The sequence below is a fragment of the Onychomys torridus genome, chromosome 2 (assembly GCF_903995425.1).
Source record: "Onychomys torridus chromosome 2, mOncTor1.1, whole genome shotgun sequence".
NCBI lineage: Eukaryota > Metazoa > Chordata > Mammalia > Rodentia > Cricetidae > Onychomys > Onychomys torridus.
Genome location: NC_050444.1, coordinates 44,845,575 through 44,989,753, shown reverse-complemented (window position 1 = coordinate 44,989,753; position 144,179 = coordinate 44,845,575). Strand labels below are relative to the sequence as shown.

General features: G+C 39.7%; 1 protein-coding gene across 7 annotated transcripts; it reads right to left on the bottom strand.

Moving 5' to 3' along the window:
* Window positions 1-33,567: 33,567 nt before the first annotated feature.
* Fbxl4 (F-box and leucine rich repeat protein 4) lies at window positions 33,568-113,139 on the bottom strand. 7 transcript variants are annotated; one of them, XM_036177553.1, is made up of 10 exons: window positions 113,005-113,138; window positions 104,508-104,603; window positions 96,805-97,019; window positions 95,497-96,078; window positions 83,429-83,774; window positions 76,649-76,893; window positions 65,773-65,986; window positions 45,393-45,464; window positions 39,298-39,610; window positions 33,613-34,106 (listed from the first exon to the last, which is right to left on the bottom strand). In XM_036177553.1, the coding sequence occupies exons 4-10, from the start codon at window positions 96,006-96,008 to the stop codon at window positions 33,943-33,945; spliced, it is 1,866 nt and encodes a 621-aa protein (XP_036033446.1). In that variant the 5' UTR covers window positions 96,009-96,078; window positions 96,805-97,019; window positions 104,508-104,603; window positions 113,005-113,138; the 3' UTR covers window positions 33,613-33,942. The 7 variants fall into 7 exon arrangements, with proteins under 7 accessions (XP_036033450.1, XP_036033446.1, XP_036033447.1 ...); XM_036177554.1 differs by having other exon boundaries at window positions 104,525-104,603; XM_036177557.1 differs by lacking the exon at window positions 104,508-104,603 and having other exon boundaries at window positions 33,568-34,106; window positions 96,910-97,019; window positions 113,005-113,139.
* Between the last annotated feature and the right edge of the window lie 31,040 nt (window positions 113,140-144,179).

Below are 144,179 nucleotides of genomic sequence, written 5' to 3'. Positions count from 1 at the left end.
CTACTTGATGCATAAGCATGAGGACCTTACTTTGGATCTCAACATCCACATAAAAAGCTTGGCATGGCCATGTGAACACCTATAACCCCAGTCCTATGAGACACAAAACACAGGAGGATTGTTTGGATACCAGCCTAGCTCCAGATACAGTGAGAGACTGTGTCTCAAAGAAATAGTGGAGACTGAAGGGTAAGATACACAGTCTCCTCTGACCTCTGTGAACATGTATAGGCATCCCCCTACATGTCTCTACAACACACACACACACACATACACACACACACACACACACACACACACACACACACACACACACACACACACACGCTTATGGTTACACATGCTTTTAATTTCAATACTGGAAAGGGAGAAATAGGTGGATGTTTGGGGGTCATTGACCAGCCAAACTAGCTTAATCATTGAGTTCCAAGTTATATCAGAGATTGTCTCAAAATATTATGTACAATGAATAAACAATAATATAAATATGTGAAAATGAATTATTGTAAATAACTTTAAGATTAGAGCCCTGAAACAGAATGGCTATCATCAAGAAAACTAAGAAGTAAAAACAACAAATGCTTGCCTGCACGTGGATGGAAAAAATAATTCTTACTCATTAATGATATAATGCACTCAGACCAGCCATTTAACTGTTTCTTAGGTTCCCTATAGAATTAAGTAGCATATGATCCAGGTATGCCATCCCTGGATATGGATCAGAAAGTCTGTTCATTAGCATGTAAAGGATTTACCCAATCTATATTTATTCCTGTTCACACTAGCCAAATCTAGAGAATCAGTCTAGGTGCCCATTAATGGATGAATGTACTAAGAAAATGCAGAACATATATACAATAGTGTATTTAGTCATGAAGAGGAATAAGACCAGATTATTTGGAGAAATGGGTGAAACTATAGAAGTATCATGCTAAACTAAAGATGGATTCAGAAAGGCAAATCTTGCCTACTTTGTCTCACATACAGAATCCTGATAGAAGGAAGACATGAAAACCAAAGGCAGCTCTGAGGGAAGAGGAAGACACTAGAGGTTCCAGAGAGTAGGACCAAAAAAAAATGTCTTGATTGTGAAAGTGAAGGAACTGTATTGTGTGCCTGTATTACAGTGTCACAATGAAACACTATTTTGAACAGTTAATATATGCTAGGAAGGAAATTACCATCCCCCAGATCAGCTGGAGCCATGTGGTCTCTATCTGCCACCAGATTCTCAAAGTGTTTGTGGACTAGAAATTTACCTTTTAGATACTCTTTCAGGTTTTTTTTCCCCATAAATAATGATGTAAACAAACCTCCCAGTAACAACAGTATTTTAGTAATTTGCATATTTTAGAGCTAGTTAGGTTGAATTGAATATTAAAATCGAAAACAAGAGGAATATCACATTCTACTACTTAATCTCCCATCCATTTTAATAAGGTGGCATATGAATAAAGAAACATTAAAATTCCACGGATCTGCCACAATTCTAAAAAAAATAATGAGTCAAAACTCAATAAAAAAAGGGAGTACAATGTGCGTTGTTAAGAAGACATCAATAAATCAGCCTTAGAATGAGGACTTTACAGTGACGGTGGCTTTGGTAAGCTTGGGGGCAACTTCCTTATGCAACAGATGAAGAGACTGTGACTCCAAATTAAATGAAGGCCAAAAATCAATACAGCACTGTCTGTACCACCATCTACCCCGCTGCTTCACTGCTACATCTAATGACCCAGCAACATTTTTAGTGGTTTATCTGATTTATTATGTCCCTCAGAATTCAGTGACAATCATATTTGGGAAAAAGTTTTTTACATTTTTTTACAGCATGCAAGTAACAGAGGTCCTTCTAAAAATTTTGATCTTAAACCAATGTAATTAGTGGTATATTTCTTGGAAGAGCACACCAATTTGTTATTCAATACCAAGTGGTCAGCCCTAAAACCATGCATACAAATAACATTATACAGACTGAGCAGGTTGCAGTTGTGTGTTCAGGAATACACACACACACACACACACACACACACACACACACACACACACACGTAACAACAATTAAAAAAAAAAAAAACAGGGCCATGAATTTGAAAGAGAGAAAAGCAAAGAGGAATATATGGAAAGATTTTAAAGGATGAAAAGAACAGGGAAAATGATGTAATTATATTATAATCTCAAATAGTTTAAGACATTTTTAAAAATCAAAATATTATTTCCTTTCCTGTTGACATGTTTTGAATACTTGGAGTGAGATGGAGTATTCACAATTCACTGTGCTGTGGAAATTCCTTTATACTGTGAATTTGTGTCACTGTGATTGGTTAATAAAGAAGCTGACTGGCCAACAGCTGGACAGGGAGAGGTTAGGCAGGACTTGCAGAGAGTGTGAGGGAGAAGAACAGGAGTCTGGGAGAATTGCAAAGAGAGGTGAGGAGAAGGTGATAATTTGCCATACTGAGAAAAGGTATCGAGCCACATGGCAGAGCATAGTTAAGAAATATGGGTTAATTTAAAATCCAAGTGCTAGCTAGTAACAAGCCTGGGATATTGGCCAAGCATTTATAATTAATAACAAATCTCTGAATGGTTATTTGAGAGTGGCTGCCAAGGTGCAAAGAAACTCTGCCTATATTGTGCTACCTGCTTGTTCTTGTTCAGAAGTACAGGCTCCCAAAGGTTTTGAATGTCATTTATACTGATTCCCTACAGAAAAAGGAGCTTACTATCTAGTGACTGGTTTGACCACATTATCTTGGGCCAATAGAATGCAAACAGACTTGATAACCAGTGTATCCATTAGAGACTTTTCTGATTCATTTCTGTTGTCCCCAGTTTTCTGCCACCACAGGGCCAAATTTTCAGTAGAATCTTTGATTCAAACTAGGTCCCAGGTGATATGAACTTGGACTCCTGCCTACACGGTAGCTACAGCAACACAGGACAGGCATGGCACATCCATGAAAAAGACATACTGTTTAAGACCACTGGAATTTTAGATTTGCTATGCACTGTGTTTAATGAAACCTATGTGTAAATGGGCCTAAGTCTAATTCTGAACCAAAGACCTAGTGTCATTGTGGAAAGCTATCAAAGTAAAAATGATAAAATCCAAGACCAGGAATCTTTCTTATGAAAATGTGTAAATATCAATGTGCCTACAAATGCATTAGTGATAAAAAATTTTTTTTATGTATCGTAGAACCTTATACATGACATATATTTAAATTATGGACATTTGTATTTAGAAATAGGAGTAATGAATCTATATGACAATTCCATAATGTAAAATTATACGAACATGTAGAAAGGAAATGTCACAATTTATCTAGGGATATAATTTTCAAAGTCAATGAAAATTTTCAAACAATGGGAATATAGGGGTTTTTACAAAAAGTTACAAGCCCACAAACATACACTACTTTGTCAATTTACATGATTTATGTTAGATTTACATCAGCAAAAATAATTTGCCTCTCCTTACAGTTTTCAAAGCATCTCTTTGAGAGTCTGCGTTTGCTTCAGATAATTACTGAACATGTTTGAGAAAGTTTTCTTTTTCTTTTTTCTTCAATGTATCCAATGGTAAAGGATTCCATAGGCTTTGAAGAGCCACTTGACTAACAATCATTCTACCACTTGAGCAAAGCTGCCTGTCTTATTATGACTTTTCCCAGAAATTATGAGATGAATGTTTAAGAACTTCATCAGCTGTGGTGACCTGGAGCCAGTTAACATCAGCTTAGGAGAGCAAAGGCTGTGATCTCATCATGCCTCAGCATTAAGTGACTTCATCAAAGACGGCTTCCGATCAGCCATGAAAGGGTTTGCATAACAAAAATTGGCAAGCCTACATGTCCAGGCTTCTTTTCTACTGTGAAATGTTGGTTAACGTTCATTGGTGAGCATCCTGCCTTGAGAAATTCGCTGTCTGTATTAGCTACTTTTCCTGTTGCTGTGATGAAATACACTGACAAAAGCAGTCAAAGAAAAGAATTTCTTTTGGCTCAGATTTGGAAGGTACAGTTCATCATAGTGGGGATGTCGTAGTGACAGGAATGGGAGGAAGATGGTCACAATACTTCTAGTCAAGAAGCAGAGGGTGATAGATGCTTGCAATCCACTTTCACTTTATCCTTCTCTTTGTTTGTCTGTTTGTTTGTGTGTTTGTTTAAGATAATGTCACACTATGTGGTCCGGGCTTGCCTCAAACTCACAAAGACCCATGTGCCTCGCTTTCTAGATGCTGGAATTAAAGAACTGCACCACCATAACCACTTTGCTTCCCCATTTTTATGGAGTTAGGTCCCCTGGATGTGGTACCACTCCCATTCAAAATAAGTTTTCTCACTTCAATTAACCTCGTGACAAGCATGCCCAGAAGTATCCTGGGTGAGTTTAGAGTCTACAAACTAATTCTATTAACCACCACAACTCTAGCCTACTTCTTCAATGAGCTCTGCTCACTTCTGAAACCTTATGAGCTGAGTCTCCACAGTCCATCTTTCTCTCAGCACTCCTGTCCTCCAAGCTTCCACCAGGATGGTCCCTTAAGCTCTGCCTGCAAGTCTCTAGTGCTTTTGTAGTTCACAGTTGTGCTGTCCTACAAGCCAAAGGCCTAAAACCCACATAGTAAGACTTATTATGGTACTGGTCCCATGCCCAGAACCACGATCTGTATTATCATGGTTTTCTAGAAGAACAGAACCAATAGAATTGCTGCAAAGAGAATATTAAACAGAGGATTTGTTAGGTTAGTTACATGATGTACATCTGCATGCTTGAGAGTCGGAGATCCTGGTATCTGCTCAGCTCACAAGGCTGGATGCCTCAGCAGTTCCAATATAACGATGAAGGTTCTCCGTGCAAGCATCAGCTTGCAGCAAAATGATCAGTGAAGAGGCAAGAAGGAAAACTCAGTTCAGCCCAACTTAGTCAGCTAGGCTGGATCAAATGACTGGAGTCTCATGCCAGGAGGCTTATTGTAAGCATAAGCAAGTACAATTTGAAGAATAGTTTCCTGGTGTAATATAATCAATCCCCTGTGAGCAAGAAGGCATAATTACATTGAAATTCAACTCAAAGTGCATGTCATTTCTTCCAAGAAGATGGGTTTTAGAGATAGACTACACATATAAGTTTAAACACCTAGAGAAGGATCTGGCATGGTCTTGGTCACATAGATAGCATGGAGCTCATTTGGGCCATTAGCCACCTCTAGTTCTGGTTGTGGGAGCTTGGGGCAGCCCTTGGCTATACAAATAATGTAAGAGTCATCTAGATAATTGAGTATCTCTGGTTATGGTTGAGGGAGCTTGAGATAGCCTGGCCCTTTAGGTAATGTAGATGACCAGGCTCTTAATTACCTCCCATTCTTAGCTTTCTGGGTGAAAATACAGGTTATACATCTTGTCTATGAAAAGATAACCCCACAGATGCTTAATATTCCTGGTTTCCCCAGTGATCTGTGGGATCAAGGACATTTGTGCTCCCAATAGAAGGCCTTGAGGATTCCTAGAGAGCTGCTGGAGACTGGTTCTGGTATCAGTGAAGAGGTAGCTGCAGTACTGCTTTTCTGAGCCCTTGTATCTAGTTCCAGCAGGAAGGTACTGCCCATGTTGGGGCAGAGTCTTCTCCTTCACAGAAAATACCCTCACAGACCCGGTCAGAGCTGTGTCTCTCCATTGACCCTAGATCCAAGCCTAACCACCACAGCTTCTTTAACATTTGATATTTAAATGTGTAAAACAGTCATTAAAGCAGCAGAATTTGGTTTATGAATGGAGTTTCTGGCTGGGAATGGACAATGAGCGCTAGTGGCTGCTAAAAATACAGAGCTCAAGCCACCAAACAATGTGGTCCAATGAGGTTCCCAAAGCGTTTTCTCACAGTCCAGACCCTGGGAAAACCGATGCACCCAGAGGAGAAAACGAAGCCTCTGATGTTCGCAAACAGTGCAGGTAGAAAACAGAAGGTGTTCAACAGAAAGACAGCCCCCCTCCAGCCTCCTAAACATGTTCTCTTTGCTGTGTAATTACAGGTGGCCACACAAATACTACTGACAGTGAGAATACATGCTAGGTATACATGCTGTGAAGCTTTCCAATTTTTGTCAGTTGTAAGTACTTAGGGATATTTATTTGGGGCTTGACTGGGCAGAATTATTTTTTTTAGAACTTTTCATGTTACCAGAATTTCAAGACACGTGAACTTTACTTATAGTATTTGTCAGCTAAAATGTCTCAAGTAAGAAGAATATTATACCAGTTCTTGGTTCTCTGTTGTAATTGGATCTGGGACTTGTAAGAATTCTAGAGAAAGTACCGCAGAAACAACCTCCCATGCAAAAAGATCACAAAATAAACACTCATTTACTAGAGAGACTTGAAATAGTTGCATATGCATAAACATTTGTGACTACACATAAATATGTCTGTTTGGGAAGAAACTATTGACAGATAATGCAGAAGTCCCTTTAGACATTCCCAACTATCATTTGGTCTAAAATATCAAAACTAAAATCTAACACATAGATAAAAATTAAATTTAGTTACTGAGTCAAAGTGGAAAACATCATACTGACTGGTTTGTTTTGTATGTTTTTGCTGTAGACCCAGGAACCCACAACCTAGAGATACTTTACAAGAATAATGTCACTAAAGTTTTAATCTACTTTTAGGTCTTAAGTGATATGTAAAATATTTTTATTGGTAATAACAAAGCATAGTCTTTGGCAGATTTGTTTAAAAGTTACTGTAGTGAATACCTGTTACTATTTAGTACTACTAAGTGACATTTTCCAAACTATGTTCTGAAACACTAGTCTCCACATATTAACAGATAGTCTACAGGATCCTGGGAAACAGAAACTCTATAGCAGCTCACCACCAGAGTCTCAAGGCCCTGAAGCTCAGCTATCAAGACACCAACTTAACTTCAACCAATACTTACTTCACCAGAGTTTTGCCTTGGCACACACTGATTCTGAAAAATTCTCAGTGGACAGATATCTATACCATGTTCTGCTACTTCAAGCTGTGCCTGGAATAAAACAACCAATATGCAGACCAAACAGATGTACAACTGGTTTAGTTCATGACATTCATTTCATCCCAGCTCAGCATAGTTTACACATGAATAAGAATTTTGAAATAACAGCATAACTTATAATGAGATTTGTTTCTACAAAAACCAAATTCACGATACTTTAAAAATGTAAATGTTATTTTTTATTTTATGTGCATAAGTGTTCACTTACATATATGTATGTTTACCACTGCCTGGTGCCCATGGAGGCCAAAAGAAGGCATCACATTCTCTGGAACTGGAGTTACAAATGTTTTTGAGCTGCTGTGTGACAGCTGGGAAGTGAACTCAACTCCTCTGTAGAAGCAGCAAGTACTCTTTTTTTTTTTTTTTTTTTTTACATTTTTCTTTATTAAGAAATTTTCTACTCACTCCACATGCTATCCACAGCTCCCCCCCCCCTGGCCTCCCTCCTCCTACCCCCCAGCCCTCTTTCCCAAGCTACCCCGCATCCCCACATGCCCCAAATTGAAGTCTCCCATGGGGAGTCAGCAGAGCCCAGCACACTGAGCCTAGGCAGGTCCAAGCCCCTTCCCACTGCACCAAGACTGTGCAAGGTGTCACTCCACGGGCACTGGATTCCCAGAAGCCTGCTCATAGACCAGGGACAGATCTCAATCCCCCTGCCTGGGTGTCCCCCAAATGGTTTGAACCAAACAACCGTCTTCCGTGTCCAGAGGGCCTAGTCCAGTCCCATGGGGGCTCCACAGCCACCAGTCCACAGTTGATGGGCTTCCACTAGTGTGGCTGGTCATCTCTGCACATCCTCCCATCATAATTTCAATGTCCCTTGCCTGCAGTATCTCTCCTCTCTCTCATCAATTGGTTTCCTGGAGCTTAGCCTGGTGCCTAGCCATGGATCTCTGCATCTGCCTCCACCAGTCACTGGACAAAGGCTCTATGGTGACAGCTAGTTTATTTGCAGCAAGTACTCTTAACAGCCGTGCCATCTCTCCAAGCCCCACCATGATACATTTTTTTAAGTGAAAAGAGGACAATATTGTATCAAACTTTAGTTAAGGTTAACAAACCACACAAAATTTTAGTCACAAAGAAGTGCCCTGAAGACTAGTTTACGGTTTACTTAATGGCAAACACAGATAATGAGAGTTTAAAATGCATGCATTCTAATGACACCACATCATGGTCTGAGGTTATCCTTTTCTAGATCAGCATTTCTAAAAAAATTTCCACCAGTGACTCCTTTGCACCTCATAAATGTCTACATCAGGCGCTCCCAACCTGTGGGACACAACCCCCTTGCCAAACATTTATCTCCAAAATATTTACATTACGATTCATAACAATAGCAAAATCACAGTTACAAAGTTGCAACAAAAATAATTTTATGGTTGGGGTCACCACAGCATGAGGAACTGTATTAAGGATTACAGCATTAGGAAGGTTGAGAACCACTGTGCTACATGAATCTGAGTATATACTGGTATATAAAGTAGATATACCAGTCAAGTGCTTATTGATAACAAGTCATAAATAAACTTACTTTAAAATTATTATGCTAACATACAATTTTATTTTAAGATGGAAACAAATGCTGAGTATCAATAAGATGGGTATGACTTATTTTTATACAAAGAATTAAAACTTATCTGAATATTTGATTCTGCAGCATCTGCGACATTTCTAAGAGATGATCGATATTTTGTTTTATAATTGTCAATATTGAGAACACTGCTTCATGTAAATGTGTAGTAAAAAATAGCAGGGGTATGTTTCAGGTCATTTCAGACATAGTTGGAAATTCTTTTCTACTCCCAAACTAAAATTTGTTTAATGATTTTTGAATGAAATTGGTCAGCAACTCAAACAACAAATGTTAAAAATCAAACATTCTGACACAATACAATTCAAAGATGACTAGTTTGGTACTTATATACTAAGGAATGACAGGACAATATTGAAAATTCTTATTCTCCATAATTACATCATTGTTTCTTTAAAGAAAGAGAATACCTATGCACAGTAAAAACACTGTAATTCACAATATACAAGAGTCTGGAATCTGGACCAAGGTGTTCCAGGCAGTTGTTGTTCACTATGGTTAATCTGATGGCACCCACAGTGCAAAGTGCACATGTGTGTTCAGGACTAAATCTGCAGAGAGCACACAATGCAGAATGGTTAAGCATTGCTAGAAACACTGCATATTCTAAGTACATTTGATTTTGAATTAATATTTGCCGTTGGTACATTTGGAAATGTTTGACGGTAGCCTAATTGTGCTACCTCCCATTCATTCGGTTTCAACTCATGAATCCTGGTTGAAGAAGCTGAGGTCTTGATTATAAGGGCTGTGACACAAATCTCTTAGCCCAAACCTTCCATTATATTCTGCAGTGTCCTGAATTGATTAGCTTCAAAAGTGAGCCAGGGAGACATTGATACAAGTTATCCCAAAACACACAGCACAGTGGGAGCCATGAGTGAACATCTTATGCAAACAAAATCCAGAACGTCTTTTAGTTACCTGCACAGAGCCTTCCCTGCATCACAAGAAATGGGCTTTTGTATATTCTACAGTCTATCACAGAATAAGATGATAATGCTGTAATAGTTCTCATTGTTTTCATAGTGATACCGTCAGTCTTTATATCACTTTACAAAACACATTGAAAAACTCCCCTTGAAAGTGTCATTTCTGACAGAAACACCCTTTTTCTTTAAAAAACTGTCAAATACAAAAACCTTATATCCAAAATTCACATTTATAAGCAAGTATCTTGGATATACTCTCTGCTGTGCTAAGGGAAAAACCTGGCCCTACCAATTTTATAAGATATATAACTATTATGATTTGTGATTAAAATAATGACCTTTGCCAGAAGGCTAGCTCTCCAAACTGTGTCATAGTTGAGGCCTAGGAATACAGCAATATATAGTCAGTATGCAAATAAGGCAGTGATTGGCATTTAAGAATCACTGACAAGATTTTCAGAGCAGTTACCAAGTTATGACATATCGCATCAAATGTGCCAAAAGAAAAGAAACTAAATATAATACTGATAAGTGCCTTAACAGTTTTTAAAAAGTCTGCTAGCAGTAACACTCTCTATAATTTCAAGCAAATTAAAAGACAACCATTCATTACTAATAGATTCAGCAACCACATATAATTTTTACTGACTCTACTTACTTTGTTTCATTTACTCACAAATACAAGACTTTTAAAAATGTCTTGTTTGTTTTCCATACATCCTGACTTCAATTTCTGCTCCCTTCCACCCCTCCTCCTCTATCACCCAGATCCAATCTTCCTCTATTCCCTTCAGAAAAGAGCAGACCTCCAAAGTATCCACCAAATACATGTAACAATTACAACAAGACTAGGCACAAACCCTCATATCAAGGCTGGGCAAGGCAACCCAGTAGGAAGAAAAGAGTCTCAAGCACAGGCAAAAGAGACACTCCCACTCCTCCAACTGTTAAGGTTCCCACAAACACACCAAGCTAACAAACTGAACAAATTCTGAGGGCCAAGCACAGACTCATGCAGGATCATTTCAGTCTCTATGAGGCCTGCTTAGTTGAAATCTATGGACTGTGTTTTCCTGGTGTCCTCAACCTGTCTGGCTCCTACATTTCTTCCTTCTCTCTTCCAGGATGTTCTCCAAGATCCAAGGGAAGGGACCTGATGGAGAGGTCCAATTGGGCTCTCTCTTTGCCTAATATTTGTCTGCGAGTTTCTGCATCTGTTTCCATCAACTGCTGGCAGTAGCCTCTTTGATGACAGTTGATTAGGTTCTGAGCTATGAGTATATAAGTGTATCATTAGGAATAATTTTATTGATTTCTATTTTCTATTATATATCTCTGAGGTATTCAGCCTCCAATTCCTGGTCATCTAGGCAGTGTAGGGCATGAGATCCCTCTCATGGTGTGGGTGTAGCTGAAGTTTTCTCTGGTCCTGCCAAGTTCCACAGACCCCACAACTGCTTATAAAATAATCACTCAGAAGCTTATATTAATTAAAACTGCTTGGCCATTAGCTCAGGCCTACCAGTGACTAGCTCTTACACTTAAACTCAGCCCATTTCTGTTAATCTATATGTTGCCACGTGTTCTGTGGCTTTACCTGTTGTCATTACATGTTGCTTCCTGGATGGCGGGCTGGCATCTCCTGATTCAGCCTTCCTCTTCCCAGAATTCTCCTTGTTTGCTTATCCTGCCTAGTACTTCCTAACTTGCTACTTGTGGGCCTTAATTATACTGGTCATTGGTTGTCTGCTCTCATAAGTTATGCTTCTTCATTTTCTCAGTACACCTTGCAAGTGGGATAGATTATAGGTTGAAGGTTTTTTGACTGGGTTGGTGTTCCAGTCCTACCTCTGGAAGTCTTGCTTGGTTACAGAGAATGGCCACTTCTCCATTACTAGGAGTCCTTGCTAGAGTCATCTTCATAGAATCCTGAAAGTTTCTAGTGAACCAGATCATCTCCAACCTGCCCAAATACCCTCCAATTCCAGTTGTCTCTCAGTACTCTCTCTTTCTACCCCCAGCCCACCTGAGCCCACCTGCTCCCATCCCCAACCACCCCGAGTCCACCTCCAAAATCTGTTCTATTTTCACTTCCCAGGGAGAGCCATGTGTCCACCTTAGAGCCCTCCTTGTTACTTAGACTTTCTGGGTCTGTGGATTACAGCATAATTATCAATCTAACAACTAATGTCCACTTATAAGTGAGTACATATCATGTTTGTTTTTCTGGGTCTGGGTTACATCACTCAGGATGATTTTTTTCCAGTTCCATACATTTGTATGCAAATTTCATGATGTCATTTTTTTTTAAAAAAACATCTGAGTAACACTCCATTAGATATCCATTCTTCAGTTGAGGGACATCTAGGTAGTTTCCAGTTTCTGGCTATTATGAATAAAGCTTCTATGAGCATAGTTGAGCGAGTATTTTTGTGGTCATATGAAGTGTCCTTTCAGGCCCCAGTTATCTGAGGAACCACAATATTGATTTCCTTAGTGGTTGTACTAGTTTGCACTCCCATTAGCAATAAAGGTGTATTCCCTTTGTTCTACATCCTTCCAAGCATGAACTGTCACTTGTATTATTGATCTTAGCCATTCTGACAGGTAAAGATGGAATCTCAAAAAGTTTTGATTAGTATTTCCCTGGTGCCTAAGGATGTTGAATATTTAAGTGTTTCTCAAACATTTTGTTTTCCTCTATTGAGAACTCTCTTTTATGATCTGTACCTCAATTTTAAAATTGGATTACTTGTTTTTTTAATATCTAGTTTCCTGAGCTCTTTATATATTTTGGATATTAGCCCTCTATCAGATATGAAGCTGTGAAGATCTTTTCCCATTCTGTAGTCTCTCCTTTTGTCCTATTGATGGTGCCCTTTGTTTTTTCATAAGCTTTTCAGTTTCATGAGGTCCCTTTTATTAGTTGTTAATCTTAGTCTCTGTACCATTGGTGTTCCATTTAGGAAGTGTCTCCTGTGCCAATGCATTCAAGGCTATTCCCCACACTCTCTTCTATTGGGTTCAGTGTATCTGGTTTTATGTTGAAGTCTTTGATCCACTTGGACTTGAGTGATGTACAGGGTGGATCTATTTTCTTCTATATGCTGATATCCAATTAGACCAGCACCATTTTTTGAATACACTTTTTTCCCCTCTATTTTGTATTTCTGGCTCCTTTATCAAAAATCAGGTGTCCACAAGTATGTGGATTCATTTTTGGGTGTTCAACTTGATTCCATTGATCAATGTGCATGAGATATCTTTCCATTCTCTGATATCTTATTCAATTTCTTTCTTCAAAGAACTTGAAGTTTTTATAATAATAGTCTTTCACTTGCTTGGTTACAGCCACCCCAAGACAGTTTATGTTATTTGTGGATATTGTAAAGGGTGATATTTCCCTGATTTCTTTTTCAGTCTGTTTGTAATTTGTATATAGGTGTGATACTGATTTTTTTAGTTAATCTTGTATAAAAGCCACTTCACTGGTATATATAAGCTGTAGGGATTCCCTATTAGAATTTTTGGAGTCACTTATGTATACTGTCAAATCATTTGCAAATAGCAATACTTTGACATTCTTTTCCAATTTTAACCTCTTGATGTCCTTCAGTTGTCTTTTTGTTCTAGCTAGAAGTTCAAGTACTATATTGAACAGAAATGGGGAGAGTTGGCAGCCTTGTCTTGTTCCTGATTTTAGATGACTTGCTTTGAGTTTCTCTCCATTTAATTTGATGTTGTCCTTAGAGTTGCTGCAAATTGCCTTAATTATGTTTAAAGTATGCCCTTTGTGTCCCTGACCTCCTCAAGACTTGTATTTATTTTTAATTTTTAACTTTCTTTTTATTTATTCTTTGTATCTTTTCCATCATGCATCTCAATCTCATTCATCTCCCCATCCCTTCATATCTGCCCTCTGCCTTTGCATGCTCCCCAACAAAATATAATGAAATAAAATTTAAGAGAAGAAAAAAGAGAAAAGAAAAAAAAAAGAAAATTCTCATTGTGGAAGCTGTAGTGTGATGCTGTGGATACATTCTGTATGCTGTGAATGTGTTGCTCTGATTGGTTGATAAATAAAATGCTGATTGGCCAGTAGTCAGGCAGGAAGTATAGGTAGGACAAGCAGAGAAGAGAATTGGGTGAACAGAAAGGCTGAGTCAGGAGTAGCCAGCCAGACACAGAGGAAGTGGGATGTAAAGTACCAGTAAGCTACAAGCCATGTGGCAACATATAGATTAATAGAAATGGGTTAATTTAAGATGTAAGAACAGATAGCAAGAAGCCTGCCATGGCCATACAGTTTATAAGTAATATAAGCATCTGTGTGTTTATTTGAGTCTGAGTAGCTGCCGGCCCGGGCAGGACTGGAGATGGCTCCAGCTACAAATGGCGCCAGAACATGGGCCAAGAATTTCCACTTGAAACCTGAGAAAGAAGACTCTTAAACAGAGCTAAAAACAGCTTCTTCATTGTCTCTCTGAAGTTAGCCACAGCCTGCGGGCTTGAGCTGCTATATGGCCGGTTCCTGCACTTGACCTGCAGTATGGCATGAATGAGGCCTCTGCAAGTGGCAAATTATGCTGTGTGGTGGATTTAGCTTTTGCTAGTTTAAAAACCTAAAAAGGTTTCTGGGCTACATGCTGCTTTGATAGCAGCATCCACTGCTTCTGAGAGTCAGTGGATACCATGGTTCCCTCCCAGTGCTGGCGGTAAATTATCTCCATCATGTTGAAAAGCAAAATTGGGTGGAGCTAACAGCCAAGAATTCTGCTTCAGCACTAGCTGCTGCAGTTTAAAACAATAGGTTCACAATAAGACAGATTCAGATGGAATAGTTTACAGTGTGTGTAAAAATGTACATAGGCTTGAAAGAGAAAAAATGATGTGCAGTTATATACAGTTATATAAAGAAATAGAAAGTTTAAAAAAATAAAGTCTTTAAAAAGACAGTAAAGGCAGTATAAAACATAAGCCACGTAAAGATGGAAATTACACAGAGAATCTGGATTGTGTTGTCTTTGGGATTTTTAACTGCAGAGAGACATTTGATTGTAAAGGCTACTGAGTTAAACCAATATGTATATTTTAAAGGTATGTTGACTTTAAAATTTGGATCTACAGATATGTTGCTTTGGAAAGGAGGCTCTGTTTTTGTTTCCATAGAAAGCCAGAAGCTACGGATTTGTTCCAGATTAAGATACATCAGGTTTGACCAGCCAAGACCCCCTGAAAGGTCTCCGATGACACCATGGCCCAGATGATGCAACATCCAGAATGGTTTCAAGGCAACTGGTTCAGACAATATAACCTCACAGACTACTCCATAATCCTAAAATTTACTCTGTGTCCCCAAAAGATACAGCATCCTCACCCAACAGGAACTAGTATGAGAAGCTATGCTGAAATTCCCAAACACATCAAGCTGGCTTTGGAGATGGAATTGGCTCACTCCTTCTCTAAACCCAGGCATATTGTAAAAAGAAAAGGTTAAGAGATTCTTGTGTCCCAAATCAGAAAAGCCCTCTGGTGTGGGACAGAAAAAAAACAATATTTATATTTAAAGCAAGTTGATTATAAATGCAATCTCTTTCTTTTTTTTTTTTAGCTGAGGATTGAACCCAGGGCTTTGTGCTTGCCAGGCAAGTGCTCTACCACTGATCAAGAAAAGGGGATGTGATATAGATATGATAAGATGAAAGGGTAGATTATAAATCTACTTTTAAAGAGCAATTTGTTTAAAATGCTTTACATTGATATAGATTTTAATTTATTGATACAAATTTAAAGTTAATTTTGTTATACTGTATATATATTTCTACTTTCATTGGAGGTATTGTGTTTATGTAACTCATTTAGATTGAAATTAGTCTTCTATGATAGTCAAACTTGTAGCCATGTTAAGTTTTCTAGGTATACATAGATATATTACAGGTAAATAGGTAATCTTCAAACACTTCAAAGACCTACAGTACATGGCATTTAAAATGTTTTAAAAATTTAGACTTTCTGGACAGTGAGACATGTCTGCTCCTGGCATCATCAATTTACTTCAGAGAGGAGGATAGGCATCGAAGACACTCTGTATGGCGTTTATTTTCTTCTTGGCAATATAGACATTTGAATAAAAAACTGTTCTTGCATGGACTGCTTGAAAAAAATGTATCAACTGTACATGCAGGACCCATAGGAAGGTGACCACTGAACTTTGCTTGGCAAAATGGTTCTTCAGATTCTTGCTTCACAGAGGAAACTGCCAGACATTCTACAGAACACAGAGAGAAGTGACTTAGAGACTCTAGATCTTTAGGCTGAAGACAAATGCCCCAACTTTACAGAGGAACTTTGGATAACTGTCCAGGCTGCCAGCCCTCTCTGTCTACTCTCGCAAAACTCACGAAAGTTGCTTGCATCCTTCTCCCATTTCTTAGGTAATATTATATCCTTCTGAGGTTTGATATAGTTAAAGACTAGATAGTTATAATTTCCTTAGTTATGATAAAAGATAAGTTAGCTATAAAGCCTTAGACTCACAAATATAGGATAGATAGGATATCTTCTTTAATTTTGCCAAATACAAATAGATTAGATATTATAAATAGACTAGATATTTTAACTGTAATTCTTGCTTGATAATTGTTTTGTTATATGTAATTTTACTATGTTAAAGTTAAAACTTTCCTTTTTGAAAAAAAAAAAGAAAAGGGGAAATGCTGTAGATACATTCTGTATGCTGTGAATATGTTGCTCTGATTGGTTGATAAATAAAATGCTGATTGGCCAGTAGCCAGGCAGGAAGTATAGGCAGGACAAGCAGAGAAGAGAATTTGGGGAACAGGAAGGCTGAGTCAGGAGTAGCCAGCCAGACACAGAGGAAGTGGGATGTAAAGTACCAGTAAGCTACAAGCCATGTGGCAACATATAAATTAATAGAAATGGGTTAATTTAAGATGTAAGAACAGATAGCAAGAAGCCTGCCATGGCCATATAGTTTTTAAGTAATATAAGCATCTGTGTGTTTATTTGAGTCTGAGTAGCTGCCAGCCCAGGTGGGACTGGAGATGATTCCAGCTACAGTGTGACACAGTGAGTCACAGAGCATATCCTTTTGTCCATACAATTTCACTTGCAAATGTTCATTGCAAAGCGTCATTGGTCTAGTTCCAGGCCTCTGCTTTCTGCTACACCATTGATACTAGGCCCTCACTGGGACTCCTCTCGGATATTCTGTTGTTGCTCTGTGTCACAGAGAACCTGCAGCTCTGAATCTCATAAACCTGGTTCTGGTCCTGGGTAGTTGCAGGGTTGGTCAGTCAGCTCACCAGCTCTTCTCTATCCTCAACACCAGGCTGACCTCTCTGACATTGCCTGCTTGTTCACCCGTTGCAGTGATGAGCAGGGGACAGGATTGGTTCTCCTGATTTCCTGTCCTCAGGGTTAGAGGGGCAGGGACAATTTCCCTGCTCTTATGACCTCAGGGCCAGCACTCTTAATTATCATAGGCAAGGGACAGGGGACTCCCTCACCCACACCACCATCTGGCAGATGAGGGATGAGTCTAGATCTTCCAAGCTCATGTTCTCAAGACCAGTTCACCCACATCTCACTTAACAGGGCCAGCTCTTCTGTGTTGCTTGTGCAAGGTGCTGGATCCTCTTTCTTGATTGCAGCAGCTGGTAGGGGGAAGGGTCAGTTCTCCCACCTGTCACAAGCAGCAATGGGGGTGGGTGAGGGGGAGGAGGGAATCTTTCCCTCACCCATTTGCTGTGGATATTGCTCTGTGTAATAAAGTTCTGATTGGCCAGTGGCCAGGCAGGAAGTATAGGCGGGACAAGAGAGAAGAGAATTCTGGGAAGTAGAAGGTTGGAGGGAGACACCGCCAGCCGCCGCCATGAGAAGCAACATGTAAAGACACTGGTAAGCCACAAGCCATGTGGCAAAGTATAGACTAACAGAAATGGGTTAATTTAAGATAGAAGAAGTAGATAACGAGAAGCCTGCCACTGCCATACAGTTTCTAAACAATGTAAGTTTCTGTGTGCTTTCTTGGTTGGGTCTGAGCGACTGTGGGACTGGCGGGTAAGAGAGATTTGTCCTGACTGTGGGCCAGGCAGGAATACTCCAACTACAAATGGCGCCCAACGTGGGGCAAGAATTTCCACCTAAAACCTGAGAAAAAAGATTCTAAAACGGAGCTAAAAACAGCTTCATAGTTGTCTCTCTCAAGTTAGCAGCAGCCTGCCGGTTTGAGCTACTATGGTGGGTTCCTGGCGGGTTCCTGGTGTGTGTGTCTGACCTGCAATGTGGCAGGAATGAAGAATCTACAAGCGGCACTTTACTCTGCTGTGTGGTAGATTTAGCCTTTGCTAGTTAAAAACAACAACAAAAGGTTTCTGGGCTATGAACTGCTTTGATAGAACTGCTTCTGATAGTTGATGGTACACATGGCCCCAGACCCAGAGCTGGCGGTAAACTGTACCACAGCCATGTTGGGAAGCTGAGGTGGGTGGAACCAGCAGCCACAGGGGCGTTTCAGTCTTACAAAGATGGATATTACACAGAGAATCTGGTTTGTCTTGTCTTTGGGATTTTTAACTGCAAAAAAAGATTTGACCGTAAAAGCTATTAAGTTAAACAAATATGTAAATTTTAAAGGTACCTTGACTTCAAATTTTGGATATAAGGATATGTTGCTTTGGAAAGGAGTCTCTGTTTTTGTTTTCACAGAAAGCCAGAGGCTGTGGATTTGTTCCAGATTAAGATACATCAGGTTTGATCAGCCAAGACCACCTGAAAGGTCTCCGATGACACCATGGCCCAGATGATCCAACATCCAGAATGGTTTCAAGGCAACTGGCTCAGAGGTTTACCCTCACAGACTACTCCATAATCCTAAAATTTTCTTTATGTCCCCATAAGATACATCGCCCCCTTCCAGCAGGAAGTAGTAAGAAAAACTACGCCCACATTCCCAAAATTATCAAGCTGGCTTTGGAGATGGAATTGGCTCACTCCTTCTGTAAACCCAAGCACATTGTTATAAGAAAAGGTTAAGAGATTCTTGTGTCCAAATCAGAAGAGCCCTCTGGTGTGGGACAGAGAAAAACCAATATTTTTCTTTAAAGCAGGTTGATTATAAATGAGATCTCTTTCTAAAGAAGAAAAGGGGGTATGATACAGATATAATAGGATGAAAGGGTAGATTAAGGAACTTACTTCTAAAGAGCAACAACTTGTTTAAGATGTTTTACATTGGTATAGATTTTAGTTTATTGATACAAACTTAAAGTTAATTTTGTTATACTGTGTGTATATTTCTACTCCTGTTTAAGGTATTATGTTTGTATAGCTCATTTTAAATTGAAATGGATAATTAAAAATAGATTAATAATTAGTCATCTATGATAATCATACTCATAGCCATGTTAGTTAAGTCTTCTAGATATACATAGAGATATTTCAGATAGATAGGTAATCTTCAAATACTTCAAAGACCTACAGAATATGGCATTTAAAATACTTTTAAAATTTAGACTTTCTGGACAGTGAGACATGTCTGCTCCTGGCAGCATCAATTTACTTCAGAGAGGAAGATGGGCATTGAAGACACTTCATATGGGATTTATCTTCACCTTGGCAAAAATAGCCATTTGGGCAAGAAACTGTTCTTGCCTGGACTGCTTGATGGACTGTACGTGCAGGACCCTTAGAAAGGTGATCACTAAACTTTGCTTGACAAAATGGTCCTTCAGTTTCCTGCTTTGCAGAGGAAACTGCCAGATGTTCTACAGGACACTGAGAGAAGTGACTGAGAGACTCTAGCCCTGTGGGCTAAAGACAAATGCCCCAACTTTACAAAGGAACATTAGGTGACTGTCCAGGCTGCCAGCTGTCTCTGTCTACCCTGCAAGACTCCCGAAAAATGCTTGCATCCTTCTCCTGGTTCTCAGGTAATATTATATCCTTCTGAGGTCTTTGATGTGGTTGAAGACTAGATAGTTTGTTAAAAAATATAGATATAAAACCTTAGACTCACAAATATAAGATAGATAGGATATCTTCTTTAATATTGTAATTGTAATTCTTGCTTGATAATTATTTTGTTATATGTAATTGTAGTATGTAAAAGTTAAAACCTTCCTTAAAAAAAAAAAAAAAGAAAAGGGGAAGTGCTGTGGATATTGCTCTGTGTAAATAAAGTTCTGATTGGCCAGTGGCCAGGCAGGAAGTATAGGCGGGACAAGAGAGAAGAGATTTCTGGGAAGTAGAAGGTTGGAGGGAGACACCGCCAGCCGCCGCCATGAGAAGCAACATGTAAAGACACTGGTAAGCCACAAGCCATGTGGCAAAGTATAGACTAACAGAAATGGGTTAATTTAAGATAGAAGAAGTAGATAACGAGAAGCCTGCCACTGCCATACAGTTTCTAAACAATGTAAGTTTCTGTGTGCTTTCTTGGTTGGGTCTGAGCGACTGTGGGACTGGCAGGTAAGAGAGATTTGTCCTGACTGTGGGCCAGGGAGGAATACTCCAACTACACCCATTCCACTTCATGGCAGTGAAGGGGGACAGGACCCACTCCCATTCTCATACCCTCAGGGCCAGCTCACCCATCCCTCCACAAATAGGATCAGCTCTAGTGTGCTGCTGGGTGAGGTGCAGGACCCGTTTTCCAGAGTGCTGCAGTTGGTGAGAGGCAGGAACAGTTCTCCCCAGTTTTGCAGCCAGTGAGGGGCAGGGACAACTCTGTACAGCACTTTCCTCTTGCCTTTGGCAGTATCAGGAGCAACAGACATTAACACAGATCATGGCTGCAACAGGGCCATGAACCTAGACATGGTCCCTGGGAGCAGCCCAGGCACAGACATCACCATGGCCCTGGGTGGCAATCAATGCACCCAACTTGGCCTACTCCTCACTGCTTCCACCTCTTCACATGTGCCTCTGTCCACTGAACATGAACCATCATATCTCTCTCTCTCTCTCTCTCTCTCCTTTTCTCTATCCATCCCTCCTTCCCCCTTCCATTCCACATCATATATTTGTGCATCATAATAGTATCTGACTGCCTAGAGTTTCCTCCTTGGTGCCTGGGTGGAGTGTTCCAGGTCTGCATGTGGATCTCCTCGTTCCATGCAGTCTATAATGGCACTGAGCAGTGCCATACTTCCTCCTCAGGGAAGGTCTGCCTGTGGGTCTGCTTGAGACACTCCCAGGCTTGAAAATCTCCAAGGCTTTTATCATGAAGGGGTGTGTTGGATTTTGTCAAAGGCTTTTTCAGTATCTGATGAGATGACCATGTTTTTTTTTTTCTTTCAGTTTGTTTATATGATGGATTACCTTGGTTGATTTCCTGTTGGACCATCCTTGCATCTCTGGGATGAAGCCTATTTGGTCATGGTAGATAATATTTTTGATGTATTCTTGGACTTGGTTTCCAAGTGTTCAGTATTTTTGCATTTATGTTCATAAGGGAAATTGGTCTGTAATTTTTTTCTTTGCTGAATCTCTGTGTGGTTTGGTTGTCAACATGACTATGGCTTGATAAAATGAATTTGGCAATGTTCCTATTGTTTCTATTTTGTGGAATTACTTGAGAAATATTGGAAGTAGTTCTTCTTTGAAATTGGTAGAATTCTGCACTACAGCCACCTGACCTTGGCCTTTTATTTGGTTGGGAGACTCTTTTATTTATTTATTTTTCTTTGTAAGCATATATTTTATACTAACATAGGTAAAATATTATGTTACAAAGTAGATGTCTGTATAATGCTTATTTTTCATATTATGCAAAATTTTGAAGTAGTATTTTAAAGGAATTATTGTTTACATTTTGCTATAAACACTAAAAAACTTTTTATGGATTATTTGTGGATTTCATATTATGCATTCTGATCCCACCCATTGCCCCATCTCCTCACATCCTTCATCTGCCCTTGCAACCTCCTCCACAAAACAAAACAAAATTTAAAAGAACAACCAAATCCCACCAACCTATTGGTGAAATTATTAAGGCCACTCCACATAGTTAAAAGGGAGGTTTATTTTGTGGGGTAGCTTACAAATGAAGGGATAAGTTGCAGGGTCTGGGAAAGGTATGGCACAGTCCGGCGGTGTTCTCTAGAGAACTCTGCTCGGTCTAGCTCCAGCGTCCATGGTCCTGGAACCAAGAGAGACCTCTCATGATCTCACGGCCAGCTTTCCTACCTACCACAGATATCAAGGGGCATGTAAGGGAGGGAGGTCTTCTCTCCCTTGCCCAGGCCACTATGTGGCCGATGAGGGGTGTGACCAAATCTCTCACCCAGGTTCACAAGGCCAGTCATACCCTCCCCCCCCACACACACAAATCAACAGAGTCAGCTCTAATATGTTGCCCAGGCACGTGCAGGGCCTGCTCTGGTTGAGAGACTTCTATTCAGTGCTTCTATTTTCTTAGGGGTTATAGGTCTATTAAAATTGTTTACCTAATTTTGATTTAACTTTGGTAAATTGTATCTACAGAGAAAATTATCCATTTCTTTCAGATTTTCCAATTTTATGGAGTTCAGATTTTTTTAAAGTATGACCTAATAATTCTTTAAATTTCCTTGGTGTCTATTGTTTTGTCTTTTTCGTTTCTGAATTTGTTAATTTGGATATTTTTTTCCTATGTATTGTAGTTAGTTTGGATAAAGGTTTGTCTATCTTGTTGATTGTCTCAAAGGGCAAACTCTGTTTCGTTTGACTCTTTGTAGTGTTCTATTTGTTTCTATTTTATTGACTTCAGCCCTCAGTTTTATTATTTCCTGCCATCTACTCCTCTTGGGTGTGTTTGCCTCATTTTAGGCTTTCAGATGTGCTAAGTTGCTAGTACAAGATTTCTCCATTTTCTTTATGTAGGCACTTAGTGATATGAACATTCCTCTTAGATTGCTTTCGTTGTGTCCCATGAATTTGGGTATGATGTGCATTCATTTTCATTGAATTCTAGGAAGTCTTTAATTTCTTTTTTTATTTCTGCCTTGACCCAATAATCATTCAGTCAATAGTTGTTCAGTTTTCATGAGTTTAGGCTTTCTGTTGTTTCTGTTGTTGTTGAAATCCAGCTTTAATCTGTGGTGGTCTGATAGGATGTAGGGGTTTATTTCAATTTTCTTGTATCTGTTGAGACTTGCTTTGTGACCAAGTATATGGTCAATTTTGGAGAAAGTTTTGCGAGGTACTAAGAAGAAGATATATTCTATTGTGTTTGGTGAAATGTTCTGTAGATATTTGATAGGTCACTTTGTTTTATAATGTCTGTGAGCTCTAGTATTTCTCTGTTTAGTTTTTGCCTGGATGACCTGTTGTTGAGAATGTAATATTGAAGTTTCCCATTATCAATGTGTGATTTAAACTTTTGCAATATTTCTTTTACAATTGTGGGCACCCTTGCATTTGGGGCATTGTAGTTAGAGTTTTCCTGCCTGGCCCAGTCAGGACAAATCTCTCTTACCCGCCAGTCCCACAGTCGCTCAGACCCAACCAAGAAAGCACACAAAAACTTACATTGTTTACAAACTGTATGGCCATGGCAGGCTGCTTGTTATCTGCTTCTTCTATCTTAAATTAATCCATTTCTGTTAGTCTATACTTTGCCACATGGCTTGTGGCTTACCAGTGTCTTTACATGTTGCTTTTCATGGCGGCGGCTGGTGGTGTCTCTCTCCAACCTTCTACTTCCCAGAATTCTCTTCTCTCTTGTCCTGCCTATACTTCCTGCCTGGCCACTGGCCAATCAGAACTTTATTTACACAGAGCGATAACCACAGCAGGGCATAGATGTTAAGAATTGAAATATCGTCTTGGTGGATTTTTCCTTTGATGAGTATGTAGTATCTTTACCTCTTATTTGGTTAGTTTTGGACTGAAGTCTATTTTGTTAAATATTAAAATGGCTATACCCGCTTGCTTCTTAGTTCCATTTACTTGAAACACTTTTTCCCAGCCCTTTATTCTGAGGTAATGTCTATCTTTGATATTGAGATGTCATTTTTGTAAGCAGCAGTTTTCACATCCATTCTGTTAGTCTCTGTCTTTTTACTGGGGAATTGAGTTCATTGATGTTGAGAAGTATCAATGACCAATGTTTGTTGCTAAGTATTATTTTGTCATTGTTGTTAGTGGTGGTGGTAATGGTGCTATGTGTCTCTCTGTGTGTGAATATGTGTTTGTGTGTCCTTCCTTTCTTTTGGCTTTACTGGTGTGAGATTATTTATTTCTTGTAATTTTTTTGGGTGAAGTTAATCTCCTTGGGTTGGAGTTTTCCTTCTAGGACCTTAGGTAGCACTGAGTTTTTGAGTAGATATTATTTAAATTTGACTTTATCATAGAATATTTTGTTTTTTCTTCTATGGTGATTGAAAGTTTTGATGGGTATAGTAGTCTGTGCTGGCATCTGGGGGTCTCTTGGAGTCTGCAAGACATTAATTCAGGCCCTTTTGGCTTTTAGATTCTCCATCAAGATGTCAGTGTAATCTAATGAGTCTGCCTTTATATGTTACTTGCTCTTTTTCCCTTGCAGCTTTCAATATGCTGTCTTTATTCTGTATTTTTAGTGTTTTGACTATTATGTGGTGAGGGGAATTTCTTTTATGGTCTAATCTATTTGGTGTTCTGTAAGCTTCTTGTACCTTTATAGGCACCTCCTTCTTTAGGTTAGGAAAATTTTCTTCTATGATTTTGTTGAAATATTTTCAGGGTCTTTGAACTGGGCATGTTCTTCTTCTATTCTTATTATTCTTAGGTTTGGCCTTTTTGTAGTGTTCCAGATTTCCTGGATATTTTGTGTTAGAATTGTTTTAGATTTAATGTCTACTTTGACCAATGTATCTATTCCTCCTATTATATCTTCAATGCCTGAGATTATCTCTTCCATTTCTTGTATTCTGCTGGTGGTGTTTGCATCTTTAGCTCCTGTTTGCTTACCTAGATTTTTTTCATTTCCAGAATTCCCTCTGTTTGTGTTTTTTTTATCATTTCAATTTTCAATTTTCAGATCTTGAACAGTTTTATTCATTTCCTCCAACTGTTTGTGTTTTACTGGATTTCTTCAAGAGATTTATTCATTTCCTCTTTAAGGACTTCAACCATCTTCATAACTTGGTTTTAAGATCATTTTCTTGTGCTTCAGCTATGTTGGAATTTTCAGGGCTTGCTGGTTCTGGTGGGGACATATATTGCCCTGGCTATTGTTGATTGTGCTCTTATGCTGGCATCTAGGCTTCTGGGCTTGGGGTGATTATAGGTCTAGATGCTAATTTCTATGTTTGTCTTTGTTAGGTGAGTGTTTTATTTCTTTGTTTCTGTTTCCTCTCTGGTCTTCTTGGTCAGTGTGTCCTGTGGTTGAGCAGGTGGACTGCACATGAGTTGGGAGTATAGTTTGTAAACAATATAAGTCTCTGTGTGTTTTCTTGGTTGGGTCTGAGTGACTGTGGGAGTGGCGGGTAAGAGAGATTTGTCCTGACTGTGGGCCATGCAGGAAAAAAAATCTAACTACAGGGACTAGGTTCCATAACTCTACATTTTGATCAGTTGTGGTTTCCTGTTATGAACTCTTTCTGTTCCAAAGACAAGTTTCTTTTATGAGGGGTGAGGACTACACTGACGTGTAGATATAAGAACAAATGTTTTGATTGTTGTTAGGGATTATGCTTAGTAAACTAGTGGTTGTAGATTCTCTTCCAGTAACCATGACTTCATTAGCACTGAATAGTTAACTAGGTTTCCAGGTCCAGGCATGGTTTCCCTCTTGTTGAATGGGTCTTAAGTTCAATTAGAGAGCTGTTGATTAAAAGTATTTGTGCCGCTGCTGTACCCTTAGGGTTATCATATGTGACCAAGAGCCAAAGACTATTTAATAAAAACCCCAGTACCAAACATGAAGAAGCCCTCTTTTCAGTTGTTGGTCAATGTTGTCCTATTGCTATTGCCCTGGGTTGCCCTGCCCCCCCAGAGATGGGAAGTAAGTCCCTATGGCTGAAGACACCATGCGCTTTAGACACGGGGCCCAGAGACACCTGAGCTGGCACTGACCTGAATGTATTTTTCCTATGGACTAGCTTTCATGATAGCAGGAGACACCATGAAAGATTCCAAAGGAGAGAGGCAGGTGACACAGTCCTACCCAGCTCTGACATCTATGAAGTATATCGAGGACCAGCAAATAAAAGTTTTAAGGCTTCAGGTTATTTGTGGCAAACACTAAAGAAATAAAAATACCTTCACAATCAATTTTTCTTTTCTGGCTCAAACACTGATAATAACACAAAAGTTTATCAGTTACATAAAAGCTGACTAGTCAATTGTCTTCAAATTTTAATGACCAGAAACTACAATAATTATTTATTATGGTAAATACATTAGTTTTTCTCTAATACAGTAAGTTGTGATTTTTACATTTTAAATTGTAAATGATAAAATAAGAAAGATAAGGACTGAGAACAAGTTTGAATTTAGTTTATAAAATGAGAGCTAGACAAAGAGTATCCTAGCAAAAGGCAAGGCATGGTGGCTAGCATCTTTAATCTCAGCTAAGGCACAAGTATTACTTTGAATATGAAGCCAGCCAGCCTAGAGTACATAATGAGACCCCTGTCTCAAATAAAACAAAACATAAAAACAAAAGACAAGAATATCCTAGAGAGAGGGTTATAAAACTGGCTCTTAAGTTAAATAATTACAATATCTGCAAAATAAAAGAACTGTTAATTTGTAACACGTGAAACATGAGAAATTTCAAGTTCTTCTGGCTACTGTTAAATCTCAAAACAGTGAGGAGAAAAGGCCAAGTCCATAATTATACAATTAAAGCAAGCTGTATTTTGGGGTGCACTCAGGACTGGTCAGCTGTCTGTCTCTAAGTTGAGGTTTTAGAGAGCATCCCTTGCTGGCTGGCCTCTTGATGTCCCTTTTATAGGAGAGATAAGGTGTTCACAGTGGCCAGTGAGTTGACTGTTACACATTTTTTGAAAGATACAGTGAAAAGGAAGGAACAAGGGTAATGATGTACATCATGTGAATGAGGTCACAAATCTAATGTAGGCTGAAAAATATTTTGCAGTTTACATCAGATCTAAGAAACAGGAAGTTATTCTTTTTCTTTTATAAATATTAATAAAACATACAATTTTTATATTCTTTCTTTCTTTATTCTTCTCACATATATTACATCTAGACCATAGCCTCCCTTCTCTAGTCTCTCCCCTTCCCCACTCCCCCAGAAAGAGCAAGCCTCCCAGGGACATCAACCAAATACTGCATAGCAAGCCACAATAAGATCAGACATATACCATCACATCAAGGTTGGACAAGACAACCCAGTGGGAGGAAAATGGACCCACAAGTAGGCAAAAGGGTAAAAGACAGTCCCTGTTCCCACTGTTAGGAATCCCACAAGCCACTCAACCATAAAATATGTGTAGAGGACCTAGGTAAGAGCCCTACAGGCTCCCTGATCTCTGCAAGTCCCCACAAGTCCTGGTTAGTTGATTCTGTGAGCCGTGCAGGAACTTATTCTTAATTACAAATAGAAACCTTAACTTGCAAGGACTTAATACAAGATAAACAGGAACTTATTCTTTAACTACAAACAGAAACCTTAACCTAACAAGACAAATAGGGACTTACTCTTTTTTCTTATTATTAAATTTATTTTATATCCAACCACAGTTTCCCTTCCTTCCTCTCCTCCTGTTCTCTTGCCCCCACCTCCCTTCTACACCCCCCCCCCATCCAATCCTCAGAAAGGGTAAGGCCTCCTATGGGAGTCACCAAAACATGGCATATTAAGTTTGGGCAGGACCAAGCTCCTCTCCCCTGCATCAAGGCTGAGCGAGGCATCCCACCTTAGGGAAAAGGTTCAAAAAAGCCAGCTCAGATGTAGGGGAGGGCCTTGGACCTGCCTTGACTGAGTGTATCAGGCTCTGCTGACTCCCCCATGGGAGGCCTTGCCTTGGAGGAGGTGGGAATGGGATGTGCATTGGGGGAGGGCTAGGGATAGGAGGAGGGAGGAGAGAGGAATCTGTGGTTATTATATAAAATAAATAGAACATTACTTAATAATTAAAAAATAAAAATGAATTGCTATAATTTAAGTTATTTTTAAAAAAAGCCAGCTCATGCCCCAAGGACAGGTCTTGGGCCCACTGCTAGGGGCTCCACAAACAGACCAAGCTACACAATGGTCATCCACATGCAGAGGGCCTAGGTTGGTCCCATGCAGGCTCCCTGGCTGTCGGTCTAGAGTCCATGAGCTCCCATGAGCTTGGGTCAGCCATTTCTGGGGGTATCCCTATCATGATCTTGACCCTCTTGCTTATATAATCATTCCTCCATCTCTTCAACTGGACTCCCAGAGCTCAGCCCAGGGCTTGGCTATGGATCTCTACATCTGCTTCCATCAGTTACTGGATGAAAGCCCTATGATGACAATTAGGATAGTCACCAATCTGATTATAGGAGAAGGCCAATTCAGGCATCCTTTGCACTATTGCTAGGAGTCTTAGCTGGGGTCCTCCTTGTGGATTCCTGGGATTTTCCTGGCACCAGGTTTCTCCTTAACCCCATAATGGCCCCCTCTATCAAGGTATCTCTTTTGTTGCTCTCCCTCTCCGGCCCTCCTTCAACCAGACCACCCAATCCCTCATGTTCCTATCCCCCATCCACTCCTCTCTAGTCCTCCCCCTCCTCCCACCCCCCATGCCTCCAGTTTAACCAGGAGATCTCATATTTCCCCTTCCCAGAGTGATCCATGCATCCCTCCTGGGGCTCTCCTTGTCACCTAGTTTCCTTAGGAATATGGATTGTAGCCTGGTTATCTTTTGCTTTACATCTAATATCCACTTATGAGTTAATATGTAGTTAAGGTTTTTTTTAATTCTTTTTCTCTTTTGGCTCTTTGCTCTTTGGGGGCCCACCACCCAGCTCCCAAACAAATCACACATAGAGGCTTGTTCTTAATTATAAATGCCTGGCCGTAGCTTGGCTTGTTTCTTGCCAGTTTTTCTTAACTTTAAATTATCCCATCAACTTTTTTCCTTTTTCCTTTTTCCCTTTGTTATTTCTATATATCTTACTTTCACTCTTACTCCATGGCTGGCTGTGTGGCTGGGTGACTGGCCACTAGTGTCCTCCTCCCCTTGTTCCTGCTATTTCTTTTTTCTGCTAGGTTGTCCTCTCTGCCTCTCAGCCCTTGCCTATTCTTTCTCCTTCCTTGCCACTGGCCATTCAGCTCTTTATTAGACTCTCAGGTTTTTAGACAGGTGAAGTAACATAGCTTCACAGAATTAAACAAATGCAACGTAAAAGAATGCAATACATCTTTGCATCATTAAATAAATGTTCCACAGCATAAACAAAGGTAACACATCTTAGAATAATATTCTAAATACTATGTTCGTTTTTCTGGGTCTCAGTTACCTTAATCAGGATGATTTTTCTCTAGTTCCACTCATTTGCCTGAAAATTTCATGTTATTGTTTTTTACCACTGACTCCATGTGTACATGTATCACATTTTCTTTATCCATTCTTTGGTTGAGGGCCATCTAGGTTATTTCCAGGTTCTGGCTATTATGAATAATGCTGCTATGAATATAGTTGAACAAGTGTCCTTGTGGTATGATTGAGCATCCTTTGAGTATATGCCCAAGAGTGGTATCATTGGGTCTTGAGGTAGATAAATTCCAAGTTTTCTGAGAAACTACCATTCTGATTTCTAAAATGGCTGTATGAGTTTGTACTCCCACCAGCAATGGAGGAGTGTTGCCCTTACTCCACATCCTCTCCAACATGCCATCATCAGTGTTTTTGATCTTAGCCATTCTGACATGTGTATCTCAGAGTTGTTTTGATTTGCATTTCACTGATCACTAAGGATGTTGAGGAATTCCTTAAATGTCTTTTTAATTAAGAGATTTTCTATTCATTTTTCATACCAACTATAGATTCCCCTGTCCTCCCTCCTCCCATCCCCTAGCCTTCTCCCCAACCCATCCCCCATCCCCACCTCCTCCAAGGCAAGGTCTCCCATGGGGAGTAAGCAGAGCCTGGTACATTTAGTTGAGGCAGGTCTAAGCCCCTCCTCCCTGCACCAAGGCTGCTCAAAGTGTCTCACCATAGGCATTAGGCTCCAAAATCCTAGGTCCTGATCCTACTGCCCTATACAGTTCAAGCTAAGCAACTGTCTCATCTATCCAAAGGGCCTAGTCCAGTACCATGGGGGCTCCTCAGCTATTGGTCTACAGTCCATGCATTTCCACTAGTTTGGCTAGTTGTCTATGTACTTTTTTCAGTTATGGTCTTGATATCCCTTGCTCATAGAATCCCTCCTTTCTCTCATCGATTGGACTCCTAGTGCTCCACCTGGGACCCAGCCATGATTCTCTTCATCTGCTTCCATCAGTCACTGGATGAGGGTTCTATAGTGACAGTTGGGGTATTCAGACATCTGATCACCATAGTAAGCCAGCTCAGGCACCCTCTCAACTATTGCCAGTAGTCTATGGTAGAGTCATCTTTGTGGATTCCTGTGATCCTCTCTAGCACTCTGCTTCTCCCTGTTCCCATGGTGTTTTCATCCATCATGGTTTTTCTTCTCTTGCTCTCCCATTCTGTTCCTGTTCCAGCTTGAACCTCCCACTCCCCTAAGCTCTCATCCCCTGTCCCTTGCCCTCCATTACTCCTCCTCACCACCAGTTTGCTCATGTAGATCTCATCCATTTCTCCATCACTGGGCAATCCATGCACCCCTCCTAGGGTCCTCCTTACTAGCTAGCTTCCCTGGAGGTGTGGGTTGCAGTCTGGTTATCCTTTGCTTTATATCTAGTATCCACTTATGAGTGAGTACATACCGTGTTTGTCCTTCTGAGTCTGGTTACCTCACTCAAGATGATATTTTCTAGTTCAACCCATTTGCCTGAACATCTCAATCTTGAACACACTGGCACCAGAGATCACTTCCTAAATATAACACCAGTAGCACAGACACTGAAAGCAACAATTAATAAATGGGACCTCTTGAAAACGAGAAGCTTTTGTAGGGCAAAGGACATGGTCAATAAGACAAAAACGACAGCCTACAGAATGGGAAAAGGTCCTCACCAACCCCACATCTGACAGAGGGCTGATCTCCAGAATATATAAAGAACTCAGGAAACTAGACATCAAAATACCTAACAGTCCAATTAAAAAATGGGCTATAGAGCTAAACAGAGAATTCTCAACAGAAGAATCTCAAATGGCTGAAAGACATTTAAGGAATTGCTCAACATCCTTAGTCATCAGGGAAATGCAAATCAAACCAACTCTGAGATACCACCTTAAATGTCTTTTGGCCATTTGAGATTATTCTGTTGAGAATTATCCACTGAGATCAGTAACCACTTGTCATTGGATTATTTGGTATTTTGATTTCTAGTTTCTTGTGTTCTTCACATCATAGGTGTGTGGATTTATGTTAGGGTGTTTGAGTTCACTGATCCATGTCTGTTTTTATGCCAATACCAAGCTGTTTTTATTACTATATCTCTATCGTAGAGCTTGAAGTTAGTGATGGTAATGCCTCTGGAAGTCAGGAACTTATTGTTAACTGTCTTAAACTGCAAAAAGAATCCTTAACTTGTGAGGTACGTTTTTCCTGTTGTTAAATTGCAAGGTGTATTATTCCTGTATTGGTTTCACATTACAAAAAATTAAATACAGAGTCATTCAGCAGCAGCTACTTTGTGGAATGTATTTCACTCAGTCTTGTGCTATTGAACCGGTGATGTCAATAGTAACCTTTGTCTGCTCTCACAGGTTTAAACATTGACTATCCTGATTTACCCTCCCACACAGCAGTTAATGGGTTGAATTTTATGGCTGTTTTGAACTCAAGGCTGATATGTCCTCAAATACTCTAAGAATGAATGTGGTATTCAGTATCATAGTGAATGGCTTTTGATTCTAGCCTTTACTGCAGACCTGATAGTGTTTTGTAAAAAATTCAACCCAAAACTCTAAAGCAAATATATATGAAACACATTTAAACATCTAGTTTTCTTCATAGCTACATGTACTATCAACAGGTAGACAAGACCTGTACTCTCACATAAAGCTGTAGTTCAAACTAGTTTGAGCAACATGTTAGGAACCTTGATACAAATGCAAAGGCAATTTCCAATTTCCAAATCAACTCAAGTATGTGATAGAGGGGCTTCTATCCAACCTTCAATTGGAAGACCTACCACATGCTAAAAGAAACATATCAAGAGAAAAAAACTAACCAAAAATTCCATCAATGCCTTCCTTCCAGGTGATGAACATGCTTCATAAAAACCATTTTTCACTTACCTGTGTGAGTATCTGTAAAAATTTTCTCTCTCCCTCCCTCCCTCTCTCTCCCTCTCTAATATATATATATTTGTGTACACACACCTATATATCTATGTATCTATGTATCTATATATCTGTATAGATACATATATATGCAAATTCTTATTTTAGACCAGTGTCAGCAGATAAACACTTAAGGGGTTTGTATGTGTGCCAGGGATTGAATATAGGAACTCACACGTGCTAGGCAAGTTCTTTACCACTAACTACCATCCTTAGTTTCTGTAATTAATTTTGATGTTAGGACACAATTAAGTGAAATCTTCCCATAATGTATTCAGTTCTTCTCATTAGTAGAGTCATGTGGCAAAAAGGTTTTCAATTTTGCCTCTTAGCTATCAAAGCCCCATAGTCCCTGTGTAGCCCTGCAACAGGTTTCTTGGCCTCTGCTCTAGAACAGGTTTCCACGCTGCCTTCGTCAGGACTCATCAAGCCTTTCCTGCAGTGATTTCCTCATCTGTAGACACGGGGAAGTGATGGCAGCAATTTTACAGGTCAGTGAAAGGATGACATGAGTCAGCAAATACAAACCTGGTAACAGAGCTTGGCACAAGGTAAATAAGTATTCAGGGATGATAAGCTGCTAGCTCAAGACAGAAGCTTGTAATCAATTCTACATTTCCTACTCATTGGATAAAACATCAGAAATGTTTATATCCATTCAGAGACAAAAAACAAAGCCCCAGTGCATGAAGATGGGAGCTGAGCAAGACTTCCCACCATTCTTGTTTCCATCAAATAGGAGACCAGGCAAGGCACACTGTAGTCTCATCAGGATGGTAATTCTCATACCCCTCTTTTCAGTGTAGAGAGTGTGTAGAGAGCTCTTATTACTTTAAATTTCATATTGCATTCTTTATAGTCTAAAGAATAAACACAGTAGTAGTAATGTATGATATTCATACTTTTAAAATGTGACAACTCAAAATACATATATTACTTGTTAAATAAGTATATATATATATAAACATATAAATATAAATAAATATAATATATAAATATATATACATATATGATGTCATATGTGTACCTGAGCAGCCGTAAGTGAAGTCACCTATATGATGTCATATGTGTAACTAGCAGCCATAAGCCCCTGAGGTAAGTCTGTAGGGCATCTGCTTGGCAGCTGGGGAGTGACTTCAGTCAGCAGTCACCACTTGTATTTGGATGTGCCTGTGTTTTCATACCTAGCAGGCAAACACAGATGCAGACAGAGTGGGAAAAGCACTAATTTTCCAGCTGAACGATTAATACATCAGCTTAAAAAAATCTCATTTGGGAGCTTAAGAAACCTGATGATGCTGGATTTGAGGCTAGCCTGGGTTACACAGCAAGCCTTGTCTCAAAATAAATAGCCAAACAAAAGAAAACCCCAATTATAGCCAAAAGCAATAGTCCTGGACAAAAACCAAGTCTCCCCAGTGGAATTTTTTCACTTACTTTTTTGGTGCTTTGGTGCTAGGTGAGCACTGTGACTCTGAGCTATCTTCTCGGTGCCTCTACTTTCAAATGGCTCTCCCAAGTTTGCATACAGCAAACAAAATACTTGCCGGTAAAAAAGCTTAATAAAGATTCTTTACAAAGAGGAGATGTGCAAAATCAACTTTATTTTTCATAAATATTATGATTATTTTATTGTCCAAAGTATTCCTTTAAAATAAATTAGAGCATTTCCATATTATTCCTTTAACATACAATTATTGATTAAAGCATATCACTGACCGACATAATGGGAAATAACATCAGCAATTCACACATTCCTAAAGAAAAGTGCCTGCAATATTTTAAAGAACATCCTTTTTTTTTTCCCACTTGATTTAATGGGTAATTGTACGTTTCCATTAAATTCTACAAATGTTTTAATTCTCAATATTATAAAAATTAAGCAAAACAAAACCAAAGCCATCTCCCAAATCAAACCCCAGCAAAGCATGTTGATCTTAATGATAGAACAGGTGTTAAGTCACTGAGTAAAGCTCTTTTTTATGAATACTTTTGGAAAGCTGGCATTGAGTTCTAACACAGCCCTGTTATCAATCTGGGAACAGAAGGACACGTCAAGGAGGGAGAGATCTTTGCAAGATTCCAGGAGCTTTCTCAAGGATGCTGGGCTCACCATTCTTGTTCCTGTTTAAGAAGACAAAGCACCTATAAACTATGCTACTAAGAAGTTCCTTTATTTTTAATTTGAAGCTTATATAAAATAAGTAAACTATTAAAGCAAAGCATTTGTAAAACAAAGTACTTTAAATGATTAACAAAATGCTTAACAAAAGAAAAAGTGAATATTCTCCGATAATTTGGCAATGAGAAGCTGAACCTTGTCAGTTCTCTGCCATCTGCCATATCCATTCCTACTTTAACACCTTCTGATTGTCCCTCACCTCCCTACATGTCACCCCAGTGCAAGGGGTTATTCACACCTCACCTTACTTAACCCATAGGCTACCCATATGCTGCCCAGTAGGCAGCAAAGCTGAAAATTCACCCTCCGATTACAGCTAAGCAACTATCCTGACAGTCTTGAGCATCTATTTTATGCCTGGGAATGAAAAGATGAGTGTGCCACATCAGCCTTAGGGAGCTACTGATTAAGATCTACAATAAATAACACTACAAAACTCACTGTCTTATAGTGGATGGCTGGATGACAGATGAAGGATGACAATTGATTTCTGCCTGTGATAAATTTGGAGTGATTATAGTATATCCAGTTGAAGCTAAATTTAATAAATTATGAAAAACATCTAATATATGATAGGCACTTAATAAATATCAAATACTACATGAGCAGTCTAATAGATGCTCTTCTAAAACATACCCTGTTTTAATTATAGCTTTTCTGGGAGAAACAATCACTATCATAATACATATGTACATTTACTGACAGAGGCATTAGGATCTGGGTTATTTATTTGTTTTATGTAATGCTGGGGATCAAACCCAGAGCCTTGTGTACACTAAGTAAGTGCTCTATACTAATCTACAATCCAGACCAGGATAACATATAAGCCTCATTCCATCTAACTCCTTTCCACACCCCTTACTCTCATGGGCTTCCAAGCTGTAATTATATGGTACTTCCTGCCACCTGTTTGTACTTGGTCTCAAGCTAAACCTGCACAGATTCCTCCTGGAACTGGAATTCAGCAAAGCCTTTACTGTCCAGAAATACCAATTCCCAAGGACACAGAAAGCTGGGCTGGCACTGTGATGTTTGGTTGTGTGCACAGAGAAGCGGGGGTGGTTTTTATGAGAAGAGAACAAGCATAACGAGGAGGGAAGCATACTCAAGTCTTTGTGGGTACATACAGGACAGGGGTGGGAGGAGCATGTAGGACAGGAAAGGGAAAGGCTGTGGCAACACATACAAGACCTTCACAGGTTCAAGCCAGATGGGGTCCAGTGCTGAGAGGAAGAAGAGGACACACTCTCCCATCCTTAACCAAGAAGTTATTTATTATTGATACCTAGTGGCAAAAGGAAAACAGTTTTCTCTAATGCAATGTCCACTGGGCATATCAACCACACAGTCCAGAGCAGGCCCCATGCCCAGGAGCAGTTGGCCAACACAAAACAGACTCCATGTTGTTTTTGTGGACTTTTTGTTTCATTGTCTTATTGGTGTTTTGCTTATTTGTTTTGATTTTTGTGGAGAATTTTTGCTTTGTTTGGCTTTTGAGAGAGAGAGAGAGAGAGAGAGAGAGAGAGAGAGAGAGAGAGAGACCGAGACCCAGGAAGCTAGGTCAAAAGGAAAGGGAACAAGGAAATGAGAGGGCGTGAGCCTCCTGCACTGAAGCACAGAGTACTGGGTACAGAACCAACACCCAGCCTGAGCCTTTGTACTATCTCAGTTAAATGCTGGGCTTCAGCTATGGAAGACAATGACACAACTCCAGTAGCTGTTTAGATCAGATAAAATATCACATAACACAAATGAAGCATTTTGTCCAAATCATGTATGACTCCCTGCTTAGTACTTCGAATCGGTCAGATGTAACAATATAAGCATCATCTATGAATGGATCATAACATGGCCATGGAGAAATTTTAATCAAAACCAAACCCAGATGCTGAAAATCTTCAGGTTTTTCCTTTGAGGACTACTAAGTAAAGAGGAAAGAATACACAAGCACTTCTTATCAGTGCTGACGTTGCCAACAGTTCAAGTGCTATGTGTCCATATAATCTGTGATGATGTATGGCCAATAATGCTGGCACTGCTGGCACCTCTGGCACAGCATCCTTGCCAATGAAAGCACTGAAGACACACGGAATTCCAGGATACTGAAGAATTATCAACAGATTTATCTTGTGGTAGAACAATCCCTAAAAACTAGAATTGTCAGGGGCACAGGTTTCAGACCCTTTTTAAAATAGAGTTTACCATTAAAAACGTTAAAATCTAACTTGAATTCATTTTACAAATGGATTCATTTTCTGTCTTTAGTAAAAATGGAGAATGTAACTCATGTAAATCTTACACATCTGACTGAACCCAAACTTGCTAATTATTTAGAGCATGTAAAGCTTTTGGAAAGTTCAACTATAAGATTCTGTTGCTCTATTCACCATAATATTCTCTCTCTGTTTCTGTCTCTGTCTCTAGGCTAAAGTATCTATCCATCTTACATTTTCTACCAAGCAATCTTATCAGGACAAATGTTTATTGCGAGTTGATTTGGCTTCCTTGCAAAAGGTCAATAATTAGGTTTGAGGTCAAAGAGGCAGGCTTTATATCAAATTTATGGAAGGAATTCATCGTGTCCAATAACAATAAAAATCCCTGGGGAGGGGAAAAAATCCCTAATACTAATAGAGGAGAAAGGAAAGAACAGATAATAACCCAATCAACCAGAAGACAACCAATCAAATGACAGGAATTAGTAAGTACCTTCTGCTAATAACCTTAAAGGTAACCAGTCTTCATCTCACCAATGAAGAGACACAGATTACTGGCTGACTAGACTAAAACACTAGATCTAACTATCTGTTGTGTTCAAGAAACACACCTCACTGGTAAAGACATCCACAGACTGAGAGTCAAAGGACAGAAGTCAATCTATCAAGCAAACAAAAGCCCAGATCAAGCTGGTATAACTTCAGCTATCTAATAAAGTAGACTTTAAACCAAAACTAGCCAGAATAGATAAAGGCCACTGTATATTAATAACTACAAAAATATATCAATAAAATATATATGCAAAAATGTTTGCATCAAATGTTAGAATTCATGATTTCATAAAATAAGCACTAATGGGCATAAAAAATATGATAGGTACCCATGTAATAATACTGGGTGACTTCAATATCCCTCTCTCATCTTTAGTTAGGCCAAATTGAAAATCAACAAAGAAATTTCAGAGTTAAGCTATCTAGCAGATCAATTAGATTTAGCAAATGTCTACAGATTCTTCTAACCAGAAACAATGGAATACACAGTCTTCTCATTAGTCCATGGATCCATCTAGAGGAAGTCACATTCTAGGCCACAAAGCCAGTGTTAACTAATACCCATGACTTGAAATAACTTCCCACCTCATCATAGAGGAATAAAACTGAAGTCAAGAGCAAGAGAAAGTAGAGAAATTCTTGGGGATTGAAAAATATGCTTTTGAGTGATGAATAGAGTCACCAAAGAACTCAAGGAATATTTTTTTTTAATTCCTATAACCAAACAAGAATTAAAGCACAACATACCAGAATGTTAGAAAACAGTTCAGGCAATTCTAAGAGGAAAGTTTAAATATCCCCCTTTTTTAACATTAAAAAAAAAAATAACCTATTGACATTTCAATGCCTTAGAAGAACAAGAATATGCTACATGCAAAAGCACAAGGTGGCAATAAATAGTAGAGATCAAACTAGAAATTAATGGAAACTAAAATAAGAGAACATAGAATCAAAGACAGAAAGAGAGGTTAGAATAGATTCGAGTGAAAACCAGGAACACCAGAGAATGCTTAGAAAATGTATAAGAAAAGGAAGATCTAGAAGAAACTGACGAATTCCTAGACATGTGTGATGTACCAAAATTAAATCAAGAACACATAAGCAACTTAAATCCATAACAAGAAGACTGAAACATTAATAAGAAAAAAGTCTTCCCAGAAAGGCAAGCCAAAGACCAGATGGATTCACACCAAATTCTATCAAACCCTGAGGGAAGAGCTAAAGATGAACACTCCTCCAACCATTCCACAACATGGAAAAGAAAGGAAAGCTACCAGATCCACTATATAGAGCCACTATTACCCTGCTATTAAAACTGGATAAGCCCACAACAACAAAAACTCTATAGAAGCATTTTTTTTTTTTCCTGATGAACATAGATGCAACAATTGCCAATAAGATAACTCCAAATCATGGGGTCAATGAGATGGCTCAGCTGGTAAAGAGATTTCCACACAAGCATGAATATCTAAATTTGGACCTCTCATAACTTCACAAAGCCTGGCACAACAGTACTCATCTGTCACTTCAACACCAGGGAAGGGAGTGGCCTGTGGTTACAGATGGTGATAGGAGTTGAGCTTGTGGTGCAGATAGGCATATCCCTAGAGCTCACTGGCCAGCCAGTTTAGCCAAATCAGTGATCTCTGGGTTTAGACATCCTATCTCAAAAAAGTAAGATGGAGAAGTGATTGAGGAAATTATTCAACAATGGCCTCTAGTCTCCTCATGCAAGGGTGTGCAACTCCAAAACAAACCCAACTACACTACTCCTATGTATATATTTGAAGGACTCAACATACCACAGAGAAATACCTTCATATTTTATTTTCATAGTTTATTGCTGCACTGTTCACAGCAGTGACTCCAACCAGCCTAGATGTTCATCAATGGACAAAGGAATGAAGAAATTCTGGTAAATATATGTAATATGAAAAAAAAAATGAAATCTTGACATTTGCATGAAATGGAAGCCTTTGAAGATAATTATGTTAAGCAAAATAATAGGTAAGTACCCCAGGTTCTCTCTCATATGTGTACACTAGATTTACATTCGTACATCCTTGTCTATGTCTAAGTAGGAATTCTTATGACAGTAGAAAGGGGACTGCAAGAGGAGAATCAGAGACTTTAAGGGAGACAGGAAGGCAAATAAGAGCAGTGGAATACATTTGCTATGAAGGTCAAAGCAGGTACTCCCTGGGGACAGGGACCAGGAAGGGGACTATGGTGTAATGAAGGGATTTGGGGAGAGGGAAATGACTAAGAATAAAGTAAATTAGTGTATAGGTATGAAAATTCCCCAACAAAACCCATCATTTTGTATGCAAACTTAAAAATATTTCTAGACTGTATGTACCCTTACCTAATATGTCCAGTTGCTGTAGTCTGGTACAATTAGATGCCAGTTCTTCTATGTCTGTGTCACACACAGACCTGTTAGCTGTAAGAAAGAGTTTCTGCAAGTTTGGGAGCTGGCGTGCCAGTCTGGCGAAGCACCCGGTGCTGCTCTGAAGGGTGGGGCACCAGCCGAGGTCCAGTTCCTCAAGAAGCACACACCCAGAAGCCAACTCTGCTATCCCGTTTTCTGTAATATTCTTGCATCTCCACAGATCCAGGGTCCGGAGGTTTTTACACTTGGCTCCTATCATGCTGGCTATCACATCATAATCTTCAATCTGGAAGTCAAACAATTCAAGTCTTTTACATGTCATATGCAGGAATACAAACAGCTTAGAACATTCTTCTTTTTTTCTTCTGGTTTTTCCAGACAGGGTTTCTTTGTGTAGCCTTGACTGTCCTGGAATTTATTCTGTAGATCAGGCTGGCCTTGAACTCACAAACATTTGCCTGCCTCTGCCTCAAAAGTCCTGAGATTAGAGGCATGTGCCATCACTGTCTAGCTGTTTAGAACATTCTTAATCATCTCTTATTGTTGTTTTCAAGTAAACACACCCATGTCCTTGTTAATCCCCATTTGTTTACTCAACCCACATGTTCCAGTGCATCAAAAAGCATAAGGAATGAGCTGGGCAGATGGCTCATTTGATAAAGTGCTTGTCATGTGAACATGAGGATTTGACTGTGATCCCTAGCACCCATACAAACCTAGGCATGGTAGTATACACCTATAATCACAACACTGGAGAAAGAAGAAATAGGGGAATACCTGGGGCTTGGCAGCCAGATAGTTGAGCCAAATAGGTGAGCTCTAGGTTCAGAGAGAGACTGAGTCTCAAAACTAGAGAGGAGTGTTATTGAGTAAGATGCCCACATTAACCTCTAGTTAGCAATGACCTCTGATCTACACATGTATGTGTGTGCATGCACATCTTCACAGACACGTGTACACTCACATACACAAAGCAAAAATAATCACTTAAAAATCCATTTACCAGAACTAGATAGAATATTAATGAATTAAAATCCAAAGCAGTTCTCAGTCTCATGACCAATCCGAGGAGTATGTGGTATTCTTTGTGCCTACAATTTTAACACTCCCACAGCTTTCTGTTGACAGGGCCTAGTTTCTTCTACATTATGCATGATTAATGTACGTAGGTACTTCATCTCTCCCTGACAAAAGTGCACATTCTGGTAGTCTCTAAACTGTGTGGAAACGCTGAAAGTACTGATTAGGGTAACAGTTTGGGGTTGAGTAAGGATTTATAGACTAAGCATACAATAGAAAAGAACTTCAGACTATAATATGCTAATCACTGTCAGGGACTACAAGTCTCCAGTAGTTAACTCATGATAAAGGATAAGCCCTTTATCTTATCCAAGGGTTAAACATTCCTACCCTTGTGGTTTCTATGGTCTAATGTTTCTTTAAGGAGGTTCTCTTTAGGAGGTCATGTGATTTCATTACAATCAGGTATTAAAATAACCACCAGAAGTCAGAAGGAAACAAATAGTATTTATAATGACTTTTTTCTTTTTGTTAATTTCTTTATTCATTTTAAAGAAATATATATGCAATCACTATCGAACAGACCACCCCAGATGCTAGGAACAAGAGTAACTACCCTCATCCCCAAGACATTTTGCTTACAGTTTTAGGAAGACACAGAGACAAATAAATGAGGGAAAATAGTTCAGTGATAACAAGTGTGAAATAACAAAGCAGAGTGATGTAGGAACCCTCAGAGTCAGTAGTTGAGGGTATGAGGAGGGGATGGGTCTCCAGGTATGGATAGGTGCATTCAAGGAACAGCAATGAGATTGGTGCAGCTGAGAACAGTGGGAGAGATGACAGGCTATGAAACAGAGTTAAGCAGGGCCTGGGGATTTAGCTATGAAGGAGCTGAATTTTTATTTCACATGCTGAGGAAGAAAAGGAATATTTCAAGTAACAGAATGGCTATAAGTGACACTCAAGCAAATCCCTTTCTGGCCTTTGTTTGGGGGATGAATGGCCTGTGGTAGGTGGGAATAGAGGATGAAAGGTATTTGAGTGGACTAAGAATGTTCAGGTGAGACTACAGGGTCCTCATTGAGGAAGACACTGACTAGATCTGGGGCTATTTCTGAGTAGGACTAAAGATTGACACAGCAGGTGACTTCTAAGTTCTGGGATAACTAGGCAAGTGTATCCAGTGGACTCATGCAAAGTCCACAACAAACAGGTCGGGGGAACAGAACCACTTCTACAAGTGAGTTCACCTGCATAACACACAGCTGGGAATTAGTACATCCAATCAGTATCTCTAAAAGGAGCAACCGATCTTTTGACAGGCACAATTATGATAGTACTGATTCTGCCTTTGGGAAACTCACTCACATGCAGAATCAGTCTCTGCCAGCACACCACAAATGTGAAATTCCTCCAACAGTCCTGGTTCTAAGTTTCTCACAGCATCATGAAACAAACAAGGAACACAAAATTCAAAGCTGAAAAACTAAATTGAAAGCAACCTATTCTTTTCTTAATAATTACAGCTTATTTGAAATTACAGAAATAATTGAGAAGTGTCTAGCCACACCTATTGTTTTATTTAGTTATTTATTGAGATAGAGGGGCTCACTGTGTACCCTAGGCTGGCTTTGAACTCCCCATCATCTTATCTCAGTCTCTCAAGTGCTGGGATTATAGGCATGGATCACCATACCTGGCTTTCATTATCTAATTTTAAAAAATACAACTGATGTCTCCAAGGAACTACCAGAAAGAAGATAGGTAACTTGACTAGGGGCAAACAATTAACAGGAAACCTAAGGAAATGCAAGCTGGTTCGAGGCAATTTTAAATTACTTCAAGAAATACCAAATAATGCAAAGAGTACATAGACTATTTTTAATCACTCTTTACATAGCAATAATAATAATAATAATAATAATTTCCACCATATGTTTTCTCTGGTCCTAACACTACCATTTCAACATGTTATCAAAATTAAGATATAATGTTTTACATTTTTTTTGATACTAAGCCTTCAAAATTTGGCATGTATCTTACATTTGCATCATACAAAAATCAAAACTAGTGTATTTCCAACTGCCTGTCAGCTACCAGCCTGGACAGCACAGCAGTAGAAGCTACGGATGAATGTAGAGTACTCGGGGTATTACATGTGTTCTCTTTCTACACATTTGTTCCTCTTCCTAGGACCTACTGGGTAGAAAGTAGAGACAGAAATGCATCCACTGAACTTTTTACTTTTCTTTTGAATTTACCTGCTCTCATGACTACTCAGAACGCAGACTATATTTCTTAGCTTCTCCTGCTACAAAGTGTGCCATATGACTGAGTTCTGGATAGTATGAAGTAATCTGAAAAGGCAGGCAACCTCTAGAAAGAGTCCTTACAGGAGAGTATTGTGCCTTTGTGCCTTCCTCACAGTTTGACATGGGAATGAGATGGGTGAACATATAGTCTTCAAGAGCAGAGTCTAGATCTCTCAGAGGAATGAGCAGTCAAGCTGGCAAATTAGCCTGGGTTGTTCACTTCCTACACTCCATTTACAGGTAAGAGAAATAAACAATCTTGTAGAAGCAGTCATTGATAGATTTACCCAATTTTAATCAGTATGCTTGCAAACTTGCCAAAAGATTTTAAAGATAAAAGACTAAAATGAATTATTAAAGCAAGCTTTAGATTACTATGAGGCTTTATTACCTACATGGCCATTATTTATTTATTATAATAGATAATAAAAAGTTGGCTGTATATGGATGGTGTCCCAGAGCTTTTGGAGGTATTCTGGGAACATGGCTTCTATGTGGTGCTGGCTATACGTGCATTTCCAAAGGGAAAGGAGGCAGACAACTATTCCTAGAGCTGATGTTGTTTATGCTTGAAATAGAGCTGAGCTCTCCTTGGGAATGAGGCACGCTTGGGCACACCAGACCAAAACAGCAGAAAAGCCTGGTGCAATCTAAGGAAAACCAGAGTAATGTGGAAACAGAGGTACAGTTCCTGCTAAACACTGAAACAACCTTCCTGACAAAGCTGCTGGACACAAGTTTATGCAATGTGGTGCTTCCTGGGGATTTAACTAATGGAACAGAAATAAACAAACTAGACTTATACTCTAAAAATAAAACAAACCCCAAAAATTTAAATTAAAGAGCCAATCATCTATTCAAAATTATAGTTTTGTTCTCAGCGCAAATTACAGGAAAACCTAGAGTTTCCAAAAAGTGCTAGTGACTAGAAGAAGGTCTAGGCATGTTAGTAGATGGATCAGTATAGCAGCATCTCAGTGGTAACCACACACTTCATTTTAAAAACAGCCTGCTTATCAACAGGCTCCATTTCCTACAGTGTGCTACATTTTAATATACGTAATATGGGCAAGTGAGTTCAGTATTGAGGAAGGTTGGAAAGCAGGGGTTAAGCAAAGGCAAACTGTTTCTTTGTGGGGAATAATACTATGGTAATACCCCAAAGGGAAAACACACCAGTGTCGTTTCCTAATTTTGATTAGGAATCCCTGCTCTGCTCTCACTTACATGTAAACTCTTTTATAATTGAATATTCTTCAGGGCTAATTTTCCACAGATCAATTCTTGGAAACACTGAATTAAAATATATGTAATTTTAACTATAAACATTTATGTACATACATACACATACACACACACACACACACACACACACACACACACACACACACACACACACACACACAATCTGACTCAAGCTGTGGACAGAGCCTGCTTTTCCAGAGAATGGTGCTCCAATTTAAGAAAGGGATGAAAATAGCAAACAGAGCAGAATACTTGGAGTAAAACGAAATACAGCCCTTACCAATGTTAGTGGGGCAGGCTAGCAATACGTAGGAAGCAAAGAAGGTGACCTGTTGTCACAGAAACTGCCATCAAGGGCCACGGGGTTGCTCTCAAATAGCTACAGAGATCTGAAGAAGTCTATGAAGTGGCTTACAAAAGTAAGATTTTGACTTGAAGTAGGAAAATCCAGTGGGTTCCCAAGACTGTTTCTGGGAACTAGGTCTGTTTGGGTCTATATTTGCACTTTAATAAGACCTAGGCACTGAGGTTACAGAATATGATATGTGAAATACATCATTATAAAAGGTTTGTTTAGACAACATTGTCAAATTTTTGGACATCTTTGAAGCAATTGCTAAACTACAAAGATGTCCAATTAGTATCCAAACCTAGGATACCAAATTTCCCTGACTGTCAGCTTAGTTAGGGCCTGCAACTAACTTTATGCAGTGCTGGACAAGTCTGGGAATCCACGTCTGCTTTGGTTGCAGGTACTGGAGCACATAGTAATGGGCTGCTCCACAGAAAGACTCACGTCTTTGCATATGTAGGTGTGTGCACACAGATCCCAATAGTTCAACTGTCCCTTAAGTCTCAGAATAACTTATAAGCCAGCTAACTATATAGTTTAGATTAACAAATTTTAAATTTTCTCATTACCTCTTCCAGGACACACAAAGCTACAGTATAAACATTGAAGGCCTTTAGAAGTTTTCTACTCTAAGAATCAGAAATCTGAACTTCATTCTAGTAAAATTTAAAAAAAAAAACAAACAAAACTCAACTGAATCCTAATACAGGGCATCAATCTTTTTATTGTGCTTGGTAAAGAAGTAAAAAAAAAAAAAGAAAAAAACCCCCACAGACACAACACACTTATCTTCTATTATACTTCTAAGAATTTTAATCTCAGGATTCAAATTGAATTTTGTGACAATCTAATTAAACCACTGACATCTGGGTGTGATACCTGCCCAACACTCTTTGAAAAGGATCCACACAGGTCAACGGCCTGAGATACCACTCTTCCACACACTGTACTCCCCTGCTTTTGTGGTAAAAGAAAGTGCTTCAAAGACATACCCTCCAATGTAAGCGGAAAATATATTTGAATGTGGGGTAGAAAGTATGTGGATATGTACAATGGTGGGGTGGGTTAGGTAAACCCCACCCATGGGAACAAGAAGAGAACAAGCCATTGGTTATTAAGAATTTTCGAGCACTTACCATCACACAGCTGCCCAAGCTGAGGTGCTGAAGCTCTGCACAGAAGTTCAAAATGCTCAGCAGTGCTGTTTGCTGCCATCGGGGACCACATCAGAGGCAAAGGCAGAAAGTGAATGAACGGAACGGGAAACAAAGAGAAGAGGTCAATTAGACATTAAAGGTTGTCACTGCTTTTCTTGAAACACAGCTGAAAACCTAGGTTACAGAGTCCACAGATGCCATTTAATGAGTCCCCAGGTGCTCCCACCATTGACTGGCCTGGTTTCGAGGTAATCATTAGCAGTCTCCATGTAAGTCATCACTTAGTATGGTTTTACATACTCTAAAGACATCTATATTCCCCACGGCCTATCAGTTTATTTCTCAGGTAAGCATCTGGAGTCTGCTTAAGAACAATGAGAGAGAGAGAGAGAGAGAGAGAGAGAGAGAGAGAGAGAGAGAGAGAGAGAGAGCAAGCAACAGAGCAAACACAAGAGAGTGACAGAGGGAGAGAGGGAGAGGGGTAGGGAGGGAGAGAGAGGGAGAGAGGGAGGGAGGGGAGAGGAGAGGGAGAGGAAGCAACCCCACAGGGGGCTGGTGACACTCCTGAAGAGCAGCTGCAGCTCTGACATTCACTGATCAGCTGCAGTCTGATGGAACTGCCAATAGAGTCACCCCAAATCAAGACCGAGCTGGTGACTTTAATGTCAAAGGATTCTCTTTGCTGACAAGGATACCAACAACCATTGAGCACCTGTCAGTAGCAGATGCTGACGGAAACTTATCTAACATGCACTTTCCAGTCATGTTTCTGCCATTTAATCCCATCTATCCTCTGCAATGAAAATGTCTGACCATTAAACATCCACAGGTATGCTAGACTGCTGTACAGTCGTAAGTAAAATGTATTTTCCATTTTTAGTGAGTGTTTGTGTGTATGTGTGTGTTGTGTGCGCTTGTGCCCACAACTGTACATTCTGTGGCCAGAGAAGGATGTCTGCTTTCTTCTTCTATCCCTGCTCTCTACCTTATTCCTTTGAGACAGGATCTGTCACTAAATGGAAGCTCACTATTTTAGCTAGACTGGCTGGCCAAGAGCTTTCATCTGCCTGGCTCTCCTTTCTCTACCCCATTGCTGAGCACATGCAGTCATGCTGTACTTTTCACATGGGTACAGAGGTTTGAACTTAAGTCTTCATACTTGCACACCAAGTACTCTTACCCACTGAGCCATACTGCCAGTCCTAAAAATGTATTTAAGATGCCAACTCATTTCATAACATCTCTACCATGAAAAAGTATAAAAAACAAACAACAACAACAACAAAAAAGCAAAAGACATTCTAGTTTCTCTTTTATTAGAAGAAAACTATTCAAATGTGCATGGCAAACTTTCTAAACATTTAAACTAAATTTTTCTTGTGTGTGAGAAATTTAATATATTAACAAATTGATGGGTGATATCATTTTGTATGCTGTAAAAATGTGTTGGTCTGACTGGTTGAAAAATAAAGCTGTTTGGCCAATGGTGAGGCAGAATAAGGTTAGGTGGGACATTCTAAAGAGAGAGGAAGGAAGACAGAGCAGGGGAGATGCTGCCAGCCACTGGCAGAGAAGCAAAATATAAAGGTACCAGGTAAGCCACAAGTCATGTGGCAAAGTTATAGATTTATAGAAATGAGTTAATTTAAGATAAAAGAACTAGATAACAAGAAGCCTGCCATGGCCTTGGCCTTAGTTTAAAAGTAATATTAGCCTGTGTGTGTTTATTTGGGTCCGAGTGGCTGTGGAACTGGGAGGTGGGAGAGATTTGTCCTGATGGCAGGCCAGCTGGGATACAGGAAAACTTCAGTTGCAAATGGCGCCCAACATGGGGCAAGAGTTTCCACCTAAAACCTGAGAGTTTAAAAAGAGATTATAAATGTAGCTAAGAGCACCTTCCTAGTTCATGCTGTTTATGGCGGGCCTAGGTACAATGATGTGTTCCCTGGTTATGGCGGGTTCGCCGCATGTGGGCTGGAGCTACAGCATGGCAGATTCCCGCCAAGTTACACAGAGGTTTCTACAAGCCATTTGATATGGTGTGTGATGGATATACCTTTTGCTACTTAAAAAAAAAAAAAAAAAAAAAGAGGTTTCTAGGCTATACACTGCTAGATGGAAGCATATCCACTGCTTCCCAGAGAAACTGTTCTTGCCCGGACTGCTTGATGAAATGTTGTATCGACTGGACATGTAGGACCCACAGGAAGGTGACCACTGAACTTTGCAAGGCAAAATGATCCTTCAGGTTCCTGCTTCACAGAAGAAACTGCCAGACATTCTACATAGCCATAGTTTAAAAATAATATTAGCCTGTGGGTGTTAATATTTAGGTCTGAGCGGCTGCAGGACCAGTGGGTGAGAAAGATTTGTCCTGACCACAGGCCAGGCGGGACACAGAAAAACTTTCAGCTACAACAAATTATTAAACCTTCCCTGTGTTTAAGAATTGAAAAGGATCAGCTGAAGGAGGGGAAGGTCTAGCTAAACCCCAGATAATTCTCAATAGGAATGGGGTAATGAAGTACTTCCTACAAAGTAAAATCACTTAAAACAAAAACAAAACACTAATTATAAAAGGCACTAAAAAATACTAGATTTCAGTATATTACTTCATTGAGTATTTTTCAAAGCTAAGCAAAAGTTTATCTTGATTTTATATCCACTTTCTAACACAACATACTTGTAAGACAATCCTAAGTAATTTTTAGAATGTGAACACTAGACAGGCTGTATAAAAACAGGTTAACTTTGATTCTCTAAAGTACTTAACCATACTATCCAACTAACAAGAGAGTGTGAACATCACATCTGTTTCCATTAAAGTACTGGGTCTGGTTTTGTTTTTTGTTTTTTGTTTTTTTTTTTAAACAAATTTGCTCTATAATTTTCCCTCCCAATATTTCTTCTCTGACACACCTACTTTCTTTCTCCTGGAACTTCTGTTTGATGAACACTAGACTCTCTCAAGTACTAGTGTTTGCAGTGGTTTAAACATATGTCCACATGTTATCCAGGTACGGGGCAAACCTCCTCTCTTCAGAGGGACTCCCTTTTAACAAACAGTGTGCAGCAGATATGACTGGTGACTGGACAAGACTGCACAGAGTTCACAGATATTTGATCAAATATGATGCTGTGTGTTTCTATGAGGGGCTTTTTGGACAAGGTTAGCATCTAAACCAGTGGGCTGAGTAAAGCAGACTGCCCTCCCTAACGTATCATCTAACCAGGTTAAGCCTTAAACAGAACAAAAGAGCTAACCCTTCCACCAAACACAGGAAAGAGCCAAGGTCTGAAGAAGAGTTCTGCCAGTTCCCAGGTAGTGAGCCCAGAAATCACGGTTGGCTTTGAGATTCACAGAACCCCAGCAGGTAACCTAGCTGTAGTCTCTCTTCCTTGAGTTTCCTTAGAGCCAAAACTACCAATGGGAACACTCCAGATTCCCCAGTCATAGAACTGCATGAGATAATAAATGTAGGTTGTTTTGGAATAACTGATATATAATGAGGTAAATAATACAGTGATTGATATAGGGAGACTATAACATTTATTAAATGAATGAACAGGGTTCCCTTTGAGAATTAAACATACATAAATTTATAGCAGTGTCTAATGTTCACTGTGTCTCTAAATGAACAGATTCCTCAAACTGTGCTAATTCAGCAATTTATTCTTTGCATCCAGTTTGGAATTCATCTCCTTTATTGACTTTAAAATTCCAATAAGCATCATTTATCTCCTAGACTTCAAATCAGTTCCTTCTTACAAATACATGTTTAGCCTACTTATATTCTGTTAATTTCTAGGTTTTGTTTGAGACAGAATCTCATTTCATAGCACTGGCTCTTCTGGAACTTGCTATGCAGACCTGGCTGACCCCAAAGAGAGATCTGCCTGCCTCTGCCTCCTGAGTGCTAGGACCGTGCACCACTACATAGAGCTTTAGCTTGTTTTGAAGAACTATTTTCATTTACTTCTTGGAACTTCACTCCCAATCCCCATTTTCTATTTTTTAAGTGTATCTTGGTAACACTCTTCTAGGACCAGGACTTCTAATGAGGTCCCACTCTGCAGGAGACACAGGGACACTGCAGAACCAGCAAGAAACTTAGCTCAGTTCTGACCATAACACATGATCAAGATGCAAAGTCCTTCTTGGTATATCTGCACAGGGGCAAATCCTTCCTTTCTCTAAGATTCTCAATCAACAGCCTAGCCCAGAGTAGCCTGGAAAGCCACATCACTCATATCCGCTCTATGGCCCTAGGCTGGAACAGTAATGTTCTCTTGGAATAGTTTAAGATAAAACATTTTAACTTGTCTAGGCTATGCCTTAGAGGAAGCATATCCATCACTGGGTATCTACCTTAAATACTACATTTTTTTTAAAAGTATGCTTTTATTCTATGAAAACTTCATACATGTAAATAGTATATCTCAATCATTCCTACCCCTTCTCCCCTTCTCTACTTTTCCCAGACCTCCCCCACTTCATCTTCCACTCCCAACTTTAGGGCAATTTTATTTCACAAATCAAATTAGCTGCCTATATGATGTGCATGTGTGCAGGGCCATCCACTGGAACATGGGCCATATATCAGGGCAAAATCCTAAAAGAAAACTGACCCTCTCACAGCAGCTATCAGTTGCCAATAGCACCTCAGTTGGGGTCAGACTTTGTGAGTCCCTTCCCCATCTACACTGATTGTCTTCTTGCTCTGGTCAGGTTTTGTGCAGGAACCATAATGTTAGAGATCATGAATACAAAGGTTCTGTGCTGACCAGGAGACACTGTTTCACAGCAGTCTTCCACAACTTCTGACTTTTACAATTTTTCCACCCCTGTTTAGTGGTGATGTTCCATGAAAAGACTGTAACTTCAAGGCACAGACCAACAGCACATCTTCCCAACTCATTTAAAGAACAATTTATTATTTGTTTTTATTTTATGTATGTGAGTATTTACTTGCATGTGTGTATGCTCATTACATGTGTGCCTTGTGTTTATGCAAGCCAGAAGAGGGCATTGGATCTCCTGGAACTGGCTTTCCAGAGGATTGTGAGCCATCAAATCCCAGGCCCTCTCCAGAGTAGCAGGTGCTCTTGACATCTCTTCTTCCTGCCCAACTCACTTTTGAACTAAGAGTCTAGTCTAAAAAACATCTTGATGCATTCTTTCCTCTGAAGAAACTTTTTTCCTTTTTAATTGTATTTTTATTATTTAAAACAATTTTTAAATCTAACTATATTTGATCATATTCTTTCCCTCCCCAAGTCCTTCTCTATTGTCTTCTACTTCTTACTCATACAATTTTAAGTTCTTTCTCAAAAACAACAAAATATACCAACCATAACCCCTCAAAATAAAACCACACACCAAAACAAAACAAAACAAAAAACACCAAACTGTAACCAAATAAAAGCACACACACAAAAACCTGTGGAGTCCACTTTATGTTGGCCAACTACTTACTCCTGAACATGAGATCTACCCTGGAGTGACTGATATCCCCAGTGTCATTCTATTGAAGAAACCTGACTTTCCCTTTCCCAGCAGGTATAAATGACAGTTCAGCTGCTAACCTTTACCCCAGCAGCAAGGTTTTCATTCACTGGTTCATTTAAAAAAAAAAAAAAAAAAAAAAAAAATATATATATATATATATATATATATATATATATATATATGAAAAAACAAAAACTACCACATTGAAGATGGACAAGACAAAGCAACAGAAGGAAAAGAGCTCAAGAGAAGGCACAAGAATCAGAGACCCCACTCATCCATACACTCAGAGATCCCATAAACACACTAAACTGGAAGCCATAACACAGAGGACCTGAGGCAGACCCGTGCAGGCCCTGTGCATGCTGCCTCAGTTTCTGTGAGTTCATATGAGCTTTGCTTATGTTGATTTAGAGAGTCTTGTTTTCTTGGTGTCTCCCATTCCCTCTGGCCTTCACACTCTTTCTACCTCCTCTTTTCAAGGTTCCTTGAGCTCCGAGGGGGAGGGACTTGATGGAGACATCCTATTTAGGGCTGAGTCTCTGCACTAACTTTAACATACAGGAAAGGAAGTTTAGTCTGAATATTTTGGCAAATATTTTACACAAATTTAATCAGTCTTCATATTAAATTGGAAATCACAAAAGTTATGAATAGTAAAGAAAACTATCATTTTTATTCTCACTTTACAAAGGAACTATCATAGAACAAAAGAAGCTTCCTGTTTAAGGATCTCATTCATCTTTTCTGAAAGAGAGATCAAAGGAAGACTGCAATGCAGAAGGATAAGAATAATGACAAAGAAAGGGATGCTGTGAGAGACTTAACGAGGAGTTAAAGAAAGAGAATCCAAAGGCTGGGATGTAAGAGTGAAGTGAGCAAATATAAATGACCCTCCTTTCAAGGGTCTCTCCAGCAGGACTAAGGAGTGGGAAGCCAGCCCCAGGTTAAGAGACTATCTGTGGCATCAGTTTGCAATCTCTCTCCATCTAGTAAACCTGCTTCCTCACAGAACAGTTACACAACAGTCTTTGTCTATGCATTCAGATTTAGAATGAAGGAAGTGATACTCATGTCAAAGCAAAGAGAAGAAACTAACTCTTCTTATAGAAGACGATCAGATTTGGGAATCTCTACAGTTTAGGGTAAGAGTTGGCAAGCTATAACTCAAAGGCAAAATACACTTTGCTACTTGTTCTCATAAATAAAGTTCCATAGGAATTGTTTCAACATTGTCTATAGCTGTTATGTCACTTAGCAATATAGTTGTCTGTGATGAAAAACATAAGACCTACTCAGTCTAAAATACCTACTCATTCAAAACAGTTCTACCACAGTAAGTATTTGCAACATTTCTATACATCTACAGCATACCAACAGGTGAATCAAAACTGTATAAAGTGTACTGTTAAAAAAAAAAGACATTCGCCAGGTGATGGTGGTGCACTCCTTTAATCCCACTACTTGGGAGGCAAAGGTAGGTACATCTCTATGAGTTTGAGGCCAGCCTGGTCTACAGAGTGAGATCTAGGTCAGCCTGAGCTACACAGTGAAACCCTGTCTTGAAAAAACCAAAAAGCCAAAATGAAACAAAAACAAAAGATGTTCAACAGTCGAAGTAAAAAGTTTTACAAGATTCTTTTTAAGGCTCTAAGTACCCTTTTAAGACTCTAAGTCCACAAATTCTACTGGCTACTTCTGAAAAATTTACTCAACAGAAGCACATATAACTTTAAATAATTTAAATAGTAGTTTTAAGAATGCAAGGCAGGATATTCACTTTTAAATGAGTTTATAATTTTCAAGCTTTAGTCAAATTGCTATGAGAAGGAATATACTAAAGGGTGATTGGAACCATGTTTTCTGCATAATGATCAAACCATACTCTAGGAAAAGAATATCATCTAGTAGAATATATGTTCAGAAAAGAAAGAATTCTTCTCCATTCTACCTAAAATCTACCTAACCCATTCAGCAGCTTTATAATTCAATGGACCAGTATTGGTAATAAATCAAGTTTGTTGATAAAACTTCATAACCTAGTGCCATATTATAAGAATAAATATGTAATCAAATATTTAGGTAGATCACATGACTATTGGTAAGATACAAAGTAAAGGAGTGAATGATAATGTATTGAAAAAGGTTGTAAATACAGAGAAAAGCAAAAAGCAATCAGGCAAACACCATAGAATACATGCTCATCATAGGACTGAGGTGCCCGACCACATCCCAGTTATCACAATGTGGTGAAGCCTCTTTCTCTGGCCTCTGTTCCCAGCTGCCCCTTCTTTAGCAGTGTTATTAACAGTGTTCTCCGTGAGGCCTCCAAATAATCAGATACTGTAACAGACACTTATGAAACATAGAACTTCGAAGCTATTGGTTCACAGTTCATGAGTTCCCCATGGGGCTAGACTAGGCCCTCTGCATAGGCGAGACAGTTGTTTAACTTGAACTGTTTTCGTTTTTTAATTTTTACTATTAAGAAATTTTCTATTCATTTTACATACCAACCACAAATCCCCCGCTCCTCCCTCCTCCTGCCCCAGCCTTCCCCTCCAACCCATCCTCCATTCCCACCTCCTCCAAGGCAAGGTTTCCCATGGGGAGTCAGCAGAGCCTGGTACATTCAGTTGAGGCAGGTCCAAGCCCCTCCCCCACACTGCACCAAGGCTGCTCAAGGTGTCCGACCATAGGCACTGGGCTCCAAAAAGCCTGCTCATGCATCAAGAATGGATCCTGATCTCAAAGCAATTCCACTAAAACCAGGAATAAGACAAGATTGTCCACTTTCCACATATTTATTCAATACAGTACTTGAAGTTCGAGCTAGAGCAATAAGACAACAAAAGGAGATCAAGGGGATACAAATTGGAAAGGAAGAAGTCAAACTTTCACTATTTGCAGACAATTATGACATACATAAGTGACCTCAAAAATTCTACCAGGGAACTCCTACAGCTGATAAACTCCTTGAGTAATGTGGCAGGATACAAGACTAACTCAAAAAAAAAAAAAAAATCAATAGCCCTCATATATATCATAGTAATAAAACATAAAAACTGATGTGTGGACCAGTGGAATCAAACTGAAGACTCTGACATTAATACTCACACCTATGAACACCTGATTTTTGACAAAGAAGCCAAAACTGTACAATGGAAAAAAAAGAAAGCATCTTCAACAACTGGTGCTGGTATAACTGGATGTCAACATGTAGAAGAATGCAAACAGATGCATATCTGTAGCCATGCACAAAATTCAAGCCCAAGTAGCTTGAACTGTTTAGGAGGCCCCCTGGCAGTGGGATTGGGATCCGTTCCTGGTGCATGAGAGGGCTTTTTGGAGCCCAGTGTCTATAGTGGGGCACCTTGTGCAACTTTGGTGCAGGGGGAGGGGGGAGGTTAGACCTGCCTCAACTGAATATACCAGGTTCTGCTGACTCCCCATGGGAGACCTTGCCTTGGAGGAGGTGGGAATGGGGGAGGTGGGTTAGGGGAGAAGGCTAGGGGTTTAGAGGAGGGAGGAGTAGGGGATCTGTGGTTGGTATGTAAAATGAATAGAAAATTTCTATTTCTTAATAATAAACCCATCCAACTTCAAGGAAAGCATTGACAGGTCAAAGAATGGTTAATAGACAAGAAATTTTGGTTTAAGCCAATATGAAGTCTCATGTGGTTATAAAGAATTATTACTAATGCATTTCTTTTACAATGAAATTTATTAATAGGTAAAAGAAGACATAAATTCAAATCTTCACTGACAGTTTTTTAAGAAACACCACCTATAAGCTTCATCACTTCTCATTATCTAGACTTCAAACGTACTAAGCAAAAACACTTAAATGATGACATTTATACTTACATAACTTTTAGAAAGTTTAGATTTATGGCTTAGTAGACTTACCTAAGACTATCATGCACATTTCACAATATGTTTGGTAGACTTTATTTCTTATTGTATGGTAACACTGTTACAACTAGTTGGTACCTTTTTTTTTTTAACTTGGTGTTAAAAATTAATTGTTACTTATTTATAATAAAAGAATGTAACCTCCAATTACACACTCAATATTGAAAGACAGGATTCTAAATCAGTATTCTCTACTCTAAGACATGATTCCTAGAAAGCATATTGATAAACGGGCATTAGCAAGTTTATATATTACAGACAGAGAACCTAAAATATAGACTAATGGACACCCATGATCAAAAAAAAAATGTCATTTCACTGATGATAATATCTTCCACACACTTAAGGACAATATCTCCAAGTAATAAGTTTGGATTTTATTAAAGTATATTCACCAAATGAAAATTCATAAATGTACATTTAGATAACTTTGATAAAACTCTAAAAACACAGTCACTCAGCTTAAAATACATGCATACATGTGAATTTCTCTGAACATTTTTATCTTTGAGTGCCAAACTCAGTAAATTTGAAGAAGGGAAAACTTGAAGTCTCTTAAGAACTATTTTGAGTATTTCAGACTATCTACACACAGAAGGAATCATTATTCTAGATTATTTAAATTTAACAGATTTCCTATAAGCTATCTACTACAAATTATTCTCTTTATAAACTTCAAATATGTAACATAATTGCAACTTGAAAATACTGTTTTTTACAAATTGAATTTTAAGATCAATGATACTGTGGTAGAAAAGTTAGACTTCTGTTTAAAAAGGTCAAAGATCATAAATGATATAAATAAATCTAAACCAGACATTTGATGGGGAAAAGGAATGTTCTCTAAACCTAACTACAGACCAACACAGCCACTCAAAACCAGAACCTCAGAACTTTAGCTTTCAGTTCCAATTTCAGTACAAAGTTCAGATGCTTGCCACATTCCAATAATCTGCATGTATAAAGGAACACAATCTAGGACTACATATTTACACCTCAGTCTTGCTCAACCCTCTCCCATCAGAACTTATCTTTATACCATATACACACCATAAATACTTGAATTTATCTTTCCTTATAGATGAGTGAACTGATCAATTTCTTTTACAACTCACATGGATGAAATCAGAAAGGCGCAGTGAAAAAAAAAACATGGTCATTTACACAATGGATTTGTCAGTATTCTTATTGAAAATGTAAGTCGTGTTTCTATCAAAGGACAAGGGGTTAGGCTACACAGGAGCTTAAAATAGGAATCTGAAACACATGTTGTTGACACTATCCATCTAAATGATGCCCAGCTAAGACACTCTGATCTAAAGACCTTATCTTCTTCCAAAAGTACTTCTTTCCTCTTTGTTAAGATGTCACAAAGTGGTATTGTGAACCTAGTCAACTACCTGTGGCTGGTAAGGTCATGGACTCTGGAGAAGAACCCAGTATTGCCACCTTCTTAAACCAGTATACCTTCTCACTGCATTTAAAACACTTATCCTTATACCTACAAAAAAAGTAACTCTCATCTCTCATCAAAGAAGTTTCTTGTTTGCAGTCTCCAATAGATGGAGACGATTATAGAAATCAACAACTGGTCAAAATTCAGAGAACAACTGACTGTGGGTACCCAACTCCAACTGATACATCTATAACTCAACTCCTACAACTAAGGCTCAGTGAATTTCATGGAAGGGGGGACAGAAAGATTGTAAAGCCAGAGATCCGCAATGTCTTGACATAGTGCCTTCGATATATGGTAAGAAAGCTTCATCCATTAAATCTCAACAATATGGTCACCTAAATAAGACCTACAAAATGACACTACTCGTTGACATGCCACCCAGGTTGGCGAGGAGTCTCATAAGGCCCCCATGTAGATGGAGAGCTCAAGTAAGGCAATTGTTGGGTGCTGAGAGACAGACAATATGCCACAAGAGCCAGGTTATGAAATCAGCCAGGATAATCATCACAAGTAAAAGGAAAAAGGCAATGTGTTATATACTTACAATATAGTATTATTCAGCCATAAAGAAGAGTGGGATTAAGTCATTTGCAGGTAAATGGATGGAACTGGAAATCATGGTTATAAATTAGACAGACTCAGAAAGACCTGTTCTCTCATATCCACAAATCCAGAATTTTAAAAATACACATTAAAGTAGAAGATGAACTATGAGAAAGGGGGCCAGTGGGAAGAGGGTAGTGGAGCAATGGTATTTATCGAAGAATACAACATTTATGTATAAACATGTTATAATCCACTGTTTTATACAACCGATATGCACCAATAAAAAAAGATACCAACCTCTTTTATGTTGATGTCTTAAGAGTTTTAATTCACATAACTCTTAGTGTCCTTCCATCCTCATCAAATGACTCTTAATCATGTGTTTGCCCTTAAGACAGACCAATGAGAGACTGGGTACCTTAATTCCTTTTTCTGTTACTGTGATAAAAGCAACTTAAGGGAGAAAAGGTTTATTCTTACTCTCAGTTCAAGGATGTAGTCTTTCATGGCAGGTGTCCTGGTTAATTTTTTGTTAACTTGACAGAAGCCAGAGTCATTTCAGAAGAGGGAATCACAATTGAGAAAATGCCCCCACTAGACTGGCCTGTGAACAAAGTTGTGGGGCATTTTCTTGATTAATGATTGATGTGGGAGGGACCAGATCACTGGGTGGTGCCACCCCTGGGCAGGCGGCCCTGAGTTGTATAAGAAAGCAGGCTTAGCAGCCACAAAGGGCAAGGGAGCAAGCAGAGTTCCTCCAAGTTTCTGCTGCAGTTCTTTCTTCCAGATGCCTGCCCTACTTGAATTCAGGTCCTGACTTCCCTCAGTGATGGACTGTTACCTGAAAATGTAAGCAGAAATAAACTCCTTCTCCCCAAGTGCTCTTGGTCATTGTGTTTTATCACAGCAGCAGGAAGTCAAGGCAGCAGGAAGTGGAAACAGCTGGTCAAGAACAACAACAACAAACCCACAATCAGGTAGCAGAGAAGGTAGAACGCTGCTCTGCTCACTAAGTTTTCTCCACTTATTTAGTGCAGGATCCCAGCCAGGGAATGGCACCACACCCAGTGGGTGGGTCTTCCCACCTCAATTAATGCCACCAAGATAATCCCCCACAGTCTTGTCCAGAGTCCCACCTTCCAGTTCAATCTAGATTCTGTCAAGTTCACAATCAACCACCACAATGAGCTCATCAGTAGTGCCCTTTCCTGGCCAAATTTTTGGAAATTTCTTATACTTGGCTTTGGTCACTGTCATGACTATGGTCAATAAGTCTGTATCTGAGGGGTAACCTCCGTTTTCACTGTAGTGACTAATCAGATCTGTGGTGGGTATTGTGTTCCCTGAAATATTATGTGTTCCCCGAAATAAACATACCTGGGGTCAGAGAAGAGACAGCCACTAGAACAGAGCCAGAAATGGTGGCTAGAAAATGGGAAGAGTAAGCCATAACAGAAGTTGGGCGGTGGTGGTACACACCTTTAATCCCAGCACTTGGGAGACAGAGCTAGCCAGATCTCTGAGTTCAAGGCCACTTTAGAAACAGCTAAGCATGGTGACCCACGCCTTTAATCCCAGGGAGTGGGGGCAGAAAGAAAAAGGTATATAAGGCGTGAGGACCAGGAACTAAAGAGGAAAAAGCATGTAGTTAGTTTAAGCTTTGGAGCAACACAGTTCAGCTGAGATTCATGTGGAGGAGGACTCAGAAGCTTCCAGCCTGAGGAAACAGGATCACCTGAGGAACTAGCAAGGTGAGATAGCTGTGGCTTGTTCTGCTTCTCTGATCTTCCAGCATTTACCCCAATAACTGGCCTAGGGGTTGAGTTTTATTAATAAGACTCTTTAAGATTCATGTTACACAGATCCTGTCACCCTGACCACAACAACCTACTCAGTAACACAAAACTAATGCCACCAAAAGCCTCAGTGTTTCCTTCAAGACTTCTATATGGCCAATCAGGAGAGTAGAGCACAGATAGATTCTAGCCTGCAGACATACATCAAGGACTACAAGAATGGCCATTAGCTTTATTATGTATTCATTAGGTTTTTGTCAATTTGACACCAACTAGAGTCACCTGGGAACAGTTGAGGAATTGCCCCTAAAAGATTGGCCTACAGACAAGTCTCTGGGACATTTTCTTGACTGATGATTGATGTGGGAGGCCCAGCCCAGTGTGTGTGGTCATGGGTTGTAAGAAAGCAAGCTGAGTGAGCTAGGGCAGTAAACCAGTAAGCAACCTTATTTCATGGCTTCTGTTGTCAGCTCCTGCTTCTGGGTTTCTGATTGAGTTCCTGCCCTGACTTCTCTCAATGATGGACCCTTTCCTACCCAAGTTGCTTTTGGTCATGGTGTTTTATCACAGCAACAGAGAGTAAACTAGAAGTGGGATGAGGATTTAAGTTCTCACATCCCACCCCTAATCTCCCCAAAGAATGCCACCAAATGGGGTCAAATGCTCAAATACTGGAACCTATGGGGGGCATTTCCTCATTTAAACTGTTACAATAATGTTATAGTTAATAAACTTGATTCTTTTAAAAACACATTACGAATATCCCTTTGTCTCATGTTCACTAGCTAAATCAACCTATCTGAAATAGAATTTTAGATGAGAGCTAATGGCAGCCTGCATTAGTTACCATGGGCACCCAAAGTTGTTTCTTCCTACCAACTTCAGCTCTTGATCTTAGCTACCAGCATTGGCTCTGCTAAGTGAGAGGCCATTCCCATACTGTGTCTGTTTGCTAGCTGCACTGTGACTACCAACATACAATATGTTTTGAAATCACATTTTAAAAAACCAGTAAAGAAACTAATGGTATCTGCATGTCAGAAAGTAAATTCATGGTACCAAATCAAATCATACTGCTTTTGATAGACAATTTATGTCTTTTGTGGAAAAAAAAATCAAGGCATTTTCACCAATAGGTTGGTACGAAGTTTTATTTTGCAGATTAAAGTGGCATATGAAAAAAAAAGAGGTACACTGTTCCCCAATAGAAGTAAAGATCAACTACTTTTGTTGCATGCTGGTTCATCAAGATGTAAGTAAAGGGGTCCTTGAAACTGTTGACACAGTCTACGAGGCCGGTAAACAGCTGCTGAACTATACTTGTGGATTAGTGACATATACTAGTCCCCCACAAAACCTATAATCAGTTTTTTCACTTCCTCAGATTCTTTCAATTTATGTTCTATCATTCTTGAAGTGAGGCAATCAAAACTGGATGCAGGTGTTCCATTTATAACTCCAACTTTTAAAAAACACTCTTGGTTTTCTTGCCTGCTGCTAAGCAACAGGATGGCATCCTTACTGAGATATCTGTCATTCCATTCTCATTTCCCACTCCACATATTTTTTTTTCCTCCAAAAAAAGTGTACACAGGTTCAAACGGTTAACAATAACCCAGACAGTTCTAGGAAATGCACAGGACTTATCTGCAAGGCACTCCTAATGCATAAATCAGATTACAAATACTGAAAAATACAAATTACAAATCAGTAAGTGGTAAAGAGATTTCATTGTTTTCAAATGAAGCTGCCAAGTTTCTAAAGTAAATTTTCTATGATCTTATGTACTTTTACAAATTTAACTATATCACTGTGGATAGCAAACATAGATTCAAATCTGACTATAAATATTGTTCTGGGCTTTATCTTCTGTAACTTCAATTTCAGCATCTATGAAATGGAAATACTGCCTACTCTCGCTGGAATGGTCAGAGTTAAATATCAATACAGAGTGTCTGGCAAAGCAAACAGAATACATCCCCAATTTATCAATCTTTAGAAATAAAACATGTCTTCAAACCCCTCTAAGTCTCTGTTTATTATACTCATAGACTTAAGTTTTACAAAATTACACAGCATACTATACTTACTAATATGATTTATATAGAAACTTAAAATATAACTTTTATTGTACCATAATTTGACATCTAGCATCACTACTCTATACCAGACTCAATACTCTGCAATATTGATATTTCCTTATTTTTTATTTTGTAGGGTAAAGGTTGAAGTGGCACAGTGGTACATACCTGTAATCCTAGTCACTCAGGAGATAGGGACAAAGAGACAGCAAGAGCTCAGAAGTTGGAGGACAGCATGGACTTCATAGTGAACATGTCATCTTAAGCAATTAAACATGGCACTGTGAAATTTATGTATGGTCCTTTAAAAACAAAACAGTCTCTCCTAGAAAGCTCAATTTCAACCTTTTCTCCTCATATACATCCCCAGGGCAATGACGTGCATTTGAAATCAGATTAGAACACGTTGCTGGTGATTGTGTAGAAAGAGGCCAGTCCCCTTATTGCCTTCTTTATCTCCTTTATTTCCATCCACCAGTTTCACTAACCATTAGGCCATTCACAGGAGGTGGGCACAGAAGGGCAGAGGTGACAAGTGCTTTACTAAGAAATAAGGCACATATCTACAGACTGACTGGAAAGAAAGCGGCTGACAGAACTCCTCCTCTTCTTCACAAGGCATGACCTGGTGGCCATGCAGGACTCCAGTGGAGAGCCCCAAAGGAGGAAGTAATAAAAAAAAAACAGTCACAGTCTATCGGTCTCTTGAAGTGAATTTAAGAAAACCATAGACTAATAATTCATTGACAATTAGGTCACGAATATATAACATTTCAAAAGTTTATTTTCACAAATCATCACCAATATAAGATGCCCTGCAAGTTTGGTTTCACCTTATTTTCTTTTCAAAGACATCTTTAATAGTTAAGTATATCACATTTCTTCTTAAAGTCAAATAATCAAAGAATTGAAGAAAGAGGTATTCGAGGGACCAAGACACCACAAGAAACTGGTCTACAGAATAAACTAACCAGAGCCCATAGGGCCTCACAGAGACTGAACAAAAGATCATGTATGAGTCAGATGGACATGCTCTGCACATATGTTATGGTTGTGTAGCTTGGTATTCCTGTGGGACTCCTAACAGTGAGAATGGGGGTGTCTCAGACTCTTTTGCCTACTTTTGGAACCCTTTTCCTCCTCTTGGGTTGCTTCATTCAGCCTTGTTATGAAGGTATGTGCTTAGTCTTATTGTCACTTGATATAACAAGTTTGGTTGAGATCCCCAGGAGGCCTGCCCTTTTCTGAAGGAAAAGGAAGAGTGGATCTGGGGGAGAGGAGGAGATGAGGTGGAAAGACTGGGAGGAGGGGAAACTTTGACTGGGATGCAATATATGAGAGAAGAATGAATGAATGAATGAATGAATGAATGAATGAATGAAAGGAATGGATATCAGGGGCTATAATTTTGTTCAGAAAAAAGCCAATCATTACAAAGTTTGAAAGGTGGGCAAATAAAGAAAAAAAAAAATCCCCAAATTGTAAAAGAAAGCCTTGTAACTGATTACTGTTTTGTCCTTTAAAACAATTACGGAATGAATTATAAACTTAAGGAAGTCAGAGTAAGGATAATAAAATCTAAATATTATAAAAGCACCATGGGAGCTCATGATAAACTGTGTAGTAAAATAACACTATAACTATGCAATTAGTAATTTCCTTATATCAAAAAGGTAGATAATCTTTCAAAGTTCAATGCGAACGAATTACAAAGTTTTTACATGCAAAAATTCTAAGTAAAAAGTTTTTTTAAAGCAATGCATTGAAAATATAAATAAATAAATGAGGCATTATCTTATTCAGAAGGTTTCAAACTACATAGCACACTGACCAATAAAGTACAGATTTGCTTAAATCTTAAAATAACTATAGTTTATTAATCTAAATTATATAGTCACATAAATTATAACTATCAAGCACAATAGCATAAAGCATATACATCAACAAATTGTATGTTAATATTATATATAGCAAGTATAAAACCATGGCATTTCAGAATGGATGACCTATTTAAGAAAAGACAGTTGAAAAACTTTTGAATAGTTGAAAATTTTACACCCACATAAATGATGGCTCACCTTTCCACAGACCACTGAAACATGGGATAGCTTTAAAGTGGTACTCAGGACAATCTTCTCATTTTACAATTAAAAATGTCTCAGAATGGGAGAATGACTTAGCCTAGATCACAAAGGTTACTACTGGCAGGATCATAACTGGAATACTCTTCTTCCTATGATCCCCGATCACCTCTTAAATTCCAATTCAACAATCTGCACCAAACTGTTCCTAACTGCATTTGGTCAAAGCTCACATACACAATTTCAAGCTTCTATAAATTATAGAAGGAAAGTGATAGTCAGTATCCCCCATGAAACCAAGTGTCTACTCTGATCTACTGCTAAAATGCAATAAGCCTACGTGTTTTTTAAAGTGCATTCTGTCTATTCACATTTATTCAAGTTACTTCCAATCAAAGAGACAATTTCCTAAATACTTTACTAAACTGTGATAGCCTAAGCCTGATTAAGAATGAAAAGATCACAACTAATCTCAGTGAAGACAGCAGATGTAACCAACATGTACAAGCATAGACCTTACTGTGAATCAAGCTCTGCAGTAAATGCTTTGCATACACGAGAACATTGAATCCTTACAGCCTTTCAACACGGTGTATGCCTCCAGTTTATAAAAGGGAAGTTCAGGGAGATAATAACCTCAAGGTACACAGTAGGAAGTGATCATCAGCATCCACAACCAAGTAATATGGTTCCAGAATACTAGAAAACCAACCTAGCTACACACTAACTTTAAAAAATATAGAGGCAGTGTGGAGTACAGCTTTGTGGTAGAGGGTGTGTTTGTTCTGGGTTCAATCCCCAGCCCCCAAACATCAACAACAAACCACAAGGAATTACCCAGCAATATAAGGACTGTGTTAACTGAGGTCCAAAATTTCAATATATTTTATATAAAGTCTTAATTTAAAAGGATATCAAAACCACTTATTAAAAAGTAATACTAAAAAGTATAAAAACAGTAAGCTGTATGAGATGTTGTCAATTTAATTTACTAAGAGTTCCAAGCACCTGAAACCTAATAGGTAGTCAAATATTTGTTATGTGACTAAAAAAAGAAATATTAGAGATTCCCACTGCATTAGGAAAAACAGTGACAAATCTCTTACAATTCTATGATTCTACATCATTTACAAAATTCTACCTAATAAGTAATACTTCGAGTCCTAGAAAAAATATTAATTTCCAGATTATGTAACTATAAGAAAATCCAAAAGTTGTAAGTGAAAAATTACTAGATTATAAGCATCAGTAAGGGGGACAGAAAAGAGAAAAATACATTTAAAGATCCAAATTCCCCTATATATTAATAATAGCCAGTGAAAATTAAATAAAAGGGAAAAATGGCATCTGAAAGTGTAACATGCAACCCATGAGTAGAACCAGAATTACTTAGTATCTAAGTGAAGAAAACCACAATGTGTCTTTAGATGTAAAACAAGACCTACATGAGCAGATGGGGAGCTTTATCACAGAGAGCAAAATGAAATGCAATGACTTCTAAATGAAATCCCTGAGGAAAGATATACCAGGTAGAATAAGCACATAGACACACTAAAAGTTTTTGAATAGAATAGTGAGGAAAGGCTTTTCCTACACAGTAAAACACTATACTAAAAAACTCATGTGATAATGTTACACAATCTTTAATAGTTGGTTATACTCTCTAGGAACTTCCTAAAATACATTACATATAATTCAGCACTCATAATGACCCAATGAACTCTGTATTTTTATCTTAGAGAGAGAAATTGAAATATTAGGATGCTGAATAATTTGGACCAAGTAGCATTCAAGACATGTAAAGGTCCATTATAGTGGATAATACCATTTCAAGAAATATAATTTTATTCATTCATTTAGTAAGTATTTGTTGATGGCCAATTGTGACCAAATCTATTCTAGAATATGGAAACAGCATGATGAAAAAGAAGGGCATCATTCAACACCATATATAAAATTATATGTCCTAATGTGAAGAGACAGAATACAAGAAGGAAAATAATGACCATGCTAGAGCATTGTAGAGATGCTGAAAAGGAAGTAAAACTGGGTAATATAAGAGGTGTGAATCAGAAAAGAGGCTTCCTTTTCAAGAAGCCATCTTTTAAAAGTTTAAATGAGCTAGAACTTGGATAATTATTAAAAAATGCAATATGCCGGGAATATATTGCGGATAAAGAGATGAATGAAGGCCTGAGTTGGGATTAAGTAGGAATGCTGAAAGAACCCAAAGCAGGCCTCCATGTCTGGAGGAGAAGGAATAAGTAAACAGGAAGTCACTGTTTATTATGGGACCTTTGCATTTCTCCTTTAGTCTAGAAGGATCACTGTCCCGTAACGACAACAGTAAGCAAATGGAAACCATATATAGAAGACTGTTACTAGATAGACATTTTATAAAATGGACATGCCTAGAAAAGTAAAATCTCGATCATTTAGAGATGGTTAGTAAACTGTAGTGTAATTCACAATACACAATTAATGCAAAGTCAGAAACTAGCACATACTGGCCTGGAAAGATGTCCTACAGATGTATGTGAAGAAAGCAAGCATATATATGACATGATTCTGTTTTACTAACATGAGAATTTGGAACCAGGGTGCCATTAATTTTACCGCTATGGCTACTTCTAACACCATGCATTTTGCTTCCTCCCAACCAAGCACAAGTCCTCCTGCATGGCACCTGCTGGCCCCTCCCTCTAAGTCATTCCCTTGGCTCACTCCCCCACCTCTGCTCATTTCTTTCCCTAGGATCATGAGGACCATCCCATCAGTAACATTTAAAAGTTTATCATTTAAAGCCAGAATATATTATAATTTTGCTGCAACTAACCAAGTTCTAATGATTCTAGAGTATATAGATGATACCATAACCTTAGCTTATAAAGGAGAAATCACATGAATAATTGAAGGCAATTAAATATTAAGCTGGATGTTCATTAAGAAAAACACAAATGAGTTACTCTTACCTCTATTTTCGTCCGATAGAGAATGAGCCGCTTAAGGCTGCATAACTTGGCAATGTGACCGAAAGCCTGAGGTGGCAGTTTGTCACAGGACGAGAGATTTAAGTCTTGTAGATTTGGGCACATTTCGGAAATAACCTCCAAACAAGTTTCATTAAGGAAATGGCTGCAAGATAACTCAAGGCGTACTAATTCAGATCCACACACCTTTAGAAACCTGTGAAAATAATATTCCATGGAAATTATATAAAATTTGTAAAATATTTTTGCAAGAACTTTGAAATTATATCACCTCCTTAACAGACATGCTTAGGAGAATAGATTCTACTGAATAAAACACATAACTTGATTCACTGAACTTCTTACTGCATGCTGAAATGTTCATGGCTAAGGTAAATCAAGTTGAGAAAGTAATGGATTCACAGGGAACAAAGTCAGTTACTATTAAGTGCAAATTAAGATGGCAGAGAAGACAACTCTACTTACCTGTAATTCACATCTGAGTTATAAAATCAAAAGTATAAAACCTAGGCTCTTGAGATATATCATTCTCTAACAATGCCCATTCAGAATGGGGTAATATCTTTTGAATAAAGCACACAAAATGACAGGTTTAATTAAATGACTTTGAAATCAGTCAGACTGGCTTCCTTTTAATTCAGGAAATATCTAGATTGCTTAACTATACTATGTTCCCCTAGCTGCTGCCATTGAGTAACTGAACAGCTTGATTTCAGAATTAATATAAAATATCCAATTGTAACTTCCCACAAATACATAGAAATATGAAAAGATAAAAGAATAGAAAAATGTTTCATCAGAAATCACATTATTTATCTTGACTGCATGAAAATTGGTGTTGAAATGTTTGTTCAGAGCTGTCACAGAAAACAATCTAAGATCCAGTGTGAATGTGAAAGTGTGCAAATCTTTGAAGCTTGTCAATTGAGCAAGCTGCACCCTCGCACACGCACCCACGACCCCGGCCAGCACTACTTCAGTGCCACACAAACATTAGCACTCTCAACTTCCATCACAACTTTTCTCTAGGCAATTTAAGAACCAATGAAATGCACATTCAAAATAAAATCCAACTAAATCAGGTAAGTCACACTTTAAAAATGACATGGGCTAGATATCAAATATGGATAGTTTTCTTTTGTCCTGTTGGACTCTTTTTTCTATCAATTACCGAGGTGCAATGCTGGAGTGTGTGTGTGGGGGGGGGGCAGTTACCCACTGTCTTAGTCAGGTTCTATTGCTGTGAAGAGATACCATGACCATGGCAACTCATACAGGAAAACATTTAGTTGGGACCCTCAGGGTGCGAAGCATGGTGGCATGCTGGCAGACATGGTGTTGAAAAGGTAACTGAGAGTTCTACATCCGAACAGGCAGGCAACAGGAAGGGAGGAGAGCAAGCCACTAGGCCAACTTGGGCTTCTGAAACCCCAAAGCTCACCTCCTCATGACACACTTCCTCCAACATGGCCATATCTCATAATCCGTGTCAAGTAGCGCCACTCCCTGATAACCAGGCATTCAAATACATGAGCCTATGGGAACATTTTTATTCAAACCACCACACTGCATCTCATCATTTTCTGTTATCAAAGGCACACTTGAAGAGTACTTACCATATTGCTTCACGGTTTTGAACATTATATAGTATATGAAAGCAGTTTGCAAAGCAAAGCACCCCACAAACATTAAAAATCTAAGATAAACTTTGAAAACTTGGTGTGTCCAGGAGTGCAGTTGGAAGATGACTTTGTGAAGTCAAGTCTCTCCAGCTTTCTGCTGCTCCTGGGGATGGGGCTCAAGTCATCAGGCTTGTGCAGCAAGGACTTTTACCAGACTGAGCCGCCATCTTGCCACTCCAGACCTCACTTTTAAACAAAAAAATTTGGTTGTTTCTGATTATCTTTAAATAGCATAAAAGCTCCAGTAGCCCACACATTTACATGTGAAATACCCATTCCTTGCTAATCTTCTGCAATCTGTATTCAGCTCTTCCTAATTCACCTTTTCCTTTCAAACTCTAAATTCAAACAGCCTGTCTTATTAGTGTGATTATCTGTGACATTTCACACAACTGCTCTCCCCTTCCTTAACACTCTGATGCTTCCCCTGTGACTCGGTTACCTGGCTCTCCTACAGCTCTATTTCCTCTGCTAATTATATTACCTAAACTGCAGTCTTCATCCAGCTCTTTCATTCAATCAGTAAATATTTATTGAAGTTCCACTATGACATGCAGTGTATGCTGGGAGACATCCTGGATTAAACACAGTTCTCACTTTCATAAAGCTGACTTACATTTTAGTGAGAGGAAACTAGAAACAAAGAAATAAGTAAAACAGACAATATATTAAAGAGTAAAAAATGTCAAGGGAAAATAAAAGCAAAAAAGTGCAATAGAGGCGTGCTCAGAGAAGTCTCAGCAAATGAGCAAGGTAGGTCTGACCCAAGAGGAGGTAACCCAAGCAGGCACCAGAGAAGGAATATTCTAGGCAAACGGAGGGGCAAGTGTACTGTGGGGCAGAAACTGATGCCGGAGGCCCAGGGTGAAGAGCAATGAGGACATCAGAGGCAGGAAACACTTTCCTGTGTCACTACAAAGGCCCTGGCTTTCATTTGGGGAGAGAATCTTTGGGCAGAGGAGTGATGTCATGCCTGGGTTCTACCAATATTGTACTGGTTTCTGTATAATTTAACTAAGAGGAACAAGGGCAAGAGCAGGATGCCTTGAGGACACCCCAGCACTTACAGAAGAAAGGAGAGCCCACTGGATCCACAAGGTAGTACCAAACATGGTGACAGCCAGGTTCTGAATCTCCTTCCCAAGGTGGCAGTGCTGAATGGTGAGAGACTTCCAACACACCAGATCCAACTCCAGTACAGTCTGTTTTCCATTGCCTTTTAAGTACAATTCACTTATTTATTAACATTTTATACTGAGTTCTATAAGCTTCTTCATGTCCTTCAGCAACTGAAACAGATCCTTGGTGCATATAGTCCTTAGCATTACTATAGGATGATGGCTAGTACTATCAACTTTACAGATGAGAAATCACTGAGAAGACAAGCCTCTGGGTATGTCTATGAGAGATTATCTAGATTCCATTAGCTTCTGGGAATATGTGATGGATTACTGTGTCTATCAGCCTTTAGGCAGGTCTGTGGAGGGTGATCTAGTAACATTGACTGAGGTGGGAAGAGCCAACTTTCCCTGAGGACAGCACTATTCCAAGGGCTGGGGTCCTGGGCCAAATAGAAAGGAGAAAGTTCACTGCAAACCAGAACTCTGCTCTGTGCTTCCTGACTGCAGGCACAAGGGGACCACCTGCTCCAAGCATCTGCTGCCATGACACACTGCACCCAGAACCGTGAGCCAAACAAACTCTTCCTTCAGCTGCTTTTCTCAGGGGATTCTGTCACAGCATCAAGACAAGTAAGAGATACATTTGGCATTTAAAAAGCCGTTGAGTAAATCTTCCAATGATAAAGATCCACTTCATAAATTTAACTGTCCTTTTGTTGAAAGTAGATTTTTCATACAATATATTCTGATCACAGTTTCCCCTTCCCCAACTTCTCCCAGAGCCTCTCTCTATATCCACCCAAAGCCATGCCCTTTCTTTCTTTCTCTCAAAAGAAAACTGGCACCAATAACAAAAACCCAGAAATAAACAGAAAAAAAAGAGCCAAAGAAAGAGCACAAGAAACACATATAGCCACAGCACACACACATTCACTCACACAGAAATCCCATAAAACACAAAATCAGAAACCATAATATATAAGCAAAAGATACTTGTAAGGTTAAAAAAAAATGTCTAGACAAAGCATTATAAGAAAAATAAACTTCCAAAAATACCCTTGAGTTCCTTTTGTGTTGGCCATCTCCTCCTGGACATGAAGCTTGCCCTTGGGTGGGGTTTGTATACCCAGTGATACTCCACTAGAGAAAACGAATTTTTCCTTTGCCAGCAGCTGGCAATTAAAGAAAACTTATGGGTTAGGAACAGACACTTGTGTCTACTTCCCCTCTCAGTGCTGGGGTCCTATCTGACTTTGACCTGTGCAGACCCAGTCTTAAAGTTTTAGTGAGTAAAGGTACTTTTCTTTTCACAGGCTCAAATTACTTCCCCAAATTGGACAAATTAACATTGCTACTTCACTTTGTGTACACATTAGTTATGGTGAGTGATTCACTTATAAATTAGCAATCTAAGAATGAATGTTGGCTTTCAAAAAAATCAAAAGGTCCTATTTTTAATTTAATAATTTCCAAAATGATTTGCAGATTAGCAAAGTTAAACAGAAGTACGTGAACTCTGAGAACTAGATGCATTAGTTTTCTTATCTCTTTATGGTCTTCGCTACTGGGCAAGGCACTTTTATTTACATTTCTTTTTCATACTTAGGTTAGAATGACTTGACATTCCTTTTCTTTCTTTGCTCTCATTATGGAAAACTTTTCCTCCAAAGAACATATAGAGGAGTGCCAAGTTAATCACCAAAAACCTCATCATTAACAGACGGGAAAATTTCAAGCTGATGATAGATGATAGAATTGGAAGGCACAAGGAAGACAATGCCCATTCTTTTTTTCCCTTTTTTTTCTTTTTTCTTCTTTCTCTCTCTCTCTCTCTCTCTCTCTCTCTCTCTCTCTCTCTCTCTCTCTTTCTTTCTTTCTTTCTTTTTGACAAAGTTTTTCTGTATAGTCCTTGCTGTCCTAGAACTCACTCTGTAGACCAGGCTAGCCTTGAACTCACACAGATCCACCTGCCTCTGACTCCTGAGTGCTGGGATTAATGGCATGCACCACCACTGCCAGATGACAATGACCATCCTTATATTACTCTTTTACCTTTCCCCCCTCCTGCCAAGATTCAGATACGCATTACTTTTACTCTGAGTAGGTTAACTAATTTATATGCTCATATTCTCTTTCTGACTTTACATAATGTATCAATCCCACAAAGGCAGCAGCAACAGACTCAACCAACCATGCATGAATCATGTCTTAATGTGCTCCATGGAAGGTTTTTTGTTTTTGTTTTTGTTTTGTTTTTTTTTTTTTTTAGCAGATAATTGAACCCAGGGCCTTGCATTTGCTAGGCAAGTGCTCTACCACTGAGCTAAATCCCCAACCCTGGGACTTTTATTTCAACGAAGTTACACAGATATTTCTGCATTGATCAACTAGTTATTCATCTCGATTATGACATGGGCCATATGACTTGGAAGGAAAATAACTTACTTCCCCCAGCCTGCTTGTTCTACATTGTGAATTCTCATCTAGTATTACTCGATGTTAAGTTTATTTACTTTTTTTTAGAACTTCCTTTTTAAATTTTTCCCCTTTTATTAAAAATAGATTCTTGCTGGGCAGCACTGGGATACGCCTTTAATCCCAGTACTCAGGAGGCAGAGCTCAGTAGATCTTTGTGAGTTTGAGACCAGCCTGGTCTACAGAGCAAGTTCCAGGATAGGAACCAAAACTACACAGAAAAACCCTGTCTCAAAAAACAAAACAACAAAAGAGATTCTTTTCTCATACACTATATCCTGATTATAGATTCCCTCCCTCTACTCCTCCAAGTTCCTCCCCACCTTCCTTCCCATCTCATTAGAGAAGAACAGGCTTCTACAAGATAACAACAAAACATAACAAAATATAATATAATAAGATAAAACAAAAACTATGACATCAAAGTTGGACAAAACAAACCAACAGAAGGAAGAGCCCAAGAAAAAGTACAAGAATCAGAGACTCTCTCTTACACAATAAACTGGAAGCCATAATATATACTCAGAGGATCTGGTACAGACCCCTGTGAGCCTTGTACATGCTGCCTGTTTCTGTGAGTTCATGAGCTTTACTCATGTTAATTTAAAGGGCCTTGTTGTCTTGGTGTCCTCCATCCCATCTAGCCCTTACACTCTTTCCACTTCCTCTCCTATGGGGTTCCCTAAGCTCTGAGGGGTTTGATTTGATGGAATCATCCCACCTGTGTGTTCCCAGGTTTCTCTCTTTAAGGGTTTTTATGAGCCTACATTTTGAAAGACAACCCTGGATTAGGTCTGCTGCTATGAAAAAGGGGGTTTCTGGAAAGAAATGAATTGCTTATTCTTACAAGCTGAATTAATATGTCTAGAGCAGTGGTTTTCAACCTTCCTAATGCTGTGACCCTTTAATACAGTTCCTCTGGTTGTGGTGATCCCCCCAACCATAAAATTATTCCATTGCTGCTTCATAAGTATAACTTTGCTACAGTTATGAATCATAATGTAAATATCTGATATGTGACTCCCAAAGGGGGTCACAACCCACAGTTTGAGAACCATTACTCTAGAGGAATACATACATAAGGAATACTTTACTAAATAATTTGTACCCTAAAATAATTAACATCACATGAATGAGTATTTTAATGTGAGTTTATTAAAAACAAAATAAAAGGTGGTAATGATCAAAATCTGCCTGATGCATAGAGATAAGAAGAAAATTAGATATAAATGTCCATGGTTTCTGATTTTTAATACTATGTTTTGCTAGCTGCGCCTACAACTGTTATGATACAGCAAACTTAGGATGTTTTTAATTCCAAATAATTCAGAACATTATTTAATATATATGGTCTAAAAAGAAAGCTATTAAGCCCCAAACTTCTTAGTTATTCTACATGGCACTATCCACCAATGGTAGCTGTCCTAGTTAAGGTTACTATTGCTGTGATGAACCGCCATGATCAAAAGCAAGTTGAGGAGAAAGGGTTTACTCAGCCCACAACTCCAAATCATAGTCCATCACTGAAGGAAGTCAGGGCAAGAATCTAGAAGCAGGAGCTGATACAGAGGCCATGGAGGGGTGTTGCTTACTAGTTTGCTCCTCATGGATTGCTTAGCCTGCTTCCTTACAGAACCCAGGACCACTATCCCAGGGATGGGACACCCATAATGGGTTGGGCCTTCCCCAAGCACTAGTTAAAATTTTCATTTGAGACTCTCTCCTCTCTAGTGACTCTAGCTTGAGCCAAGTGGACATAAAACTAGCCAGCACATATAGATAGGAGAGAAACAAGTTTCAAAACTGTATTACTAGAAGCCAACAAGCTAAGAGACAACCACTTATAATATGGGCAGGTAAAAGATAAGCACACAAAAGGTTTTAATATACTCCTCATGCTATAAAACTCAAACTCTGTCAAGACAGCCATTGTGCTTTGAATATGAAATGTCCCTCCTAGGCTCATATGTGTGAATAGCTAGCTGATCCCTAGCTCTTTTGGAAGGTTGGAGAACCTTTGGCACGTGAAGTTTCACTGGAGGTAGTGGGTGACTGGTTGGGGGAGCAGGGGAAGGTGGCTTTATATATCTGATTCCTGTTCTTTCTGCCTCCTCAGTGTAGATGTACAGTCAGCCTCCTCCTCTTGCTCCCATGTCCTCCCCATTTACTGCCATACCTTCCTCACCATCATGGGCCATACCCCTCGAGAACAGTAAAACAAAATACCCCTCCCCCCAAAGAGCATTTTATCTCAGCAACAAGAAAGTAAATAAGGTAATAACCAATAAAGCTCTTGAACCCAAAAAAACATCCAAAAATGTTTCCTGATGAAATGAGTATGAACAGATATAGAGGCCAGGGATAAAATTCTACATCGAGGGAGGGATATCAAAGAGACTCGGCACCTATTGATTTAAACGGCACTGCTAAAGTGGACCCTAGGTTTTTAAGCAGAACATTATGATTAAGCGTTAAAGCACAAACAGGCAGAGAGGCAAGTGAATACACAAGACTTTAGTGTCAGGATGTATAGCAAAGGAGAATTAGATAGAATTGATTTTCACAAGTAATGATATGCATGGGCAGTACCCATAAATCTGGGACTGGAAGTAGGTTTTAATAACTGATTAAAATTTTTCTTTATTCAAATTTAACCATTTTCTTTGTTTAAAGGTTCTGATGATAAAAGGTTCTAAAAGTTCTTTAAAATCTACCCAGTTATAACTTTCACAAATAAGATTTTAGACCACAAATGGCAGCCAGCTTCTTCCCAAATACTCATCCAGAACAGCACCAGTGGTCTCTACCATAAAATGTGCTTTTTTTCTTCGATGTATTATATAAATAAATCTTCACAGGAATGCATATAAATAGAGCACTACTTATTCATAGATGATTCATTAATAATCAACCCATGCATATTTATTGTTTATTCTGAGAAGGCAGCCTCCAAGTCATAATGACTGTCAATTCAGTCAAGTCGAGGAGCCAAAAGCAATCAGCAGACAAAGTTGCAGCATGCCCTACCCTACCTTTCTCTCTTTGTATTTAAATACATTTCTAAATGAGAACAGAGGCTGTACCGAAAGAAATGCTGGCAATGTATGGTTTGGCTAGATGACGTACTGCAGTAAGATATGGGTAACTGAAATGGATAGTAGTCTGTGACCATGCAGACAGCCCCAGAACAACAAATTTAGGTGAACTGAAAACCCGAAGCAGAACTGCTGATGAGAAAGCAGACCGGAGCCCGAACTGCAAACAAGACCCTACCCACTGCCAGTCTAAATAACCAGCACTGTTGAGATTCCTCCTCACAGCTGAGGCTTCTTCTCTTGCTTATTTCAAACTACAGTTTCTAAAAACTTGTTTGATATAACTTTTACAGTGCACTCACTGTTGTTATGATCATACACATCACTGTGTAAAAGACACACCTCGGTTTCTCAACACCATTTTCCTTAATGTCTATATACAGTCACTAGCTGCCACCCTGGTTTTTTGTTTTGTTTTTGTTTGTTTTGTTTTGTTTTTGTTTTTCAAGACAGGACTTCTCTGTATAGCCCTGGCTACCCTGGAACTTACTCTGTAGACCAGGCTGGCCTCTAACACAAGACATCCACCTGCCTCTGCCTCCCAAGTTCTGGGATTAAAGGTGTGAGTCATCACCGTCCAGTGTGAGTCATCACCGTCCAGTATCCTGTCATTTTCAATGAAAGTATGCAAAGACTATGCTTACATGTTTATCTTCATAGCTTTTTCTTCATTTGTAGAAGGAAGTCCTATATTAGATGTCACAAATATCTTTTTACATGGTCAATAATACCTGCTACCATGCCTTGACACATAAGGTGAAAACAGTTAAGGATCTACTTAAAATTGTTTTTATTACACTTATTTGTCATAAGGGTTAATATGTTTGGGTGCATGCACAACTTAGTGTCTGTGAAAATCAGAGGACAATTTGAGGATTCCATTTTCCCCTTCTGTCTTGTCAGTTCCAGAGATCCAACTCAAGTTTTCGGCAAAGGCAGCAAGAGCCCTTATCCACTAAGTCATCTTGCCAGCTCCTAACTTCCTAATTAATTTTAATAACAGAAAATTAATTTCTCTAGTGGAAATCACTGAGGCAAGAGCTGGGCCTTTATAATGTAAACCATCTTTACTGATACCATTTGTTCCATCTCATATTGTTTGACTTAAGTTTATGATCAACAGTATATGCTCAAAACAGCCATAATTAGTTTCAGTTCTTATCAGTCTTATTAGCAGTGAGGAAAATTTACAGATGGAATGTTTGAGACAGAGAGAACTACCATTGGAATTCAAGGACCCAACAGAGATACTTGGCCTTTGAAGTACTTTGGAAGAACAGTGGAAGGTCTCAGAAGTGGCCTCAGAAGCAAAGTTCATCTGGCTTCTCCTGCCTGCTTATCTCTTCCCCTTAGACAGAGTCACAAAAAGCAGTATTCCTCTTACCCAAGACAGGTTAGAGAAATTGAACTTCATCCTCCCAACTCGTAACAAAACCTAAACCTGTTATTCTAACCTTTCCTTACCTTCCTGTCCACAGTCAAGATCTCTGGCTGGCCCTACCAGCACAGCCCCGCAATCTCAGCTGCTTAGGGGGCAGAAGCAGGAAGATTCTAAGCCAGATATCTACTTGATTACAAAGCAAGTTCAAAACCACCTGGGTGGCTTAGCAAGACATTGTCTCAAAATAGAAAGTAAAATAACAGTAACAAGAAGAGCTAGGGATATACAGATCAGTTCACGAGCATTTGCTTGGCATGAATGAGACCTTAGGTTCAGCCCCAGCAACAGGATAAAGGAACATTTATTAATTTGAAATAACAGAGAGTGTCTCCAAAGTTTCTCCTCCATGTTTGACTTTATGGAAATGATGAGATCATATGGCACATACAAGAACAATCATCAAGGTTAAGATAAAAGCACCTGTTTGTATCCTAGGAAAAATTACTATGGCATTACTAAATGAATATGCACTTCTGCTAGCTTTCGAATGTTTAACAGGTGACATTTAATAGTAAGGAAACTAAATGCTTAAATAGAAAGGAGCAGAAACACCTGGGCAGGTCTGCAAGCGCCGTCCTCTATTTAGCATGCAATTTCATTTTCAACATAATTAGCTTAAATGAGCTTCTAAATTTGGGTGATGTATTGCACATGTAATTAAGATTTAATTAAAAATGTTCTGTAATAAATTGTTTTCCATTTCTGACAAATCACATTAGAGAGGTAGATTTTGATTTGGAAATAGTTTTTTAAACGTGTTAATCATCTGTGCTGAAAATATGAGAAAGAAAAAAAGCAGTTCAGTTGAAAGTCACTTGAGATTTAAATAAGAGGTAAAGGATACAGCTGGCCCTTACATCATTATGAAGTTTAACTGAAGAGGATAGTTCACTCATTCGTTTTTATAAACATTAATATTCTAACCATGAACTTGATTTTTTTTGATTCTTATAAAATATACAAATACAGTTTACTGTACTGTGAAAGTACTTACATACAAGTCTAGTCTCTTGATAAAAAGCTTCAAGAAAGTTTTGTAACTACCTGCTAAATCCTGACACGGAGATGAAACCCCTGTTGCCAGTCCAAGACAGATTAAGCCACTGGACGAGAGCACATCGAGCCTGTAGGAACTCCAGTGAAGTATCGTCTAGCTTCGCCCAGTATGGCTGCAGATTGAGGTGGATATACTGCAGAGGATCGCAGCAATGCTGGTGGAGAAGTCTGCAAGTCTGTGCTAATCTACACAGGTCTGGTAGTGAAAGATGGTTCAGAATCAGTTGAATGAGCTATATAAAACAGAAAGCCAAGATCATCAAGAGTGAAGGACGGTATCACTTTTTTCAAACACAGAATGTGGTCTAATAAAGAGCAGTATCACAGTTTCAAACAATATCTTCACAAAACAGATGAATCAACATTCACCGAAGTGTCCAATAGAAACATACTACACACACATTAGATTTTACTTAATTTAAAAACTGCTCAAATTCTCAACTCATGTTGACAACTCATTTCATACTGTACAAAGATACATACACTGGTAATTGGTGGATAATAAAGATGTTCATAGACAACATTATCTACATGCCGGTCACTGGTGAGAACAACAGAAAAGAACTTCCACTCGGTTCTGGTGGTTTCAGTAAGCAGGATGTTTTCCTAACACTGACAAAGATAAGCACACAGTGTCATTGAAGACCTACCAGGTCCTGACTCCAGAGAGCAAGTAAACTCCTGCTACACAAGTGCCATTTATAGGTGGGGGCAAAGCCGGTGAAGAGTCCAGTGGTGAGAACGGGGTTACCCAGAGCTTCACTGGACTACAGAAAAGGAATGAGGACTATAGAAGGGATTCAAACTACAGTGGCACAGCGAGCTTTGTGAAAGAAAAAGAGTAACCACACAGGGTGCTCCGGGAAGCTGGAAGGAGATAGCTAGGAGCTGAGAACTGAATTCCGGGACAGGAGGAAAGAGGAATCCCACCGATGGCAGCTAGCAGCAATGATGGGGCAACACTCACCATCAATGAAGGGGAGACAAAAGATAACTTGAATTACAATTATCTCTTTGAACTAGTCTAAGATTTGTTTTCCAGTTGGGGCTTTCTAAACTAATTTTCAAGAACAATGTCTTAAGTGGCCTAAACTGAACCAAGAATCATAATGAAAAATTGTGTATTTGCTTAATGATAAAAAAATCTTTAGATGAGAGAAGGTAAGTTTTTTAATTTAACACAAACTATCTATCTGAATTTTCTCCGTAAGTAATTATACCATTTAGCATAAATGATCTTCTTCAACTGATCATATAAATTCAGTATTAATGTTCGATCAGAATTTCACTGTTTTGTACCAAATATTTTAACATTCAGATGAACAATAGTCTTTAAAGTTTCAAGGGTATTTATAAAACAAGAGCAGTTGTTGGTTAACATGTTGTATCTAATAAGGTTTGCTAATTACTTTTAGCATTGAACTTGGCTGTAAAAATGACTTGAGGATGTGGTACGTTTGCATACATACTTATTAGAAAAATAGAAATAAAAATTATTTGCATAAAAGCTAAAAAGATTCTCTTTGACCAATACTTAGTCCATTTTCTAAACTTTCTCCTGGGCCTATTTTTTGCTACTTTATAAAATCCAATTTTACAAAATGAACAAAATACAAAATCATTAAGTTAGCAAGAATCCTAACCATCCTCCATGATGATATAGGTATAGTTGGGTTACCTGTCTCTAAGTACAGATCCCATTATTTCAGGTCAGCTTAAACCACCCCTTCTCCTGATAATGCTTTTTAGCACTTTCCCATCCCCTGATTCTCAACCTGCTCACTAGTTTTAAGTGCCCATGATGCAATCAATAAGAGCCCACTGAAGAATCCCTATCATACCCAAACAATTTAACAAATTTCCATCATCCTGATAGCCTTGTTAACATATACAAACAAAAAACATGCAGGTAAAAAATTAGAAAAGCCAAACCAGAAGAAATGTGGAAAATGAAGTAACACTTCCCCAACACCAGAGGAAAGCACTACTGATAGTTCTTTTCTGATCTCTTCCAGATAAATGACCTTCTATTCTTGGTTATGCACTAAAACAATGAGACTACATTCACTGCTTAGCATCTTGCTTTTCTTATCCAATGACATATCCTGTAGATCTTTATCTGTACACACAGACTTACCTTATTCCATTTCACACACGTGACAAAAGAACAATAAAAGAGTTGCTTATTGATGTATTTCCTGCTGTTTTCTTATTGCAAATAATATTGCAGTATCCTTGTGTGTATGTATGCATGTTCATCTTGGCAAACTGGCAATATATCTTTAGAGTAAGTTGCTCTTCTGAATGTTCACATCAATTTATATATTCATAGTGTATACAAGTATCCATTCACTTACATATCTGACAATACTGGTATTAAACTTTACCATTCTGCAAGGCACAAGGGCAGCAAACACACTGAGCTGTCTTTCTTCCTCCTCCTCCACCTCCTCTTCATCCTCCACCACCTCCTCTTCATCCTCCACCACCTCCTCTTCCTCCTCCACCACCTCCTCTTCCTCCTCCACCACCTCCTCTTCCTCCTCCACCACCTCCTCTTCATCCTCCACCACCTCCTCTTCCTCCTCCACCACCTCCTCTTCATATTCCTTTCTACTTTTGCTACCATTGTAATTACAGAAATTTAATCCCAAATGTTTTCTTCTTTCCTCCTGGTCTATTCAAGGACTCAACTATTTATCTATCTACCATTTCTCTCATTTCAATAACCTTCGATGTGAACCAAGTTTTCTTCTACAGTTTAAGTGTGTATGTTAGAATGAAAGTGAGAATCATGGCCACTTTTCCAGAATTTTCTTCATTATTTTCATTTTCGTGGGTGAACTTTTCAAATAAAAAAAATCTGTTTTTATTTCAGTTGGGACTTCATTAAACACACTGCAACTTTAAGAAAAGTTGACACAGTGTTTGAAGGAGCCATGTGTATGTGGATACACATGCATGGCACTTTTGTCTTATTGTATCCTTCTTGTCAAGGGCAATGTATGACTTAACATTTAATCTTTTATGTCCCAGGAGTTTCTAAAGCTATGGGTATTTATCTATAACTCTGACATCTGTCAACCAATTTTTATTTCCAAATTCTCCTGAATATTCTAATATATAATCATCTTGTCTGCAAATGATTTTATAGCCTACTTTTCAAAAATTACACCTCTTATATCTGTCTCATGTCTATAGTACTAACTAAAACTTTCAGAATAGTATTAAATAACATTGTTTGTAGATTCAATTTAATTCAATTCACTTAATATGAGCCATGAAGGTGAGATACATATGTAGTTTCAAAACTTTAATAAACCTATTTTTTAAAGACATAGTCTCATTCTGTAGGCTTGGCTGGCCTGGAACTCACTTTGTAGACATCTCAATTCAGCTACATTTTTCAAGTGTCTCAAGAGTACATAAGGCTACTGGCTACTAGCCAGCACCTGGTATTTCTAGTGTTTCATAACTATATATTAGCTAAGTTAGCAAACAACAAAGTACTTACTTTAAAAAGTAGATAAAAATACAGATACCTTTCCAGCTTTGATTCTGCCAGCTAGTTTTGCTACCTACTAGAGTAGACCCTGAGATTTTGTCCTTTTGACTTAGTGCTGTAGTATTATCATCTTGACTCTCTAATAGAAAAATATGCTTAAATACCAGGAATAAATCTTTGAAGATCTTTGTATTACTTTAAAATAATTCTATTTTGCATTATTTTACTTGTGTAGCAATAAATAAATATTAACAAAATGGTCTGAAGTTATCTATTCTTGTTTAGTCTTATACAGTAATACTGGTTCATAAAAATTAATTTTTCTTTATTATATGTAAGTTTAATATTGATAGACTGTTAAATGCTTGAAAGAAAATATGAATTATCTGACCTTGGCAAATGAGGTACCTTAAAATTTACAGAATAATGTATTTTTTAACAAAAATATTCAAATTAATTTTCATAGAATTCTTTTCTTTCTCTTTCTTTCCTTTCCTGAGACAGGGTCTCACTATGTAGCACTGGCTGGCGTAGAACTCACAGAGATTCATTTGCCTCTGTCTCCTGAGTGCTGGGTTAGGGTATGTACCACCATGCTAGCTCCATAGAACTTTTAAATAGTTATTGTAACAAGACATTCTGGACCAGAGGATGAATTGCTCATTTCTTCCTGGTGAGTCAATACTTAAACAAACCCTAGCATCTTCTGGCACAGTCCAAACCAAAGCCTCCATATTAAAAGGTATATACTATGTGAAGACATAAAATATTAATATATGATATTCTGATACTTAATATAACCTTTTGAGAAAATATCAAAATATAAAAAGAATGAAAAGTCACTAAAACTATGACACTAATATGTGAAGGAGCTGTTTTGGAGTTTGATTAAATAAAAGATGACAGATTTTAGACCAAATAGACACAGCTCGTAATCGTCACTAATATAGTATCTACTGTGTATTAAGCTGTGCTCATAGGGACATCTTAGCATAAAGCACCTTTAGAGGAACACAATGAACAGAGGATGTGATGTATTCAAATGGATCCGAAACCTAGCTGATCTACTGGCTCTTGAACCTCAATCTAGTCCATGAGACTGTTCAGCCCATTTTACAACACTGATTCTTTACCTGACACCCTTTTTCATCAAACCTAATCAGTGCCCCTTCAAGAATACCAGTTCTGTCTCCTGGCTTCTTCTACAGAGTATGTTGTATCATGTATTTGAAACTCTCTACAAACTCTTACCTTTTACCATATAAAGCAGCTAAAATTTTACAATCCATTCCACAGAGATCTTCCTATTCTACTGAAGCTCCCCCATTGCTTCCTTTCACTGAGGCAGATTATACCTACAATAAATTTATACACACCTTCTCTCTCATTTATATCTCTTTTTGTTTGTTTGTTTGTTTGTGTTTTTCAACAAAGGGTTTCTCTGTGTAGCCTTGTCTATCCTGGAATTCACTCTGTAGACTAGGCTGGCCTCCAACTCATAGAGATCTGCCTGACTCTGCCTCTCAAGTGCTGGGATTAAAGGCATGCCCTACCACTGCCTGGCTCACTTAGATGCTCTTAATTGTGGAATAAAACACAAATATAAAATTGCCTGAATATTATGGGCAATTTCTGGAATATCAGCTATTATTCTATATACTTCTCTTCCATTCAAAAAGTTATACAAAAAGTGTAAAGCATGAAATTATAATCATGTATCTTCTCTAGATTTTTAGCAAATATTTACTAATTCAAAATTATCCAAATCCCCATCCCAATCAATTTTACTAAGCACTAGAGAATCACAGCACCTTACAGCCCCTGGCTGGCTGGGAAAAAGTGCAATGCTCTTGGTAAACTCTGAGGATGGTCTTTGATGCAGTAGAGCAGGTGGTTCTGCAATGCAAGCAGTCCTACAGCTGCTGTCTGTGTGCATGGGGCATCTCCCACACTTTCCTTGTCAGCTCTAACTGCAGGCATGCAGAAATACAGGCTACAGCCGTTCTTCTCACCTCTGAATAGTCACTTCTCTCTGCCTCCATCACTCCTTTTAATGCTATAAACTAGGTAGTATTAGGTTTGGATAAAACTCAAAATCATTTACAATATATTAAATCTAAATTCCCATCTTAACCATTTTTGGAAGTAGGTAAAAATGAAAAGTGATTCACTTTCTAGAGGTGAACTGCTGCCAAATAGATCTTAGAGCCCCCAAGGAACAGCATATCACCATCTCAGCCCATCTCTCCCTACTCAATCTTCCCATGTAGCCTCCCTCTACCCTGTAAGGTATGGATGACCTTCCAAAATCTGTGATGTCCAGAAAAGTCTGGGTGAAACCCTGGGTCTATGCCTACTGACTGACACTTTGGACTCTTAAGTTTTATACCTAACAACTTTAGCCACTTTAGAGATGTACCACAGCATCTTAATGATAAACTGTTCAAGAGGTTGCCTAATCATTCCATGCAAGTTTAGCTACTTGTATCATTATGATCAAAAGTAAAATACTCATCCAATTATAAAAATGATATCTAGATGGGTTATTTGGATCTAAAATTTTCATATCAAAAAGGATCACACTGTATTTTAGCAGCACACAGTTTTCAAAAGAAGACATAAATGCCTAGTCTACTTGATCCCAGGGCATTAGAAACAGGTAGGGAGATATTTTGCATCACACCTCTACAGAATATTCCTGGCATTTAATGTCTGGAGGTAGGGAGGTTAAATAACCATAGAAAGACTCCCAAAAAGACACCCTGAAAACAAAATTTCAAACTAGATCTCAAACAGGTATTTCTAATGAAAGGAACACTGGGCCAGCCTAGACCAAAATTCATAGTTCAAATATAGACTAGAGATGGTAAAGAGGATGACCCTCAGGTAGGCTGTGCTATTAAGTGGGATAGGCATTCTCCTACTAATCTTCAGCCTAATGGGTATAAAGTCAAGCACAGACTGCTATACTATACAATTAAGAAAAGGGAAGTACAGTTTATTATGGTGTATGTACTGGGTTCTTACCAAGTACTGACAGAACAATACATGTTTAATAGTTTATCCAGAGTCTGAAGTCAATCCAAAACAAAAGTAAAATTATTTAAAATAAGTTTAATTTTTTCCAAACCGCAAATCTCTAACACCTGAGATTTTATGCGTCTCACCAATGCTATTCCTCTGACACCTAGCAAGGCAGGCATTTGTTTCAGCATTACAACTCTGTCGCGCTACATTCAATATGGCAATTACTTCTGGCTTACCTCATATGGCAGTTTATCGAAATACCCATTATTTGGCCCATCCCCAAGGGCAGCACTGCTAAACTTTTTGTTAAGACCATCCATTCCACAGCCATCCTTTTCTTCATAGTCATCATCTTCTAGATCATTCATGTCAACAAGGGAAGTCTTGAGAGAGAGCAGTGGCTTGTCCTTCGTACCATGTAGCACAACTGCATCTAATTCGGTGTAATAATCCAGAAGAGAACTATTTACTTCCAGTCGTATAAGATTTGTGGGGAAATTTATCTGCTTAATACAGGGTTTAAACTGGCGAGCCTGGGAAGCATTCACCTTCGTAGGTCTCTCTGACCAAAGAATCTCCCATCTGTCAAAGAAAGAAAGGTCCCTACAGTTTAGAATGAGATCTACCAGTACTGTTAGGGTACAATCCCCCACTCAACTAATGCAGTGTGAAGTAAAGGAAACAAAAAAAGGTGAAATCAAACACAAGAGCCACTTCAAGAATATTATTTTTAAAAACAAAAAGAACTAAATGTCATATAGCTCTACTTAAAGTACTTTTACAAGCCCTCCAAAACATCTTTGTATTTCCCCCAAGATTACATATTGGTTAAAGACTAGAATCAATAGTTAAAGGTATCTGAAGAATCAAATTCAGTTTTACAGAATAATAAACACCAAGAGAAAAGACACACAAAGGACAAAGACACCCAGTGTGCACATTCTCAGCCAAGTCAGAAGCAAAGCTGATCCTTGTACTTCACAAAGGTCTCCTCTCCAGGATTTATATTTTCATTTCTAGCCTCGTACAAACTCAAACTTCCATGCTCTTTCTGTGTATGGGATTGTGTATGTGTGCAGGTGCATATATGTGGAGAAGAGAGGATAACCAAGAGCATCATTCCTCACGAACCGCCCACCCTGTCTTGTTTGGTTTTTAAAGACTGCCTCCATTTCTGCCCACACTGAGCTTACAATTGTATACCACCATGCCCAGCAGTTTTCACAGGAGCTCTGGGAATGAAACTCAGGTCCTCAGGCATTTTATTGACTGAGTCATCTCCCTAGCCTTCAAGCAATGTTTTCCGGGTTTTGAAATTCAGTCAGTAAATTTTTGTCTAGATTTTGTCAGGAACTGTCTTATATGTCCTCATCCTGAATTGTCATTTCATTATTCTTTTAGTCACACCTATATCCCTAACACGTAGTAAGTATCTAACAAATAACAAAAGAGTAACATTCTCTCCTGTCCTTATGATAGGACTCCTACTTCTCAGCCAAATTATCCTTACTTTTTTCACAGTATATTTATAACTAATTTGAATCTAAGCTCATGATGTCTTCTCCAACAGAATGTCCAATGTACTTTTATTACTCTCCCATGTCCACGTGAGTCTTCTTATAAAACTATTCTTCAAAATCCACAAATCTCATCCTCAGTTCTGTAGCACAACACCTGCAGCAGCCCCTACTCCCTCTCTGCCCCATTTCCAGATAACTAAGCAGACCCCTGTCACCTCCTTCTCTTAGCCCACACCCATTCCTATGTGTCAGCTCCCAAAACCTAAATAAATAAATAAATAAATAAATAAATAAATAAATAATGACACCAAATTCTCAATGGAGACTCTAAAAGCCAAAAGGGCCGGGGGCAGATGTGCTGCAGATTCTAAGAAACCATAGTTGCCAGCACAGACTACTATACCCAGCAAAACTTTCAATCATCACAGATGGAGAAAATAAGACATTACATGATTAAATCAAATTTAAGCAGTATCTATATACAAATCCAGCCATGCTAAAAGAAAATTCTACCCAAAAGAGGTTAACTACATGAAAGAAATAATAAGAAAACACAAGGAAATAAATAATCCAGGCCAGCAATGTAAAAAAAAAAAAAAAGGAAAACAAACACAAATATATACCATACACACACACACAATAAATAACAGGAATCAACAATCATTGGTCATTGATATGTTTCAACATCAATGGTCTCAATTCCCTATTGCTGGTGGGAGTGCAAACTTGTACAGTGTGGTGGTTCCTCAGGAAGATGGGAATCTGTGACTCTAGGCATATACCCAAAGAATGTTTCATCCTACCCACAGACACTTGCTCAACTATATTTCATTGCTGCTCTATTGATAACAGCCAGAAAGTGGAAACAAACTAGATGTCCTCAACAGAAGAACTGATCAAGAAAATATGGTACCTTTACAAAACGGATTATTCTACCAGTTTAAAAAAATGAAATCATGATTTTTGCAGGCAAATGGATGAAACTAGAAAAAAAAATCCTGATTGAATTATCTCAGACCCAGGAAAACAAAATGGTATGTATTTATTTACATGTGGTGCCTTAGTCAATGTTCTATTGCTGTGAAGAAATACCATGCCCATGGCAACTCTTATGAAGGAAAGCATTTAGTTAGGGCTTGCTTACAGTTCAGAGACGTAGTCCATTATCAGCATGGTTGGGAAGCATGGTGGCATGCAGGCAGACATGATGCTGGAGGAGCTGAGAGTTCTACATCCAGACTGGCAGAGAGCACAGAGAGTGCCACTAGACCTGGCTTGGGATTCTGAAACCCCAAAGCCTACCCCTAGTGACACACTTGCTCCAACAAGGCCACACCTACTCCAACAAGGCCACACCCACTCCAACAAGGCCACACCTACTCCAACATGGCCATACCTCCTAATCCCCCTCAAGTAGTGCCAATCCCTAACGACCAAGCATTCAAATAGATGAACCTATGGGGTCATTCCTATTCACACTATTACATTTCATTCCCTGGTCCCCATAGGGTTGTAGCCCTATCACAATGTAAGCATGCATTCAGACCAACCTCAAAAGTTCCTACAGTCCATAACAGTCTCAACACTGTCTAACAGTCCAAAGTTCAAAGTCTCTTCTGAGACTCACAACAATCTTTTAACTGTAACCCCTACAAGATAAAAATAAACAAGCCAGTCACATACTTCTAACATTCATGGTACAGAATATACATTACCATTCCAAAAGGGAGGCAAGGGAACACAGTGAGGTGGACCAAAGCAAGACTGAAACCAGCAGGGCAGAAGCTGCCAAGTTCTTCTCTTGCTGGAGCTGGAACTTGGCCCCATTGTTCAATTACATCTGTATCAGCTTTCTTTTGTTGATGATTTCCTTCTCTGCTTAAGCTTTTCTTCAATTCCTTTTTAAAATTTGGAGGCTTAGCTAGGTAGGGTCTTGCCTGAGGCTACTGCTCTCTTTATTTCATTCAGGATCAGGCTTTTCTTTAAACTTTTGAATCTCCTTGAACACAGGATTTAGTTCCATTCCATTTCCTGGTACCCCTTTTCTCCTCAAACTGTATATTTTGTATTTTTCCTTGTTCCTTTTCATTATAAATCCGCATAAGAGTAGCAACTAACAACCACAGGACCCAGTCAAAACTGGCTGTCTTGAAATCTCCTCTGCCAAAGCCATTAATCCACAACTCTTCAATTTAGCCTCAGGCAGACTTTTAGGACAAGTGCAGAAAGTAGCCACATTCTTCACCAAATTATCACAAGAATGATTTCCAGGCCACTTATTAATAATCTTCCCCTCTGCAATCTCTTGAGCCGGACTGCCATAATCTACATTGCTTTCAGCACCAGTCTTCCATGCTTCTTACTTGTATGGCCCATTAATACGACACTTAAAATGTCCAAATGCTTTCCTAATCCAAAGTCCCAAAGTCCACATTCCACCAACCATAATCAGGAACAAGTCTGTCATACATAGTAAATCCCCTGCTCCCTGGTACCAACTTCTGTCTTAGTATTCTATTTCTATGAAGAGACACCATGCCCATGGCAACTCTTATAAAGGAAAGCATTGAACTGGGGCTTGCTTACAGTTTCAGAGGTCTAGTTTATGATCATCATGGTGGAGAGCATGGCACTAGGCAGGAAGACACGGCACTGAAAAAGTAGGTGAGAGCTACTACACACCTGATCCACAGACAGCAAGCAGAGGTGGGCATGGCTGGCTTGGGCTTCTGAAACCCTAAAGCCTATCTCCAGTGATATACACCTAAGTCCATACCTACTCTAACATGGCCACACTGCCTCACCCTCTCAAGTGCTACTCTCTAATGAGTAAGCATTCAGACACATGAGCCTATGGGGGCCATTCCTGCTCACATCACCACATGTGGATATTAATGTCAAGTCATTGATAACCAAGCTACAATCCATAGAACCACAGAGGGTAGGTATAGTATTATGGACTAGAGTATACTGATCTCATTAGGAAAGGAAAATAGAATAGATAATTATGAGTGGGTGTGAGGGCTTGAAGGAGCAGATTAAGGGGGTAGGGTGAAAGAAGAGGGGGACAAAGAAGAGAATACAGGGAAAGATAACTAAAATTAAGTGGCATTTGAGGAGTTGTAAGGAAACCTAACATGGTAAAAACTTCCTAAAATATGTACATATATGAAGGTAATCTAAATGATATCACTAAATAGAGGAGACAGAATACCAACTAACCACCTTTTCTCACCAAAGGAAGTAGGATTAGATTACATATAGTTGAGTTGTTAGCCAAAAGGAGTCCCATGGGAATCCTGAAACAACCCAGACTATTGCCAAGACAATACACTGCTCTCCACAAACTGACATTTGTGGATGCATTGCTGAAGACAACATGTACACAACTCACTGAACATGGAGAAGGTACCTACACATGCAGCTGCTATCTACAGTCTTCATCCCTATATTCTAACATCTTTGGTAGAGGAAAGTACTCTGCACATTACTAAAAGAGAAAAGTAAACACCAAGCCTGCCACAACCCCTTTGATCGAAAATGGTGTCTTGCCTGTAAGATATGCTAGGGCACTGGTGGAACAAAGCTTGTTGGAAGAAACAACCAATAAATGATTTGACTTCATGCCCACTCTACAAAATGGAAGCTATACTCAACACTGCTTGGGTGATCAAGAACCTAAGCCAAGACAGCCCAGGGACCTAGGTTAGAACCATACACTATAGGTCAAAAAGGCAGTGATAACATGGCTCCAGTGATATTCTGCTATACTCAGAGATGGGTGCCTTGTTCAGCTATTATCAGGGAAGCTTCCTCCTGCAGCATGTGGGAACAAATGCAGAGACCCACAGACAGACATTGGGGGATGGGGAGTGAGAGAGAGAGAGAGAGAGAGGAGAGAGAGACAGAGACAGAGACATATCTTGGAACACGCAGACATAAATGGATGTCTCCATCAAATTCCCTGACCTCAGAGCTCAGGGATCCCTGTAGAAGAGGAGGTAGAAAAAGTGCAAGAGCCAGAAGAGATGGAGAACACCAGCAAAATAAGGCCCTCTAAATTTACATGAGCAAAGCACATATGAACTCACATATGAGCTCATATGTTCTGTCGTGCTTGGTTGTTATCTCCTAGAAGCCTGTTCTTTTCTAATGAGACACAGAAAGAGAGTGGTTTCTGATTAGAAGGGAGGTGGAGAGGAACTGGGAGGAGTAGAGAGAGGGGAAACTGTAATCAGAATATATTATGTGAGAAAAGAATCTATGTTTCAATAATAAAAAAGGAATACTTTAACTCTCTATGTACACTATTTTAAAAAAATGATTTATGAAAGACATAAACTATGAACCAATAGCTGAGGAGCCCCCATGGAACTGGATCAGGCCCTCTGGATAAGTGAGACAGTTGATTAGCTTGAACTGTTTGGGAGGCACCCAGGCAGTAGGACCAGGACCTGTCCTTAGAGCATGAGCTGGCTCTTTGGAACCTAGGGCCTATGCTAGGACACTTCGCTCAGCCTGGGAGGAGAGGACTGGACCTGCCTGACTGAATCTACCAGGTTGAGCTGAATCCCCAGAGGAGTCTTTGCCTTGGGAGAGGTGGGAATGGAGGGTGAATTGGGGGGAGAGGGCGGGCTGGGAGGAGCGAGGACAGGGGAATCCGTAGCTGATATGTAAAATTAAATTAATTATAAATTTTAAAACAAAAAAACAAAAAACTGCAGGGCTGGAGAGATAGCTCAGAGGTTAAAAGCACTGACTGCTCTTCCAGAGGTCCTGAGTTCAATTCCCAGCAACCACATGTGGCTCACAACCATCTGTAATGAGATCTGTAATGGTGCCTTCTTCTGGCTTATGGGATACATGCAGGCAGAACACTGTATATGTAATAAATAAATCTTAAAAAAAAAAACAAAAAAAACTGCTTTTGCTGGGCAGTGGTGGTGCATGCCTTTAATCCCAGCACTCGGGAGACAGAGTCAGGCAGATCTCTGTGAGCTGGAGGCCAGCCTGGGCTACAGAGTGAGTTCCAGGACAGGCACCAAAATTACACAGAGAAACCCTGTCTTGAAAAAAAACAAAATCAATCAATCAATCAATCAAAATTGCTTTCCAAAGAGCTTATGGCAGGCAGTATAAAAGAATGACCACTGCAAGCATCACACATTGTTTATAGTAATCTCTAATGTCATCGTGAGTCATTTCTCCTTAAGATAGAATCTGTAATTAATAATACTTATTAAATATTTAATATATTATCTACTAATACTGTTCATATTATATAACAAACTGTTTATTTCCTTGACCCAAAGGAAAAATAAACTAGAGTAAGGCATGTAGAATCTGAAATAGACAAAGGTTTATAAAACTCAAGAAAGAATCTATACAAGGGAAGCCACTGATGTGTAAGCATCCTGATAGTTTTTAGTTGACCAAAATGGAACTAAGAACATATGCCCCCACCCTGAGAGAACAGAGATGGGAAATATGGTCATTTCTACTTCAATAATCAAAGCATAAGTTCAAGTGAGAATTACTTTTTAAAAACTCTTCTCTAGCATGCATTTAGGGGAGCTAATATAACATTTCAATTAACCATGCAATATGCAGTGATCAAGCTTAGGTTCCCCGACTTACCCCAGACCCCATACTACTACTCTCAATCTCCAGGAGTCACTATTGCCCTTTTCCACTGACTTTATTTATATGGCTTCCATGTCTGAGGAAGAGCACAGAGCTCTGGGCTTTCTGCATCAGGCTTACTCCACTTAACTGGAGAACACATAATGTCCTCCAGTTCCACCCATTTTGCTGCAAATGACAAAATTTTATCCACTGAGCATGTACGCCACATTTACTTATCAATTCATCTGTTGATGAGCACTTAGACTGATTCTGTAGCTGAGCTACTATGAACAGTGCTGCAGTGAACATGGGATGACTGCTGCCTTTGGGAAGATCATTCTGGATACATTCAGAAGTGGAATTCCATGGGAATTCTGGGAAACTTATGTCCAAGGGGATCACGAACCACAAAATGAAGAGCAGCAACAGGAACTTTTATAGTCTATAGACAATAATAATAACCACTCCTCTATTATCTTTTGAGGTTTTCTTCCGAATATTAAAAACAAAACACATCAAACAAAAGACCTTGCATTTGTACTTAGAGACAACAGTCCAGCTCATCATTAACTGGAAAGTAACACACTGCCATTCCCTGTGAAAGGTCTGGCCAATTCTGACTTCCTGATAAAATCACAGGCCTTGGGCTACAAGGACAAGGGAACTGGGACTTGGCAGTTCATGAAACTGCTGCTTAAGCAACTTCCTTTGGCAGCAAGTTCTCCCACGGTGGCTCCACTCTCTTGTCTTCACTGTATTAGAAAAGTATTTGGAGCACTCATAACCAAACAAACAAATCTTTAAACTTTATCCTCCAAATAACATAATCCCAGTTTCTGTAGTATGACAGCAACTTGCCATTTTCTAACTTCTTCCCCATCTTCTTTCTCTTCCCTCTAAACTGTAACCCTGAGTGCGGCAGAACAGTATTTTAAGGTGTGTTATTTTGTTTATGTTGCATCTGTTTAACTCTGTGAAGCTGTGTTACTGTGTCTACATAAAACACCTGATAGTTTAATAAAGAACTGAATGGCCAATAGCAAGGCAGGAGAAAGGATGGGTGGGGCTGGCAGGCAGAGAGAATATATAGAAGGAGAAATCTAGGAGGAGGAAGAAAAGAGAGTGAGTAAAGAAAGGAGCCAGAGAAGGAGGAGGACTCCAGGAGCCAGTCACCCAGCCACACAGCAAGCCACAGAGTAAGAGTAAGATTTACAGAAGTAAGAGAATGGGGAAAGCCCAGAGGCAAAAGGTAGGCAGGCTAAGTTAAGAAAAGCTGGCTAGGAACAAGCCAAGCTAAGGCATCCTAAGTAAAAAAAAAAAAAAAAAAAAAGACTGTGTCTTTATGCTTTATGTGTTGTTCAAAGTAGAAAAACAATAAACAACACCTGAGCTAGCCTATTTTCTGATCCTCAGCTACACGTCACTCTGTACAATCTCTTTTCTTTTCCTTTTAAGAAGGCACTAGGCAAAAAGCCAAAAGACACCGAAATCCAGCAGAACTGCCTATAACTTCCTATGCTGCTGGCTAGCAATGAAAATCACAAGAATAGGAAAGGATGGCTTTTTAATTTTTGAATGTTTGAGACTATACAAAGTTCATTTCCTGCACATAAATCCTGGACTACTCCAACACACTCTAACCCAGGAGTTTGTTTCAATTCCTAATGTTATGAAACTGGTCAATTAACAGAAGAGGCAACAGTCCAGTACATGACAGAGCTCTCTTGAAAACAAGAGAAAGGGTGTAGTTACCTTGTTATGTACAGATAAAGGTACACAAATTATCGTAGAACTGTTCTTTATTCGAGTCATACTAATGTGATACAAGTGGTAGCAATGTGATGATGAATGGTATTGTTATTGCACTTGTCTTCTAACGCCTGCATACTGAGCAAAGTCAGGGACCTGACAATTACCATGTAATCTAGTTGGCAGTAGCTGACTCCTTTCTCCCACTCACAGCCTCGGGTCTCTTCTGGCATCCATCCTCCAGACAGTCTTGCTTTGCTCTTTGGGACCTTCATCTGTGACCCTGTTCACAAAACTATCACGTGCTCCTGAGCAGCAAAACCCAATGTTTTCAGTCCTCCTTCCATCCCACACAGAGCTGTACCCGAGCTCCCCCCACGGCAAATAACTGCATAGGAGCAGGAATCTTCCTGTAGCTTTCCAGAAAGCTACAGCCAAGACAGCTTTACGATCTCAAATTCCAGAAAACCCAATTTAGATTTTCAATTGTTCTTCCGACATTTGCAGCCCACAATAGCTTGGGCTTTCCCCACTTCTTCAAATGCTGATCTCACACTATTAAAGGTGCTATCCAGGTTTCTTAGCCCTGCTGGAGCAACCCTCAACCCTGAGTGAATTCACTTCCTTAAAGAAACTGCTAGATTAGCCGGGCGGTGGTGGCGCACGCCTTTAATCCCAGCACTCGGGAGGCACAGCCAGGTGGATCTCTGTGAGTTCGAGGACAGCCTGGTCTCCAAAGTGAGATCCAGGAAAGGCACAAAGCTACACAGAGAAACCCTGTCTCGAAAAACCAAAAAAAAAGAAAGAAAAGAAAAGAAAGAAACTGCTAGATTAGACTTTCTAGAGCACCACACACATTAGTTTTTCCCCTGGCCAGTACACTTCCCCTAAAATGTCACAGTTCTCTTCCAGGATGGCTGTGAGCTCAGAACAAAAGCCATCTTTGTGTGGCTCCGTTTTGTTCCCAGCAAAGAAAGGACGGTCAATGAATGTTTCCCACTGTCTAAGGAAACTCCCCAAAATAGTAACAGTCATGAACCTGAGCAGAACTGTAGGTACCTTTCTTCTCATTCTTTTTTTAGACAATGAAGCATCTATTGAGCTCACAACCAGTGAAACTTAAGGATGCTGGTTTTGAGCTAAGTATGGAGGGAGATTCACGTCTGCAAGCTCAGCTCTTGGAAGATGGAGGAAGGAGGACTGCTGTAAGTTCCAGGCCAGCTCGGGGCTGGAATGAAACTCTGTCTCTAAAAACCAAAACAAAATTTCTTATGCTGCAGGAATACAAATTGATCTGACCCCTTTTCTCTTAATATTTATTCAAGTTTTCTGAGGAGTAAAGCTAATAATCAGCAAAGCGAATCAGAGGCATCTACAAATTAATTTTAAAATTACAGTCAAATTGGTTATGCGGCAATGTTGGGGATCAGAGAAAAGGCTGTGCATGTTTCATAGACCTCAAATCTGTTCACATTTTTTAAAAAATGCATATAACTTTATAAGAAAAGCAAAGAATGACAGAATATTATAAATAATTCTCACGAGAAAAGATCTTGTCCAAATTCCTGCTTTTTTTTTCCTTTCAGGAAACAGCCTATATATAAAGGATGATTGTTTTGTGTTTTCACTAACACATGGTGTACAATAAATTATCAGTGCAGTTTCCAGCAATAGTTGAGCTGACCTCTGGATTTATTTCCTGGCAAGATGGGAATATATTCCCTTAGAACTAAGGACAAAGATGCAGGCCAGTAGTGTGTCCTGGGAGCTGTTCTCTGCTCCACTTCTCCTATACTAGCATCTGGGGTCCCACAGTCCATTGCTGCCTATTCAAAGGCACCTACAAACCACTGTCAGCTAGAATGAGCTCGTGGGGCAAAGGTTTTTATTCTGTACATTGTTGTTGATATGTCCTCAATACTCAGAATAACACAGAACATGGCAGATATTGTGGTCAATGAATGAATAACTTAAGATTGACATAAAGATCTAAAAACTAAAGATCGGCTGATATATGAAATTAAGTTAATTATAAAATAAAAATATTAAAAAAAAAAAACCTAAAGATCAACAAGTACCGAAGAATAGGCAAATAAAATGATCAAATAATCCAAGGAAAAGGTTATATAAATTGTTCTTAGATATAGGAAAGGATATTCAACCTCTGAGACAATAAAATAATTTTAATAAAGAAATAAAACATAACATTTTCACCTAATAAATTACGAAAGTATGAAACTTACTAACACTGTGATCTTTTGACAAAGCATGTCCATATTATACTTCTTGTGGAAATATAAACAGGTACAGATGCTTTATAGGGAAATTTGGCTCCATGCATCAAAATTACAAATATGTACCTCCTTGGTCAAGCAATTCTTCTGAGACTCTTATCCCACACAAAGACTGACAGAAGAGTGAAGTGATGTGTGGTAACTTTATTCTCTGCATTAGTGTTTACAATAGCAGAGGACTGGCAAAAGGTAAGTACCTATCAGTTAAGGAGTAGTTCATAAGCAGGGCACACAGGTGGGCCACACTGCATGCAGCTACAGGAAAGAAACAAAGGAGCATTCGGCTTCACTGCTACTGCTCAGTAGTGGAACAAATCAGATACAAAATGACCTGAGTGGTAATTATTGTCTAGATAGAGAAAAACGCAAAATATATTTGATTCCCTTATATCTGCACAGAGAAATGAAATGATACAGAGAAAACTTCCCAAGTGGTTTCTTTAGGGGATAAGATGGGTTGCAGGCACATGGAGAGCATAGGTATTAATGGCTACATTGTGTACATTTAGATAACTGGCCTATGTGAGTGTATCACCTCCTCAAGGAACTGTACAAAAACAAGTCATAGGGGCTGCTCAACAGGTTAATGATATAAACAGACTTCCAGGGGAAACACTGCAATTCCTTAAAACTTACCATGTATTTTTAAATGGATGTGCTGACTATGGAAGCATTCTCCTAACATTAAGGCTAATGTCCTAAGGACCCCTCTATAGCATCACTCTACAGGCCTATCCTGAGTTGTACTTAAAAACAATTAGCACGATGCTGGCTTGAAAATAAGTTTACAAGTCCTGCTACCTACTGACATTGCAGACTGTACCATTACCTTAAACTATGCCTTTTCATTTATGGTAAATTCTGTGACAAGCAAATAACACAATCTGTAATTATAATGTGTGGTGTTTTAGGTAGAAAACATGCATTACATTTTCATGTGAGTGATCACTCTTCTTCATCAGGATCTTAAGAAAATAAATCTCAAAATCATAGGTGCCTAGGTGATTTAAGAGGATGTTGCCAAAAAGGAAACAGAAAAATCACTTCAGTGCTGACACAACCCCAGCCTTCCATCCACATGACTTGGCTGATTAACAATGAGAAAGTGAGTCTCACCTTACTTCGGCTGGGGGGTTTGGGGAGTAGGGATTTGCTGAACAAGCCAGAATTCTGATGACTGCTCCAGGATGGTAGGTCTCCAGCACATGAACAGCTGTAGGATATACTTGATGCTCAAAAGTAAGTTCCACATAATCCTGGCTCTGAAAATTGGATGGTGTTCTTCTGAATGGCAAGGAAGCACTAGGACACTGGTCCCACCAGGTTCCGTAAGTTCGAAACACAGCTGTCTGAGTAAAGTCACCAGAACTTGGGAAGACATTAGGTACACCTGCCAAATTCCCCATGGTGTAGGACATGCTATTCTCACTGCCATAATGGGAACTGAAATCCACCACTTCTTTGGCGTACTGGACTACCTCTGCATTGAGAGGGGAAGTCCGGCTGTTGGATACTAGAGTCCTATGGCTGTTCATCATGTCTCCTCTTGTAGCTGTCCTGGCTCGGCGCCGAAGGCACATATAATAAAACATGGTCAGAACTGTTAACATGGGAAAGACTGGTGACATCTAGTCGTGAATTATAAAGCTTCAAAAGGTCAGGTGTCCTCAGTGAGATGCATGAACTCTGAAGGATGGTCTACAAAATGAATGGCTTGGTGAGGTAAAATCACTTAAATAAGCAAACAACAACAACAAACAAACAAACAAACAAAAAACAAATGCATGAATACAGCAACAAAGAGGCTTATCCCAGTGTCACTTCCCAAAATGAAATTTGAAAATGCAAGTTTTCAACTATAAATATGATCTCTGGCATAAACAATATACCAAATGTAATTTGTAAGAAACTTACATACTTTATGCTAAAGGAGGAACAAACTGCTGATGTAAAGCAATGGAAAACATATGAGTCCCAAAGCCATAGTTTATATAAAATAATCACCACTCAAGAAATACCAAATCCATGAATTCCCCCCCTCCTACCCCCCGAGACAGGGATTCTCTGAGTAGCTTTGCGCCTTTCCTGGAACTCACTTTGGAGACTAGGCTGGCCTCAAACTCATAAAGATCCACCTGCCCCTGCCTCCCGAATGCTGGGATTAAAATGTATGGTGAACTACTACAATACTACTTTTACCCCAAATAATCTTCGGCCCTGGTATACTTTGACATTTTAGTGAACAATCCCCTATTGCTAGGCACAGTGAGTACCTTTAGCTGCTAGGTAAACCGCCTGGTCCTCTGTCCCTGTTTTTAATTATTCTTCATTCCCAGACATGCTATGTTCAGATTCTACATTATGGGAATACAGGTTTTGAGACGACAGTTAATTCTGACCAACTAGATTAACTGCAATACATACCAAAGACCAGCAGACAGTTCTCATTTCTACCAGTGTTACTTGTTAAGGCAGTTCTCGGAGGCCAGGCATCTCATTGGCTGCAAGCTACTCTCAGGCATCACTCACCCCGGCTGGAATGGTCACAGAACACACACAGGAAGTGCAGGAGCTGGCACCCATCCACAGATCCAGAACACACATGCTGCTTTCAGGTACAGATGCTGAAATGGGACAGCCTGAAACAGAGTTTAAACAAATATTTTTATTCCAATGTTACAAATTATTCTTAGAGAAGTATGTTTACAAAACATTGACATGTTGATAGAAAGTGATATGGGGGGGGGAAGCATAAAATAATTAAAAAATAAAACCTTCCAACTAAGCTATAGTTTTTTTTATAGTTTGTTTATCAGAATTTCCTGAAAGTATAACAAACCATACCTAACCGCAGGGTTTTAAACTATGGTTTTATTTCGGACTATGCCTGAAGAAATATCTTAGGAGAACTGAACAGTGTTTTTTAAATTTTGAGACTAGTCGAGAACACCCCAGGGGGCAACGCATGTTTCAAGCCATCTCTATTCACTTGCGAGGCCTCCTCACCAAGGAGCCAACACCCTGTCTATAGGAACAGGGAAACCTACACTTGTTTTGTACTTGAAGAGTCCTGGTTCCGGCTTCCTCTAAACAGAACCAAACAGAAGGAGAACACACATACTCTGTGTTTGTTTTTAGTATAGCAACGTTCTAGCCTCCAAAACCTGAGCACTAGCACTAAGATCACATTATATGACCTGTATTAATTCATTCAACCCTCCAATGACTCTTTCTGATATGGTAAAGGCTTCACTCAAGGCAGATAGCACTTCTTTGCTAACCTAGAAAATCCAGTTCTTTTTTTTTTTTTTTTCCTTTTTTTCTGAGGCAGGGTTTCTCTGGGTTGTCTGTCAGTCCCGGTGATACTCACTCTGTAGATCAGGCTGGACTCAAACTCACAGAGATCCACCTGCCTCTGCTTCCCAAGAACAGAGATAAAAGGTGTGTGCCATTCTGCCAAGTAGAAAACCCAGTCCTAACCCTTATATTTTACTGAGTATCTCAATACTTGCTTGTTTTCCACCCACAAGGCCTGGAGGTAGCAAGCTTACTCTCTGGTACCAAATGGTCCTGCATTTTTCTCAGCAGACTTTTAGCAGGGTTTATATTTAGGAACATTTTTTCTTTTCTTTTTTTTTCCCCCCTTTGGAGCAGTGAACTGCGGCAAGGATCTTCATTTCTTTCCATTTTTTAAAATTAATTAAATTTTTGGTTGTGAGCCTAGCCTTTAACGGCTGAGCCATCTCTCCAGCATGGATCTCTGTGAGTTTGAGGCCAGCCTGGACTACAGTTCCAGGAACGGGGCAAAGCTACACAGAGAAACCCTGTCTTGGAAAAAAAAAAAAATTTTTAATTAAATTAAAATTTTTCATTTACTTTATGTCCTAAAGGCAGTTTTCCCTTCCCTACTCCCACCTCTTTTTTGCACTCCCCAAATCCACCCCCGCTTCACCTCTTTTCAGAAAGGGAAGGACAGGCCTCTCATGGGTGCCAACAAAGCACGGCATATCAAGTTGAGGTAGAACTAAGCTCCTCTCCTTGTGTTAAGGCTGGGCAGCCAACACAGCAGTTCTTCATTTCTTAATATATAGCTCGGTGCGTACTCTGTATTTCAGCATGTTGATAGAAAGGTGATGTGGAACACAACCCAAAGTGCATAAACTAGTCTAAAAACACACAGCAGTATCTATCTTCTGCATCTCAGTGCCATCCAGGTCTAAACTGAGATGCTATACAAAATGATAACTAGTGCAATAGTAACAGGTTAAGCTTAAAACACATGTGGAAAATGCAGTTGTGAGAAACAGAGCAGACTGACTGGGGCTAACTTGATTCAGGTTATTTTATCAGCCAGAATGGTTACAACAGAACACACTAAGCAGAGAAAAAATTACTGTCTTCTACAAACCCAGATCATGTTTGGAAGGACCTTCACGAAGCCTAACTCAGGAGGAATCCTGTCCATGGAACCAGGATCAAAACCAGCTCACTTGCCAGATGTCCACAGGCACGCACAGTATCAACTCAATCAGGTATGTGCCATGCACAGGGCCTGAACTTGCACCACCTCCGTAGTTTGGAATTCCTCCCAACAGAGTGAAAAACATTGGAAAAACAAAGCTAGTTCCAAACTGGGGACATTTTTGGACATGGAAGGCACAAATATGAAGCCTCTTTGTAATGTTTTCACACTGGAAAAAAACGGAACCCTTATAAAGATGCAGGCCAGTGGAAAGTCAGTCACTATAAAAAGAATGGCAAAGGGGCCTGCTGGTAAACCAGCAGAGAGGAATTTGCACCCTTAGGTGCAAAGGACAAGAAAATTTTGGACAAGCAGAGCAAGACCTTGTGGGGAAAGGCAGAGAGGCATTCAGGGAAAAAGAGCCATGTGCCACATGACAGCACTCTGGTCAAGTGGACAGAGTCAGCACAGCCTACAGCCATCGCCTCTCATTCCAAACTAAGCTCCCTTTCCTTCATTTCTCAAAACTGCCACTCAGAAAGCAGTCAGTTTCATGAAACCTAGGAAACATCTACAGAACAAGGTATCTTCATTTATGTCAATCCTCACAACCACTCTTGGCAAACAAAACCGTAAAAGTTAAATTTTGGTTGATGTACCATGGCACAAATTTTTCGACAGTTTCTCAACTAGTTTTTACCATTGCAGATTACAGGATAATATAAAATCAACAAGACTGTCATATGGGCAATATTATTTTAAGCTGTGTAAAAGTTAAGTAAAATTTGCATTGAAGTAACATATGTAAAACCTGAGTTATAAATTGTAAATATATGTTATACTGTCAAGTTTCATCAGATTAGAAATATAAAATGGAAATTTTGTTTTCTTCAATTCTGGATAAAAAGAATCTTTAGTTAATTTTTGTAAAATAAAGCTAAAAATGATATAGAATACTGGAATACTACAAAAAAGTGATTATAAAGTATATACCTTTAGGGAGAAATTTGCAAGTTCATACAAAAAGCTATTCTAAAGACTCTCAGTGAATATAAAAATGTGACTTTACAGTTAATAAGCCAAAATTAGCAACAGAGTGGCCTTCATTTTATTGTTGCTTAATCCAGTTTCTTATCAATAGTGATTATGAGGTGAGAAACTGTGGGGGTCTCCACAACACACAACACAGGAACAATTCTCATAAGGCAAGAAAGAAATCAGATTCAACATGACTTAGCTGTTCAAGCTTCTAGAGTCTGACACCAGGCAGTTTATTTTAGACATATTTAAGTACAATACAGTTTTGGAAAAAGGTTTCCTGGTAACAATTATCCCAATCTCATGTGCACAATAAAGCTTATGGTATGACTAGAATCAAAATTCTCTGCGAAGTACATGCAACCTCTACCATGAAGGTGATTTCTATAGCTGAAGAGCCTAAGATCTGGTGTGGTTTTGGTCACACGTAGGGGTCACCAGGCTGTAAAGTACAAGTGACATCTCCCCAAAGGAGGGGTTCTACTGATTGGGAAACAAAGCTAAATTAAAGGTCTAGGGAGGAAGGGTCTGGGGTAAACAATATGTCTGGTTCTACAGACAGCACAGCCCACCAGGCTATTAACTACATCTACTCCCAGCCTTTTGTTGAAGAGACAAGCCTCCGTGCTTAACATTGCTGCTTTCCCTAGAGCTTACCCTCTACAAGAGACTCCCCAGGACACGGAAAACGTCCCACATTATAAAGTGCTTATTATTTCACTTGGTTAAGCACTTTATTATGTGGAAGATGCGATTGAAAATAAAGGTTGTACTATATTAAAACCATGTTGTAGAACACAGGTTGTTTCCCAAGGACTGTGAGAGTAGATACAACTTAAAATGGCAGTTGCTTTGTGTTTCTTGATTGTACTTGTGGGACCTTTGCAGTGGAAAAGAGAAATTAAGAGGTATAGGCTGTTATATTTGATCCTCCCTTGAAACCCCACCCCTTGGCGCTGCCCTGTGTCCAGACATAAAAAAGCCTCATTCTAAGGACAAATTCCTGCCATTTCTCTCTTCCGCTTTTCCTCCCATGAGGTGCACACCAATCCCCCCCGTCTCTCTCTTTCTGTCTCTCTATTTTTCTATCTTTCTCTTCATTTCTTTATTACAATAAACTCTCCATGTGTATGTATCCTTGGATATCCCATCCAATAATTCATAACAGTGACACCCAAAGTCGCCTGGCAATCCCACTGCTTTCTCCTGCCCACTGGCAGACTGAGGAGTTCTGGGATCCTGTACCACCCACCATTTTTCAGGCTGGAGCACCACCAGAGACTCTTTACCCTACTGGATCGGTAAGACCCTCCCTTCCCTTCTGGCCATTTTCCCACAAATGAGGATTCATCTTGTTTTGTTTGCTGGTACCACATGTCTTTCGGGCTCATTGCCCTTTGGCCCCCATCCCTATGTGACGACCTGTGCCCCCTCAATTCCACAGTCTGTGCCCTCTCAATTCCATGGCCCATAGCCTTTGTGACTGATGATGGTCCACTGGCTATTTTGTGCTGTTATTTTTGACCCTCGCTGACCCTCTAGGATGCTGGAGGTCAGTCCACTGGGCCTTATACCTCATTGTAGAAAAATGCGCCTGTGGCCCCCTGCCTCCACCACTGCCACCAACTCATGACTTGGGTTTGTTCCTCTGCAGCTGCTCACACCATGGAGGGGCCCTCTCTCCCACCCAGGTGCACTGCTACTTCTCCATCTTTCTTTCAAAAAGTCTATTTCCTATGTGCAAATGGAAATGTATGATTGATATGGCCATCTGTGTTTCTTTCTGACTGACTTCTAAATGCTTCAATTTATCTGTTCCTTGTCTGCTCAGTTTATTTTTGGAGGGAGGGGGTAAAAAAAACCCCACATGAACATGGGGTCAGGTGCCATATCTGATAGGAGCGATCACGTGATCAGGTGGTGCCATCTTAAATAAGGGCAACCACATGGGCTAGCCACCATCTTGGCTAAGGTCAAAACAGGCAGGTTACATGACCTCATTGCCATCTTAACTAAGGGCAACATGGGCAGGCACCTGGCACTCAGGCTGATGGTATAGAGGGAGGTTAGGGAATCGCCTCTCACCATGCATTGTTTCACCATTGTTTTACAGGCAAGGAAAAGTCCTCTGGCCTTGGCCTAGTGCTCCCCAGCTGCCCCTCTCAGGCACCAGCCATCTGGGTAGGGAGGAAGTCCAGGGGAGGCCTGCCATTCGCTCCTCCACAACCGCTTGTGTGGACGTGTGGACAGGATCTGGAGGCATATGTGCTCCCCTTCAAGGCATCAGTGAAACCACATGCAGGCAGTCTCGTTATATTAAGATTTTAAATTTCATATTTTAACATTAATACAATTCTGATATACTATGGGCCACAAGCTCAGGATTTTAAATTTTCCTTGGCTACTCATTACCTGCTTTTCATGATTTGGATGTCAGTACTGATTGATAATACTAACTTATCTAAAACTTTTATTTTTTTCCTCACTTGTCTATTCCTAAGGATGGCATTTTTTCTCTGTCCTGGTCTTGGGACTCCTGCTCTTCTCAATTACTAAGACCATGGACCAAAAGGCTCCAAATAAGTTCACAAATTTTAACTCCAATCTTTAGTCTGTATTTAATCCCGCTGGCAGAAACTTCGGAGCAGCAGTGTAGACATGACCTGCAGCGCTTTCTCTGCTACAGACGTCAGCAGAGATTCTTGTCTACATGATGTGGACTGGCCCAGCCAAACGTAATTGTTCCCTGCCTCTACAGCCAGGTCAGATGACCCCATGCCTGGGTTCCCTCCTTATTCAAGGTCTGTTTGGGCTTAAGAATGTGAACTTCCCTGTCCTTGCTAACATCATTAAGCTATAACGAACTGGGAAACCTGTATATTCAGATTTAAGTCATATATATGCTCTCAAAGTTATAAAAACACCTAACAGATTTTGTGTCCCCCACCCCCGTCCTCAAACACATGTAGATATCTGAGAATATGGCATTTAATATAAAAGCTTTTAATGATAGAGAGACATGTCAGCTCCTGGCAGCATTCTGTATCTCCTCCGGGAAGATAGATGGTCGCAGAAGAACTTCTACCCAGAAGCTTATGGCAAGGCTGGCCAGGCAGCGAGAAGCTGAGATCCTGTCCAGACTGTGAATAAGTGGAACAATGGAGGACCGATTGCCCCATGCTACAAAGTCAAGGTGGGTCAGTCTCCCCACATTTCTACTCCACAGATAAAAACCTGTCAGATCTTCCAGGCCTAGCAGTTGAACAAGTGCTGCCTTTGGGGCTTCTGTCCCCCTACACCCACGGAGAGACTTGAGATCGCTGCCTAGGTAGCTGGAAATTTTTTTAAAAATTTAAAAATAAAATTAATTCATAAATTTATACTTCTCAGATCTGACAATGTTTGATGACCAGGGTATCAGTTTAACAACCCCAATCCTAAGATTATATATTTTTATATATATATATATATATTTTTTTTCTTTCCCTCCCTCCTCCCCTCTCCAATTACAGACAGGTATGCCTCATTCACAGACTTCATGGTACAGGATAGACCGGTTTCAGAGATAAGTCCAGAGGTTCAAAGTTTGTTTTGTTTTGTTTTGTTTTTGTTTTTGTTTTTTCGAGACAGGGTCTCTTTGTGTAGCTTTGCGCCTTTCCTGGAACTCACTCTGTGGACCAGGCTGTCCTCAAACTCACAGAGATCCACCTGCCTCTGCCAAGTGCTGGGATTAAAAGCATGTGCCATCACCACCCAGCTGTTTTAATACTGATAAAAGCAGCTTTGATAAACTGATAGGACATTGACTACAAAGAGTTCTGAAGAATTCTTAAATGGATTTTTAACCCTTTTGCCATGATGTAAATCCATTTCAGCTGTCTTACAGATACCTACAGGCTCCTGGGAAAAGTTTTGCTACTCCATCAAGAAATCTGGTCTGATGAAAGCTAACACTCCAGAGCCTATTTCTGACCCCATCTATTTTTTGAACACATTTTTCAGATACATTGTTCCTGCCTGACCTCCAGAGAAACAGCTGATGCCATGGCTTCTATACTCCTGATTTGTCCTGCCATTTCCCCTCAAGCTCCTGGAACACCACTGCTGCAACCTGCCTCCTCAGCCCCTCAAGGAACATTCCTGAGATCTTCTTCTGTGCTTGACTCCTGGTTTCCCCTCCCCACTTCACCCCTTGTCAGCCTGAAGTAGCCTCGAGAATTCAGCACACTTGTTCCCCCACTTGCTCCCACAACTTACTTCTTTATAATAATCAAAATGGAGGAATGTTAATATTCTGATCTGCCCCTTGAAATCCCACCCCTTGGCACCACTCTGTGTCCTGATGTAAAAGCCTCATCCTAAGGAAAAGCTCCTCCCCTTCCTCCCCCCCCCCACTCTCTGTCTCTGTCTCTCTCTTTGCTATCTTTCTCTTCATCTCTCTACTATAATAAACTCTCCACGTGGATGCAGCATCTGGGTTGTGAATTACTGGCTGCCACCGCTGCCACTGCATCTGCCCAGCCCACCGCTGCATCTACCCAACATGTTTCCCTGCACCCATGGGAATAACCTCAGGGCCCACCCCCAATGCTGTGCAATAATTCATAAGATAGGCAAGGGAGGATACATGTTTTCTAGTGAGACCTGAAGTGAGATGAAGTGGATGAAGCAGAGAGAAGCAGGATGGCAGGAGCCACTAGAAGCTGGAGCAGTCAGTCATGCTCTGAAACAAGAGAAAGAAGCAACTTTACAGAAATAAACAAACAGTGGTGGCAGAATGATCCATGCCAGAACAATGCGGGAACGTGGAAAATAAGCTTAAAACTCAAAAGTGAGTTCTCAACTTACAAGAAAGTGAAAAGATCCGGGAAAAGAGAGGATGCAGGCAGTAAACCACAGGCAGGTCACAAAAAAACACTTTAAAAAGCTGCCCGGAACTGTGCCCCTGAGTGACAGGAGAAAGGACGGCGGCCAGCCCGCAGCACAGTCCCACAGCAGCAGCATGAACAGTGCCATGACAAGCCAAGGGAAGGTGTCTGTCGTTCCTGAATCTGATTGAAACTTGTCAAGAAATGCTGGCCAAGGAAAGGACTTCGGGGTTCACTCTAGAAATCCACATGTGGATGAAAGGTGACGAGAATGGAATTATATTTGAGTGTGCCTCATACAGCACTCAACTAGTAGTATTTAAATCAGTTCCAACGCACAAGATTATCCCCTCTAGACATGTACAATAACACACATCCTTATATCTCTCTGCTTTTCTAGGAACTTCTTTTCAATCCCCCCCCCCCACACACACACCAGGGGCTCTTCCACCTTTTCAACTGTACAGAAAGGGAAAAGGTTCAAGGAAGGGCTTGAGATAGGACAGGAACCACCAGTTCAACTCCCTTGGCATGTGTCTTCCCCGACCCTTCTTTTCCCCTGACATGCCTCCCTCCTCTCACCTGAGGTCAGGTTGAGAATGTATGCACCACTCATGATTCCTTCACCTGTCTTAGCCCTATTTCTCATCTGCAAAGATGGTTCTTTCCCAACAGATTATGCATTCCTCAAATTCAGAGAATGTATCCTACTTTTCACCATGCCTGATCTAGAATATGCCAATAGATGCTCAATAAATATTTCCTGTTTTACATAAATTTACCACAAAAAGAAGAATAAACAACTTTAAAATAAACAGAAAAACAAAATGAGTGGTTCTTCCCAACAAGGCTCATATGAAAAAAAACTTCCCTATCTTGATATGAAGAAAAAGGAGAAAAATGGATAATAAAAACTGAAACACAATGGGAAAGAGTCAAATGCATGAACTTCCCTGAAGCCATCTGAGAAGGAATAGTATGCATATTGAAATTTTACTGTTCAAAGAGAATATAAAAAGTCGGCAACTTCTGTTAGTACAAAAGCAGCCCCTGAACACATAAAAGAGACTTGACTCGGGCCACAAAGGAACTCTGATTGAAATTAAAGAAAGATCCATGAGAGAGATGATTGGAGAAGTAAAAGAAAGCAATTTTCTCAAATATGAGATAGACTTAGCACTCCAAATCTGTGATAAGGCCTTGAGATAGTTATGAGGAACTAGAAAAAATACAATTAAAAAAGTTCTCGAAAGACAGAGAGAGAGAAAGAGAGAGAGAGAGAGAGAGAGAGAGAGAGAAAGAGAAAGAAAGAAAGAAAGAAAGAAAGAAAGAAAGAAAGAAAGAAAGAAAGAGTGAGCAGTAACCTAGGAGCAATAGCCTAGGATAAGAGACAAAGAGGCAAGACAAAGGGTAAGAGTTAACGTTCTGGAATTAGATTTGCTATTCAGTAGCAAAGCTCAAGAGTTAGCCTTTCTTTTCTTTCATCACAATTATTTACATTCCAATCCTACATGTTTAAAACATGGAAAAAACAGCACAGTAAAAAGATATGAAGATGGCTTCCTAAACCTTTCAGTGCCTCTCTTTCTCTAAGAAAATGCTCCAAATAAGCATTGTATTAAGTGTTGTTAGCTTGTTTATTTGTACAGGGGTTGGTGGAGAGATGGCCCAGCCATTAGGAGTGCATACCACTCTTGCACTGGCCTGGAGCTAAGTTCCCAGCACTTATCACAGGTGGCTCACACCACCTGTAACTTCAGCTCCAGGGAATCCAACACCCTCTTGTGGCCTCCAAGAGTACTGCACTTGTGTACACAAATCCACATACTGAAAAACACACACAGACATAATTTAAAATAGAATATTTTTTAAATGTCTTAAAAACAAAAAGATTTTCTTAAAAAAATTCCACAAAGACCTGCTGTGATTTGGCTCAGTGTCCCCCACCCCTGCCACAACAAGGCTGATGTACTGAAGGTTTAGTTGCCAGCCTCGAAGTACTATAGGAGATATTCAATCCTTTAAGCGGTGAGGTAAATTGAATAAGTGGTCCTCAGAGAGAAGGCCTTGAAGAGAATATGGGGACCCTAGACCCTTCTAAGCTTCCCAACTTCCATGAGATCAACAGGCCGTCTCTACCACATGCTCTGACATGATGTTCTATGCTACCACTGGCCTAGAGTAACAAGACAAGTGACCATGACCAGAACCTCTAAAATCCTGATTCAAAAGAAACCCTTCCTCTTCTTAAATTAATTATCTCAGCTATTTTGTCACAGTGACAAAAAACTGACAATCACAAAGCTCCAATATGGAACACACAAGAGGAGTTCTTAAATGGAACTCGTGGCCAGTTTGGAAGCCTCTAGAAAATCTAGGCAGGAAATGAAGTCAGGGGAAAAGGCAGGAAATCTACATGATGCAAAACTTAAAAGGATTGGGGGGCTCTCTTCCAGTTTTCAAAGTATCCCTAAAAAAAGTAAGGAGGTGATACAAAGAGTCTGGCCTCCAGAAGGCTCTTCAGAACCCTGCTGTCTTCAAGCCGTGTCTCATGAGCAGTGAAGCATGAGCTTGGACTCACGGTCAACTAAAATGAAGGATTAATAATGGTTAGTTCTGCAGAATCTGCGATCACTCCCTGACTCTCCAGGCTTCTTTAACAAACAAATCTACACTTCTAAAACATCTCACCACCACACATTTGTTCAGTTAAATGAGTAGAAAACAAGATTTAAAAAAAAGCAGATCTGGAGGATGAGCTGAGGGATGCTTTTCTGAGAAATGGATGTGGGAAGCCTCTTCCTGCTGGCCGTGCTGTCTGGCACAGTGAAGGTGTTTGTAGCCACAGGCTACGAGACAAAGTATCTTACAGATACTAACATACAGTATGATCATTTGACCTTTTTCTTCATTGTCTCAGCATGGATAAAAAAGAGTAAATAGTTCTAGGAGCAAGAGATATCGACATTATGATTGGAAAAAGTACAGAGACAAACTAGTGGAAACACATGAACTGTGGACCAATAGCTGAGGAGCCCCATGGTACTGGACTAGACCCTCTGGATAAGTGAGACAGTTGTTTAGCTTGAACTGTTTAGGGGGCCCCCCAGGCAGTGGAATCAGGACCTGTCCTGAGTGCATGAGAGAGATTTTTGGAACCTAGTGCCTATGGTGAGACACTTTGAGCAGCCTTGTTACAGGGAGGAGGGGCTTGGACCTGCCTCAACTCACCTAAGCTGACTCCCCATGGGAGACCTTGCTTGGAGGGGGTGGGACTGGGTAGTGGGTTGGGGAGGAAGGAGGGCAGGGGAATCTATGGTTGTATTGTAAAATGAATAGAAAATCTCTTAAAAAAAAAAAAAAAGAAAGAAAGAAAAAGAGTAAGTAGGAAAGACTGAGGATTTAGAAGAACCCTGAATTTTTGAGACAGACAGACAGACAGACACACACACACACACACACACACACACACACACACACACACACACACACTTAAAATAGTAAAAACTAGGCATGTGAGGTTGAAAACAAAAATAAACAAAAAACCCAGTATCCTCAATTGTTAACACCATACTAAGTCTATGAATTTAGTTTAACAGAATATTAGCTATCCATTTTTATATTGCAAAACAGAATATATTTACTTCATTAACAAAAAGAAAGGAAGGAAGGGCTGGAGAGATGGCTTAAAAGTAAAGAGCACCAAATGCTCTTCCAGGGGACCTGGGTTCAATTCCCAGCACCAACATGGCAGCTCACAACTGTCTGTAACTCGTGTTCCAAGGGATCTGGCACCCTAACACAGACATACACATGGGCAAAACACAAAAATAACAATAAATAAATTACTTTTTTTTTTTTTAAAAAAAAGGAATATTTAGATATCCTGCCTAGCAAAAAAATTCAAGGTCAATATCATAGGTCTCTACTAACTAAAATGACACAACTCTTTTAAATTAACTTTTAGTCATAACTTGCATTCCAAGAAATATATAATTCCAAGAAAATAGACAAGAAATCGTATTAAAGCACAATATGAGTTGAGAAAAATACAAGCAAGATATTTATTTATATAACAAATGCTCTCACTCAGAAACAATTAAAGGAGCAAAAAGGACGAAGGAGATGGCTCAGTGGTTAAGATGCTTAGTGCTCTTCCAAAGGATCTGAGTTCAGCTCCAGCATCCACACAAGGCAGCTCTCAACTGCCTGTAACTCTGGCTCCAAAGAGAGAATATGACATCCTCTTCTTGCTTCCTCAAGCACTCACACACAGGTAGCATACACAGAGCGACACACATACACATAAATAAAAATGGAAATTAAGGGAAACAAGACTGAGAAAAATATTAATGAATGGTTTGTCAAGTTTTAATGGCCCAATATATAAAGAGATATAACATGTCAATAAAAAAGGAGCACTTTAGCATAAAATAAGCAGAGTATGGTAATTATAAAAATTTAAATGACTAGTAAACAAATACAGATATTCAACCTCATCAATAAGCAAAGAAATGCAATATTAAAACAATACTAAAATAGCATTTTTCATCCCCAAACTAGCAAATAGAAAAAGTGACTGTATCTCAGCAGTAACTGTTCAGGTATAGCAGTTTCTGCATGTCTCAAACACAACTGCACTGGTTTTTATAGCCAGCAGCCTTGACAGATAAAGAAGTCTCCCTAGGAAGTAACACCATACAGGTCTGTTAACTATCCAGGAAAATTACCATCATGTCTCCATCTTCAGGCCGGTTTACTTGCAGCTCACTATGAAAGACTCAGGACTCCCCCCTTTTAACCCAGTTGACAACAGGTTCTAGTGTCACATAGCCCTTGTCACATCACCCTGTGGACAGTGCTTTGTCTCTGATCCAGGAGCCCCAAGCTTTCCAAAATCATCCACAGACTCTTGACTTCCAAGTAGACATAACCACGAACTTGTAACCATTCTCAGCAATGACATGATAAAGGCAGCATTATAAACTGTATACAATTGGTCTTAGCAATCTTTTTTTTTTTTTTTTGGTTTTTCAAGACAGGGTTTCTCTGTGTAGCTTTGCGCCTTTCCTGGAACTCACTTGGTAGCCCAAGCTGGCCTTGAACTCACAGAGATCCGCCTGGCTCTGCCTCCCGAGTACTGAGATTAAGGGCGTGCGCCACCACCTCCCAGCTCTTAGCAATCTTTTTTAAAATTGATTTTTTAGATTTATATATCTTATTTATGGCTGCATGTATGCATGTATACCATGCACGTGTCTAGTGACTGCTGAGGTAGAAGAAGGCATCATATCTCCTGGAACTGGAATTACAGGTGGATGTAGGTGCTGGGAACCAAATCCCAGCTCTCCTGCAAAAGCAACAAACACTCTTAACCACTACCCATCTCCCTAGTCTCCTTATCAACCATCTATTGAAAGAGTACCATGGCAAAATCTCTGCAAATTTAAAAGCTATAAATAGCCTTTCATCCAGCAATCTAATCATTTGCACCAAGAAAAAAAAAATATGCAAATATATACAGTAATGTCCCTCAACCTCTAGGAGATGTTTTAAGATTCCACTGTGGACCATGTGGGTAGCAGAGAATCCAATACATACAATACTTCCTATATATACATAATCATCTAAGGAAGCACTTACTGGCTAGCTTCTTTTTGACATACTTGAATTTTGAACATTAGTACTCTTGAGCCAAACTGAGCAACATGAAATAAAAAAGGGTTACTTGAACACAGCTGATCTGATAGCCAGGTATATCACTGAATACAGAACGGGCACATGGTGTGCAGATGGACTAGATAAAGATATGGTTCACAGATCAGGAAGGCATACAATTTTATCATACTACTCAGAATAGTGCATGATTTCAAACTGTTTACCCTTGGAATTTTCCACTTAATGTTTTCAAACTAAGACTAACTGAAACCAAGTAAAAAGAAACAGGAAACAAGGAAGGGCTACTCACACATGGAAACGATCCTGTAATTTCACTTGTAACAGAAACAAACCTGTAGTATTCTAAATATCGAAAGAAGATTGAAAATGTTAGGTTGCTCCTACAATAATGAAACAAAAAGACTTTTAAAAGGTAAGAATACCAGCACTCAGGAGGCAGAGGTAGGCAGATCTCTGTGAGTTCAAGGCCAGCCTGGTCTACAGAGTGAGGTCCAGGACAGGCTCCAAAACTACACAGAGAAACCCTGTCTCGGGAAAAAAGAGAAAGGTAAGATGTCTTAAATATCTATATAAAGTCTCCCTTGTCAGTGATTATTTCTAACTAGAAACTGCAGAACACTACACCACAAACTATTTGAAACACTCTTATACACGTATTTTTATGTCTGGAAAGAAAAACAAATACTAAGCAGTGTTTATTATTTAGACATCTACTATAACAGCACAGGAAATTGATTCCAGTTCCAACACCCTATTGGAATGATGACACCCAAGGGGACAGGTGAGAGGCGCATTGAGCTTGCAGAGCTGAAAACAGGCATAGAACATTGTATATTAGTACTCACAAAGATAGATGCACAAGTCAACAGACATGCAAATTGTGAATTCAGCTATTGTGTACAACTCTGGGAAGCAATTCTACAGGGTGAATGGAGTCAGCAATAGAGGGTTTATTTAATAATGACCCTAAATTAAACTGACCAAAAAATTCAAATACTGGCAAGGCATTTTATGGGGAAGAGCAAGGCACACAGGAATTCAACTGGATGTGGTGCTGCACACCTTTTGCCCCTGCACTCAGGAGCCAGAAGCAGCCAGACCTATAGGACGGCCAGCCAAGGCTACATAAAGCGAGCTCCATCTCAACAAACAAACAAACAAACACAAAGGAAAGGTATCCAACTTGCTCCCGACTAAGTTCACTACAAATATATTCAGTAATCTTCACAACATGCCAGGCAAGGTTCAAATCACTAGACTTTGAAACACACTTTAAAGCTGGAGTAACACGAGCAGCATGGCATGACCACTGCAAGTAGGTCACTGCTAACAGTTCGGAAAGGCTCGTGAATACACAGGGACAAGTGTCACCATCGGTAAGCACTGGTCAGGAAGGAAAAAAAACAGAACTCAACAAATGACCATGAAGTCATTGGCTAGTAATAACCAAAAAGGCACGGCATTTTTTTAATCTCACACCAAAACTGAGTAAGACTTCGAACCATGGGGGCGAGGCACTTTATACACAATTCATATGACGAAAGACAGAAGATGGCAAACATTAACTCCACTAAAAGTGGGAGGACAGGGCAATGAGACTGGCATGCTAAAGAAAGACAGGGACGCTTCTGTTCATGGACCGAATTCGGAAGCAAAACATCAGCTGTAAACAACTCCGCAAGACAGCAGTGAGCGAGGAACACACTCAGCATCCCGGTGTAAGTACAAGAATTAACCATCTTATGCGCTCAACTCTCTGACTTTGAAATCAAAGATAGAACAGGGGTTCAAAAGAGCCAAAACGTGGGTCAGAAGCTTTGAATATTGGTGCTCAAGTGTGGAAATAACCCAATTCAATGAATAATAAGACTTTCTAATACGGTGGCTCTCAACGCCACTAGACTTCGTGCTCACCCAACTTACTCCAGGATAAGGGGCTTCTGAGGGGCAGGCCATCTATGCAATATCGTGTAGGAAAGGAGCATGCAGGACAAGCAATGTGCCTGTCTCCCGAACTTAGACCTGGGAGTGTAGCGGGAAGCAGAGGGAGCAGGTGGCTCCCAACAGAGCAGACTAGTGAGCCACAGCCTGCAACGAGCACGTGACCCTCGGCTTCACCCACCTAACTTCCTAATCCTCTGCAGATTACAGGTAGGACGGCTTCCCCAAAGCTCGGAGGCTAAAAGCACTTGGAAAACCCAGGGGAATGCAGAACCAGCCCCAGGGCCAAATGCAGTGGCAAGTGGCTTGGCCCACCGCAGACGGTGGCAAGAAGGCTGCAGCCTGGGCCTCAGTGCACAGAAACCGCCCTGCGAGGGAGGGAAAGTCAGGACGACTCGGCCCGCGGGCCCCACGTCCGCAGGTCGCGGTGCGCGCGCCAGGCCCAGGAGAGCCGCGAGGAGAGGCGGCAGCACTCCCGTCCCGTCCCTGCCAGCGCAGCCGTGCAGCACCGCGGACGTGCGTGGGCCCAGGGCCTCCGCCTCGCGCGCCCCCCGGGGGTGGCGCGCGCCCGGCCCCGCCCACGGCCGCGGAGACGTCGAGACCTTGAGGAGGGGAGGAAGGAAGAAAGGGCCGTACCCTGCAGGGTCCGGGACGGGCGCGCGCAGGGCTTCGCCCCAAGCCGGCGGCGTGGGCAGCCGGAGGCCGCTCCCAGGATCCCGCGCTGCTGCTGCCGCCGCCAGCCCGGCCCAGCGCGACCCGGAAGGAAGACCGAGGCCGCGGGACGGGGCGGGGCCGAGCCTTGCGGAGGGGCGGGGCCTGGCGAAGGGCGGGGCCTTTTGCTAGGTCCAGGGTAGCAGCTACCTAAAGGCTCTGGTGGCCTGAGCTGCTTAGCAAAGCCGAGGTGGTGGTTTATAAAGGGCCTATTTGCTCCCGGGCTAGCGGTAGTTGCAGAACTTTCACAGTACTCGTCCCTCCAAGGACAGCCCTCCATGTATAGTGTAGCTCTTCTGGGGCTTCTTCGGAGTTGATGACTCAACTCTTGTATTATGCAAAGGGCATTTCTGCACAGGAGCAGTGGAATGTGTGTTTTAAGTGCTCTGCAGGCACAATCCACCAATTGATTAACAAACTCTTCGGCCCCAGAAACAAATCTTCCATGCAGGCTCATAGTCACCCTAACATCCATCCACAAGCCAATGAATGCTACTACTACCTCTGATGAAGATGCGGTTAAGGGTCTTAGTCGGTTCATTCTTTTCAGATGAGCTTTTCAATTAGTTGGCATTGTATTTGTCTTTCCACAAGGTTTCTATTACTGAAAACTTTTTAAAAGATTTATTTTAATTTTTTATTAGCGTGTGCGTGTGTGTATGCGTGTCCCTGGGCGCTCAAGTACCAATGGACGCCAGAAGAGGACACGCAGTTGTGAGCTGCCAGATGTGACAGGTGCTGGGAACCGAGCAGGCTCTCTGAAAGAGCCATCTTTCAATCCCCATTAGTGGGAAACTTTCAACAATATGCTCATCCTTTCCAAATTTCTCTTGAGGAAGCAAAATAGAAAGGATGCTTGTTAATTTTAGACACGGTGTATTACTTACGTGTCTGTTGCCGTGACAAAGCATCCTGAGCAAAGCAATTCATGAAAGGAGGGGTTACTTGGGGCTTGGGGTTCCAGAGTTAAGAATCCAACGCAATTACCAGCCGGGAACACTGGAGCAGGCACCAGGCACGGTGGCGTGAGCAACTGAGAGCTCACATCTCCAACGGCAGACGTGAAGGAGGAAGAACAAACTAGCAGTGTCCTGAGTCTCTGAACTCTCGGGCCAGGTCCCAGTGACTTCCTTCCTCTAGCGAAGCAATACCTCCTAAGCCTCCCCCAAAAGAGCAACTAGGAACCAGGAATCCAAATGCCCCAGAATACAGGAGGTATCTCATTCAAACCAGGACATGCAGTTAAACCATTTATAGCATACAGTGTAAATGATACAAAAGTGAAATTTTTATCAAGGAATTCAAACTAAATTTCCATCTTCCAAATTTACCTGTGGCATTTAGTACTTGTGAGCTGCTGCTCCCTAAGAAGAGAGTATTGGAGCCAGGGGTCGTGGAACACGCCTTTAATCCCAACTATTGGGAGTCAGAGGCAGGCAGATCTCAGTGAGTTCCGAGGCCAGGAGGAAGGGCTTTTCATCCTGTTAGCATTAAGAGAAGGAGGAGGGACTGTGGGAGCGTGAATTGTTGAGTCCGGGACTGGAAAAAGCACAGGGACGAAAGGCCAGACGAATGGAAGCACATGAATTGTGAACCAAAGGCTGTGGAGCCCCCAGCTGGATCAGGCCCTCTGGATAAGTGAGACAATTGAATAGCTTGAACTGTTTGGGAGGCACCCAGGCTGTGGGACCAGGACCTGTCCTTAGTGCATGAGCTGGCTGTTTGGAACCTTGGGCTTGCACAGGGACACTTTGCTCAGCCTGGAAGGAGGGGACTGGACATGCCTGTACTGAATCCACCAGGTTTAAATGAATCCCCAGGGGAGTCTTGGCCCTGGAGGAGATGGGAATGGAGGGGAGGGGATGGGGAGAAGGTGGGAGTGGGGGCAGGAGGGGGGAGGACAGGGTAACCCATGGCTGATGTGTAAAATTAAAACACAAATATAATTTTAAAAAGTGGAAAAAAAAAGAATAATAATTAAAAAAAAGACAGGACCAAACAGTCAACTTTTCTGTACATCTCAACCTACTCACTACAAGATTTTTGTAAATTTGAATTTATTCTAAAATAAAACTTGGGTTAAAATTATGTTCATGTATTAAAAAGTAAAACTAAAAATAAAAACCGGCTCCTTTTGTATATCCTGATAAGACCTCAATTAATGCTTATAAAGAACTCAAACCCTGTTTAAACTACAGAAGTTTCTCATTCTAAAATGAAGTATGATTTCTAATTGAAAGATAATATACTATGGTGGTTTGAAAGAAAATGGCCCCCAAAAGGAGTACCACTATTAGGAGGAGTGTTGGAGTAGGCGTGGCCTTATGGGTGGAAGTGTGTCCCTGTGGGGATGGGTTTTGATGCCTCCTATGCTTAAGTTACTCCCAGTGTCAGAGACCATTTCCAGTTGCCTGCAAGTTGTAGGACTCTCAGCTACTTCTATAGTACCATGTCTGCCTGCACACCACCATGCACCCCCACCATGATGATAATGGACTGAACCTCTGAACTGTAAGTGAGCCACCCCAATTACATGTTTTTCTTTATAAGAGTTGCTGTGATCATGGTGTCTCTTCATGACAATAAAAACCCTAATTTAGACAAATACATTCAGAAAAGGGCACAAAAGCTGGATGTAGTGGTTGTGCACCTGTAATCCCAGCACTTGGGAGGCAGAGGTAGAAGGATCCAGAGTTCAAGCTAAGTCTCAGCTACATAGCAAATTCAATGCCTTCCTGGGATAAGTGAGTGAGACCCTGTCTTCAAAGAAGGAAAAGACAGAGAGGAAAGAGAAAATGAAAAAAAAGTGTTTGGAAGGAGTCTGGTCCACCTCAACTCCCCTCCCCCATCTCTTTCCCTAAACCTGCCCCTTCAAAGCCCACCAAACACAGCTCCTCCCCTAGAGAAGCTCAAGACCACTCCCACAGGGGATATAAACTGCAACCCAGAAAACAGACAGGTGGTTCTTCCAGTCTCTCCTCCCAGCCTCAGAATCACCCATTAAACCTGGGCTTTTCCCAGTTCAGTCTGATTCCGTTTTCTGTGTCCATGGAGAGGCCTGCAGGGTGCAAAGAAAATGACACCAAAAGTGACTGTATAGATGGATAAAAATGGGAACACGTTCATTTAATTAGCACTCAGATCAAAACCAGGTAATTACTAGCAAGAAGCCCCCCTATGTCCTTCTGAGTCTTCCCATTACCCTTCCTCCAAAGTAACCATTATCCTGACTTTTGGGGTTTTTTTTGCACTTTGTTTTGTTTTGTTTTGGAGACAAGATTTCTCTGTGTAACATCCCTGGCTGTCCTGGAACTCACTTTGAAGACCAGGCTGGCCTTGAACTCACCAAGATCCGCCTGCCTCTACCTCCTGAGTGATGGGATTAAATGCATGCACCACCACCGCCACGCTCTCCTGACTTTTTTAAAAAAGAGAGTTTTGCCTGAATGAATGTGTGTGCACTACATGCATTCCTGGTGCCAGTGGAAGTCAGTAGAGGCCATCAGATTCTAGACCTGGAGTTACAGATGGTGGTTAGCCATCATGTGTGTGCTAGAAACTGACCCCGGGTCCTCTGCAGGAGCGGCAAGGACCCTTAATTGCTGAGCCATCTCTCCATCCTTATCCTTATCTGGACTTCTAACATAAGAGATTAATGTTGCCAACTTTTAACCTTGAAATGGATGGAATCTTATACATCATCCGCTGTATTTGATCTGATTTCTTCCAGCACCAGTTTAGTGGGAGCAGTTCACGTTGTTGAGTGTAGTGGTAGTTTCTTGAGTTACTCTTACGTAAATAAACCACTGTTTATCCTTCATGGACATTGAGCACTTTTACTTTTTATTATTACAAACTGCTGCTTTTAGCATTTGTGTTTATGGATTCTGGTGCATATCCTTCTACATACATCTTAATTTCTTCACTTTCCACTGTTTCAAAGAAGTAGTTGATGCTATTGTGTACTTTCTTTTGGACTACGTGTAGGGGTCAGGGTGATAGGGATTGAAACCAGGGACTCTGAAGTTGTGTTTTCAATGTCCCTTAAAATACTGCTTGCAAAGTAGACAGGTTCATATTTCAGAAGAAGAAACACTCAGAGCAAAGTTTCATCTCTGCAACTAAGTGGAATTAGCATTGCTCAGGCAAATCTCCCTTCCCAAGGACCATCCTTTGTTTTCTGGGAAGGGGCACAAAGGAGACCAAAGGAAAAGAGTGATGCCTATCAGTTAGTGGTGGCCTGATTTAGTGGGTGAACTGATGCCGAGTTATTAAATGGAATGCTTTTCAGATCTGAAAAGCATCCCACGCTGTAACGGCATTATTAAAAATAAAGCCCCAACAAGGCTTAATTGTGCATAAAGTCACCAGCTCAGCAAGTTGGTTATGATCCATCTATGTTAGTTTCAAAAGTTACAATGTTCTACTGCAGGGGGGAGGCGGGCACAGAAGCAGCAGGTTCAAAATTCCTCTTTGTCCTGACCTCTTAAGTACCATCCTACCCACTATTCTCAAGTAGCTTTTCTTCATCTTAAAACGAAATGTCTATCAGTTAGATACCTTTTGAGATCATGAGGGTGCATGACCATAAAATCCTGTACTGGGAAGGCAAAGACATCATTCGAGAGGAAAATGTCCCCACAATGAGCTCCTCTTAGTTTTCTGTCGTTAGTTTCAAGTAGTTGTTCTCTCTAACCAAGATTTCTTAGAAAATGCAACTCCACACATCCCCCCCCCTCTGTCTCTTGTGTCTGTGTGCCCCTGTAGGTGTCTGTATGTGAGTGCCTGAATATACCTGCATGTGCCTGTATGTGCCATGTGTGCCTGTGTGTGCCTGTGTGTGCCTGTATGTGCCTGTGTGTGCCTGTGTGTGCCTGTATGTGCCTGTGTGTGCCTGTGTGTGCCTGTATGTGCCTGTGTGTGCCTGTGTGTGCCTGTGTGTGCCTGTGTGTGCCTGTATGTGCCTGTGTGTGCCTGTGTGTGCCTGTATGTGTCTGTATGTGAGTGCCTGAATATCCTGCATGTGCCTGTATGTGCCATGTGTGCCTGTGTGTGCCTGTATGTGCCTCTGTGTGCCTGTATGTGCCTCTGTGTGCCTGTATGTGCCTGTGTGCCTGTGTGCCTGTGTGTGCCTGTATGTGTCTCTGTGTGCCTGTGTGTGCCTGTATGTGCCTGTGTGCCTCTGTGTGCCTGTATGTGTCTGTATGTGAGTGCCTGAATATCCTGCATGTGCCTGTATGTGCCCGTGTGCCTGTGTGTGCCTGTGTGTGCCTGTATGTGCCTGTGTGTGCCTGTATGTGCCTGTGTGTGCCTGTGTGCCTGTGTGTGCCTGTATGTGCCTGTGTGTGCCTGTGTGCCTGTGTGTGCCTGTATGTGCCTGTGTGTGCCTGTGTGTGCCTGTGTGTGCCTGTGTGTGCCTGTGTGCCTATGTGTGCCTACATGTGACTGTGTGCCTGTGTGTATGTCTTTGTGTGTCTGTTTGTGCCTGTATGTACCAGTGTGTGTGTGGTTTTGAGTGTGTGTGTATGTGGTTGTGTGTGTGTGTGTGTGTGTGTGTGTGTGTGTGTGTGTGTGTGTGTGCCTGTGTTTCTGAGATTGAGCCATTGAACCTAGGTCATCATACATGTTAGACAAGTTCTCTTAAAACTAAGATACCAAGTCTTTTTTTTTTTACTTCTTATTTTGAGACAAGGTTTCCCTAAGTTCCCCAAACCACCCTTGAACTCACTCTGTACCCTAGCCAGGACTTGAATTTGCAGCCTTCCTGCCTCACCCTCACACTCCTGAGTAGTTTGGATTATAGGTCCGCACTAGCTCCAGGTTTGGAAGGCTCTGTGAAATCTCAGTGACTAATCTGTTGAAAAGCAGAAATCAAGCAGTAATGGTAGTTTATGGTTTTCAGTATGCTAATGGCCAAAGCACATGAATCATGGCCACTGGGAGTAATCTTTTAGTCTATGTTTTCAACATCATACTGCTGATACAATTTTTTCATTTTAATATTTCATGATGTTATCTAAAAATTGTCATAGTAATTAATAAGAAAATCAGAATTTTAAACAAGAAGAATGCCATTAAGAAAAAGCCCCAAGCTCCTATAGTCCAAATCCCCTTTTTACAGGCCTGGAAGCAGACTCTGAAATTAGAAGAATTGCCCACATCATAGTGTCAGAGCTGGAGCTATCAATGATACCTGGTTCTCCACCTCTAAATCAAAAGGGCTCTCTGAAAACGATAATGAATTACTTTACAATTCAATAACAACCAATCATGTTTCCATATTACCATAACCTTGAAGTTCCTGTGTGCAATAGGGAGAAAAATGAAATGTGCTAGGGAGCAGGAAGACCTGTCTGTCCAGCATTGTCATGTTCAGGAACCTGTGATCCTAGACAAGTTATAACTTCCCCGAGCTTGTTGGCACTTCTGTGAAATGTGCCTAATTCACAGACACTAGAGAAATTTAAAAGAGATCATAAACGTGAAAGCACTTTGTGAGTGATAAAGTAGAATGCAAATGCATGAATATTATTAATATTTATTAAAACATGTTGAAGATCAGTAATTGAGACTCTCCAATGCAAAATGTCACTGTAGAGCCTTCAAGATCATTCTAGTTTAACTTTTAAAATTGTTATCAGGCATGAGAAAAGTCTAAATTGACTCAGTGATTTACCCAGATTTAGAGTCGCAGCAGGTGACTATAAAGCTGAGACCTAAATGCAGCCTCCTTGCACCTTCCAGTGGACAATTTAGAATATATTTAATATGTGAACTTAAACTCAAATCACTAATATGGGTTAAAACAACCTCATAAAGCTGTAAGCCAAATTGGCAGAGGCCTAAAAGAAATATGTAAAAATACATTAAAGAAATAAAAACCTACTCTGTACAGTTTTCATTTCTGCCTTTCTTTTCATGAAACTTCCTCCATTTGTTTAAAACCTTAGCATTAATAACGGTTGTCAGTACTGGGGGATAATATGACAGAAGCAGCATGGGGATGGGAGATGAGGCTGTTAGACCTTTCTTTCCCCCGAGGTAACTTCACTTCGGTGGTTCCAGGGTGGGTAAAACCCAAAGCCGGGAAACTCAGGGCAGATTCTCGCATCCCCAGGCTCTCCGTTGCTCCCTCCAACTTTCTCTTTCTTTATGTGGTGCCACTTTGGAAAGAGTTGTCTCTGCTTTAGTTACGTCATCTATTCAGAATGGCAAGGTAATCAGTAGAAAGACAAAGACTTTCTGCTCCTTTAAAGGAGCATGATCGTTGGTCCGTGCACACTTTCAGCTTAGACGCCGGCCCAGTGGATCAAGGTTTTCAGTTTCTCATCACTGTCTTGTACCTCATTGGAAGATTCTTTTCATCACGGAAGCTCAAACCCAAGGTCTCACACAAGACTCACAAGTGCCCTACTCAGACTTTCAGTAGAAGATTTGAAGAGAGCAGATTACTCTGATAAAGTTTCAATATTTACCTATTTGTACCTCTGCACAATGATTAGTATCCCTTTCCCATGTTAACACAACCTATATATTTAAATAAAAAAATCTAAAGACCATGATTTTCTGGGTTACCCATCTCCCTTGATATATGAGACATATATCCTGCTTTTGTTATTGAATCATAAATACATCTTTGTATTCTTAAAATAAATAATACAATTTATATTCTTTTGTTGTTGTGGGGTTTTTTTGTTTGTTTGTTTGGTTGGTTGGTTTTTTGTTTTTTTTTTTTTTGAGCTGAGGATCGAACCCAGGGCCTTGTGCTTGCTAGGCAAACACTCTACCACTGAGCTAAATCCCCAACCCAATTTATATTCTTAACACAAATGATTCAAAATGGGCTATGTGTAACTTAAAATTAATCTTTACAATAGCGGGTGAGCTTTTATTATAAAGTTTCCTGTAGTGGATATCTGTTTTACCTATGACCTTGAGGTACAATCCCTCGAGATGCAGCAGGTAACTGTTCTACCTATAACCTTGAAGTACCTGCCCCTGGGGCATGACCTCAGGGCTACCCTTAAGACCTGGGGTGCACATATGCCACTCTCTGCTCTCCCAAATGTGCTTGGATGGTGGGACTGACTCAGGAGGGAGAGCAGCATGGGATATACCTCAGGCATCCAGGACCATCCAGAAGATTCTCCTATTCTGTTTTAGTGACTTTTCTTTGCTAATAAATTCCTTTTACCCATTACGCAGACTCCAGTAGATTTCTGGAATTGGTTTCCCCTGAGCCCGGTACCTTTTGTCAGTACAGTCTTTATCATAAATGCTTGACTTTGATGTCTCTCATGAATACTCTGTTAGAAGAAAATGATAATCTCACAAGAATCTCCTTCAAAAGTGCTTCTTTAGGGGCTGGAGATGGCTCAGTGGCTAAGAGCACTTATTGCTCTTACAAGAATCCAAGTTCAGTACCCACATGACAGCTCACAACTGTCTATAACTCCAGTTCCAGGGGATCTGACACCCTCTTCTGACCTCCATGGTCACCAAGAACGTATGTGGTGCACATATATCCATACAAGAAAAACATTCATACACAAAAAAGGTAAAATAGCTAGGAAACCTATTAAGTACAGTTTTAAATATCAACATTTGTGATACAATTGCTGAGCAGAGTTTCTTTTCTTTCTGTTAGACAAGGTCTTGCTGTGTGGCTCAGTCTGGTTTCGAACTCAAAGAGAATAAGTGATAAACTTTTGATATTTACCTATTTATTTGTACCTCTGAACAATTATTAATGTCCCTACCCCATGGTAACACAATCTGTAGTAGTTTGAATTGAATTGTATTGAATTGAATTGAATTGAATTGTAATTGGTCCCCATAAGCTCACAGATAGTAGCACTCTTGGGAGGTGTGGCCTTGTTGGAGGAAGTGTGTCACTGTGGAGACAGGCTTTGAGGTCTCCTATGCTCAAACTATGCCTAGTTCAGTTCACTTCCTGCTGCCTGTGGTCAAGTAGTAGAATCCTCAGTTCCTTCTCCAGCACCATGTCTGCCTGCATGCCACCATGCCCTGCCATGATGATCAAAGACTAAACCTCTGTAACTGTAAGTCAGCCCCAATTAAATGTTTTCCATTATAAGAGTTGCCATGTTCATGGTGTTACTTCACAGCAAGAGCAACCCTAACTCTCTGGTGACTTCACTTCTGTAGTTCTAGCATGGGTGGAACCCAAAGCCAGGAAACTCCAGCCAGAAACTCAGACTACAGTCCTCACTCTTTTCTTTCTGTGGTGGCACTTTTGAAAGATTTGCAGCTGCATTAGTTAGTTGTGTCATCTAATGGAGTGCTCAAATATAAATGGACATCTACATAACCCTATTCCTCAAAGATTTAGGGACTGATGTGAAGAGATGGCAGAAAGCAAGGGTCAGAGGTTGGGGGGACTGCTGCAACTGTGTCTTCTGGGTATTACAGGGCCATTGCACCCACAAACCCACAGCAACTGTGGTTATATGCATATGACTTGCCTAAGATCAAAATGGTCAGCGCTCAATATTGAAGCAGAAGAGCACAGGAGGCCCCACCCCCTAGCTGGGGCTGGGGGTCTGTATTTGATGGCTACTGGAGGAGGGAGAGGCTCTCTTTTTTAGAGGTATAGCTCCTGGTAGGTTGACCACTCTCCAGTGGTCGGCCCCACTCCTGTGCTCATGTGGGGGCAGCACTGAATGGACTCAGTGGATTAAAAAAGGAGGCATGAACTTGAGAGGAGGAAGTTGTGGAGGAATTAGAGGGGAGTAGGGGAGATAAAATCAAAATGCATTGCATACATCTAAGAATTTCTTCAAGAATAAATAAAAATACATTATTTCAACAGTTCCTCATGCTTCAGCTTCATAAGTGCTGGACTTACAGCCTGTGCTACCAGGTCCAGCTTGGAGTTTCTTTGTTAAGTGCTTCGGTACCTTTTTGGGTAAAAAATTCTCTATTTCAAAATCATTAAAAATATCAAAAACTAGTTTTAATAATTTAAATAAGCTTTAGGGGTTGGGGATTTAGCTCAGTGGTAGAGTGCTTGCCTAGCAAGCACAGGCCCTGGATTTGATCCTCAGCTCTGGGAAAAAAAAAAAGCTTTCATTTTATACTTCTGGCTAAAAATTGGCAGAAAATTATCACAATTTTAAGGAATATCCTTGCTTCTTCAATAACCATCAAAGTACCACCAAGAATAAGCTTCCTTAAAACCCAATATTCTCTTGCTATTTCTTTTCTTGCTTATTATTTCAGTCTTAATGCTAAAAGATTTGGTTGCTCTAGCGTAGGAGGGTTTTTTTTTTTTTTCCTTCCAAATTAAATGACTCACAGAGGCCACTGAGCAGAAAAGGGCAAGGGGCCAGGATCTGCTACATGTAGGCTGCATTCCTCCTTCTGCCTGCTTGTGGCCTCCTGCCCACCCCCAACCCCCAAAGCCTGTAGCAGCCAGGACAGCACAGACAGCTTGGAGATGAGCCAGATAAAAATTAATAATGGCCAGTTGGGATCAGTCTGCTAGGAAACCCAGCACTTTATTTACTATGTACTAAGCACATTGCCATTCGTACAGTGTTGGGCTACTGCATAAGAGAAGAGATTGTGAGCTAATTTCATATGTATGCACCTTCTCTCCCTAATGATGACTATTTTTCTATAGCGTTTGGTGCAGATGAAGAAAACCTCAAAGCAGCCACTTTAAAGTACCTTCCTGGAAGACCAACACAAACATTTAAGGGTAGAGCTTCAAGTTACTTTCTTTGCAGTCAGATCTTGAAGATGGGAATTTTACTAGTTACTTCTCTTGTTGCTGTGACTCAAAATGTGAAAAGTAACTTAAAGGACTACAGTGTTTTAAATGTGAAATGTCCCCCAGAGTCTCATGAATTTGACCACTTGATCACCAGTTGGTCGAGCTACTGGAGATGACTGGTCATTAGCCATCGGAGCCTTGGTCAAGGAAGACCACATTATGGGAGGGCTTTGAATGTTTCCCACCTCCCCTCACTTCCTGTTCCCTTTATTTACTTCCTGTGTAGACAAAAATGTCATCAACTCATTTCCTGCTCCTGCTGCCATCTTTCTTTGCCTGCGGACTTCCCACTAGGACAGATTCCATCTCTCTGGAATGACAAGCCAAAAGCAGCTCTTCCCAAAGTTGCTTTTTGTCAGGCTTTTCATTACAGCAATAGTAAAGTAACCGAGTAAACAAAGAAAACAGTTTGGTATTGGCCACCATTTGAGGTCATACACAGTACATCATGTTGGCGAAGGCATGTAGGCTGGAGTAGGAGGTCCTTGGTTACATCACACATACAATCAGAAGGCAGGGTAGAGCTCTGAAGTTGAACGTCCACTCCCAGTGACCCACTTCAAAGGTTCCACAGCCTTCCCAAACAACACCACCATCTAGAGACTTAGTGCTCAAGCCTATGGGGACATTTTACAATCAAACAGATTTGTTTGGGGGAAATCACAATATCAATAACCTACTCATTCACCAATAAAAACTTACATTCAAGCCAAGTTATGACACAACAACAAAACCCCACAGGCCAATAGCTCTAATGAGAATAGATGCAAAAGTCCTCAATAAAATACCTGCAAACTGAGTACAGTCATATATCCAAATGATCATTCCCCAACAATCAAGAGTTGGCTTTACTCAGGAGATGCAACGATGATTCAATATGTAAGTCAATAAAGGTAATAAATCATATAAATGAGCCTAATTCATCTCAATAGATAACAGAAAAATCCAACATAGCTACATAATAAAGAGAAAGTAGGGAACATGCCTCAACAAAATAAAGGTTATATATGACAAACTCATAGCCAGCATCATCTTAAATGGAGAAAAACTCAAAGTAATCCTATTAAAATCAGGAACAAAACAGGTCTATCCACCTCCCTCACTCCTTTCAATGTAGTGCTGGAAGTGCTAGCTAAGCAACAAGGCAAGAGAAAGAAATTAAAGGGATACAAACAAGAAAAGAAAAAAGTCAAATTATCCCTATTTGCAGAAAATATTGTACATAAGATACCACCCCCTCAATCCATCAAACGTGAGTGCTTTTAAATTCTGATATCTGATATTTGACAAAGAACATATGTCACAGAAAAGAGAGCATCTTTAGCAAATGGCGCTGGAAAAACTGGATGTTCGGGTGTAGAAGAATAAAATTTGGCAGGGTGGTGGTGGCACATGCCTTTAATCTCAGCACTGGGGAGGCAGAGCCAGGTGAATCTTGGTGAGTTCAAGGCCCAGCCTGGTCTACAGAGCGAGATCCAGAACAGGCACCAAAAACTGCACAGAGCAACCCCTATCTCGGGGGAAAAAAAAAAGAATAAAATTTGAGCTGTAACTATCACTCTTCATAAACATTAACTACAAATGGATCAAACACATAGGTAAGAAACCTGAAACACTGGAACTTCTAGAACACACAGTCACTAAGTATCCTACATGATAGAGGTGTAGAGGTATAGGAAACGTTTTTCTGAGAAGGACTCCAATTGCCCAAGAATTGCAAAATGGAATCTAAAAATAAACAGAAAAGCTTCTGTCCATCTAAGGAAACAATCGTTCAAGTGAAGAGGACACCCCCAGAATGATCGAGCATCTTTGCCTGTAGTGGGTAGCCATTCCAGCCTTGGCCTGGAAGTTCCAACCCCCACTGAGGCTTCGGTAATGGTCACACCTTCAATGCAGGGCTGAGAGAGGACGCTGAAGACCCAGGATCCAAATGAGAGGGATCTCTTGGTGCCCAGCCCCTGGATGCTGGAGGTAGACCAAGCAGAGTTCTACAGAGAACACTGCCAGACTACGCCATACCTTTGCTAGACCCTACAACCTAACTATCCCTTCATTTGTAAGTTACCCCACAAAATAAACCTCCTTTTTAACTACATGGAGTGGCCTTGATAATTTCACCAATATTTGCCAGCTGTGCATCTAATACAGGAATAATATTCAGAATTAATAAAGAACTTAAATCAACAAAACAAACAACCCAAATTAAAAATGGGCCACAGAGAGTTCTAAAAAATATATAAAAAGAAAGAAAGAGAAAATAAATAAATGGCTCAGAAATACATCAAAGAATGTTCACCACACTTAGCAATTAGAGAAATTCAAATAAAAACACCTTGAGGTTTCCTCTTACACCATCAGCGTTTCTAAGATCAACAAAATGACAGACAACAAATGCTGGAGAGTGAGGAACCCTCGTTCACTGTTGGTGGAATTGCAAACTGGTGCAGCTACTCTGAAAATCGGTGTAGAGAAAAACTAAACATAAGACTGGAGAGATGTTCCAGCAGTTTTGAGCACTGGTTGCTCTTGCAGAGGACTCTGGTTCCATTCCCAGCACCTACATGGTGGCTCACAACCATCCTTAACTCCAGTTCCAAGGAGATGATGCCCTCTTATGGCCTCCTCAGGTGCAAGGGGTGAATGTGGTGTACATACACACATGCAGGAAAAACATTTATACATATAAAATAAAATAAATAAATCTAAGATAATAATGATAATGATAAACTAAAAATAAATCCAACATACGGGCCAGCTGTATATGCTCAAAGGACTTGAAATTCTATTCCGTAGATACTTGCCAAGCAATGCTCATTGCCTCTCTATTCACAATAGCTAGGAAATGTCAACAGATGACATGTCCTTCAAGTGATGAATGAATAAAGAGAATGTAATACATAGGGAATCGGGTAGGCTGACTGCAGATCATCACATATTCCTCAGATCCTCCAAGTCCAATCTGCCATTCTTATCTGACGACTGAAGAAGACCACCTACTATAGCATCCCTTCCCCTCTGCCCCCATCTCCAGAGGGTCACACAGGCCTTTCCCTCCCACTTCTAATTGCCTTATCCTATACCCCTACCCTGGCAGGCACTCCCTAGGAATCCCCAGGGAACACTGACCAGGGAAAAGCAGGGAAGCTGGTAAGCTAATATAGTGATATTTTATTTGTATTGAAACGTGATTTTATTTGTATGTCAATAAAGTTGCCTTGAGGTCAGAGCAAGCCAAAGCAGAAGCTGAGCAGTAGTGGGGCAAGCCTTTAATCCCTGCACTTGGGAAGCAGAGCTAGGAGGATCTCTGTGTGTTCAAGGACACAGCCAGCATGGCAGACACACACCTTTAATCTCAATACCAACCATAGAAGACCTGGAGGTCTGTACAAACAGGCAGTGATGAGGAGGTCATGTGGCTGGGTTTACAACCAAAGAGAAAACAGGACAGAAAGTTTTTAAATAGACAGGACACACAGAAGTAGGTCTCTTGTGGAGAGGAAGAACAGCAGAAGCAGTGAAGGGTAAGGTTTTCCGCTCTTGCTCTGACCTCATGGTTTTTAACTCTGCAATCTGTTCTGTGTTTCTTATTTAACAAGCCGGATACATCTACAAGCTAACTGCCTCTTTCTGCTCCCTCCAAGTCCAACCCTTCAGTGTCATTCCCTAGCTCTACAGCAGAATAAGTGGTATAGCCATTCTGCTGCCATTCCCAAAGGACTAAGCAGATCCTGGTGGAACACCCTGTTTTCTTCCCTCCTGTGGACCCTATCAAGCCCCCCAATCTCATCCCCATTCCTAAGCATCAGCTACCAATACTCAGAAAAATGTTTTACCTGGAACTCACAGTGGCCATACCTATCAGGATCCTAGAATAATTTCCTACCAGGCAATACACAGCCACTATATTCTCCTAAGAACCAGAGAAGGCAATAGAAACCAAGGTAAAAAACAACCACCCAACAAAGACAAATTCATAAATCAGCCCCTAGAATTACAATCTTTCCAAAGCCAGATGTCTACAGCCAGAACAATATGTCTCCACTTGAATCCAGCAACCCTGATACAACAGGCCCTGAATATTCCAAGATAGCTAAAGCCCAGGAAAAATATCTTAAAATAGCTTTTATGGATACAATAGAGGTTCTCAAAAAAGAAATGGATAAATCCCTTAAAAAATCTATGAAAATACAAACAAATAGTGGAAGGAAATGAAAGTAGAAACAGAATTAATTTTTTAAAAAAAGCCAAATTAAGGGAAATCTGGAAATGAGAAATTTAAGAATTTGAACAGGAAACTTAGAGGCAGTTCTTACCAACAAAACATAAAAGACAGAAGAAATGGATACCTTGGTCAAAGAAAATGTTAAATCTAAAATAACCAGGAAATCTGGAACACTATGAAAAGACCAAATCTAAGAATAATCAAAAGAGGAAGGAGAAAAAACACCAAGACACAGGAAATATTTTCAACAAAATCTCAGAAGAAAATTTCCCTAACCTAAAAAGAGAGATGTCTACCAAGGTACAAGAAGCATACAAAACAAAGTAGATCAGATCATAAAAGAAAGTTCCCTTGGCACATAATAACCAAAACACTAAATGTACAAGAACAAAAATAATAATAAAAGCTACAAGGGAAAAAGACAAAGTAACATATAAATCCAGACCTAGTAGAATGACACCTGACTTCTCGATGCAGACTCTGAAAGCCGAAAGGGCCTGGACAGATGTGCTGCAACCTCTGACAGACCACAGATGCCAGCCAAGACTACTGTACCCAGCAAAATGTTCAATCCCCATAGATAGAGAAAATAAGACATTATATGATTAAAACCAAACATCTGTCTATAAATCCAAAGGCACTAGAAGGTAAAGTTCAACCTAAAGAGGTTAAACACTCCCAAGAAAAAGAAAATGCAGGGAATAACATATCCCAGGCCAGCAAATCCAAATATGGAAAATAAACACACACACACACACACACACACACACACACACACACACACACAGTAATACCACCACCACTACCACCACCACCACCACCACCACCACCACCACAACAACAACAACAACAACAACAATAGCAACAAAATAACAGGAACCAACAAACACTATTCCTTGATATCTTTCAACATCATTAGTTTCAATTATCCAATAAAATGGCACAGTTTAGCAGAATGGATGTGAAAATAGGATCCATCCTTCTACTGCATCCAAAAATCACACCTTAACATCAAGGATGAATATAACCTCCCAGTAAAGGGATAGGAAAGATATTCCAAGCAAATGTACTTAAGAAGCAAGTTGGTGTAGTTATTTTAATTTCTGACATAATAGACTTCAAATCAAAACTAATCAGAGGAGATAGGGAAGGACATTACATGCTTATCAAAGGATAAAGTCCACCAAGAGGACAAGTTTGTAAAAGAAACACTACCGCAGTATTTCTGTTTCAAATCTCACATTGACTCTCACACACTGATAGTGGGAGACTTCAATATACCACTCTCATCAATGGACAGGTCATCCAGACAAAAACCAAACAGAAAAATAATAGAGCTAACTGACATTATAAACCAAAATGGCCTAACAGATAGTCACTGAATATTTCACCCAAACACAAAAAGATATACTTTATTCTTAGCACCTCATGGAACTTCCTCCAAAATTGACCTCACATACTAAGGACACAAAGTAAGTATTAATGGATACAAGAAATAACTCCCTGCATCCTACCTGACCTTCGCAGACTAAAGTTGGATGTCAACAACAGAAACAAGAGAAACTTTACAAATTCATGGAAAATAAACAACTCACTACTGAATGAAAAGTGGGTCAAGACAGACATTAAGAAAGAAATTAAAGAGTTTCTATAATTCATTCAATGAAAATTAATATACAAAATACCCAAACTGATGGGACATGATAAAGGTAGTTCTAAGAGGCAACTTCACAGCACTAAGAACCTACATAAAAAACTTGGAAATATCTCATACTAGGAAACTTAACAGAACACCTGAAATCTCTGGAACAAAAAGAAGAAATCACAGCCAAAAGGAGTGGATGAAGGCAAGAAATAATCAAACTCAGGGCTGAAATCAATAAAATAACAAACAAACAAGCAAGTTAACAAAAACAATATAAACAATCTGTGCAATAATACTTGGCACTTTGAGAAAATCAGTAAGATTGACAAATTCTGATGGGGGAATGTCTTTCTGTATGCTGTGAATATGTATTGCTCTGATTGGTTGATAAATAAAGCTGTTTGGCCTATGGCAAGGCAGCTTAGAGGCAGGTGGGAAATTCAAAGAGAGAGACAGGAAGAAGGCAGGGAGAGATGCCAGAAAGCCACCCAAGGAGCAACATGTAATGGGACTTAGGTAAAGCCACAGAACATGTGGCAATATATAGATTAATAATTATGGACTAATTTAACATGTAAGAGCTAGCTGGCAAAAGGCTTGAGCCATGGCCATGTAGTTATAATTAATATAAGCTGCTGTGTGTTTACTTTGGTCCAAGTGGCTCCAGGACTGGTGGGTGAGAGAGATTTGTCTTGACCGCTGGCCAGGCAGGACACAGGAAAACTTCAGCTATGAAATCCCTTCTCAAAACTAACTCCTGGCTGAGAGAGAATACAAAAATTAATAAAATTAGAAATAAAAAAGGGACATAGCAACAGACACCAAGGAAATCCAGAGAATCATAAGAATATACTTGAAAAACCTGTACTGAATCAAATTGGAATATCTAAAAGAAATGGACAATTTTCTCAATACATACCACTTACCAAGCTTAAGTCAAGATCATATAAACAAATTAAACAGACCTATAGCACCCTAGAGACATGGAAGTAGTCATTTAAAAATGTCCCAATCAAAAAACACACAGGGCCTCATGGTTTACTGCAGAAGTCTACCAGACTTTGAAAGAAGAATTAATGTCAATACTTCTCAAACTGTTCTACAAAATAGAAGCAGAAGGAACATTGCCCAATATATTTTATAAGGTAAAAGTTACTCTCATACTCAAACCTCATAAAGACCAAAGAAAGAGAATTACAGGCCAATTTACCTTATGAACATAGTTGCAAAATTTCTCAATAAAATACTTGCAAAATGAATAAAGAAATATTATCAAAAAGATCATCTACTATGATCAAGTAGATTTCATCCCATAGATACAAGGAGGGTTATGGTTCAACATATGTAAATCAATAAACGTAATCCACCATTTAAACACACTGATATGATCATCTCATTAGATGCAGGAAAAAACTTTGACAAAATTCAAAATCCCTTCATGCTAAAAGTCCTAGAGATATTAGGGACACAAAGGACATGCCTCAGCATTATAAAAGCAGTTTACAATATGCCTATAGCCAATATCAACTTACATGGAGAGAAACTCAAAGCAATTCCACTAAAATCAGGAATATGACAAGGCTGTCCATTCTCTCCATACCTATTCACTACAGTACTTGAAGTCTCATGTAGAGAAATTGTAGCTAGAAGTTTTCCTGGTCTTGCCTGGCACCAAGGTCTAACAGCCATTTATAAAATTCCTGTGTCCCGCCTGGTCCTGCAACCTCTCAGGCCCAAGTAAATACACAGAGATTTATATCAATTACAAACTGCATGGCCATGGCCTATGGCTCAAGATTCTTGCTAGCTAGCTCTTATATCTTAAATTAACCAATTTCTATTAGTCTATAAGTTGCCATATGGCTGTGGCTTACTGGTCTGCTGGCATGTTGTTCCTTCAGTGGTGTCTGGCATCTACCTTGCCTCTCTTTCTCGCAATGTGACCAGGGGATACAAATTGGAAAGGAAGTCAAAGTATCTTTATTTGAAGATGATGTGATATTATACATAAGTGACCCTTAAAATACCACCACGAAATTCCTACAGCTGATAAACACTCTCAACAAAGTAGTTGGATACAAAATTAACTCATAAATATCAGTAGCCCCCTCACCCCCATATACAAATGACAAAGGGACTGAGAAAGATATCATAGAAACAACACTTTTTACAATAGCCTCAAATAATATAAAATAGCTTGGGGGTAACTCTAACCAAGCAAGTGAATAACTCATATGATAAAATCATTGTCTTTGAGAAAGAAATTCAAGAAATCAGAAGATGGAAAGATCTTCCATGGTGATGGATTGGTAAGATTAACACAGTAAAAATGGCCATTCTACCAAAAGCAATCTACAGATTCAATGTAATCTCCAACAAAAAATCCAACACAATTCTTTATAGACCTTAAAAGGACAAGTCTCAACTTCATATGGAAACAAAAAATCCCAGGATAGCTAAAACAACCCTGAATAATAAAAGAACTGCAGGAGGGCTAACCATTCCTGATTTCAAATGGCTGAGAAGCAAACGATTCAACATCCTCAGCCATTAGGGAATTGTAAACCAAAAGTGTTTTGAGATTTCATCTTACACCTGTTAGAAGATCAATTAAAGAAATGACAGCTCATGTTGGTGAGGATGTGGAGTAAGGAGAACACTCATTCATTGCTGGTGGGAGTGCAAACTGGTATACTCAGTATGGAAATCACTGTATTGGTTCCTTTGAAAGATGGTAATTGATCTACTTCAAGATCCAGCTAACCAGTCTTGATCATATACCCAAAGAATACTTTATCCTAAATCAGAGACATTTGTCCAACCATGTCCACAGTGATCTATTAGTAATAGCCAGAGATTAGAAACCACTTAGACCTTCCTCAACAGAAAAATGGATGAAGGGAAAAAAAAGTGTGTGAGTGTGTGTGTGTGTGTGTGTGTGTGTGTGTGTGTGTGAGAGAGAGAGAGAGAGAGAGAGAGAGAGAGAGAGAGAGAGAGAGAGAGAGAGAGAGACGGAGGGAAAGAATTTAAATAATTTAAGTGAAGTTACTCCACTTGGGGTAATATTTCTCCTCTCAAGAGTCATAGATAGACTAGCTAACAAAGCTACCAGTCCCAGGCATGAATAACCTCCTTTCAAATTGTTAGAGCCAGCCAAGAGACGCCCAAAATAATGTAGGCTATTTCTGTTGCCCTTGGTTATGTCTAAGAAGTTGAGGTTAAGTTCCTGTAATTAAAGATACCATGCACTTCAGAGATAGGACTTGAAGGAGTCAAGCTGGATCCTACCCCAAATCTTCCTTCCCAAGGACTATTTTACAAAGAACTGGAATGTACTTTGCAAGCTTCTGATGCAGAAATCAATCAGTAATCCTAACCACATGTAATGCCTTTGAACTACAACAGTGTCCAGCATTAGAAGATATCCCTAAAAGTGAAATAGTGGCATTTGTATCTTCTTTGTAACCAACAACTATCTAATTGGACATAAGGTCCACTTGGCAGGAGGGAAATCATGTATGATACTGTATTTAGCCAACCACTCACTGCTAATGAGATCTTAGATCTTAGAGGAGAACATACAACTGCCATTTTTTCAACCAATATAATTCCTAACTGCATTCTAAATATTTATCCTTATCCCTATAGAAAAAATGTAGCTCTTACTCCTCATAATAGAGACTTCCTTATTTGCAGCAGAGCAGGATCATTACAGAGAGCCATAACTATTCAAAATGAAGAGATTATATCACTGTGAGGTGCCCTTCCACAAATAATACATTTACAATATGATCCTCATTCTTAAGGTTCAGGAAACATCACAGAAGAGGTGGCAGAAAGATTGTAAGTGCCACAGAACCAGGAAGTCTGCTCTAAGATTGTGTCTTCTAGATGTGATAGGGAAGACACACCCATGAAATTTCAAAAGTGGCCATCTAAGACCTGAACAATGACAACACCAGTTGACATGGCAACATAGATGGGGAAAATCTCATGGAGGCTCAACCCCATGGATGAAGAGTATAGGCAATTAATGACTGCTAAGAGAGGGACAGTTAGTCTTCCCCAAGGATAAGCTCCTTGGTATCCAATAGTAAGTGATCAACCCCCAAAACATATACATACATAAAACATGAAAGGTGATGCGAGATAAAAGCATGGGGTGATAGCAGGAGTAGTTATCATTTCAATCTCAGAAGACTTCAGCTGGCCCAATATCACAGTAATCAAGATTACTTGATTGGTAGTCAACATTAACAGAATTCAAGGGATAGAATTTTGGCATGGTTTTATTAATATATTTATTAGCAATAATAAAGAAAAAGAGACCATAAACTCAAGGTGGTAGGGGAATATGAGAGGGGTTGGAGGGAGGAGAGGGAGAGGGAAAATTATGTAGTTATTTCAGTTAAAATAAAATAAAATTTAAGAAGTTATGCTCACTTCAAATGAGGGGTGGATCTCAAATACAAATTATTAGTATAGTCTATTTCAATATTTTGTGCATTTAACTATGCACAAGAATATGACCAGGTATTCTTTTATGAGTAGTGGTCAGTACTACCTAAGCTTCATGTGCTTGTGAATCTTTCAGAGATCATATTAAAAGGAATAACTTGATTTTGGGTGTGGCAGGTTCTGCATTGTGAATTTATAACGAGCTTCCAGATGACATGGATGCAAGAAAACCCCCAACTACATCTTGAGTAAAGAACTTAAGGTCATTTGACTTATAGAATATTATGCCTAAATGGTGAAGACTTGCCATAAACAGGCACTAATATTCCAAAGCAATATTTGAACTTCAGCTGGAGACTGGACTGAGGCAAATCAATCAGCTCATGTTAAACATTTATTTTCATCCCTTTAGACTGTTTTAGATGTCTCAAGAACTGGGAAGAGTCAATCTATGTTCTATGTTCATTTACTATGAAACCTGATGCAAGATATGAGTCATGAGGTGATGGCATGAAAAGGTATTCTTTTAATCTCAGAAGACTTCAACTGGCCAAATCTCACAAGTAATCAGAAACCCAGTAGCCAACATTAGCAGAATTTAGGGGATAAAATTTTGACTCATGTTGTGAATACCCAAGTTTGACACTTTAACTTCTATATGTCAGAGCTCTGATACAGTAAGGTCACCTCTGCACCTGCTGTCCATTCTGGCCTGCTTTTGTTTTCAGCAAGTATGAGAGCAGCCCAATGCCTTGGAAATAAGGGTATAAGAAAAAACATTACACTTGTTATTCAGAACAGCAGCTCCAAGTCCAGACAGCTTCAAAGTAAATCTGCATAAGGACTTGCTGTGACTTTGTGACCAAAGTCTTAATGTTCTCATACCATTAGTAAGCTCTGGCACTTTATCAAACCTATGATATTGAATAACTACCAGTAATTGCTGATTTATGGCCAAAGTTTCCTCAGTCTGTTTTCTTCAGGAATCTAATATACTTTTCTCCTTCGGAAACACATTGACTCAGTCAGGTCACGTTCTCTGCAAACTTTGCTGTATACCTATATAAACAGAGGACATTTTGCTCTCTTTCTTGGTGCTGTTGATATGACCTCATGGTGCTTCACGTAAAATTAACCACATTTCTATGTACCCAAGAAAGGCACTGATTTTTAAAATAATTTTTAGAAGTGTTTTGTCCAATTTGGTAAAGGCAATCATATATGTAGAAAGGTTCCTGAAGCCCATGTAGTCCAAGATGGCAAATGATTTTTACTTTTAGTACCATAGGGCAGAGAAATATGGGTAGATATGCCTCTATTCTTCAATCCAGAGCTAGTACCAACTATAAAGGTCATTATTTTCTTTCCTTTTCATTATCTGCTGCCACTCTTTACCTAGATGCATGTACCAGCCACACATCAAAATTAGGCTCATGCCAATTGTCTGACAACTCCAGAACTTTTATTTTACCTTCAATTCCCTATACCCAAGTATTCCCAGAATCGCGTCCATATCTGCTCTCCAAGTTTTCAAGAGAGGTCTGTATTACCACAATACACTTTGTGTCAGATTTCACAATCATGAGTGGCCAAGTGACTGAAATCCTTAAGCCATAATATTGAGTATTTATGATGAAATTATCACTCACAATAGTTGAATACACAGTGTGTGACAGATTTCTATCTATATTATTTTCTGAAGTAGGGCCACCAAACTCCTATTGGGTGCCTTATCACTTGCTCCCCACCCTTTCTCACTCACTACATGTGTTGTTGGGTGGAAAGCAAAGGTTGATGACAGTACTGTTGAGACTCCACAATAGTCTAGAAGGGTCCAGATATAGAAATATATGTTTGGAGTATACAAATTACAGCAGGATGTCTAGTGGTGATTCAGATCTTTGTCTGGCATTGTGACCTTGGCTGAGTTACTTCTCCCTTTTGATATTTTGTCAAGTGTGGATAATGACAGCTGCTCTTAAATGTGGCTAATCAAAGAAAATATGCAAAAGACCTGTGCCATTCCCACAGGAAGGTTCTAGTCCATGTAAGAATGAAGAATTATTAAGACATTGATATTTTCAGACTGTGCTTCATGTGATGGAATTTTTCACCCTTAAATGTGGATGTGCAGTGATGCTGTTATCGATGGGCTGATTCTTAGTATATTCATGAAGAACTATGCATAGTTTTCCTGATTAACTCATAGCTCAGGACTTGTTACCTCAGACACCAAGCAAGATGCAACGTTTTGACACATAGCATCCAATATCTCAATTATTCATTTTAAGAATTAGTGTAAAATTAGCACAGACCCCCTTTCCTACAAAAATAGATGATTATGTTAATTGGAATGCTATAGCTCAGAAATTTTGCATAATGAAAGGATTGATATTAATATCTTTGAATGAATGATGTATATTACATTGTTAGTAAGGAATAACTAATTTATTCACATGTTCTAAATAAATTATTTTATATAGTTTATCTAACTCCTAAAGTCAAACTCTTCAATATATGGAGTAAATACTTTGGAATAGCAAAATGCTAATGCTTTTTTTAAATTTTAGGGTAAGAGTGAAAATATGAAAATTTATTTTTCTTATATTTTCTATCTCTTATGATGTTCAAATGTTCACCCTCAGATGTTACAAAGATTTGCTAATTCTTTTTTTAACATGTTTCTTTGGAAATTTCACATCATGCACCCCAATCCTGCTCACCTCCCAGTCCCTCCGTACCCTCCCCTTACTCCTGCAGTATGCTCTCCCAAATTAATTAAAAACAAAATAACCAAAAAACCCACCTCAATCCTCCATCTTTCCAAAACATCTGCATTTGTCCTAGAGGCATCGGGAGTTGTGGTATGTCAAAATACCTTGTTTGTCTAATCAGCCCCACCCTGCAAAATGTTCTTGCAATGATGCATTGATCTGGTCCAAGGCCTCTGGTTTCTGCCACACCATCAACACTGGGCCCTCATTGAAACTCCTCTCAGATATTCTGTTGTTGCCCCGAGTCGTGGATTTCTTGCAGTCACTGTTCTGCAGGAACAGTCCCTTTGCCCACTTCAGCTAGTCACAGATGGGGCAGCTGTTAGGGTGGGCCAACCCAAGGCCCAGGATGTGGGTCTGGATGGTAGCTGAGCTGGTTGGTTTGGGCCACTGGAACCACTCCCTCAGAGGAGGGGCAGAGCCAGCTCTCCTAGGCCCATGCCGTTGGGGGCCGCTTTTCTGCTTCAATGTCTAGTTAGGAGCAGGGCCAGCTATTCCCAGGCCAGTGAGGGGTGGGGCTGGCTCAACATGCCCTTGAATTTTAACACGAATGGTTCCTATGACCCCCTGTGGTATGAGGAGCCATGGACATCAGTCCAGACCCTTGCTGCTATTGGGGGATTTGTTAATTCTTAAATTGAACTAAGTAATTAATCTGAGCTTCCACCAATTACCCAGATTAAGTATTTACTTAGTAAATTACTAAGTAAATGCCAAAGCTTTTTCCACTAAAGTTCTTTGGAAATATGTAGGTCCTTAGATACTTTTCTGAATTTGCACCCAAAATAAAGGCCATATAATGAGAAAAAAATAGTTTCTAGGCATATTGAAGGAAATGGCACATCAACTCATATCATATGTAGATATATACATATGCAGACAACCCTAGACTCATATTGATACTCAAAAATTCTAAGTCATATTCTATATGGTATGCTATATAAAACTTATAACACTACACCTTCATTTCATCATTTATTTTCACTAGAAATTTAACTCAACTTGCTCCAAGTATCTATCATGTGAAAGGCATCAAGATAAATCCTGAAAGGAAATAAAGATCAGCAATAAAGATCCCCTCCCTCTACTCTTTCCAGTTCTTCCCTACCTACCCTACCCTCCAATCCACTCCCCTTCTGTCTCTCATTAGAAAAGAACATGCTTCTAAGAGATGACAACCAAACCTGATAAAAATAAAATATAGTAAGATGGAGTAAAACCTATCATATCAAATTTGAACACAGCAACCCAAGAGGAGGAAAAGAACCCCAAGAGTTGGCACTAGAGTCAGAGAGCCAATCATCTTCATAGTCAGGAGGCTGTACAAATACTAAGCTAATAGCTATAATGTACACTTAGAGGACCTTGTATAGACATGTAGGCCCTGTGCTTGCTGCTTCAGTCTCTATGAGCTCATATGCACCTTGCTTAGTTGATTCACAGGACCTTGGTGTCCCTGTGTCCTGAATCCTCTCTGGCTCTTACAATCTTTAAACCTCCTCTTTTGTGGAAGTCCCTGAGCTCAGAAGAGAGAGATTTGATGGAGACCTCAAATTTAATGTCTGGCTGTAGGCCTCTGCATCTGTTCCTGTCTGCTTCCTAAGGAAGCCTCTCTGGTGACTGTACAAGGCTCTGGTATGAGCATAGCAGAATATCATTAGTAATCATTTTATTGACTATTTTTTTAAAGATCAGTCATGTTTGGTTTTACCCTAGGTCTCTGGGTTACCTAGTTTCTACTTCTTGGTTACCCAAGCAGTATTGGGTATAGGTTCCTTCTCATGGAGTGGTGCTGTGGGATGTTCAAGTATGTCAAATGTGTTACTCTGATTGGTTAAAATAAAACACTGATTGGCCAGTAGCCAGGTAGGAAGTACAGGTGGGACAAACAGAGAAGAGAAGTCTGGGAAGTGGAAGGAGAGAGAGCAGCCAGTCGCCACCATGCCAAGCCAGGTGTAAGGTCCCAGTAAGCCACAAACTATGTGGCAAAGTATAGATTAATAGAAATGGGCTGAATATAAGAGTAAGCGCTAGACAATGGTAGGCCTGACTAATGGCCAAGCAGTTTAAATAATATAAGCGTCTGTGTGTTCATTTTGTAAGTGGGCTACCAGACTGCTAGGGCTTAATGGGACCAGGAGAAAAGCTCTCCAACTACAGAGTGGGTCTTAGGTCAAATCAGACATTGATTGGCTACTCCTACAGGTTCTGTGCCACCATTGCCCTAGTTAGCATATTTTGTAGGTAGGACAGAATGTAGGTCAAAGGTATTATGACTGGGTTGGTATCCATGTTAATACTCTGCCAAGTACCTTCCTACACCAAAGGGGCTTGAATATAGGGGTAAGGGCTCCATACAGGAACCAACTCAGCTTTTCCATGTTCAGTGAGTTGTGTGGGTGTTGTCCTAGGCAACGAGGTCCTGCTGTCAGTTTGCAGAGAGCAACCTTTTGTCTTAGCATACAGCCTGGGTTGTTTGGGGATTTCCATGGGACACTCTTGGCCAACAACTCAACTAAATGTAACCTAGACCTGCCAGTAGAAGTCTTGCCTGGCTATAACAAATGCCAGTTGATACTCTGTATCCCCCGTTGCTAAGAGTCTTTAGTAAGATCAGCTTCACAGATTCCTGGAAGTAAGCACTAGGTTTCCACATGACCCTCCAAATCCTCCCCCCGCCCAGTTTCAGCTGTTTCTCCCTGAATCTCTTCCTCCACCCCATCTCCTGCCACCTGATTCCCCTGTTCCTATCCCCACCTATGCCCAGCCAGTCCACTTGTGAAATATTCTACTTTCCCCTCCCAGAAAGATCCCTGTATCTTCCCCTTAGCCTTTATGAGTCTATAGATTTTAGCTTGATCATGATTTACTTAATGGCTAATATCCACTTATAAGTGGATATTACATATCGTATTTGACTTTCTAAGTCTGGGTTACCTCACTCAGGATGATTTTTTTCTAGTTCCATTTGTCTGAAAATTTCATGATGTCATTTTTTTAACAGCTGAGTAATACTCCATTGTGTAAATGTACTATATCTTCTTTATTCTTCTGTTGAAGGGCATCTATGTTGCTCCCAGTTTCTGGCTAGTATAAATAAAACTACTATGAACATAGTTGAGCAAGTGTCCTTGTGGTAGGATGGAGTATCCTTTGGGCATATGCCCAAGAATGGTATAGGATATTGAGGTAAATCAATTCCTAACTTTCCAAGGAACCGCCATATTTATTTCCACAGTAGCTATACATGTTTGAACAGTGGAGGACTGTTACCCTTACTCTACATCCTCATGAGCATTGGATGTCACTTATGTTATTGACCTTAGCTCTTCCGACAGGTGTAAGATGGAATCTCAAAGTTGTTGATGGCCAAGGATGTTTAATATTTCTTTAAGTGTTTCTCAATCATGTGTGACTCTTATATTGGAAATTCTCTGTTTAGAGACAGCTGACCTGAGCTTGTGGAAGTCATGAATGCTAGACCAACAGGTAGGGGCCCTGCATGAGACAGACATAGGCCCTCTGTGTGTGTGTGTGTGTGTGTGTGTGTGTGTGTGTGTGTGTGTGTGTGATAGTTGTGTAGCTTGGTCTGTTTATGGGGCTCCTAGCAGTGGGATCAGGACCTGTCCCTGGTGCATGAGCTGGCTTTTGAGAACCTATTCCCCATGCTGGGTTGCCTTGTCCAGCCTTGATACAGGGGGAGAAATTTGGTCCTGTCTCAACTTGATGTTGACACCCATGGGAGGACTTCCTTTTTCTGAACAGAGATGGAGGAGGAATGGATGGGGAGGGGAGCAGATGGGAGGCAAGGGAAGGCAACAGGAGGAGAGGAGGGAGGGTAATAAATGAAAATGTAAAATAAATGAAAAATTCAATTAATAAAAAATTAAAATAAAAAAGGGTGATGAGCATACACATAGCTTTGGCAATCACTTATTTTATTTATTAACTAATTAAGAAAAAGAAAATTCTCTGTTTAGCTCTTATCCCCAGTTTTTAATTGACTTATTTCATTTTTTTGATATCTAGTTTCCTGAGTTCATTCTATGCTTTGGATATTAGTTCTCTATTGGATATGGAGTTGATAAATTTATTTTCCCACCCTGTAGGATGCCACTTTATCTAATTTACAGTGTCCTAGTGTCCTTGCCTTATAGAAGCTTTTCAGTTTCATGAAGTCCTATTTATTAATTGTTGATCTTAGTGCCTGAGCAATCAGTATTCTGTTCATAAAGTCTTTTCCTGTGCCAATGTGTTCAAAGCTATTCTCTATTTTCTCTTCTATCAGGTTCAGTGTATCTGGTTTTATGTTGAGGTCTTTGATCCATTTGGACTTGAGTTTTCTCCAGGGTGATAAATATGCATCTATCTGAATTCTTCTAATTGGAGACATCCAGTTTAAGCAGCACCATTTGTTGAAGATGACTGTATTTTTCCAGTGTGTATTTCTGGCTTCTTTATCAAAAATCAAATTTCATATGTGTTTAGATGTATGGCTGGATCTTCAATTCCATTGATCAACATATCTGTTTTGATGCCAATACCTTGTGGTTTTTATTCCTATAGCTCTGTAGTACAATGTGAAATGAGGGATAGTGATATCCCCCAAAAGTTCTTTTATTTGTCAGGATTGTTTTTAGCTATCCTAGGTTTTTTGTATCTCCATATGAAGTTGAGAAATGTCCTTTCAGGGTCATTAAAGGATTGTGTTGGAATTTTTGATAGGGATTGCATTGAATACAGATTTCTTTTGGTAGGATGCCATATTTACTTTGTTAATCATACAAATCTATGAGCATAGGGGATCTTTTCATTTTCTGATATCCTCTTCAATTTCTTTCTTCAGAGACTTGAAGTTTTTATCACACAAGTCTTTCCATTGCTTGGTTAAAGTTACCCCAAGATATTTTTATATTATTTGAGACTACTGTGAAAGATGTTTTTTTTCCCTGATTTCTTTCTCAGTCCATTTGTACATAGGAGGGCTACTGAGTTTTTAAGTTATTCTTGTATACAGCCACTTTGCTGAAATTGTTTATCAGCCGTAGGAGTTTCCTGGTGGAATTTTTAGGGACACTTATGTATACTGGCATATCATCTGTAAATAAAAATACTTTGACTTCTTCCTTTCCAATTTGTATCCCCTTGATCTCTTTCAGTTGTCTGATTGCTCTAGCTAAAACTTCAAATACTGTATTAAATAGTTATGGAGAGAGTGGACAACTTTGACTTGTTCATGATTTTAGGGGAATTGCTTTGAATTTTTCTCCATGTGTTAGCTACAGACTTGCTGTAAATTGTCTTTATTATGTTTAAGGATGTCACTTGTATGCTGAATATCTCTAAGACTTTTATCATGAAACCTTTTTGTCAAAGGTTTTTTTCAGCATCTAATGAGATTATCATGTGGTTTTTTTCTTTCAGTTTATTTTATGGTAGATTACATTAACTGGTATTTGTATACTGAACCATCCCTGTATATCAGGGATGAACGATCTTTTTGATGTATTCTTGAATTTAGTTTGTAAGTATTTTATTGAGTATTTTTGTCTATGTTCATAAGGGCTCTGTAATTCTCTTTCTTTGTTGGGTCTTTGTATGGTTTGGGCATTAGGGTAACTGTGGCCTCATAGAATATTCCTTCTATTTCTATTTTATGAAATAATTTAAGAAGTTAAATTGGAGTTAACTCCTTTTTGAATGTCTGGTAGAATGCCACAGTAAAACCATGTTTTGTTTTGTTTTTTTGTTTTTGTTTTTGTTTTTGCTTTGGTTGAGAAACTTTTAATGACTGCTTCTTTTTCCTTCAGGGTTATAGGTCTATTTAAGTTTTTTATCTGATCTTGATTTATCGTTGTTAAGTGGTACCTTTTAGAAAATTATCCATTTGTTTTAGACTTTCCAATTTGGTAGAGTACAGGTTTTTAAAGTATGACCTAATGATTCTTCAATTTCCTCAATGTCTGTTGTTATGTGCCCCTTTTCATATCTGATTTTGTTAATTCAATATTCTTTCTGTCTGTTAGTTATTTTGGATAAGAGTTGTCTAACTTGTTGCTTTTCTCAAAGAACCAATTCTATTTTTTCTTTTTCTTTTTTTTTTTAATTTCAGCTCTGAGTTTGATTATTTCTTGCTGTCTACTCCTCTTAGGTGTAATGACTTCTTTTTGTTCTAGAGATTTCAGGTGTGCTGTTAAGCTGCTAGTGTGAAATCTCTCCAGTTTTCTTATGTAGGCACTTAATGCTATGAACTTTCGACTTAGCACCACTTCTATTTTGCCCCATAAATTTGGGTATTCTATGTATTCATTTCATTGGATTCCAGAAAGCCTGTAAGTTCTTTCTTTCTGTCTCAACCCATTTTTTTAATTCAGTAGAGAGTTATTCAGTTTCCATGAATTTGTAAGCTTTTGTTGTTTATGTTGTTATTGATATCCAGCTTTAATGTGAGGTGGTCTGATAGCATTCTGGGAGTTATTTCAATATTTGTGTGTCTGTTGATTCTTATTTTTTGTACGAGTACGTGATCAGTTTTGGGGAAAATTCCATGAGGTGAGTAGAGGGTCCAATCTATTTGGTATTATATATACCTCTTGTACCTTTATAGGTATATATGTCCTTTAGGTTAGGAAAGTTTTTGTCTATGATTTTTTTGAAAATATTTCCTGTGCCTTTGAGATGAGTTTTTTCTTCTTCCTCTATTCCTATTATTCTTAGTTTTGGTCTTTTCATGGTGTCCTAGACTTTCTGGATATTTTTTGTTTTGTCATGAGTTTTAAAATTTAATGTTTTTTTTGACTGATATATCCATTTCTTTTATTGTATCTTCAACACCTGATATTCTCTCTTCCATCTCTTCTATTTTGTTGGTGGAACTTGCCTCTGTCATTCCGGTTTGAATGCCTAAATTTTTCATATCCAGAGTTCCTCTCAGTTTGGGTTTTCTTTATTGATCCTATTTCCAGTTTCAAGTCTTGAACAGTTTTATTTATGTCCTTCCACTGCCTTTCTCTCTCTCTCTCTCTCTCTCTCTCTCTCTCTCTCTCTCTCTCTCTCTTTCTCTCTCTCTCTCTCAGTGTGTGTGTGTGTGTGTGTGTGTGTTGCCTTAAGGGATTTATTAATTTCCTTTTTAAGGATATGTATCATATTCATAAAGGTTGTTTTAAGGTCTCTTCTTGTGCTTCAGCTATGTTGGAATAT

Bases quoted from the DNA above. Each gene is read 5' to 3' on its own strand.
- Fbxl4 (XM_036177557.1), bottom strand. From the start codon at position 96,008: ATGTCACCAGTCTTTCCCATGTTAACAGTTCTGACCATGTTTTATTAT. The intron at 39,611-45,392 runs GTAAGTGCTCGA...TTTGACTTCCAG, and splicing joins GCTTGGGCAGCTGTGTGATG to ATTGAAGATTATGATGTGAT. The intron at 34,107-39,297 runs GTAAGGGTACAT...CTTCTTAAACAG, and splicing joins ACAGCAACTGGACATATTAG to GAACAAGAATGGTGAGCCCA.